This window comes from Hyla sarda, chromosome 1 (assembly GCF_029499605.1).
Source record: "Hyla sarda isolate aHylSar1 chromosome 1, aHylSar1.hap1, whole genome shotgun sequence".
Classification (NCBI taxonomy): domain Eukaryota; kingdom Metazoa; phylum Chordata; class Amphibia; order Anura; family Hylidae; genus Hyla; species Hyla sarda.
This window is the reverse complement of record NC_079189.1, coordinates 194,045,716-194,189,894: the sequence shown is the minus strand read 5'-3', so window position 1 is coordinate 194,189,894 and position 144,179 is coordinate 194,045,716. Positions and strand designations below refer to the sequence as shown.

At 42.9% G+C, this 144,179-nt stretch overlaps 1 protein-coding gene across 2 annotated transcripts in view; it reads left to right on the top strand.

The window, feature by feature from the left end:
* Positions 1–136,304: 136,304 nt before the first annotated feature.
* NFKB1 (nuclear factor kappa B subunit 1) overlaps positions 136,305–144,179 on the top strand; it is a 128,554-nt gene continuing 120,679 nt past the window's right edge. For both annotated transcript variants that reach the window (XM_056566460.1, XM_056566452.1), the window contains exon 1: positions 136,305–136,710. The gene's annotated coding sequence lies outside the window, so the exon portion shown is untranslated. The remainder of the gene's footprint in view (positions 136,711–144,179) is intronic.

The following is a 144,179-nucleotide window of genomic DNA, read 5'->3' as shown; positions in this document are numbered from 1 at the left end:
GTGAGACTATATGATAAATTATGCACACTTTTGCCAAAAAAAAAGATATCATAATTGGATTGAAAAATGCATACAAAACATCTTCAGTAATAAATCTCCCCCCAATGTGTCTGGAAGATGTGTCAGTAATACAAAATCAGTTTGAACATGACAATAATTTTCCTATATTTTTATATAAAATTCAAGCACGTGAAGGCCATATCAGGCTATAGGCCCTGTATTATGAATCCATATAGAACAGGCGCATTAGGTCTAATTCCATATTTTTTATGTTATTTTTGACTACCAGAAATGTTGCCAAGTTATAATAGCAGTCCATCCAACATTGCAATTTTTTAACACATTGCCTTCATGAATTGTATAAGGAAGTTATGGACTTTTTTCAGTAAATACTGTGCAAACATATATTTGGATACATCCAGGGGCGGACTGACAGGCCGGTCCAATCGGCCGTCGTCCTAAGGCCCGGCCGGGAAAGGGGCCCGCTGTCCACCGCCTGTCACTTTAAATATAAAAAAATATATATATATTTTAATTTCCAGTGACACCCAGGCCCGGCACCGCTACCGCGGTGTCTGTGATTTAGCCGGCCCCCTGGAGAACCAGTGGCGTCGCTGGGGGGGACCATGGCCCCCCCTAGATTAGGCTGTGCTCCCCCAATGCCGCGGGATTTATAATTTCCCACCCCAGCCTGTGCGCCTGTGACTCACAGCGCCGGAGGGGGAAAGGGAAGCGTACGTGCGTACTGCGCACCCAGCGTCTCCCTCCCCCCTGCGTCCCCCTCCGGCACAGTAAGCCGAAAATGGTGCTAAGGATGCCGTGGAACTGCAAGCTGCACCCTGTGGCGGCTTGCTTAAGGTACTGTACCCTTTCCACCCCTCTGTTACCCCCCCCCCCCCCCCGCGTCACCCATTCCCCCGTCATTCATGTCCACCCTCCTTTCAATCATGTCTGCCTTGTCCACCCTGTCACACATGTTCACCACCTCCCCAGTCTACCCTGTCACCCATGTCCATCCCCCATTCACCCCTCTGTCCCTTTTGTCACCCCTCTTTTACCCCCTTGTCATCCTTTTCCACCCCCCTGTCATACCTGTTCAAACCCCCCCCACTGTCTCCCATTTCCACCCCCTTGTCATCCATGCCCACCTTGACCACCCCTGTCCATCCCTCTGTCACCCCTGTTCACCCCCTTATTCATCTCTCTGTCCCTTTGTGACCCCTGTCCACCCCTCTTTTACCCCCTTGTCATGCCTGTCCACAACTCTGAACCCCTGTCACCCCTGTTCACCCCCCAGTCACCCCTGTTCATCCCCTGTCTCCCATGTCCAACCTCCAATCTACCCCGTCACCCATGTCCACAGCCTTATTCACCCCTTTAACCCCCTTGTCATCCTTGTCCATCCCCCCTGTCATCCTTGTCCATCCCCCCTGTCATCCTTGCCCACCCCCCCTGTCATCCTTGTCCATCCCCCCCTGTCATCCTTGTCCATCCCCTCCTGGCATCCTTGTCCATCCCCCCCTGTCATCCATGTCCATCCCCCCCTGTCATCCTTGTCCATCCCCCCCTGTCATCCTTGTCCATCCCCCCCTGTCATCCATGTCCACCCCCTATTCACCCCTCTGTCACCCCTGTTCACCACCCCCCCTGTCTCCCATGTCCATCCCCCCTGTCATCCATGTCCACCTTGGCCACCCCTCTGTCACCCCTGTCCATATCTCTGTCACCCATGATCACCCCCCATCCACCCCTCCGACCACCCCCTAGTCTACCCCTCTGTCACCCATGTCCACCCCCTATTCACCCCTCTGTCCCTTTCTCACCCCAGTCCACCCCTCTCTCACTCCTGTCCACCCCTCTTTTATCCCCTTTTCACCCTCCTGTCATGCATGTCCACCCCCTATCCACCTCTCTGTCACCCCTGTCCATCCCCCTGTCACCCATGATGTTCACTCTCCATTGTCCACCCCTGACCACATCCTTGTCACCCATGTAAATCCCCTATTCACCCCTCTGTCCCTTTGTCACCACCATCCACCCCTCTGTTACCACCTTGTCACCCCTGTCCACCCCTCTGTCACCCCTGTTCACCCCTCTGTAACCCCCTACGCTCCCTGTCACCCATGTTCACTCTTCTACACCCCTCTACCACCCATGTACACTCCTCTACACCTCTATCACACATGAACACCCCTCTGCCACCCCCTACACCCCCTGTCAGCCATGTACACTCCTTTACACCCCTCTGCCACCCATGTACACTCCTCTACACCCCTCGGTTACCCATGTACACTCCTCTAAACCCCTCTGCCACCCATGTATACTCCTCTACACCCCTCTGCCACCCATGTACACTCCTCTACACCCCTCTGTCACCTATGTACATTCCTCTACACCCCTCTGTCACCCATGTACACTCCTCTACACCCCTCTGCCACCCATGTACACTCCTCTACACCCCTCTGTCACCCATGTACACTCCTCTACACCACTCTGCCACCCATGTACACTCCTTTACACCCCTCTTTCATCCATGTACACTCCTCTACATCCCTCTGCCACCCATGTACACTCCTCTACACCCCTCTGTACCCATGTACACTCCTCTACACCCCTCTGTCACCCATGTACACTCCTCTACACCCCTCTGTCACCCATGTACACTCCTCTACACCTCTTTGTCACCCATGTACACTCCTCTACACCCCTCTGTCACCCCTGTACACTCCTCTACACCCCTCTGTCACCCCTGTACACTCCTCTACACCCCTCTGTCACCCCTGTACACTCCTCTACACCCCTCTGTCACCCATGTACACTCCTCTACACCCCTGTCACCCATGTACACTCCTCTACACCCCTTTGTCACCCCTGTACACTTCTCTACACCCCTCTGTCACCCATGTACACCCCTCTACACCCCTCTGTCACCCATGGAAAAAATGTGGAGCCTAATAGGTTTGTTTTGCAGGTTTAATGGTGAAGAATTGTGGCTGGAAGAAATTGTCATGATGGCACAGACCAGATGGAGAAGAGAAGGGAACACCACTTTGTACCCCTCTGTCACCCCTGTACACTCCTCTACACCCCTCTGTCACCATTGTACACTCCTCTACACCCCTCTGTCACCCATGTACACTCATCTGTACCCCTCTGTCACCCCTGTACACTCCTCTACACCCCTCTGTCACCCATGTACACACCTCTACACGCCTCTGTCACCCATGTACATGCCTCTACACCCCTCTGCCACCCATGTACACTCCTTTACACCCCTCTTTCATCCATGTACACTCCTCTACATCCCTCTGCCACCCATGTACACTCCTCTACACCCCTCTGTCACCCATGTACACTCCTCTACACCCCTCTGTCACCCATGTACACTCCTCTACACCTCTTTGTCACCCATGTACACTCCTCTACACCCCTCTGTCACCCCTGTACACTCCTCTACACCCCTCTGTCACCCCTGTACACTCCTCTACACCCCTCTGTCACCCCTGTACACTCCTCTACACCCCTCTGTCACCCATGTACACTCCTCTACACCCCTGTCACCCATGTACACTCCTCTACACCCCTTTGTCACCCCTGTACACTTCTCTACACCCCTCTGTCACCCATGTACACCCCTCTACACCCCTCTGTCACCCATGGAAAAATGTGGAGCCTAATAGGTTGGTTTTGCAGGTTTAATGGTGAAGAATTGTGGCTGGAAGAAATTGTCATGATGCCACAGACCAGATGGAGAACAGAAGGGAACACCACTTTGTACCCCTCTGTCACCCCTGTACACTCCTCTACACCCCTCTGTCACCAATGTACACTCCTCTACACCCCTCTGTCACACATGTACACTCATCTGTACCCCTCTGTCACCCCTGTACACTCCTCTACACCCCTCTGTCACCCATGTACACACCTCTACACCCCTCTGTCACCCATGTACACTCCTCTACACCCCTCTGTACCCCTCTGTCACCCATGTACACTCCTCTACACCCCTCTGTCACCCATGGAAAAAGTGTGGAGCCTAATAGGTTTGTTTTGCAGGTTTAATGGTGAAGAATTGTGGCTGGAAGAAATTGTCATGATGGCGCAGACCAGTTGGAGAAGAGAAGGGAACAAGGCTGATTAGAGAAGACGTCATTTGTGAGTTGCTGTCTAAAGCAGCACTTTAATCTACAGCTAAATAGATATAGTGCATTTTGTGTATTGCGGCCCTTTTCCCACCCCCTGCTTGGGTGAGGCTGAGGCCTCTAAGATTTATTAAAGAAATAGCACAGCAGCACAGAGTATTTCTGGAGGGAACTGTCGTGAGGTAGACTGTCTGCCAGAAATACTCTGTGCTGCGGGGAAGCCTACTCCATCTTCTACCTTCCTTTCACCGCCCCCCTACATCATGGTACAGTCAGAGATATAAGTTATATTTCACATATAACTTATATCTCAGACTGTGCCATCATGTAGGGAGCGGTGAAAGGCAGGTACTCAGGTGGAAAACTTTTTTTTTTTCTTTTTTTAAATCAACTGGTGCTAGAAAGTTAAACAGATTTGTAAATTACTTCTATTAAAAAATCTTAATCCTTCCAGTACTTATCAGCTGCTGTATACTACAGAGGAAATTCTTTTCTTTTTGGATTTCTCTTCTGTCATGACCACAGTGCTCTCTGCTGACACCTCTGTCTGTCAGGATCTGTCCAAAGCAGGAGAAATTCCCCATAGCAAAACATATGCTGCTCTGGACATTTCCTAAAATGGACAGAGGTGTCAGCAGAGAGCACTGTGCTCCTGACAGGAAAAAAAAAATTCAAAAAGAAAAGAATTTCCTCTGAAGTATGCAGCCGCTAATAAGTACTGGAAGGGTAAAGATTTTTTAATAGAAGTAATTTACAAATCTGTTTAACTTTCTGGCACCAGTTGATTAAAAAAAATGTTTTCCACCGTAGTACCTCTTTAAGGTGAGTGAAGGCTGGAGCCAAGTTGGACTGGGTATCGCAGACAGAGATCCCAAGTTGGCACAAAAAGGAGGAGTATAGTTCAGTGTTTTTAATTGCTTGGTGTAGTTAAAGTTATTGGCATTGCAATCCCTCAAAGTACACCATAGCCTCAAGCGCACTGCACCCCCTATTCTATGGCAAATATTCATGTACATACTGGGCGGGAATAGGGGCGGGCAGGGGTGGGGTCATGGGGTGGAGTCTTGCTGGGGGATCTTGCTTTTTTTAGTCCGGGGGCCCTGAGTGGTGTCAGTCTGCCCCTGGATACATCTACCATTACCTTGACATTTGTGCTTGAGTCTCTTTTGTTTTGCTAGCTTCTACAGAACAAGTTTTCCAGTATAGTCAAAAAAAAGTACCTAGTCAGAAACCTGACATTTGTACAGTCATAGGAAAAAGTTTTGAGGCTGACTCAAATTTTGTTTTTCACAAACTTTGCTACTACTTGACTGTTTTTAGAGCTTTCCGTCAGATGTTTCTATGGTATACTGAAGCACAATTATAAGCACAGGCCTGACACAGGACTCATGGTAGCACTAGGGCACTTTTTTAGAGAAAATAACTTTTAGGGTAGCGTCACATGTAGAGTATCTACAGTGTATTTGAAGCTGCGGATGAGCTCCTGATCGTCCCCAGAGTGTGCTTTCTTCTGTGCCCAGGGCGATCCAAAAATACCCTGTTTCCCATATATAGAACACTTATAATCTTTATTAATTCTCACACCAAAAGCAAATAGATTAAAAATGCAGTGTTGTTTTCTCCATGAAACAGTCTACATATATTAACAGTGCCAGTCTGGCCTCCTGACACTGTAATCATAAAGTCACTGCATGCACCTGCAGTGTGCTATGCGGAAAGGAGACTGTGTTAAAAACCAATTCTCAGCCCCCCCTCGACATGTATTGCTGCAAGACGCAGCTTTGTCCTCTTGACAAAGTCAGTGCCCATTGTCCTCTTGACAAAGCTGCGTCTTGCAGCAAAACATGTCAAGGGGGGCTGAGAATTGGTTTTTAACACAGTGTTGTCTCCTTTCCGCATAGCACACTACAGTGTCAGGAGGCCAGACTGGCACCGTTAATATATGTAGACTGTTTCATGGAGAGAACAACACTGCATTTTTAATCTATTTGCTTTTGGTGTAAGAATTAAGAAAGAATGCAAGTGTTTTATATATGGGAAACAGGGTATTTTTGGATCACCTTGGTGATCTATAGGTGCATGAATTAATCGTACCCGCCATATATTGGTCTTTTGTATACTGATCTCTTCTTTGCCCGTGCGTCCTACTTTGGTCTGCTCGTAGCCGCAATCTCCCGATACGAGCAGGCACACTGTGATCTGGGAATCGCCATGCACATGCGCATTGTACTCACGGACATCACGGTCTCTCCCCCTGCTCCCTGAGCTAGGCCGAGAATGGTCGCAATGCCTGTGAGTACACGGCACATGGTTGTGGCGACTCACAGATCACTGTGTGTCTGCTCGTAGTGGTGCATTGCTGCTATGAGCACACAAAGCAGGATGCATGGGCATAGAAGGAGGCACACTCTAGGGATGGTCAGTAGGGAATCAGCAGCATCAAATATGCTGCGGATGTGCTACGGTGTGACCCAACCCTTACCCTGTACAGGGTCTGGACTGCAAAGGACTGATGTACAGTTACTTTCCCTGATGAAGCCCCCTTCAGTCTGAGATATCAGGGTGAATGATTGTCAAGAGTAGTAAAGGTGAGCGCTAACATGAGTCCTGTGTCATGCCAACAGTAAAGCATCCTGAGACCATTCATGTGGGCTCACTAACTATTTCACCTAAGAACATTGCTCCAGGCATAGAAACAAATAACTAGTTTCTTCCAAAAACAGCACTGCCCCGTCCTCATGTTGTAAGTGGTATTACAACTTGGCTCAATTCACTTCAGTAGAACTGACCTGCAATATCACACACAACCTGAGGACATAGGTGGTGCTGTTTATGAAATAAATTAGCCCTTTGTTTCTATTCCTGGACATTCCTGCTAACTTAACATCATACAAAAGCAACTTCTTAAAATGATTCCGGAGCAATTTGGTAAAGAACAATGCTTTTTCTAGCATGATGAAGCACCATGTCATAAGGTAAAAGTAATAATTAAGTAGCTTGCCGGAAAAAAAGGGCCAAATCCAATCCTGAAGTTAGGCAATACATTTTTAAAGCCCAGATAGCCTCCTTTAAGTTAGTAAGAGAAAGAAGAACAAATAAGTCAAATAAAAGTAGTCAATAAGGAAATGCATAACATTGAAACTTGTTCTGCGAACTTGGGAAGTGTAAGGAAATAGATAAATACTTAATTGTGTCAATTGTTTGTGTAGCATCATGGGTGAACTTTGAGGATTAGGCTGAGTACTGTACTTGGTGTTATGGAAATTCACCCATAAGGATTTGATGTGACAGTTTTTAAGTATTGTGGACACACCCACTTCATGTATCCCAAGTGTTTCTTTTACAGTTTCTATCAGTGATCAAGTTTAAAGTCTTAGTGATGTCACTCAAAGTCCCTCCTTGTAAAATGTTCTGAAAATTGCATCTGTTATCCATATCATCGTGGCTCTCTTCTCTCTATGGTTGCTCTTACACGAAGTGCTAGCGGGCACAGAGAGCACTGTGTTAATAATCCATGAAGCCAGCACCTGAGTTTGCGTCTTTAAGCAGTGGCCAGTCAAGGTGCCAGCCACAATCATAAGGCAATCACAAGTAGCTACCTGGCGTTAGTGGCTTGTCAAAATCACTTGCTATTCCCTGCTAATTACAGCCATCACCTGGACATGTCGCTGCTTAAAGGTAGCAGTTGCAATAAAGAGATGCTCGCAGCAGAGTGCCCTAAAAGCGTGTGGGTTTCTCCAAGTTTGACTATTTTACCGCTGAGGAAATAGGGTTTCAGTGTGACTGTTCTCTAAGCTCTGACAATGCTTTTCACTAGCAGAATTCACATTTTTGCTTTTGATGTAAATGGGGAACAAAACATAAATCTAAATCAACACATTATTGGTCAGATGCCATGTATTGGATGACTCTGGGCCATTCCCCTTGTATGTGGGCAGTCTTGTTTATACACACACTTAATTAAAACAATAAACACACACACATTGCTATGAATAGTGTTATCCTCTTTAATTGATTCAAACAGATCATTTATATGTATTTAAAAAAAACAGTGATCATGTGATCATTCCATCCATACAGAAGTGCTTAATAATGTGAGCTAAGATTTTCATTCTTAGACAACTCTACTCAGTCATGTCATGAGCTACAGGTTACCTATTATTCTGTTACAGTTCCCCCAGTGGCCAGATGCTGCCAGAAGTAAAAAAAAAATATATATATATATATATATATATATATATATATATATAAACAGTACAGACTAAAAGTTTGGACACACCTTCTCATTTACAGTTTTCTTTATTTTCATGACTATGAAAATTGTAGATTCACATTGAAGGCATTACAACTATGAATTAACACATAATTATATACATAACAAAAAAGTGTGAAACAACTGAAAATATGTCATATTCTAGGTTCTTCAAAGTAGCCACCTTTTGCTTTGATTACTGCTTTGCACATTCTTGTCATTCTCTTGTTGAGATTCAAGAGGTAGTCACCTGAAATGGTTTTCACTTCACAGGTATGCTGGTGTGGAGGAGGAGGTGTGATGGTGTGGGGGTGCTTTGCTGGTGACACTGTTGGGGATTTATTCAAAATTGAAGGCATACTGAACCAGCATGGCTACCACAGCATCTTGCAGCGGCATGCTATTCCATCTGGTTTGCGTTTAGTTGGACCATCATTTATTTTTCAACAGGACAATGACCCCAAACACACCTCCAGGCTGTGTACGGGCTATTTGACCAAGAAGCAGAGTGATGGGGTGCTGCACCAGATGACCTGGCCTCCACAGTCACCAGACCTGAACCCAATGAAGGCAAAAGGGCCAACAAGCGCTAAGCATCTCTGGGAACTCCTTCAAGACTATTGGAAGACCATTTCAGGTCACTACCTCTTGAAGCTCATCAAGAGAATGCCAAGAGTGTGCAAAGCAGTAATCAAAGCAAAAGGTGGCTAGAACCCTGGTTGGACTTCTGTAAAGAATTCTGTAAAAGAAACAAACAAATGCCAATGCCACTAAACGTAGATATATAATATTGGACATGATGGAGCGTGACATGAAAAAACAGCTTACCAATCTTAGAAAATTGTTATACACGTGGCAACCCAATGTACTCTGTTCCCATAAGACAAAGACTTAGAGGTCTATGATATAGACCAGTGTTTCCCAAACACGGATATAGGTATTATAACTGTGGTGATGCCTGATTCACTGACCATAATTATATCACCTGTGAAAGACTAAGGAAATCCAGAAAACATGACCTGTTGGGGGTGCTTGAGGACCGCGTTTGGGAAACACTGATATAGACCATGATTATAGATGGAGAGGCCTAGAGGATAAAATATAAGAAGATATTAATTAATGACCCCAAAACCAGAAACTGAGACGATGTGTCATCACATATGGTTCCAAATGCCACTTACCAAGACGGAAGGGCTAGCAAAGATATAACCTGGGCCAATAATGTATCCCACTGGTAGCAAGGGTAGTGTTATGGGCTGTAATAAAATAAGACCCTTTTGTAAATAAATACTAAAATAAGGAACCACAATGAAGAAAGTAAACTGGGGCTTTACTGACCTGGTGCCGAAAGAGTAATGAGGATAGATATGGCACACAGCAAGCAAGCAAGATACAGCTTGTGAGCTGAAACAAATAGGAATACCCATTAAAATACAGCCTACCGAGCCCTTGGTGAAGCCAGCATAAATGATATCCACATGTCAATGTGTCATTGGTTGCGAACTAAAATAGAAAAAAAATTCAAATCACAGGATTTACGTACCTGCTCCAACCTAAGTATTGCCCCCGAGGACCTACAAGGTGTCTCAGCTCTGAGCTCCCTCCTCTCAAACAATGAGAGGAATCCGGGAGAGGGCCCTTTTACTCAGTCCAAACCCAAAAGCACAAAATACCCACCGGTGGGTGAACGTGATTGTATTAACTCATTTGTCGAAATAGTTTGCCATGAAATTGAACATCTATTGTCTGACTCCCATACCCCTCAGTATAATCTATCATATTCAGAATTTCAGTCACTCGATTCTTTAAAACGTGATAACAGTATTGTTATCAAGCCCTCAGATAAAGGCGGCAACCTTGTATTACTGAACCATGATGACTATGCAAAAATGTGCCTTCAGATACTTGATGATGCTACTACATACCATTTTTTGGGTTCCAATCCAATTGCCAGGTACCATAAAGAATTGAAGATCATTCTTATACAAGCTAAAATATCAAACCTTATTGATTCCCACCCTCATATGACAACCTTCTATGGACTACCTAAGGTCCACAAGGGTTTGTCCCCTTTAACCACTTAAGGACCAAGGGCGTACCTGTACGTCAGTGGGAGTTCCGGTCCCCGCTGCTCACCGGGCAGGGACTGGACCAGAATGCCTGCTGAAATCATTCAGCCGGCATCCCGTGCAAACCCCTGTGGGTGTCCTGAGACATCCACCCCCCCCCCCCCCCCCCCCATGTCGGCGATCGCCGCAAATCGACGGTCAATTCAGACCATATCTGTGGCGAAAATAAGGGGGATCGGGGGTGTCCAAGACCCCCGATCCCCCTGAAGGAATAGAAGGGAGTGGGCAGAGGTGCCACCCCTCCTATCCCTGCTATTGGGACCGACCAATAGCAGATAGGGGGCCGGAGGGTTAAAGTTTGGTTCCCCGCTCTGCCCACCAATTGTAGTCCGGGCAGAGCTGGGGAACCGGCGGCGATCGGTGGCGGGCGACGGCGACGTGCGGCTCCCTGGTGCGGCAATCCTACGGGAGCTGCTGAGTTATTGCCTAGCAACATCTGGAGGGCTGCAGTAGCCCTACAGATGTTGCAAAACTACAACTCCCAGCATGCCCAGACAGCTGTTTGGACATGCTGGGATTTGTAGTTTTGCAAGATTTAGAGGAGTACAGTTTGGAGATCACTGTGCAGTGGTCTCTAAACTGTGGCCCTCTAGATCTTGCAAAACTACAACTCCCAGCATGCCCACACAGCAGTTTGCTGTCTGGGCATGCTGGGATTTGTAGTTTTGAAACATCTGGAGGGCCACAGTTTGGAGATCACTGTGCGGTGGTTTCTAAACCGTGGCCCTCTAAATCTTTCAAAACTACAACTCCCAGCATGCACAAACAGCAAACATCTGTCTCACCATGCTGGGAGTTGTAGTTGTGTACCTCCAGCTTTTGCATAACTACATCTCCCAGCATGCTCTTCGGCGATCAGTACATGCTGGGAGTTGTAGTTTTGCAACAGCTGGAGGCACACAGGTTAGAAAATACTGAGTTAGGTAACAGAACCTAACTGCAGGTTTTCCAACCATTGCGCCTCCAGCTGTTGCAAAAGTACAACTCCCAGCATGCACGGTCAGTCAGTGCATGCTGGGAGTTGTAGTTTTGCAACAGCTGGAGGTTTGCCCCCCCCCCCCATGTGAATGTACAGGGTACATTCACATGGGCGGGTTTGCAGTGAGATTCCTGCTTCAAGTTTGAGCTGTGGCAAATTTTCCACCGCAGCGCAAACTCCTAGCAGGAAACTCACCATAAACCCGCCCGTGTGAATGTACCCTAAAAACACTACACTAACACATAATAAAGGGTAAAACACTTCATATACACCCCCTTACACTGTAACCCCCCAATAAAAATAAAAAACTGTTAAGGCATATTGGGAGTTTAGCAACAGCTGTAGGCACCCTGTTTGGGAATCACTGGCGTAGAATACCCCTATGTCAACCCCTATGCAATCCCTAACTTAGTCCTCTTATGCGCATGGCGCTCTCTCACTTCGGAGCCCTGACGTATTTCAAGGAAACAGTTTAGTGCCACATATAGGGAATCTCCGTACTTGGGAGCAATTGCATTACAAATTTTGGGGGGCTTTTTCTCCTTTTACCCCTCATGAAAAGGAAAAGTTGGGGTCTACACCAGCCTGTTATTGTGAAAAAACAAATATATTTTACACTAACATGCTGGTGTTGCTCCATACTTTTTGTTTTCACAAGAGGTTAAAGGAGAAAAAGACCCCCAAAATTTGTAATGCAATTTCTCCTGAGTACGCAAGTACCCCATATGTGGACGTAAAATGCTCTGCGGACGCACAACAAAGCTCAGGAGCGCATTATGTACATTTGAGGCCTAAATTGGTGATTAGCACAGGGGTGGATGATTTTACAGCGGTTCTGACATAAACGCAAAAAAATAAATACCCATGTGTGACCCCATTTTGCAAACTACACCCTGACAGAATATAACAAGGGGTATAGTGAGCCTTAACACCCCACAGGTGTTTGACACATTTTTGTTAAAAGTTGGATGGGAAAAATAAAAAAATAAAATTTTTACTAAAATGCTGGTGTTACCCTAATTTTTTTATTTTCACAATGGAAAATAGGAGAAAAAAAAAACAAAATTTGTAACCCCATTTCTTCTGAGTAAGAACATACCTCATATGTCGATGTAAAGTGCTCTGCGGGTGAACTACAATGCTCAGAAAAGGAGCGCCATTGGGCTTTTGGAGAGAAAATTTGTCCGGAATTGAAGGCCACGTGTGTTTACAAAGCCCCCATAGTGCCAGAACAATGCAACCCCCCACATGTGACCCCATTTTGGAAATTACACCCCTCATGGAATGTAATAAGGGGTGCAGTGAGCATTTACACCCCACAGGTGTCTGACAGATTTTTTGAACAGTGGTCCGTAAAAATGAAAAATGTCTTAAATTTTGCTTACCTGAAAATTTCAATTCCTGGAGTCCATAGGCAGCACAGTATAGGTTTAACTTTGTTTCCCCGAACTTGTCAGAAGAGATAATCAGAAAATAATTAAGATTCACATAATTAATAAGCCCCACCTACATCACATAATTATCCCCGGACATATGACACAAACAGAGTAGTTTTATAGAAAGATTTATTAGGGTGGGAACTCTGTGCTGCCTACGTACTCCAGGATTGAAATTTTCAGGTAAGCAAAATTTAAGACATTCCTGGATATCCTACGGCAGCACATTATGGGACTTAAGTAGCAGAAGAAAAACGAAGGGAGGGCATTATTTCTTAAACGCTTCTTCCAACACTGTTTTGCCCAAGGCTGAACTACTGGAAAGGTCTAGATGATAGTGTTGGATAAATGTAGTCGGTGTTGCCCGTGTAGCTGCTCTGCATATTTCTTGCAATGATACGTAGGATACTTCCACCCATGATGTTGCAGCTGCACTTGTAGAATGTGCCTTCAGATTCTTTGGAGGATCTAACCCCTCCTTCTGGAAGCAGAAGGTGATGGTATTTTTTATCCAGTTGGTAACGGTCGATTTTGCTGACTTCGAACCTTTAGATTTCGCCCCAAATTGTACAAATAAGTGCTCTGAGCATCTAAACGGTTCAGTCCTAGAGATGTATTGTAAGACTGCTCTTCTTACATCTACTTTGGACACTTCCTCATTCTCCGAGAGAGCAGGGAGTATGATCTCTTGGTGTAAATTGTTGACGGAATGAATTTTGGGAATAAACCCTGGTAATGTATGGGGAACCAGAGCATTCTCCAAATCTCGGAGATAAGGTCCTTGGCATGACAGAGATTATATCTCGCTTACTCTTTGGGCTGACGCAATGGCAACCAAGAAACCAAGATTTAAATTTTTAGTCAATAGACTCTATGGGTTCAAAGGTGTCGGTGGTTAGATATCTGAGCACCTTGGATAGATCCCACAAAGGAATAGGCCTACTAACATTAGGGCATAGGTTATTGACCCCTTTGAAAAACCTTTTGATCAACGGCTCTTTAGAAAATATCCCAGACAAAAAATAGTTTATAGCTGCAAACTGGACCTTTAATGTTGACTGTTTAACCCCTTAAGGACCAAGGACGTACCGGTACGTCCTTGGTCCTGCTCTTCCGATATAACGCGGGGTTACACAGTAACCCCGCGTCATATCATGGCGGGCCCGGCGTCATAGTGAAGCCGGGACCCGCCTCTAATAGCGCGCAGCGCCGATCGCGGCGCCGCGCGCTATTAACCCTTTAGCCGCGCGCTCAAAGCTGAGCCGCGCGGCTAAAAGTGAAAGTGAAAGTTCCCGGCTAGCTCAGTCGAGCTGTTCGGGATAGCCGCGGCTAATCGCGGCATCCCGAACAGCTGACAGGACAGCGGGAGGGCCCCTTCCTGCCTCCTCGCTGTCCGATCGCCGAATGACTGCTCAGTGCCTGAGATCCAGGCATGAGCAGTCATCCGGCAGAATCGTTGATCACTGGTTTCTTATGAGAAACCAGGGATCAACATAGAAGATCAGTGTGTGCAGTGTTATAGGTCCCTATGGGACCTATAACACTGCAAAAAAAAAGTGAAAAAAAAAAGTGAATAAAGATCATTTAACTCCTCCCCTATTAAAAGTTTGAATCACCCCCCTTTTCCAATAAAAAAAAAAACACAGTGTAAAAAAAATAAAAATAAACATATGTGGTATCACCGCGTGCGGAAATGTCCGAATTATAAAAATATATCATTAATTAAACCGCTCGGTCAATGGCGTGCGCGCAAAAAAATTCCAAAGTCCAAAATAGTGCATTTTTGGTCACTTTTTATATCATTTAAAAATGAATAAAAAGTGATCAATAAGTCCTATCAATGCAAAAATGGTACCGTTAAAAACTTCAGATCACGGCGCAAAAAATGAGCCCTCATACCGCCCCATACACGGAAAAATAAAAAAGTTATAGGGGTCAGAAGATGACAATTTTAAACGTATTAATTTTCCTGCATGTAGTTATGATTTTTTCCAGAAGTCCGACAAAATCAAACCTATATAAGTAGGGTATCATTTTAATCGTATGGACCTACAGAATACATATCAGGTGTCATTTTTACCGAAAAATGTACTACGTAGAAACGGAAGCCCCCAAAATTACAAAACAGCGTTTTTTTTTCAATTTTGTCGCACAATAATTTTTTTTCCCGCTTCACCATAGATTTTTGGGCAAAATGTTTGACATCATTACAAAGTAGAATTGGTGGCGCAAAAAATAAGCCATCATATGGATTTTTAGGTGTAAATTTGAAAGAGTTATGATTTTTTAAAGGCAAGGAGCAAAAAACGAAAATGCAAAAACGGAAAAACCTCCGGTCCTTAAGGGGTTAAGACTTTTCTCTAGACCTTGTTGTAGAAAATTTAAAATCACTGGTACCGTGACTTCCTGACCTGTACAGAAGAACTTGAATAATCGCCAGACTCTAGGATAGCATTTTCTTGTACCTGGTTTACTGGAGTTACCCACGGTCGAGATAACTTCTTCCGTAAGGCCTCTTGTTTTCAATCCACTTAGTTCACCTTCCATGTTGTCAGGTTCAAAAAGCTCAGATCTTGATGGTACATTCATCTCTTACTCAACAGGTCCCTTCTCTTGGGTTACGGGTAGATGCCAAAACTGATTCTGTGAGAGATCCCTGATCATTGAGAACCATGCCCTCCTTGGCCAGAAGGGTAATATCAGAATTGCTCAAAGTTTTTCCCTCTTGACCTTCCATAAGGTTCTTTGGATCAGAGCTGGTGGGGGAAAGGCATACACAAAAAATTTCTTCCAAGATATTGATAGGTCGTCTATGAGGGCAGGACAGTCTAATGGTGACAGGGAACAGAACTTCTGCATTTTGGCATTGTGTCTTGTTGCAAACACATCCAGATCCGGTAATCCGAACTTGCTTATGATTTGGTGAGACACCTCTTGGTTTAGTTCCCATTCTCCTGGATGCAGTGCTGTTCGGCTGAGGAGATCCGCCTTCATATTGAGTGTTCCCTTCAGATGGACCGCTGTCAGGTCCTTGATATTTTCATCTGCCCAAAGAAAAATCTTCGCACACTGTCCCCCCCTGCTTGTTTAAGTAAAAAACTATAGGAAGGTTGTCTGACCTTACTAGAACCTCCTTGCCCGATAAGGAATGGGAAAAGTGAAGAAGAGCTAGGTATACTGCCCTTAGTTCCTTCATGTTCGAGGACAAGGTTCTTTCTGACAGGGACCATTGATCTTGGACCCAATGATGACCAATGTATGCTCCCCATCCATGAGTTGAGGCATCCGTTGTTGTTATTATTATTGTCTGCTGGGCTGGAAGTAGTGATCTTCCCTTTGAAAATCTGTCTGGAACAAGCCACCATAGAAGATCTTGACAGAGATCTGTCAGGATTAAGATGGATTTTTCCAGTGTTGTCTGTGACCTGTCCCAAGAAGACAGAACCTTTGCTTGAAGACTGCGAATGTGAGCTTTTGCCCACTGAACCACATCTATAGTAGACGTCAGACTGCCCAGAATCCTTATGGCTTGCCGAATGGTCACACTTGATCTGTTTCCTCAATTTTATTTCTCTTTGTTGAGAAATGGTGATTTTCATAGATACTGAGTCTACTATGAACCCTAGGAAAATGTTCCTTTGTGATGGATACAGGTGAGACTTCTTCTTGTTGATGATGAATCCGTGTTTCTGCAGAAAGTTTATCGTCTTGGTTACATGGTATGATAGTTCCTCTTTTGATCCTGCTCTTATCCACCAGTCGTCCAGGTATGGGACTATATTGATTCAAAGTAGAAGAAACTAAGTAAGGTGTCATAAAACATAACTTTTAACCTGTTAAGGATGTAGGACACTGGGTCAGTCCCGGCTGCTATTCATAACAGGGACCCTGGGCTAACAGCGCGCGGCACCGATCGTTGTGCCGCACGCTATTAACCCTTCAGATGCGGCGATCAAAGTTGACCGCCGCGTCTGAAAGTGAAAGTAAACTCTTCCCGGCAGCTCAGTCAGGCTGATCGGGACATCGCAATGTGCCGATCAGCTAGAACGTGAGTGGAGACCCCTTACCTTGCTCCATCGCGTCCGATCTGGGTTTGATTGCTCCAAGCCTGAGCTACAGGCTTGAGCAATCGTGCCGCTATCTCGCTGATCCATGCAAAGCTATGGCTTTGCAGGGATCAGCATAAGAGATCAGTGTGTGCAGTGCTATAGCTCCCTATGGGAGCTATAGCACTGCAAAAAAAAAGTGAAAAAAAAAGTTAACAAAGTCCATTTAACCCCTTCCCTAATAAAAGTTTGAATCACCTCCCTTTTCCCATAAAAAAAAAAACTGTGTAAATAAAAATAAACATATGTGGTATCGCCGCATGCGGAAATGTCCGAACTATAAAAATATATTGTTAATTAAATTGCATTTTTGGTCACTTTTTATATCATGAAAAAATGAATTAAAAGTGATCAAAAAGTCCGATCAATACAAAAAATGTACCGATAAAAACTTCAGAACACGGCGCAAAAAATGAGTCCTCGTACCGGCTCGTATGCGGAAAAATAAAAAAGTTATAGGGGTTAGAAGATGAGAATTTTTAACATATACATTTTCCTGCATGTAGTTATGATTTTTTTCCGAAGTACGACAATATCCAACCTATATAAGTAGGGTATCATTTTAACCTACAGAATAAAGAAAAGGTGTTATTTTCACCGAAAAATGCACTGCGTAGAAACGGAAGCCCCCAAAATTACATTTTTTCTTCAATTTTATCACACAATGAATTTTTTTCCCATTTCGCCGTGGATTTTTGGGTAAAATGACTAATATCAATGCAAAGTAGAATTGGTGGCGCAAAAAATAAGCCATAATATGGAATTGTATGTGCAAAATTGAGAGTTATGATTTTTAGAAGGTGATGAGGAAAAAATAAAAACGCAAAAACGGAAAAACCCTGCATCCAAGGGTTTAATCTAGATGGTTAAAACTACACCAAAATAATAATATATGGGTGTGTGTCATAAAGTGGTACTTTCACCAACAAGAAGAGAAAAGGGGGATATAAATGCAACTCCTTAGTCAATCACACTAAAAGATCCTTAATTCTGTACACCATATATAATCTTAACCCCTTACTATAAACCCAACGTGTTTCTGTTCAATAAGAACTTCATCAGAGGTATAGAAAAAGCAAAGGCTAATGAATATATATGTAATTTCTCCACAGAAAGGTGTGAGAAAAGATATTTATTTGCACACAAGCAGTAGTCGGCCCAGATCTAAGTACAATTAGAATTCATGAATGTGTAATTCCCCAGCAGGATTGATAGCCTGCCAATTGGACGATACCAGATACTAGGGAATACATTAGTGGGCTCTTCTCCTCCTAAAAGTCTTTGAGGAGACAATGTAAGTCAGCCACCCTAGAAAGAAAAAACAACAATAGGGGCAGCATTCAGTAAAGGAATATGAAATTGGTGCTTACCTTTTCAGTAGCGCAGTATTAAGAATGTAGTACTCACGTGGGAAAGTAAAAGGGCATACATCTGCTGCCAACATTAGAGGACCGTATGATTAGTATTGACAGAGGACAGAGAGACTGCTATATTAATAAAAACAACAAAGCAGGACTTACTGAAATTGGATATGGTGCCAAGCGCCCATCTGATGCCGGGGAGCACACGCCATGTGTGCACGCCGGTGTCTGGCATCTTTTAACCACAGAGGGACCCAGGGCGTACAGGTACGCCTTCGGTCCCTGGTACTTAAGAACCCAGGGAGCACCTGAACGCCAGTGGGAATTTCGGTCCCCGCCGCGCCCCTGGCAGGTCCGGACGGGGGTAACTGCTGATAACGATCAGCAGGCACCCTGCAAAAATGCCCAGGGGGGTCACCCCCCATGTCGGCAGTCAGCGCAAATCGCTGGTGAATTCACACCTGCGATTTGCGCCGATTCCGGGTCATACTGGTCTATGGTGACCCGGTGACCCAGAATATAAGGGAGATCACGGTTGTTCAAGACACCCATGGTCCCCCTAAAGGGATAGGAGTGAGGTGGCAGGGGTGACACCCCTCCTATCCCTGCTATTGGTTGTCAAGACGCGACGACCAATAGCAGATCGGGGGTGGGGGGGTTAACTTTCGGTTTCCCCTTTCTGCCCACCCACAATAGGCGGGGCAGAATGGCGAAACCAACGAGGACCGGCAGTAGAAGTTCCACTTACCCATCTGGAGGCTGCGGGCGGCGGTGATCGGCGGGCGGTGATGTCGTGCGGCTGGCTCACTGGATCCTATGGAAGCCGGTGAGTTGCCAAGCAGCATCCGGAGGGCTACAGTCTGAGACCACTATACAGTGGTCTCTAAACTGTAGCCCTCCAGATGTTGCAAAACTACAACTCCTAGCATACCCAGACAGCTGTTTGCTGTGTGGGCATGCTGGGATTTGTAGATTTGCTACAGCTGGAGGGCTGCAGTTTGGAGATCACTGTGCAGTGATCTGTAAACTGTGGCCCTCTAGCTCTTGCAAAACTACAACTCCCAGCATGCCCACACAGCAATTTGCTGTCTGGGTATGCTAGGATTTGTAGTTTTGTAACATCTGGAGGGCCAAAGTTTGGAGATCACTGTGCAGTGGTCTCTAAACTGTAGCCCTCCAAATGTTGCAAAACTGCAAATCCCAGCATGCCCAAACAGCAAACAGCTGTCTCAGCATGCTGGAGTTGTAGTTGCGTACCTCCAGCTGTTGCATAACTACATCTTGTTCAGCGATCAGTACATGCTGGGAGTTGAGGTTTTGCAACAGCTGGAGGCACACTGGTTGGAAAATACTGAGTTAGGTAACAGAACCTAACTGAAGGTTTTCCAACCAGTGTGCCTCCAGCTGTTGCAGACGTACAACTCCCAGCATGCTAGGTCTGTCAGTACATGCTGGGAGTTGTAGTTTTGAAACAGCTGGAGGTTTACCCCCCCCCCCCCTCCCCCCCTGTGAATGTACAGGGTACATTCACACGGGCGGGTTTACAGTTAGTTTTCTGCTTCAAGTTTGGGCTGCGGCAAATTTTTCACCACAGCGCAAACTCCTAGCTGGAAACTCACCGTAAACGGCCACCAGTGTGAATGTACCTTAAAAATACCACACTACACTACACCAACAAAAAATAAAGGGTAAAACACTACATATACACCCCCTTACACTGTCGTCATCCCCCCCCCCCAATAAAAATGAAAAATGTATTGTACAGCAGTGTTTCCAAAACGGAGCCTCCAGCTGTTGCAAAACAACAACTCCCAGCATTTCCGGACAGCCACCGACTGTCCAGGCATGCTGGAAGTTTAGCAACTGCTGGAGGCACCCTGTTTGGGAATCACTGGCATAGAATACCCCTATGTCCACCCCTATGCAATCCCTATGTAGTCCTCAAATGCGCATGGCACTCTCTCACTTCGGAGCCCTGTCGTATTTCAAGGAAACAGTTTAGGGTCACATATGGGGTATTTCCGTACTCGGGAGAGATTGCACTACAAATTTTGGGGGGCTTTTTCTCCTTTTACCCCATATGAAAAGGAAAAGTTGGGGGCTACACCAGCCTGTTAGTGTAATTTTTATTTTATTTTTTTACACTAACATGCTGGTGCTGCCCCATGCTTTTTATTTTCACAAGCGGTAAAAACAAAAAAAGATCCCCAAAATTTGTAACGCAATTTCTCCTCAGTACGGAAATACCCCATATGTGGACGTAAAATGTTCTGCGGATGCACAACAAGGCTCAAGAGTGAGAGTGCACTATGTACATTTGAGGCCTAAATTGGTGATTTGCACAGGGGTGGCTGATTTTACAACGGTTCTGACATAAACGCAAAAAAAGAAATACCCACATATAACCCCATTTTGGAAACTCCACCCCTCACGGAATGTAACAAGGGGTATAGTGAGCCTTAACACCCCACAGGTGTTTGACAAATTTTCATGAAAGTTAGATGGAAAATGGAAAAAAAAATGTTTTCACAAAAATGCTGGTGTTACCCTAAATAGAAAAAAAAGCCCCCAAAATTTGTAACCCCATTTCTTCTGAGTAAGAACATACCCCATATGTGGATGTAAAGTGCTCTGTGGGCGAACTACAATGCTCGGAAGAGAAGAGCGACATTGGGATTTTGAAGAGAAAATTTGTCCGGAAATGAAGGCCACGCGTGTTTACAAAGCTCCCATAGTGCCAGAACAATGGACCCCCCCCACATGTGACCCCATTTTGAACCCCTCACGGAATGTAATAAGGGGTGCAGTGAACATTTACGCCCCACAGGTGTCTGACAGATTTTTGGAACAGTGATCCGTGAAAATGAAAAATTGTATTTTTCATTTGCACAGCCCACTGTTCCAAAGATCTGTCAAACACCAGTGGGGTGTAAATACTCACTGCCCCCCTTTTTAAATTCTGTGAGGGGTATAGTTTCCAAAATTGGGTCACATGTGGGGGGGTCCACTGTTCTGCCACCACGGAGGGCTTTGTAAACGCACATGGCCCCCGACTTCCATTCCAAACAAATTCTCTTAAAAAGCTCAAGGGCGCTCCTTCTCTTCTGAGCATTGTAGTGCGCCAGCAGAGCCCTTGACGTCCACACATGGGGTATTTCCATACTCAGAATAAATGGGGTTACAGATTTTGGGGGTCATTTTCGACTATTACCCCTTGTAAAAATGTAAAATTTGGGGATAAAACTGCATTTTAGTGAAAAACACGTCAAACACCTGTGGGGTGTTAATTCTCACTGTACCCCTTGTTACCCCTTGTACCCCTTGTACCCCTTGTGTAGTTTCCAAAATAGTATGCCATGTGTTTTTGTTTTTTTTTGCTGTTCTGGCACCATAGGAACTTTCTAAATGTGACATGCCCCCCCCCCCCCCCCCCCAAAAAAAAAACCTTTCAGCAAAATTTACTCTCCAAAATCCCATTGTCGCTCCTTCCCTTCTGAGCCCTCTACTGCCCCCCAGAACACTTGACATACACATATGAGGTATTTCCTTACTTGAGAGAAAAAATTTAGATTTTTAATTTTCTCCTTCACTTTGTGCTATTCCTGTGAAACACCTAAATGGTTAACAAACTTTCTGAATGTCATTTTGAATACTTTGAGGGGTGCAGTTTTTATATTAGGGTCATTTATGGGGTATTTTTTTTTTAATAAGAAAGCCCTTCAAATCCACTTCAAAACTGAACTGCTCCCTGAAAAATTCCAATTTGGAAAATTTTGAGAAAAATTGGAAAATTGCTGCTGAACTTTGAAGCCCTCTGATGTCTTCAAAAAGTAAAAACATGTCATCTTTATGATGAAAATATAAAGCAGACATATTGTATATGTTAATCAAAATATAATGTATTTGGAATGTCTGTTTTCCTTACAAGCAGAGAGCTTCAAAGTTAGAAAAATGCTAAATTCTCTATTTTTTCATCAAAATTTGGAATTTTTCACCAAGAAATCCTTGGTATCGGCAAAAAATTTGCCACCGACATAAATGTCACGAAAAAACTGTCTCGGAATCAGAATGAAAAGTAAGAGCATCCCAGAGTTATTAATGGTTAAAGTGACAGTGGTCAGATGTGCAAAAAATAGCCTGGTCCTTAAAGTGAAAATGGGCTGTGTCCTTAAGGGGTTAAATAGCACAGCGCTTCCTGGTTCCGTCACGTGAGCGGCTCCCACGTAACGCCGAAAGAGGGAGAGGCTCAGTACCGGAGCCGAAATGTTCCGGAATATGCCGAGTGGTGACGGGGAGCGATGTCTATAGGTATGTATTGTAATACAACTGGTTTTATAGCCAGAGAGTTACCAGGGACAACAACTTTACATAAGCAATGTAACATAACTAAAATCATGATAGATATGGTAAAGCTAAATGTTAGATGGAATTATTACATTTTATAGATGTGATAATTATATTGGGAGATACAATAATATTGAAAGCCTTTAAAGTATAATGACATCATTAATTAATAAAAATTGTGCATACAAAACAAATACAAGTGCAACCTTACTAAGTGCCCATATGTCATAACATAAACACTACTTCACAGTAGTATACGAATGTGCACTTACATTGACTTTCCAGTTTGTCCTGCTGCCTTGGCACAGTTTATCGGCAGCAGGACACTGGCCTCCTACCTCCTTCATGCCCAACGCCGCTCTGGCATGGCCACGAGTCTCGGTGGACTCCGCCCCTTCTGGGACACCGGAGCCACATGTTGCTCGCGCTCACGTATCTGCTAGCTGCAGCTGATTGCGCACGAAACACTGCGCAGCTTCCAGACCGGGTAGGTTCATCTCTTTAGTACTTCACAGTACTTACAGCATTCGGTTAGGAGCCGGTTTCTATTAGCTATCCCGCCAAGGAACGCAAGAGTAGCCCAATCTGCAAATAAGCACTTCGCAGTACTATGCATTACTTTGGTTATCATAGGGACTTCACAGTATCCCTAAAAAATACTTATACCAAAAACATAAAAATATATAAGTTCTGTACCCACAGAGCAGGACAGAGTGACTATCCCTTCTGAAAGCAGAAGAAAAAAAACTCTTTGTGTAATATGTCCGGGGATATTTATGTGATGTAGGCGGGGCTTATTAATTATGTTTATCTTAATTATATGCTGATTATCTCTTCTGACAAGTTCGGGGAAACAAAGTTTAACCCATACTGTGCTGCCGTAGGATGTCCAGGAATGTAATTTTTCATTTGCACAGCCCACTGTTCAAAAGATCTGTCAAACGCCAGTGGGCTGTAAATGCTCACAAGCACCCCTTATTAAATTCTGTGAGGGGCGTAGTTTCCAAAATGGGGTCACATGTGGGGGGGTCCACTATTCTGGCACTATGGGGGGCTTTATAAACGCACATGGCCCTCGACTTCCATGTTCCATGACAGCATGTTAGTGAAAAAAATTTTTTTTCTCATTTACACATCTGACTTTAACAAAAAGTCGTCAAACACCTGTGGGGTGTTAAGGCTCATTGTACCCCTTGTTATATTCCTTGAGGGGTGTAGTTTCCTAAATAGTGTGCCAGGTGGAGTGTTTTTTGCTGTTATGTCACCTTCCTATGGCTTCCTAAATGTGACATGCCCACCAAAAACCATTTAAGCAAAATTCTCTCTCGAAAAACTAAATGTGGCTCCTTCTCTCCTGAGCATTGTAGTGCACCAGCAGAGCACATGATGTACACATATGGGATATTTCCATACTCAGAAGAAATGGGGTTACAAATTTTGGGGGGCATTTTCTCCTATTACCTCTTGTAAAAATGGTAAATTTGGGGGGAAAAACAGCAATTTGTGGAAAAAAAATTTCATTTACACATCTGACTTTACTAAAAAGTTGTGACATGCCCCCCAAAATCCATTTTAGCAAAATTCACTCTCCAAAACCCCATTGTCGCTCCTTCCATTCTGAGCCCTCTAGTGCACCCACAGAACACTTTATGTTCACATATGAGGCATCTCAAGAGAAATTGGGTTACAAATTTTGGGGGACTTTATCTCCTTTCACCCCTTGTAAAAATTCAAAAACTGGTTCTACAAGAACATGCCAGTGTAAAAAATGAAGATTTTGAATTTTCTCCTTCAGTTTGCTGCTATTCCTGTGAAACACCTAAAGGGTTAACACACTTTCTGAATGTCATTTTGAATAATTTGAGGGGTGCAATTTTTATTATGGGGTAATTTATGGGGTATTTCTAATATGAAGGCCCTTCAAATCCACTTCAAAACTGAACTGGTCCGTGAAAAACTTTATGATGCCAACATATTGTATATGTGAATCAATACATAATTTATTTGGTATGTCTATTTTCCTTACAAGCAGAGAGCTTTGAAGTTAGAAAAATGCTAAATTTTCAAATTTTTCATGAAATTTAGCATTTTTTCACCAAGAAATAATGCAAGTATCGACGAGAATTTACCACTATGTTAAAGTAGAATATGTCACGAAAACACAATCTCGGAATCAAATTTATAAGTAAAAGCATCCCAGAGTTATTAATGCTTAAAGTGACAGTGGACAGATGTGCAAAAATTGCTTGGGTCCTTAAGGTGAAAATGGGATGGGTCCTTAAGGGGTTAAAGTGCTGACCTATTATGTCCGGGGTGGATAACCTCACCCAAAATGTCAGCATCTATCTGGATTTAATCCTCCGTCCATTTGTACTTGGTTTACCATTTTATATCTGGGACACAACAGATTTGCTGTAAAAAATTTGAAGATATCACATTGGATGATGACCATTGGCTGTGCGCCATTGACGTTGAGGCCCTATACAGTTCAATCCCACATCCAGCGGGTTTGGCAGCCATTGATTTTTATCTAAAAAGTAGCAGTGTCCATTTGGTTCCCCATAACAAATTCATTATGTCATTACTTACATACATCTTAACACACAATTTTTTTGTCTATAATAACAGGATCTACCACCGGCTCAGGGGAATAGCAATGGGGTTCCCAGTGGCTCCCACCTATGCCAACTTGCTCCTGGGCTGGTGGGAGGAGACTATTGACTTCAGCGACCACCACCCCCAATACTATGACCACATAGTGTTTTGGGGCAGGTATATAGACAATATCATCATTATATGGTCTGGCACATCCCAACTCTTTGAAGAATTTGTAATAACTCTTAACAACAACGATATAGGAGTCAAATTTACCCAAGAGATTAACAAGAATACTCTGAACTTCTTGGACGTTGTACTAGAAAGAACCAATCATGGAGGTATCAACACCAGAGTATTCAGAAAACCAACTGCAGGTAATAATTTGCTAAGGTGGGAGAGTCACCACCCGTTACCTCTAAAAAGAGGCATTCCCAAGGGACAATAATACTGCATCCAAAGAAATTGCTCCTCCGATCAAGCATTTCATGCCGAACCCCGAGAAATGAGAACTAGATTCAAAGCGAGGGGCTATCCCGACAAAATTCTAAGACAAGCTTACAAAAGTGCACAGCAAAGGTATAGAGTTCAATTCCTACACCCCAGGGATCATGATCCAATCAATACAACTCCATTACGGATCATCGCTACTTTCGATGCGGCCACTAATGACATACGGCTTATCATTAACCAATACTGACCCATTCTTAAATCTGATCCACTAGTGGGCCAATCTATGGAAGATAGGGCGGTCATTACTTATAGGAGAGCAAAAAATCTAAATGACCATCTAGTTCACAGTCATTTGAATCTACCTGGCTGGATCACAATTTAGGTGTGGCGGTTGCAAGACATGTGATTTCATTGAGGTGTCAAAAATCTTCCAAAGATATATAGACAATAATTAATTTAGGAATTTTAACTATGCGAATTGTAAGACCGCAGGAGTAATCTACTTGGCCACATGCCCTCGTCCTAAAGGGTATGTAGGAAAAACTCTTAAAGAACTAAGACGCTGTGTCTTAGGTCACGTAGGAGATATCATGAATAGAAGGGACAAAACCCTATCTAACCACATGGATTTCAACCACTCGGATTTCCCCCTGAACATCTCCTTCCAGGCTATAGAAACATTAAAAATGAATATTAGAGAGGCAATATTGATCAACAGCTCCTCCAAATGGAGGCAAGATGGATATAGCAACTAAAAACTGTCACTCCCTTTGGTCTTAGGCCTCTCCATCTATAATCAGGGTCTATATCATAGACCTCTAAGTCTCAGTCTTATGGGAACAGAGGAATACATTGGGTTGCCACGTGTATAACAACTTACTAAGATTGGTAAGCTGTTTTTTCCTGTCACGCTCCATCATGTGCAACATTATATTGCTATGTTTAGTGACATTGGCATTTGTCTGTTTCTTTAACAGAATTCCTTACAGAAGTCCAACCAGGGCTAATTTTACATAAGCTACATAGTTTTTTTGCTTTTCACGTTTACACAATCAGCATTACATGTGAACCTACATGTGTAACCTATGTTATGTCATTTATCTGGCGACCTACCTCTGTGACTTAGTGACTTATGCTGACATGACATTGACTTTTACTGGGGCCTATATCTAACTCTATGCATTAGATTGGCTGACACCTACTAACCCAGTGTACTAACACTTTATAGTAACCAAGTGTACTAACGCTGCATTAACATCATTATTAACATCATTAAGTGTTTGTCTATATTTATTTGTATTAGTATTTGTATCCCATTGTGGTTCCTCCTACTCCCTGATGAGCCCTTGCAACCAATGGGCGAAATGCATTGGCAAGAGAGGTTCACCACTTCACTGTGTATATGTATATTTAATGTGTTGTATAGAATTCCCTATCCCTGTTCCACACTTAGTTTTAGGAGTCCCCCCTTATTTTAGGCAGGGCATACAGCATAGGTACTCACCTGTATCCTTCTCCCTAACCCAGCACTTTTTTGAGGTACACTATTTATTTTGTATCATTTTATCTTTTCCAAGTAAAAGTTCAGTTTTACTATATCAAGAGTCTAATTGGTGATTTTCCACATAGATTTGCATTAATATTTAATAACCAAGGGACACTTTATCAAGCTGGTCTTGGGAACCATACATCATTCACCCAAGTGTTGTGTTACTTGTATAGAATGCATGTAGCATGTGCCAACACCGTGCTCCATTGCCAGGAGATTTGGGGCCCTGTTCTAGAGATCAGAGACCCAGAGGTCAGACCCCCAACAATCAGACACTTATCCCCTATTCTGTGGAAAATGAATACATTTTTAAACACTGGAGTACCCCTTCTAAATAATTTTTGTCATATTTTATCATGATTAACTGTAATAAAAAGTTATTTAATGGATTGAAAAGGTAAGCAATCCCACAACAAGCACATGAAACAAAAAAACAAAGCTCTCCTATACAGTATAATAGGGTTTCCTGTACAAAAGGGAGATGACTTTGATTTCTTGGATATCCCTCTTTTATCCATTGATTGGGTCCCTGGAAAACAGATGGATACACATAAATGTAATTGTTTGCACAATATGGTTTTCTATTCATAAATTGATTAAAAAAAAAAAAAAACTACATTTACTTTCTTACTTAATTTTCTACCTCCACACAACTAACAAATAATTTACATGCACAATGCATAGATATTACTATTTTTTAGGTTACTGTTGCGCCTAATTATTTATATTTCCTATTAGCATACTGTTAGTATGTGTAGCTAAGTTCTTAAAAATAACCAATACAATGTCATTAAATGTTCTGAATCCCTATGCCTTAACTAGCATGGGCAAATAATGTAATCTTTGTGAAATAACCCCAGAAGGATTAACCTGGGAGTGTAAGTAAATATAAAGAAGCCATGCATGTTCATTTAGTGATTCATGCCAAGGACTTGATGTATTTATAGGGAATGTCATTTCTTCAACACTGATTATCTGTTCGGTTACAGGGATTAATTGACACTGTTTAGTAATAGTAATTTTACTTACTAAAGAGGATCTGTCAGCTCTTCAGATATGTCTGTTTTACTCCTTAACCCCTTAAGGAACCAGCCCATTTTCACCTTAAAGGGGTACTCCGGTGAAAACCTTTTTTCTTTTAAATCAACTGGCTCCGGAAAGTTAAACAGATCTATAAAAAAAAAACTTAATCCTTCCTGTACTTATAAGCTGCTGAATACTACAGATGAAATTCTTTTCTTTTTGGAATGCTCTCTGATGACATCACGAGCACAGTGCTCTCTGTTGACGTTATTATAATAATAAGTCTTTATTTATTTATTGTTCTCCTTAGTGGGATTTGTACCCAAGGCCCCAGCACTGCAAGGCAGTGCTAAGCACTAAGCCACCATCCTACCCTTAGTATACATCTGCTATGCACGGTTGCTAAAATGGACAGAGATGTCAGTAGAGAGCACAGTGCTCGTGATGTCATCAGTGTTAAAAAAAGAAAGAAATTTCCTCTGTAGCATTCAGCAGCTAATAAGTACTGGAAGGATTCAAATTTTTTAATAGAAGTAATTTACAAATATGTTTAACTTTCTGGCAAAAGTTGATTTAAAAGAAGAAAGGTTTTCACCAGAGTACCCCTTTAAGGACCCGGCCATTTTTTGCACATCTGACCACTGTCACTTTAAGCAATAATAACTCTGGGATGCTTTTACTTTTCATTCCGATTCCGAGACTGTTTTTTTGTGACATATTCCTCTTTATGTTAGTGGTAGATTTTCGTCGATACTTGAATCACTTCTTGGTGCAAAATTCCAAAATTTTATGAACAAATTGAAAATTTTGCATTTTTCTACATTTGAAGCTCTCTGCTTGAAAGGAAAACAGACATTCCAAATAAATTATGTTTTGATTCACATATACAATATGTCTACTTTATGTTTTCATCATAAAGTTGACATGTTTTTACTTTTGGACGACATCAGAGGGCTTCAAAGCTCAGCAGCAATTTTCCACAACATTTTCAAAATAGGAATTTTTCAGAGACCAGTTCAGTTTTGAAGTGGATTTGAAGGGCCTTCATATTAGAAATACCCCATAAATGACCCTATTATAAATACTGCACCCCTCAAAGTATTCTAAATGACATTCAGAAAGTTTGTTAACCCTTTAGCTGTTTCACAGGAATAGCAGCAAAGTGAAGGAGAAAATTCAAAATCTAAATTTTTTACACTTGCATGTTCTTGTAGACCCAGTTTTTGAATTTTTACAAGGGGTAGTAGGAGAAAAAGCCCCCCAAAATTTCTAACCCAATTTCTCTCAAGTAAGGAAATACCTCATATGTGTATGTCAAGTGTTCTGGGCGGGCAGTAGAGGGCTCAGAAGGGGAGGAGCAACAATGGGATTTTGGATAGTGAATTCTGCTGAAATGGTTTTTGGGGGGCAAGTCACATTTAGGAAGCCCCTATGGTGCAAGAACAGCAGAATACCCCACATGGCATACCACTTTGGAAACTACACCCCTCATGGAACGTAACAAGGGGTCCATTGAGCCTTTACACCCCACAGGTGTATGACGACTTTTCATTAAAGTCAGATGTGTAAATGAAAAACAAATTTCACTAAAGTGCAGTTTTGTCCCCAAGTTTACAATTTTTACAAAGGGTAATGGGAGAAAATGCCCCCCAAAATGTGTAACCCCATCTCTTCTGAGTATATAAATACCACATGTTAGGACGTAAAATGCTCTGCGGGCAAACTACAATGCTCAGAAGAGAAGGAGTCACATTTAGCTTTTGAAAAGCAAATTTTGCTGAATGGTTTTTGGGGGGGCATGTCACATTTAGGAAGCCCCTATGGTGCCAGAACAGCAAAAAAAACAAAAAAAAACACATGGCATACTATTTTGGAAACTTCACCCTTCAAGGAACGTAACAAGGGGTATAGTGAGCCTTAAAACCCCTCAGGTGTTTGACGACGTTTTGTGAAAGTTGGATGTGTAAATGAAAAAAAAATATTTTTAGCACTAAAATGCTGTTTTTTCCCCAAATTTTACATTTTTACAAGGGTTAATAGGAGAAAATGATCCCTAAAATTTGTAACTCCATTTCTTCTGGGTATGGAAATACCCCATGTGTGGACGCCAAGGCCTCTGATGGCGCACTACAATGCTCAGAAGAGAAGGAGCGCCATTGAGCTTTTTAAAAGAGAATTTCTTTGGAACGGAAGTCGGGGGCCATGTGCGATTACAAAGCAACCCGTGGTGCAAGAACAGTGGACCCCCCCCCCACATGTGACCCCATTTTAGAAACTACACCCTTCACAAAATTGAATAAGGGGTGCAGTGAGTATTTACACCCCACTGGTGTTTAACAGATCTTTGGAACAGTGGGCTGTGCAAATGAAAAATTAAATATTTGATTATCACGGATCACTGTTCCAAAAATCTGTCAAACACCTGTGGGGAGTAAATGCTCACTGTACCCCTTATTACATTACGTGAGGGGTGTAGTTTCCAAAAAGCTCGGAACGGAATGTCTGCTGAAATCTTTCAGCAGGCATGCCGTGCAAATGCCGAGGGGGGCCCCGGGACCCCCGCATGTCGGCGATCGCAGGAAATCGCATGTCAATTCAGACATGCGATTTTCTCCTAATCCAGGCCGATCGGGTCTCTGGTTACCCGATCACCCAGAAAATAGGGATGCTCGGACCTGTGAGTGACAGGCCCCAACATCCTGCAGGGTAGGAGTCGGGTCGCAATGCTGCGATCTCCTCCCATCCCCTGCCATTGGTCAGAACTGATTCTGACCAATGGCAGAGCAGGACGGTGGGTTGCCATGGAAACCCCCCGTTCTGCCCACCCCTGGATGTCAGGCAGAACGGGGGGAGAACATGGAGGCCGATACCTGGAGGAGAAGACTAGTGGGGCCCGGCAATCATCGCAGATATTCACCGGAGATCCCGGCTCAGGTAGGGAATCGACGGTGGGGGGGGGGAGAAATGAAACTGAAAGTAAAGTGATTTTTACTGTGGCAACCACTAGGAAGGCCGAACTGCAACTCCCAGCATGCCCAGACAGCCAAAGGCTGTCTAGGCATGCTGGGAGTTGTAGTTTTGCAAAATCTGGAGGGTCACCGTTTGGGGACCACTGTTATAGTGGTGCCCAAACTGTAGCCCTCCAGATGTTGCCAAACTACAACTCTCAGCATGCCTAGACTTCCCAGGCATGCTGGGAGTTGTAGTTCTGTAACATCTTTCCCTTCAGATTTAGCAATTTTCATGATATTTTTGAAAATTGCTGCCCTCTAATTTTTTCAAAAAGTAAAAATATGTCCATTTTATGATGCCAACATAAAGAGGAAATATTTTATTTGTGAATAAAAATAAAATGTATTTGGAATATCCATTTTCCTTACAAGCAAAGAGCTTCAAAGTTAGAAAAATGCTAAATTTTCAAAATTTTCATGAAATTTTGGAATTTTTCACAAAAAAAGGATGCAAGTAACGCCGAAAATTTACCACCAAAATAAAGTAGAATATGTCACGAAAAAACAATCTCAGAATCAGAATATACGGTAAAAGCATCTTAGAATTATTAATGCTTAAAGTGACGGTGGTCAGATGTGCAAAAAACGCTCTGGTCCTAAGGTGTAAAATGGCCTGGTCCTTAAGGGGTTAATGAAAATTTGTCAAACACCTGTGGGGTGTTCAGGCTCACTATACCCCTTGTTACGTTCCATGAGGGGTGTAGTTTCCAAAAGGGGGTCACATGTGGGTATTTATTTTTTTGCGTTTATGTCAGAACCGCTGTAAAATCAGCCACCCCTGTGCAAATCACCAATTTAGGCCTCAAATGTACATGGTGCGCTCTCACTCCTGAGCCTTGTTGTGCGCTCGCAGAGCATTTTACGTCCACATATGGGGTATTTCCGTACAAATTTTGAGGGGTATTTTTTTGCTTTTACCGCTTATGAAAATAAAAAGTATGGGGCAACACCAGCATGTTGGTGTAAAAAATTTCAATTTTAAGACTAACAGGCTGGTGTAGCCCCCAACTTTTCCTTTTCATAAGGGGTAAAAGGAGAAAAAGCCCCCCAAAACTTGTGCAATTTCTCCCGAGTACGGAAATACCCCATATGTGGCCCTAAACTGTTTCCTTGAAATATGACAGGGCTCCGAAGTGAGAGAGCGCCATGCACATTTGAGGACTACATAGGGATTGCATAGGGGTGGACATAGGGGTATTCTATGCCAGTGATTCCCAAACAGGGTGCCTCCAGCTGTTGCTAAACTCCCAGCATGCCTGGACAGTCAGTGGATGTCCGGAAATGCTGGGAGTTGTTGTTTTGCAACAGCTGGAGGCTCCGTTTTGGAAACACTGCCTTTACGATAAGTTTTTCATTTTTATTGGGGGGGGGGACAGTGTAAGGGGGTGTATATGTAGTGTTCTACCCTTTATTATGTGTTAGTGTAGTGCAGTGTAGTGTTTTCAGGGTACATTCACACTGGCAGGCGTTTACGGTGAGTTTCCCGCTATTAGTTTGCGCTGTGGCAAAAAATTTGCCGCAGCCCAAACTTGAAGCAGAAAACTAACTGTAAACTCGACCGTGTGAATATACCCTGTACATTCACATGGGGGGGGGCAAACCTCCAGCTGTTTCAAAACTACAACTCCCAGCATGTACTGTCAGACCTAGCATGCTGGGAGTTGTACTTTTGCAAAAGCTGGAGGCTCACTGATTGGAAAACCTTCAGTTACCTAATTCAGTATTTTCCAACCAGTGTGCCTCCAGCTGTTGCAAAACTTCAACTCCCAGCATGTACTCATCGCCGAAGGGCATGCTGGGAGATGTAGTTATGCAACAGCTGGAGGTAAGCAACTACAACTCCCAGCATGCTGAGACAGCTCTTTGGGCATGCAAGGATTTGCAGTTTTGCTACATCTGGAGGGCTACAGTTTAGAGACCACTGCATAGTGATCTCCAAACTGTGGCCCTCCAGATGTTGCAAAACTACAAATCCCAGCATGCTAAGACAGCAAACTGCTGTATGGGCATTCTAGGAGTTGTAGTTTTGCAAGATCTAGAGGGCCACAATTTTGAGATCACTTCAAATGTTAGGATTCGGCTAGCTGGATGTGGATCCTCTGTGTCAGCGAGGGATTGGCGTGGACCGTGTCGGTGGACCGGTTCCAGGGTTGCTACTGGTTTTCACCAGAGCCCGCCGCAAAGCGGGATGGTCTTGCTGCGGCGGTAGCAACCAGGTTGTATTCACCGGCAACGGCTCAAACTCGCTGACTGCTGAGAAGGCGTGGGACAGAAGGATTAGGCAGAGGCAAGGTCAGACGTAGCAGAAGGTCGGGGCAGGCGGCAAGGTTCGTAGTCAAAGAGGATAGCAGGAGATCTGGAACACAGGCTTTGGACAACACTAAACGCTTTCACTGGCACAAGGCAACAAGATCCGGCAAGGAAGTGCAGGGGAAGTGAGGTAATATGGACAGGGAGCAGGTGGAAGCTAATTAGGCTGATTGGGCCAGGCACCAATCATTGGTGCACTGGCCCTTTAAATCTTAGAGAGCTGGCGAATGCGCGCACCCTAAGGGGCGGAGCCGCGCGCGCCAGGACATGACAGCCGGGGGCCGGGACAGGTGAGTGACTTGGGATGCGATTCGCGAGCGGGCGCGTCCCGCTATGCGAATCGCATCCTCGCCGGCAGTGTCAGTGCAGCGCTCCTGGTCAGCGGGTCTGACCGGGGCGCTGCAGAGAGAGGAACGCCGCGAGCGCTCCGGGGAGGAGCAGGGACCCGGAGCGCTCGGCGTAACAGCAAAGTGATCTCCAAATTGCAGCCCTAGAGCTATTGTAAAACTACAAATCCCAGAATGCCCACACAGCAAACAGCTGTCTGGGCATGCTGGGAGTTGTAGTTTTGCAACATCTGGAGGGCTACAGTTTAGAGACCACTGTAGCTGTAGCCCTCCAGATGCTGCTAGGCAACTCACCGACTTCCGTAGAATCCAGGGAGCCAGCCGCACGACATGGCTGCTCGCCGATCCCCGTCGCCCGTAGCCTCCGGATGGGTAAGGGGATCTTCTGCCACCGGTCCCCGTCGGTTTTGCCTTTCTGCCCCGCCTATTGTGGGTGGGCAGAACGGAGAAACTGAACCCCCCCCCCCCCCCCCCCCGCCCCTGATCTGCTATTGGTCGTCGCGTCTTGACAACCAATAGCAGGGAAAGGAGGGGTGGCACCCCTGCCACCTCACTCCTATCCCTTCAGGGGGACCGTGGGTGTCTTGGACAACCGCGATCCATGTTATATTCCAGGTCACCGGGTTACCATAGACCCGTATGACCCGGAATCGGTGCAAATCGCAGGTGTGAACTAACTTGCGATTTGCGCCGATCGCCGACATGGGCATTTGTGCAGGGTGTCTGCTGATTGATATCAGCAGTCACCCCGGTCCGGTCCCGTCACGGCATGCGGCGGGGACCGAAATTCCCACGGGCGTACCTGTGTGACGTCACGCTCCGCCCCCTCAATGACAGCTGTCACGCCCCCTCAATAGGCTTGCATTGAGGTGCGGAGCGTGACGTCACACGGGGGCGGAGCCGTGATGTCACTATGCTCCGTCCCCGTGATCGCTAGTGATCGGACCCGTAGCGAGCACGCTCCGGGTGCTGATTCTAACGGGGTGTGGCGTGGAAGATCACGGAGGTCCCCAGTGGCGGGACCCCCGCGATCAGACATCTTATCCCCTATCCTTTGGATAGGGGATAAGATGTCTTAGCGCCGGAGAACTCCTTTAAGAACCAGGCCAATAAAATTTTAGCATGTTCATTTTTTCCTCCTCGCCTTCTAAAAATCATAACTCATAATGACATTACCATAAAATGTACGGCGCATCCCAAAAAATATTATTTATGTGGAAAAAGAAAAGAAATCCGCAATTTATCAAATTTTGGAAGGTTTTGTTTTCACGCTGTACACTTTTACGGTAAAAATTACATGTGTTCTGTGGGTCAATACCATTAAAATGATGCCCATGTTATATGCTTTTCTATAATTGTACCGCATTTAAAAAAATCTCAAACTATTTTAACAAAATTAGTATGTTTGAAATTGCCCTATTTTGAACACCTACAACTTTCTAATTTTTCCATAATGGGGTGGTATGAGGGCTTATTTTTTGCACTGTGATCTGTAGTTTTTATCGGTACCACTTTTGCTTAGGTTTTACTTTATATTCATTTTTTATAAAAAAAAAAAATTTTATAAAATGTGACAAAAAAGTTGCAATTTTGGTCTTTTTTTATATTAACGCTGTTCACCGTATGGGATAATTAACAATATATTTTGATAGTTCAGACTTTTACGCATGTGGCAATATCAAATATGCTTACTTTTTTTATGCTTTTTTGGGGGTAAAATGAGAAAAACTGATGACTTACATAGTTATTTTATTTTTTTTTTATGCCCCCGTTTCCAAGTCCTTAAGGACCGAGGGCGTATGGATACGCCCTGAGCATTTCCGGCCCCCGCCGCTAGCCGGAGGGGCGCCGGAGCCGGATGCCTGCTGAAATCGTTCAGCAGGCATCCCGGCATATCGCCCAGGGGGGTCATTATGTCCCCCCATGTCGGCGATCGCAGTGCATTGCTCGTCAATTCAGACAAGCGATGCGCTGCGATTCCGTTCCCCGCCGCTCGCCGGGCGGGGATCGGAGCCGGATGTCTGCTGATTTCTATCAGCAGACATCCCGGCAGTGTGCCGGAGGAGGTCCGGAGGACCTCCTATACCGGCGATCGCTGCAGGACGCCGGTAACTACTTACCAGCGTTCTGCAGCGGTTCCGGGTCATCAGGGTCACGTGTGACCCTGTGACCCGGATATAGATGGTGACTGGTGATGTAGTATACACCACCAATCACCATCCATGCTGTACTGGGGGCTGGCATTGTGGCCACCCCCCTCAGTACAGTTGTGATTGGGTGGCCAAAGTGGCCACACCAATCACAATGTAATGGGAGGGGATGGTGGGGGCTAGGAGCACGTTGCTCCGTTCTGCCCCCCATTCCACTCAGATCTGGTGTGCAGGACGGAGCCCCGTGCTGCCCACCATCCCCTCAGTTGAAAAAAGGGCCCCTTGCCCCCTTTTCTGTGGCCCCTTGGCATAGAAATCACACAGGGTTAGCTTTAGATTAGGTAGGGACAGGTTAGGGTTAAAGAAAAAAGCAAATTATTTTTTTTTTTTTTTTCGGCGTACCTCAGTGGGTGTCCGTGGGTCCATAGCACCTTTAGCTGCGTGACCCCGGCCCTGCTGGGTTGCTGCGGTCTGCCGCCAGCCTTTTTTTTTTGGCGCAGATCTTTTTTTTTTTTTCCTAAGCGTGTGTGCGGACCCTCTTAGTTATAAAAGAGCGGTCCGCCACCGTTTGTTAAAGCCCATCCACCGCTGATCAGTCCCGTAGTACTGATCGGCCTTTTTTTTTTGTGGTGCCGGCGCTTTTTTTCGCGTTTTCTAGCGTGTTTTTGCACCCATAGGCGGTCCGTGCCACCAGTAGCAGGCGTGTACTGTGTGGCCGGACCGTACCTGTGTGTGCGGCGTGCCTCACCGCTGTCAGTGATTTATCACTGATCCGCGTTTTTTTTTGTGGTAAAGGCACTTTTTTCGGTTAACGCGTATTTTTTTTTTGCACCCATAGGCGGTCCGTGCCACCAGTAGCAGGAGTGTACTGTGTGGACGGACCATACCTGTGTGTGCAGCCTGTCCCACCGCTGTCAGTGATTTATCACTGATCAGCGTTTTTTTGGGGTTCAGGTGGGTGCATTTTTTTTCGGGGTAAAGCGTTTTTTTATTTTATCTTTCGGTTTTTTGTGTGCCACCAGCCACTGTTCTGGGCTGAGTGGCCGGACCCCCCACTGACTTCTGCGCCCCCTGCCGCCACAAGCGCTAATCAGTGCACACACCACTGATTAGATAAACGCTTTTTTTTGGCGCAGGGCTTTTTTGCACTAGAAGTCCCCTTTTTTTTTTTTTTTTTTTAAAGTCCCCTTTTTATTTTATATTTTTTTTTTGTTAGGGCGGGTTAGTTTAGTTAGGTTAGGTTAGGCTAGGGCGGGTTAGGGCGGGTTAGGGAGGTAGTATCGCACCACACCACACGCAGCACACACACCAATAAAGTTTTCCCCCCCCACACACACACATACCCGTATCCCCATTAGAGTAGGGAAATGGCCCGCAGAGTGTTTTCGGCGGAGGAGGCATATGACATAATTGCCTCCGACACCGAGAGCGGCTCAGAGGACGATGAAGACCCCACCTTCCTTATTTCATCGTCCTCCTCATCATCTAGTTCTGATGATGAGCCACCAAGGCGGCGGAGACGCCGCCGTGCAGTGCCGCAAACCTCCTCTGCCCTTGACCCTGTGCCCCATGCTAGTATGAGTCCCCCTGGCGCTCATACTAGTGAAGCCCCCCTGCCAAGATCACTGGTACATCGTACCGGAGAACTTGACTGGGCTGAGCCAGCGGACCACGAGCCCATGATTCCTGAATTTGTTGGCGACTCAGGAATCAAAATTAACATCGCCGGGTTCACTGAAAAGGACTTTTTCAGTCATTTTTTCAGTGACGACTTTGTTAATTTGATGGTTACACAGACGAATCTGTACGCCCAACAGTTCGTCGCCGCTAACCCGGGCTCACTTTTAGCTAGACCCGGCGGCTGGACTCCAGTCGATGCAGCCGAAATGAGGACCTTTTGGGGCCTCGTGCTGCATATGGGTATAGTTAAAAAACCCAGTGTCAGGCAATATTGGACTGGGGACGTCTTTTACCAGACACCCCTCTACAGTATGGCCATGGCACGCTCCCGGTTCGAGGCCATTCGGAGATGTTTGCATTATGCTGATAATGCGGCATGTCCCCCCCCCGAACTGATCCCGCGTATGACCGCCTGTATAAAATCAGGCCGGTTATCAATCACTTCGGGGCCAGATTTTGGGAGGCCTATGTCCCGGGGCGGGAGGTCTCTATTGATGAGTCGCTCATCAGCTTCAAGGGGAGACTCAGCTTCCGGCAATACATCCCGACCAAGCGAGCGCGGTATGGCGTCAAGATGTATAAACTTTGCGAGAGTACCTCCGGGTACACTTGCAAGTTTATAGTGTATGAGGGACAAGATTCCCGTTTTGAACCCCCAGAATGTCCCCCCCCCACTCTGGGTGTTAGCGGGAAAATCGTTTGGGGCCTTTTGCCCCCATTGCTAGATAAAGGTTACCACCTTTACGTGGATAACTTTTATACTAGTATCCCTCTCTTCACATCCCTCGCCGCCAGATCCACGGTCGCTTGTGGGACAGTCCGGAAGAATCAAAGAGGCCTTCCGCCCCATCCCCTACATGCTCCTATCCCCCGGGGTGAGTCCCGTGCCTTTTCCCATGAGAACCTGTTGTTGGTCCGATATAAGGACAAGAGGGATGTCCTTATGCTCACCACAATTCATGGGAATGGCAGCACCCCTGTCCCTGTGCGAGGTACCGCGGGACCGGTCCTCAAGCCCGATTGTATTCTGGACTACAATCGGTATATGGGGGGAGTTGATCTTTCTGATCAAGTCCTCAAGCCATATAATGCCATGCGGAAAACACGTGTATGGTATAAAAAGGTTGCGGTCTACATGGTACAGGTTGCCATGTACAACTCTTTTATACTGTACCAGTAAGCTGGCAACACAGGGACATACCTGGAGTTTCAAGAGGTAGTTCTAAGGGCCCTCATCTTTGGTGACCGCCAAAGAGCGGGTCAGAGCACCTCTGGAACTTCAGTGCCCCGGATCGTCCCCGGCCAACACTTTCCAGGTGAGGTCACCCACACTGGAAAGAAGGGACGATCTCAGAAAAAATGCAGAGTGTGTCACAGGAGGGGGATTCGGAAGGACACCACCACTCAATGTGACACTTGTCCCGATCATCCGGGCCTCTGCGTTAAAAACTGCTTCAGACAAAATTGTTCTACAAATTTTGGGGGCCTTTTGCCCTATTACCCAATGTGAAAATGAAACATTTGGGGTAACACTATCAATATAGTGCAAAAAAAATCAAATTTTTCACTTTTACGGCCCACTGTTCAAAAAACCTGTGAGGTGTAAGTACTCACTGTATAACTGTTACGTTCCCGGAGGGCTCTAGATTCCAAAATGTGATGCTATGTGTTTTTTTTTTTTTTTTTGCTGTCCTGGCACCATAGGGGCTTCCTAAATGCGGCATGCCCCCAGAGCAAAATTTCCTTCCAAACAGCCAAAATGGGACTCCTTCTCTTCTGAGACCTGTAGTGCGCCAGCAGAGCACTTTTCATCCCCATATGGGGTGTTTTCTGAATCGGGAGAAATTGGGCTTCAAATTTGGGGGTGTATTTTCTGCTTTAACCCTTTGTAAAAATGTAAATTTTTTGGGAAATCAAGCATTTTAGGTAAAAATTATTTTTTTTTTTTTACTTATGCAAAATTCGTGAAACCCCTGTGGGGTATTAAGGTTCACTTTACCCCTTGTTACGTTCCCCAAGGGGTCTAGTTTCCAAAATGGTATGCCATGTGTTTTTTTTGCTGTCCTGGCACCATAGGGGCTTCCTAAATGCGGCATGCCCCCAGAGCAAAATTTCCTTCAATAAAGCCAAATGTGACTCCTTCTCTTCTGAGACCTGTAGTGCGCCAGCAGAGCACTTTTCACCCCCATATGGGGTGTTTTCTGAATCGGGAGAAATTGGGCTTCAAATTTTGGGGTGTATTTTCTGCTTTAACCCTTTGTAAAAATGTAATTTATTTGGGAAATCAAGCATTTTAGGTAAAAATTTTTTTTTTTTTTTTGCTTATGCAAAAGTCGTGAAACCCCTGTGGGGTATTAAGGTTCACTTTACCCCTTGTTATGTTCCCCAAGGGGTCTAGTTTCCAAAATGGTATTCCATGTGTTTTTTTTTGCTGTCCTGGCACCATAGGGGCTTCCTAAATGCGGCATGCCCCCAGAGCAAAATTTCCTTCAAAAAAGCCAAATGTGACTCCTTCTCTTCTGAGACCTGTAGTGCGCCAGCAGAGCACTTTTCACCCCCATATGGGGTGTTTTCTGAATCGGGAGAAATTGGGCTTCAAATTTTGGGGGGTATTTTCTGCTATTACCCTTTTTAAAAATGTAATTTTTTTGGGAAAACAAGCATTTTAGGTAAAATTTTTTTTTTTTTTTTTTACATTTGCAAAAGTCATGAAACACCTGTGGGGTATTAAGGCTCACTTAATTCCTTATTACGTTCCTCAAGGGGTCTAGTTTCCAAAATGGTATGCCATGTGTTTTTTTTTGCTGTTTTGGCACCCTAGGGGCTTCCTAAAGGTGACATGCCCCCCAAAAACCATTTCAGAAAAATGTTCTCTCCAAAATCCCCTTGTCGCTCCTTCCCTTCTGAGCCCTCTACTGCGCCCGCCGAACACTTTACATAGACATATGAGGTATGTGCTTACTCGAGAGAAATTGGGTTACAAATATATGTAAAAATTTTCTCCTTTTACCCCTTGCAAAAATTCAAAAATTGGGTCTACATGAACATGTGAGTGTAAAAAAATGAAGATTTTGAATTTTCTCCTTCACTTTGCTGCTATTCCTGTGAAACACCTAAAGGGTTAAAACCCTGACTGAATGTCATTTTGAATACTTTGGGGGGTGTAGTTTTTATAATGGGGTCATTTATGGGGTATTTCTAATATGAAGACCCTTCAAATCCACTTCAAAACTGAACTGGTCCCTGAAAAATATCGAATTTCAAAATTTTGTGAAAAATTGGAAATTTGCTGCAGAACTTTGAAGCCCTCTGGTGTCTTCCAAAAGTAAAAACTCATCAATTTTATGATGCAAACATAAAGTAGACATATTGTATATGTGACCCAAAAAGAAATTTAATTTGAATATCCATTTTCCTTATAAGCAGAGAGCTTACAAATTTGAAAAATGCTAAATTTTCAATTTTTTCATCAAATTTTGGGATTTTTCACCAAGAAAGGATGCAAGTTACGACAAAATTTTATCACTATGTTAAAGTAGAATATGTCACAAAAAAACACTCTCGGAATCAGAATGATATCTAAAAGCATTCCATAGTTATTAATGTTTAAAGTGACACTGGTCAGATGTGCAAAAAACGCTCTGGTCCTTAAGGTGAAAAAGGGCTCGGTCCTTAACCCCTTAAGGACTCAGGGTTTTTCCGTTTTTGCACTTTAGTTTTTTCCTCCTTACCTTTAAAAAATCATAACCCTTTCAATTTTCCACCTAAAAATCCATATTATGGCTTATTTTTTGCGTCGCCAATTCTACTTTGCAGTGACATTAGTCATTTTACCCAAAAATGCACGGCGAAACGGAAAAAAAAATCATTGTGCGACAAAATCGAAAAAAAAACGCCATTTTGTAACTTTTGGGGGCTTCCGTTTCTACGCAGTGCATATTTCGGTAAAAATTATACCTTATCATTATTCTGTAGGTCCATACGGTTAAAATGATACCCTACTTATATAGGTTTGATTTTGTCGCACTTCTGGAAAAAATCATAACTACATGCAGGAAAATTTATACGTTTAAAAATGTCATCTTCTGACCCCTATAACTTTTTTATTTTTCCACGTACGGGGCGGTATGAGGACTCATTTTTTGCGCCGTGATCTGAAGTTTTTATTGGTATGATTTTTGTTTTGATCTGACTTTTTGATCACTTTTTATTCATTTTTTTATGTTATAAAAAGTTACCAAAATACGCTTTTTTGGACTTTGGAATTTTTTTGCGCGTACGCCATTGACCGTACGGCTTAATTAATGATATATTTTTATAGTTCGGACATTTACGCACGCGGCGATACCACATATGTTTATTTTTATTTTTTTTTACACTGTTTTATTTTTCTTATGGGAAAAGGGGGGTGATTCAAACTTTTATTAGGGAAGGGGTTAAATGACCTTTATTAACACTTTTTTTTTACTTTTTTTTTGCAGTGTTATAGGTCCCATAGGGACCTATAACACTGCACACACTGATCTTTCATCCTGATCACAAGCGTGTATTAACGCGCCTGTGATCAGCATTATCGACGCTTGACTGCTCCTGCCTGGATCTCAGGCACGAAGCAGTCATTCGTCGATCGGACACCGAGGAGGCAGGTAAGAGCCCTCCCGGTGTCCGATCAGCTGTTCGGGACGACGCGATTTGACCGCGGCGGTCCCGAACAGCCCGACTGAGCAGCCGGGATACTTTCAGTTTCACTTTAGAAGCGGCGGTCAGCTTTGACCGCCGCTTCTAAAGGGTTAATACCGCACATCGCCGTGATCGGCGATGTGTGGTATTAGCCGCGGGTCCCGGCCGTTGATTAGCGCCGGGACCCACGCGATATGATGCGGGATCGCGGCGCGATCCCGCTTCATATCGCGGGAGCCGGCGCAGGACGTAAATATACGTCCTGCGTCGTTAAGGGGTTAAGGGGTTAACAGTGCTCATAGGGGACTATTTATACCAATCATTTGATTGCTAATACTGTTCAGTCCTATGCACAGGGCATAGCACTGATCAGTGTTATCAGCTATCTTCTGCTCTGGTCTGCTCGATCTCAGACCAGAGCAGAAGACCGGAGGCAGGTGAGGGCACCTCTGGCTACCATGCTGGATGATCGAATCCCCGCGGCTGCGCTGTGGACCATCAGATCATCCATATAAAGTTTTTACGCAGTGCACTGTATGGTAAATATGACATGTAATCTTTATTCTGTAGGTTAATACGATTAAAATGATGACCATGGTTACATGCTTCACTATTCTTATACTATTTTTAAAAGCAGTCAAAACTTTTAGATGTCCTTCCTATAAAAGAAGACACTTGTTCCACAATAAAGAGTTCTTCTTGACCATTCAAACGTAGCCTCGTCTCGTTCTTGAAAGGGGATTATTTGGAAATATTACTCTGCTCTTTTTACAGCTAAACCTGACTCTCCCTCTGGATATCGTGAATAGGATTATACCAGCTTTACTTTGACACAGCGAACACGAACACATATATATATATATATATATATATATATATATATATATATTAAAGGCATTGAGCCAAATTAAAATTTGAGTTTACTACTCATCCTTTGATATAAACATAATAATAGGGAAAATAATGCATGAAACTAAATTTACAAATGGTGATGTTCTTCATCTCTAACAAAAAGTACCTAAAACATAAAAAGGCACAACAATGGACATCTTCTTGGGTCTTTAAGCCATCTTCAAATGGACAATCTGTTGATGAACAAAAGGCTGTCAATTTGTCCAGGGAACAGCATCTTCGGGAGACAGGAAATAGGAAATGAAGGCTTCTCTAACCACTAGCGCTTGTTGAGATGTTCATCCTGAACCCCATGACCCAGCAGACTCACCCCGTGACACACGTTCCTCCACTTCTATATCGGGGCTAGCATAGTCCAGAATATAGTTGTGGAGAACCCATGTAGCTTTAATGACTGAGTCTCTACTGTGTCAACATCCAACTGAATGGCAGTGGTCAAGATCCTCCACTTCCCAGCCATGATCCCAAAGGCCCACTCCACGAAGTGTTGTGCCCAGCTCAGCCTCTGGTTGAACACTCGCTTCCGGTCATTAAGTCCCCTTTGGGGGTATGGGCACATCAGGTTCTGCATAAATGGAAAAGCCTAATCCGAGACAAAAACATAGGGAAGTTGATGCATTGTACCCGGAAGTGGGTTTGGTGGAGGCAGAGTTACTTGATTTTGCAGTAGATGAGGGCCAAATTCTGAAGACATCAGCACCCGTGAGTCCCCGGTACTACCATAGGCGCCAACTTCAATAGCAATAAACTTGTACTGAACATCAGCCACCGCCATCAGGACCACAGAAAAATACTTTTTGTAATTATAGAAGCGTGATCCTGATCCCGGTGGCTGCTGTACACGAATATGCTTACCGTCGACAGCGCCTATGCAGTTCGGGAAGTTGACAACAGACTAAAATCCTGATGCTGCCTGAAGCCATTTCTCCTGTGTTGGACTGGGCAACGAAATTGGCTGCATGTACTGCCAAATCAAGTTGCATGTTTCCTTCACAATCCCGCTGATGGTTGATTTGCCAACAGGGAATTGCAAATGTAATGAAGCATAATTCTCCCCAGTCGCAAGAAATCTAATAGAGAAAAAAAAAAAACATTGTTAGAAAATTAAACTACACATATGACTTAAAAAATATAAGACATTTACCTCAAGGTGATCAACAGATGCTCCATTGGTGAGTTGGCTTTGCGCAATTTTGTGTTGGAATGCTGAAGAGGTGGTCCCACAATGGACAAAAGATTATCAAATGCCTCCATTGGCATACGGACAAAGTTGTAAAATTTCTCAGGATACCTACATTTTATTTAAAAAAAAAAATAACATTGCAAAAACAATGGAACAAACACATAAAAAAATAACATGAAACATATCCACACATACCGTCTGAGCTCAGCATAAAGATGACCAATATGACCACAGTCATCACGCATAAGATTTATGGGGTGAACCAAATAGCAGCAAAGACTCCTGGCTTCTAACTAAAAACAGCATACAAAATTAAAGATAGTTCACATTGGGCCAACATATCTAAAGTTGATGTAAACATCCTCAAATTTACAGATAAATACGAAAAAACACTGTTACCTGATGCTGCCTGCGACGACGCAATACATTAACCAAAATGCTCATCAAAGCACGCATCTCAGGAGGTTGCAAGTGCGTTGTTCGTGGTTCCTCGGCAGGAAGGATTGCAGGAGAAGGAAGATCCGACATTATATTAATTTGTGGGATTAAAGCTGCGTGGAAGCAAAACACCAAGCAACAAGAAAAAGCACTATTCCTTGACAAACAAGGAAAATGGAGATTCCAAACTGGATAAGGGGCGTATTTAACGGAAGAATGTGGGCAAGTCCAAGAACCAGTGGGCGGACTAAATTTAAATTTCTGACTAAACTCCGGTCGGAATTTCCGCCTGCAATCTGCTTTCAATCTACCTACATTCCGTGATCTGAAAAAATCCGCCTGAAAATGAGAGTACCATTGAAGTCAATGGGATTCTGTTGTGGAAATCCGTCTGAAGAAAGAGCACCTCCTTTCTCCATGCAGAATTTTTTAAGCGGAAATTACGCACGGAAATTCCAATTAAAAAAATCCGAAGTGTGAACAGGTGCACAGAAATCCCATTGACTCGCATGTACTTTTTAGCAAGTGGAATTTCGGCCAAAAATTTAAAAGCATAATTTCAGTCAGAAATTCTGTAGTGTGAACCTAGCCTTAGGGTCTATTAACACAGCAGAATTTCTGCTTGCGGAATTCTGCTTCAAATTAAAGCCCATAGACTTTTATGGGATTCTGCACTCTCATTTACACTTTTTAATTCTCGCTTGCAAAAGTGTGAATGGGAGTGCGGAATCACATAGAAGTCTATAGGCTTTACTTTGAGGCTGAATGCCACAAGTGGAAATTCTGCCGTGTGAATAGGCACTAAGGGTATATACACGCAGACAATAGGGGGATGCTTCCACAGGCTTTTCCTGTGTTCACACTGAGGAATTGACAAGGAATTAACTTGTGTAATTTCACACCAGTATACAGCTCCAATTTTTCCTTGAATAAAAGTTCCATTGATGGTCTTTCTGCCATTCTGTTCACACTGACAAAATTCCGCGGACAAAATTCCATCGCAGAATCATAGTCCGCCAGACAACTGAACATGTTCATTTTTCTGTCAGAATCCACAAGTAAAAGCCAATAGGAGTCAATTAAACTTTATTTTTCCTGATAAAATTAGTTTGGAGCGGAATTGACAAAAAGTTGAGGTGGAATTTTCAAATCCGGATCAAACCCCCAAAGAGGCTGAACTTCCTCCACAGCATTTCCTGATGCGTCTCTTGATTTCCTCTTCAAAGTCTGCGTCAGATTCCCCACCAAGTGCAAGATGGCAGATTTGCTGAATTTTCTGACCAAAATTATTCCTCGTCATTTCCGTTAGTGTGAACTTACCATTAGGGTGACTCACCTATGGGATGGACACATGGTCTCACTAATTAGATTCAAACAGCGAGCTCCCCCCCAATAGTAGCCCCTGCTAACAACCTAATGTCCTCATGGCGTCCAGCGCAGACTTCCCTGCCACCATGTTGACAAACCATAGGGCAAGAAAAGTACAATGTATATATGAAAGTCTGCAACTCTTCCTGCAAATAAAGATGGCTTGGTCAACAACAAACATAACATTTCTAAATATATCATCAAACTAATTTCTAAGTAACATACTTATGCATATGGGCACATTCTGTACTGACCCAGAATGTGCCCATATGCATAAGCCCTAAGTCTGCTGCCCCTGAGAGAATTTGTAGTTACAACCAATATACAATCTGCTATTGCCTTGTGTCAAGTTTTACGAAAGCTTGAGGTGAAAATGCATCAAGGGACAGCTTAGTGCAAAAAATTTAAGTGTACTTGTTGTTAAAGGGGTTATCCAGGAAAAAACTTGATATATATATATATATATATATATATATATATATATATATATATATATATATCAACTGGCTCCAGAAAGTTGAACAGATTTGTAAATTACTTCTATTAAAAAATCTTAATCCTTTCAGTACTTTTGAGCTTCTGAAGTTAAGGTTGTTCTTTTCTGTCTAAGTCCTCTCTGATGACACGTGTCTCGGGAAACACCCAGTTTAGAAGCAAATCCCCATAGCAAACCTCTTCTAAACTGGGCGTTTCCCGAGACGCGTGTCATCAGAGAGCACTTAGACAGAAAAGAACAACCTTAACTTCAGAAGCTCATAAGTACTGAAAGAAAGAGATGCTCAGCAGTGCTCTGGGGGCATCTAGTGGACAAAATGAGGTAGTACAGCATTTCATACTTATGCAAAAAACAGACAGTATGCATTAAGGTACCCAAGATCACAATAAAACAGGTAAGTTATTATAAAATTATATCAATATACATTTATATTTACATTTAAGGGGCATGATGATTTTAATAGCCAAATATGAGGGAATCATAGCCATAATAATACTATATGGGAATAATAATTAATGTAAATAATACTAATGGTGATGATTGTGGGATATATAATAAAAAATTCATGGAATAATCATAAAAATATATGTAAGAATTATATGGAGTGAAAATATGTGAAAAATATATGGTGTGGGAAATAATATGAATGTTGATGAATGGTGACTAATGAATGTATTAACACAGAAAAATATATATATATGTTAATAATAATGTGTGATTGAATGCTGAGTATTCAATGACTAATTACAAAATAAATGCATAAATTAATAAAAAAAATTGCTACAGTGATGTGTGAAAGTGATGTATGTTAAGTACAAATACATAACATTGTATATATACAAATAAACATGATTAACAATTAATATTACATGATTATTAATTCAAAAAATTCATAAAAATTCATGAAAGTACTTAAATAAAAATAATAATAAAATGATAATGAAATTGTGTGAATAGATATAGAACGTGATGTGAAAAAAAGTGCAAAACAGTGAAGTGACCACACGTGACAGTGAAACACACAGTGACAAGGATAAGGGGGCCTTTATAAACGAAATTATATATGCATATGTCTATGATTGGCTACCAATCCCTACTATGGAACTCTATCAAGATGTCACATGACATGTCCATTGAACTACACACAGTCAAATCATTACTGTGTTGTTGCAGTACAATTGTTCATAGGGCTACCTACAGACCATTAGTTATAAATGCAAGAGAGATTGGTGGAATTTTCATCGTCCATAAATGCTCCAGCGCTGTACACATGGATTTGTAATACAGAACAAAGACCTATAAAGAAAATAGAAATAGAAAAATTAGAAGGTAACTTAAAACCAATTAAAAACATGAGTCATGCTGAACCATGTGTATAAAAACCCAAAGCTAAAAGGAAACCCACCGAGAGGGGAACCACACAGAGAAACAGGACAATTATATGAATGGAGCAAAACTGAGAACCTCGTTCAAACCATAGGGTTGAATGGTATTCAAGCGCCAGATCCACCTGCTTTCGCATTGAGCCAATCTCTTCCCCACATCACCAAAGCCCCCCCGCATACCTAAGGCAATCCGGTCGATGCCCCGGGTCTTGAGGAGAGATGGGTTACAATCATGAACTTGCTTGAAGTGCTTGGCGATCGGTTTCAAGTCTTCTATTGATTCAGTTGAAAAAGCAAGTCTGATGTCGCGTACATGTTCCCTTGTACATATCTTCAATGCCCGGGTCGTTAGCCCAACATATATTTTGGGACACGGGCATGTGGCGTAGTATACGCGTTTGGGTTGTAGTAATTCTTGTCTGGATTGGGATCTGGCCCGGTTGTATGCTTGCTTGATATTACGGTTACTGTATCCTCTATCTCTAAAACGTGTTCTGAGGTCATCAGCTTGTTGTTTAAACGAGGTATCTGAAGAGCAGATCCTTCTGGCACGGAGGTATTGTCCATAGGGTACCGCTTTAATCATATGAGGTGGATGTGCAGATGAAGCATGGAGATAAGCATTCACTGATGTCTCTTTGTGGAAAACATTCGTCAGTAGATGGCCTGTTGTGTCTCGCTCTATGTTGACTTCAAGGAATTGCACTTTGTTAGGGTGATAATTGAAAGTAACACGGATGTTTTTGAGTTGTTATTCAAAAATGAAATGAAATCAATTAATTCTGCAGAGGTACCCTGCCAGATCATGAGGACGTCGTCGATGTACCGGGCCCAAAACAGGACCCGATCCATCACGATGCCCCCATGATCCGCCAGGAATAGATCCCTCTCCCAAGCCCCAAGTAACAGATTGGCATAGGACGGCATGCAGGCCACCTCCATGGCCGTTCCCTGGAGCTGAAGGAATAGAGACTCATTGAAAGTAAAAAAAAATTTGCGTCAATATGAATTCCAAGAGTTGCATGATAAAACTCATCATGTCTGAATTGTAGTTGCTGGTGTCGAGGAAGAACTTAGTAGCTGCAAGGCCATCTGTGTGGCGAATGCTTGTATACAGCGATTCGATGTCACGTGTGACAAGTAGGGTATCTGATTCCAGATGGATTACTTCAATTCGCTGCAATAGGTCAGTTGTATCTCGAATAAAAGAAGGGAGGCATTCAACTAATGGTTGTAATTTAAAATCAATGAATTTCGCCACATTTTCTGTCAGGTTCATATTACCAGAAATGATTGGCCTACCTGGTGGTCGAGACTGGTTCTTATGTACTTTCGGTAAGAGATACAGTGTTGGTATTACAGGATGTGTAATTGTCAGTGCTTCGGCCATCTCTTTTGTAATAATACCAGATGTCCTTGCATATTAAAGTATTCTGTGGGGGCTAGCCTGAAAGTTTGAGAGCGGATTAAAGGTAAGTATTTTGTAGCATGTTTGATCACGTAATTGGCGGTAGGCTTCAGCCTCATACATTTTCTTGGGCCATATAACAATATTCCCACCTTTGAACCGGGTCTGCTGGTATCCGTTTGTGGGCGGGGCCATCTGTACACACGGACCAGAGTAACATCATTGGAATCTCGTGTGAATTTCTTACTTTTTTGTTCGGCAATTTCTTTCTCCCAAATTTCAAATGGTTTGTCCATATGTTTGTTAAACGCTTCCAGATCAGCTGGAGATGACTCCTTTTGTAGTTGTGCCTGTAATGATGCAATTTCTGCTTCCATCTTGTCTATCGATGCCTGATTTAAGTTTATTAATAATTCCATGAATTTTTTAGATTCCTCCCACTGTGATACAATCGTCGCATCCTCAATTGGGAATGATGGAAATACCTGGACTCTCAATCCAGGTGGAATTAGACTGCGCTTTATGTAGTTCTCTAAGAAAGCTTATTTCCAAAAGGTTTTCAACCGTTTATGGAGTAGATTTATGGAGTAGATTGCTTATAGAGTGCATATAGAGTACATACATAGAGGTATATAGGCAATTAATGGAAGTATCTACCATATATTTATATAAAGTGCTGGTGCACTTTCACATATTTTCACTCTATATAATTATTACATATATTTTATGATTATTCCATGAATTTTTTATAATATATCCCACAATCATCACTAGAGATGAGCGAAATTACAGTAAATTCGATTCGTCACGAACTTCTCGGCTCGGCAGTTGATAGCTTTTCCTGCATAAATTAGTTCAGCTTTCAGGTGCTCAGATGGGCTGGAAAAGGTGGATACAGTCCTAGGAGACTCTTTCCTAGGAATGTATCCACCTTTTCCAGCCCACCGGAGCACCTGAAGGCTGAACTAATTTACGCAGGATAAGTCATCAACTGCCGAGCCGAGAAGTTCGTAACAAATCGAATTTACTGTAAGTTCGCTCATCTCTAATCATCACCATTAGTATTATTTACATTAATTATTATTTATTATTCCCATATAGTATTATTATGGCTATGATTCCCTCATATTTGGCTATTAAAATCATCATGCCCCTTGATAATACACTATAAATGTATATTGATATAATTTTATAATAACTTACCTGTTTTATTGTGATCTTGGGTACCTAATGCAGACTGTCTGTTTTTTGCATAAGTATGAAATGCTGTACTACCTCATTTTGTCCACTAGATGCCCCCAGAGCACTGCTGAGCATCTCTTCTGTTGTGCGCTCCTCCCTCGCCTCCTTGTGTGGCCGTTCCCATGGCTACTGTTTACGATCATGTGACTTTGTCACGTGACCGTCACATAACGCGGGCCCTGGGTTCCGGTGGCCGAGAGTGACGAGGAGACGAGCGCTGCATACACAGTTGAGATGCATTCAAATTATTCCACACGAACGTGTGATTGGTCCTGGTTCTATACTTAATCCCTTAGCTCTCTGGATGCTGTGACCCCCGGACGAAGGTCAGCAGACCGAAACACGTGTAGGGGCGGCGGCATCCTGGGACTTGTTGTACTTTGTGCCTACTCTCACTGGTATGTTACCAAACTTGTGGAAGTGCCTGCTAACAGTTATGCTCTTTGAATAGATGCACCAGCACTTTATATAAATATATGGTAGATACTTCCATTAATTGTCTATATACCTCTATGTATGTACTCTATACGCACTTTTTTTGCTCTGACCACCCATGAGTCCGGGGTATGCTGTCCTTTTGTCGATTTCCTCCTGTTATGTATTTTAATGGTTTTTAAATACCACCTGACGTACTAATAAAGATATTTTGCATTATACTTTGTTTTTTTGAATTGCTCCTTTGTTTTCCTTTGTGGTTTTTGCAGTAGTTATGGAGCTTATATCCATTATGGCTATATTATAGTTAATCACAATGAGCAAGCCCAATTTCTGTACCTTAGGATAGATCTTTGCTATAGGATTTAGTATTATTTACTACCGTATTTTTCGCCGTATAAGACGCACTTTTTCTTCCCCAAAACTGGGGGGAAAAAGTCGGTGCGTCTTATACGGCGAATACACACCCATCGCTGCGGTCCCTGCGGCCATCAATGGCCGGGACCCGTGGCTAATACAGGACATCACCGATCGTGGTGATGCCCTGTATTAACCCTTCAGACGCAGCGATCAAAGCTGACTGCCACGTCTGAAGGGAAAGTGACACTAACCCGGCTGTTCAGTCGGGCTGTTCGGGACCGCCGCGATTTCACCGCGGCGGTCCCGAACAGCCCGACTGAATAGCCGGGTTAGTGTCACTTTCCCTTCAGACGTGGCAGTCAGCTCTGCCTCCTCGGTGTCTTCTCCGTTCAGGGATCCCCTTTATGGCCGGCGCTCTCCTTCCTCGTCATCACGTCGTCGCGTACGTGCGTCGGCCTGCGTAACAACGTGATGGCGGCGACGGAGAGCAAGGATACCCGGCCGGCAGCAGAGACATTCCAGAGCGACAGGGACACGGCGACAGCGATGGAGCGACATCCAGGGCAGCGGTGACGGGTCCGGAGCGGCGGGGACACGTGAGTATTACCTCCTATGCAGTGGTCTTCAATCTGCGGACCTCCAGATGTTGCAAACCTACAACTCCCAGCATGCCCGGACAGCCAACGGCTGTCCGGGCATGCTGGGAGTTGTAGTTTTGCAACATCTGGAGGTCCGCAGGTTGAAGACCACTATTGGGTTCAAAATCTTTATTTTTTAAGATTTTGCCCCTAAAAATTGGGTGCGTCTTATACGCCGGTGCGTCCTATAGGACGAAAAATACGGTATATATCCCCACTGTAGGGCATTATAGATATACTTTTTCTGTATAACATACAGGCAGCATACTGTAGTAGATATTTGGCTACCATCTAGGTACTTGGGCTATTGTATATTTGTATATATCATTAGAGATTTTTTTGTACATGTTCTTTTGGTTCTAATATTTGTTGCTGTATTTACTTACAGATTGTGTTTTGAACATGTCAGCCATGTACACACATGGCCGTGACCGCACTTGGCTATCCCAATTAGATATACTTTTTAAGGAGGAATCGGCTTCCGGGGGGGGGGGGGGGGAGCCAACCAGAGAAACATTAATCTTTTACAGAACACATTGAGCAATCTACTCCATAAACGGTTGAAAACCTTTTGGATTAAAGCTTTCTTAGAGAACTACAGCGGTCTACAGCGGTCTAATTCCACGTGGATTGAGAGTCCAGGTATTTCCATCATTCCCAATTGAGGTTGCAACGATTGTATCACAGTGGGAGGAAACAGGCAATTAAGCATCTAAAAAAATTCATGGAATTATTAGTAAACTTAAATCAGGCATCGATAGACAAGATGGAAGCAGAAATTGCATAATTACAGGCACAACTACAAAAGGAGTCATCTACAGCTGATCTGGAAGCGTTTAACAAACGTATGGACAAACCATTGACATTTGGGAGAAAGAAATTGCCGAACAAAAAAGTAAGAAATTCACACGAGATTCCAATGATGTTACTCTGGGCCGTGTGTACAGATGGCCCCGCCCACAAACGGATACCAGCAGACCCGGTTCAGGATTACGTTCTAGATCCACGTCCATCTCTTCTGTATCCTTAGCGAGCGAAAGTGGCACAGGCTATGGTCGTTTTAATTACCGGAATAAACAATATAAAAGAAAACAGGACAATCCACAGACGTCTGGGAAACATAAGCCGGAAACACAGGGTGCTACGGGGATAACGGACACCAATCTTAAGGTAATTAATTTATCTAATTATACGTTTTCGGACAATGACTTATCGGTACTAGCGAAAGGCCTGACATTTTCTCCCTGTGGCAACTTTGACTCTTTTATAGTCATAAAGGATCTCCATTTTTTTGCACGCTCTCTGATTTTAAAACAATGGTTTCATCGCACAGAATTTGAAGTATTATCCTCTCGAGAGGAAAGAGCAGAACTACGCACTTTAGACGAATTACTGATGGAACAAGAAATATCCCCGAATCAGCAGGTACCTCTGTGCATCAAAAGATGTTCTCAAAAATTTCCGTCACTATCTGTCTGTCCTCCAGTAGATGTATTTGTTAAATTGGTAACAAGGGAATTCCAAAATTTCCCAAAAAATATTCCGAATGATAATTTGACCAAACAGCAACGCCTTTCTCTTAAACATTTGCGTAGCCTTCCTGATGTCATCTACAAAACCGCCGACAAAGGCGGGAATATTGTTATATGGCCCAAGAAAATGTATGAGGCTGAAGCCTATCGCCAATTACGTGATCAAACATGCTACAAAAAACTTCCTTTAATCCGCTCTCAAACTTTCAGGTTAGCCTCCACAGAATACTTGAATCCGCAAGGACATCCGGTATTATTACAAAAGAGATGGTTGAAGCACTGACAATTACACATCCTGTAATACCAACACTGTATCTCTTACCCAGGGGTGGACACAGACAGCATAGGGCCCCTGTGCAAAGAATGTGCCTGCCCGCCCCCCCCCATACATCAATTGTTCAGGTAGGAGATAAATATGAGATAGATAGATATGAGATAGATAGATAGATATGAGATGGATAGATATAAGATAGATAGATAGATAGATAGAGAGATAGATAGATATGAGATAGATAGATAGATATGAGATAGATAGATATGCGATATATAGATATGAGATAGATAGATAGATAGATAAGAGATAGATATGAGATAGATAGATAGATAGATATGAGATAGATATGAGATAGATAGATAGATAGATAGATAGATATGAGATAGATATGAGATAGATATGAGATAGATAGATATAAGATAGATAGATATGAGATAGATATGAGATAGATAGATAGATAGATATTAGATAGATAGATAGATAGATAGATAGATAACCAAAGAATAAGTTGGCCAGCACTATTGATCCAAACTATTGTAAAAACCTGGCTTACAGGTGCAAGCTGCTGGGCTAAATATACAGCAACAGGAGAATACAGCAGCACACTGCTAGCACAAATATATAGATAAAACATGAGTATATAGATGAAACATGAAAAGCTATACAGCTGTAGTGCAACAAATGAAATTATGAAATTATTCTCCTGTTGCTGTATATTTAGCCCAGCAGCCTGTACCTGTAAGCCAGGTCCATATAATAGGTTGGAATCAATAGTGCTGGCCAACTTATTCATTGGTTGTATTAAACATACGGGGGAGTGGCTACCTACATGTTGGCTCTTGCACCCCACCCACCTCTATCAGGTGTATGTAAGGTGCCTTGGATGTTTCAGATCCTGCAATGCCTGCTGTACTGTTCACACAGAGGCATATTCATAGTGTAGGGTCCGTCCCAAAATGAGGTCACGTTACCGTGGTGGGATGGTCCAAGCTATTTGACCGCCAAATTTGCAAGCTAAGTACCTCACTGTTTCATAATTTCATAATTTCATATTTTCATTTGTTGCACTACAGCTATATAGCTTTTCATGTTTCATCTATATACTCATGTTTTATCTATATCTTTGTGCTAGTAGTGTGCTGCTGTATTCTCCTATTGCTGCTAGATAGATAGATAGATATGAGATAGAAAGATATGAAATAGATACATATTAGATAGAAAGGTAGATATGAGATGGATATGAGATAGATAGATATGAGATAGATAGATAGCTAGATAGGAGACGGATATGAGATAGATATGAGATGGATAGATAGATAGATAGATAGATAGATAGATAGATAGATAGATAGATGTGAGATAGATAGATAGATAGATAGATAGATAGATAGAAAGATATTAGATGGATAGATAGATAGATAGATGATAGATAGGTAGATAGATATAAGATAGATACAGTAGATAGATAGATAGATAGATAGATAGATAGATAGATAGATAGATAGGACATGGATATCTTTTTACTAACCAGGGTGCCTCCAGATGTTGCAAAACTAAAAAATTACAACTCCTGGGCCTTTGGCTGTTGAGGTATGCTGGGAGTTGTAGTTTTGAACAGTTGGAGGCACCCTGTGGGATGATAGATCGATAGGTAGATAGATAGTGTTTTCCAACCACTGCTCTGACTGAGTCTCACTGAAGCTGGGTCTGTATTCTAAAGTGTTGTATTATTAAGTGTTACATTTGAGAAGTTTTATAAGCAGAAGTTTAGAAAGCAGGAGTTGTAAGCAGGACCCACTGTAACTGTAAGTATTACACTCCCTTGATAAAAGTAGTTTTTCTTAATAGTTAATAACAGCTGTTTGTCACCAAGGATATGGACAGCAGGATTGGAGGTTTTCTTCAGTGCACATTGTGCCACATGTATACATCTCTGGAGCAGCAGCTTCAGGGTGAATACCGCTGTGACAAATGTGAGCATGTTGCCCACCTGGAAGCTCGTATTAGAGATCTAGAGGAGCAAAATGCAACATTGAGGGCGATTGACAATCTTACAGAGCAAGCAGTTAGTGGGGTAGAAATGGAGGTTGGAGAAACTAGCCAGGAGGCCCAAGTAGGGAGCTGGGTTAATGTAGTTAGAGGGACTGGAAAGGGGGCAAGGAAAAGGAAGGTCACTTCTGCTTCTGATCTCCCAAGTAAAATTGCCAAGTTGGGCGATGATGCGAGGGCCTCAGTATCAGAGATGGCAACCCTAGTGGATACTGGTCTCCCTAACAGCCGGGGGAACAGCTCAACTAGTAGTGTGGGGGATGGTAACGCAGGTAGGCCAAGACAGTTAGTTGTGGTAGGGGACTCTAGAATCAGGAAGACGGATAGAATAATTTGTCGCCAAGACCACCTCAACCGAATGGTTTGCTGTCTCCCTGGTGCCAGGGTTTGGCATGTGGTGGAAAGGGTGGACAAATTACTAGGGGGGGCTGGGGATGACCCAGCTGTCGTGGTCCATGTGGGAACCAACGACAGAATACATGGTAGGTGGAGGTCCTTGAAGAATAATTACAAGGAACTAGGTGCCAAGCTGAAGGGAAGGACCTCTAAGGTTGTGTTCTCTGGAATACTTCCTGTGCCATGCGCATCGCAGGAAAGACAGCGGGAGCTTAGGGAGTTAAATGCTTGGCTTAAGTCGTGGTGTGAGGGGGAAGGGTTTGGGTTTTTAGAGCACTGGGCTGACTTTTCATTGGGGTACAAACTCTATTCTACGGATAATTTGCACCTGAATGGAAGGGGGTCTGCTGTGCTGGGGGAGAGAATCCTGGAAGGGGTGGAGTATTTAAACTAGGTGAGTGGGGGGAGGATAATAAAGCAAAGAAAGCAGACAGTGGGATGGATAGGTTAGAGAGGGGTCAGGACATAATGGCGGGTGGAGAGGAGTCCTGTGGGGGGAGGTTAAGAACAGTGGATAAGGAGATTCATGCGTTACAAACCAGCTGTAAAAATAAATGTAGCCCGAAAAATTGTAATCCCAATAATTCAAAAAATTCCATTAGCCCCAATAACTCAATAACTACAATAAGCCCCATTAACTCAAAAAATACCGTTAGCCCCAATAACTTAAATAACAACGTTAGACGCAATAACGCAAAAAATCCCATTAGCCCCAATAACTTAAATAATAACGTTAGACCCAATAACTCAAAAAATCCCATTAGCCCCAATAACTTAAATAGTACAATTAGCCCTTATAACTCAAAAAATGACATTAACCCCAATAACTCTGAAAATCCCATTAGTGAGACTATATGTGTAAAATTTAATGGAAATGTAAAGTGTATGTTCACAAATGCCAGAAGCCTAGCAAATAAAATGGGGGAGCTTGAGGCCTTGATACTGGAGGAACATATTGATATAGTTGGGGTCACTGAGACATGGCTGGACTCCTCGCATGACTGGGCTGTTAATCTGCAGGGGTTTACATTGTTTCGCAAGGATAGAATGAACAGAAAAGGTGGTGGAGTCTGTCTGTATGTAAGAAGTGGTATGAAAGTCAATGTGAACGATGCCATAGTGTGTGATGATTCTGAGGAGGTGGAATCACTGTGGGTAGAATTACAAAAGGAGGGAAATACTGAAAAAATAATATTTGGTGTAATCTACAGACCCCCTAATATCACTGAAGAGATAGAAGGTCGGCTGTATAAACAAATAGAGAGGGCCGCCCGGGCAGGTACAGTGGTAATAATGGGAGATTTTAACTATCCAGATATAGATTGGGGCCGGGGGTTGGCTAAAACTACAAAGGGGAGAAAATTCCTAAATTTATTGCAGGATAATTTTATGGGCCAGTTTGTGGAGGACCCAACAAGAAGTGATGCCTTGTTGGATCTGATCATTTCCAACAACGCAGAGCTGGTTGGTAATGTAACTGTGAGGGAAAACCTTGGTAATAGCGACCACAATATAGTTACTTTTGACTTAAAATGTAGAAAACAAAGACAGACGGGGAAAGCAAAAACATATAACTTTAAAAAGGCAAATTTCCCTGGGCTGAGAGCTGCACTACAGGACATAGACTGGGGGGGAGGTGTTCTCAAATACTGATACAGAAGGTAAATGGGACATCTTTAAATCAACTCTAAATAACTATACAGCTAAATATATACCAAAGGGGAACAAATATAAACGATTAAAACTAAATCCTACATGGCTGACAAATGAGGTTAAAAGAGCAATAAACAACAAAAAAATAGCCTTCAAAAAATACAAATCTGATGGGTCAGCTATAACATTTAAACAGTACAAGGAGCTTAATAAAATCTGTAAAAATGTAATAAAAACAGCCAAAATTCAAAATGAGAGACAGGTGGCCGAAGAAAGCAAAACTAATCCTAAATATTTTTTTAGATATATAAATACAAAAAAACCAAGGACAGAGCATGTAGGACCCCTTAATAATGATAATGGGGAGGTTGTCACGGGCGATCAAGAGAAGGCGGAGCTACTGAATGGGTTCTTTAGTTCTGTATATACTATGGAAGAAGGAGCTGACATTGGTCAGGTCAGTGCTGGTAACACATCATATAATGAATTGAACTGGCTTAATGTAGAGATGGTACAAGGTAAGTTAAGTAAAGTAAATGTAAGCAAATCTCCAGGGCCGGATGGACTACACCCAAGAGTTCTTAGAGAGGTAAGTTCAGTAATATCTGTACCCTTGTTCATGAGATTTAGAGATTCTCTGGTGTCTGGTATTGTGCCAAGGGACTGGCGCAAGGCTAATGTGGTACCAATCTTCAAGAAGGGCTCTAGGTCTTCGCCAGGCAATTATAGACCGGTAAATCTAACGTGCATTGTGGGTAAATTGTTTGAAGGACTTATAAGGGATTACATACAGGAATACATAGGGGATAATAGTATTATAAGTGATAGCCAGCATGGGTTTACTAAGGATAGAAGTTGTCAAACCAATCTAATTTGCTTTTATGAAGATGTGAGTAGAAGCCTTGACAGAGGAATGGCTGTGGATATAGTGTTTCTGGATTTTGCCAAAGCGTTTGATACTGTCCCTCACAGACATCTGACAGGTAAGTTAAGGTCCTTGGGCTTGGAAACTTTAGTTTGTAACTGGATTGAACACTGGCTCATGGATCGTACCCAGAGAGTGGTGGTAAATGATTCGTACTCTGATTGGTCCCCGGTAATTAGCGGTGTACCCCAAGGTTCAGTACTGGGACCGCTGCTGTTTAATTTATTTATCAATGATATAGAGGATGGTATTAACAGCTCTGTTTCTATCTTTGCAGATGATACCAAGCTTTGTAGCACGGTACAGTCTATAGAGGATGTGTATAGGTTACAAGATGACTTGGATAGACTAAGTGTCTGGGCATCCACTTGGCAAATGAGGTTCAATGTGGATAAATGTAAAGTTATGCATCTGGGTACTAATAACCTGCATGCATCGTATGTCTTAGGGGGGATTAAACTGGCAGAGTCACTGGTAGAGAAGGATCTGGGTGTACTTGTAGATCACAGACTACAAAATAGCATGCAATGTCAGGCTGCTGCTTCCAAAGCCGGCAGGATATTGTCACCTGGAATATGCTGTTCAGTTTTGGTCGCCTGTTCATAAAAGGGACACTGCGGAGTTGGAAAGGGTGCAGAGACGCGCGACTAAACTAATATGGGGCATGGAACATCTTAGCTATGAGGAGCGATTAAAGGAGTTACAATTGTTTAGTCTTGAGAAGAGACGTTTAAGGGGGGATATGATAAACGTATATAAGTATATAAATGGCCCATACAAAAAATATGGAGAAAAACTGTTCCAGGTTAAACCCCCCCAAAGGACGAGGGGGCACTCCCTCCGTCTGGAGAAGAAAAGGTTTAGTCTAAAGGGTAAAGCCTTCTTTACCGTGAGGACTGTGAATTTATGGAACGGTCTACCTCAGGAACTGGTCACAGCAGGAACAATTAACAGCTTTAAAGCAGGGTTAGATACATTCCTGGAACAAAATAACATTAATGCTTATGCAGAATAATAAAACTACATCCCTTTCCCTTATCCCCTTACATCCTTCCCTTCAATCCCCTGGTTGGACTTGATGGACGTATGTCTTTTTTCAACCATACTAACTATGTAACTATGTAACTATGTAACCAGGGTGTCTCCAGCTGTTGCAAAACTACAACTCCCAGCATGCCTGGACTGTAGTTTTGCAACAGCTGGAGGCACCATGGTAGGAAAACACGGATCTATGCCCAGTCAATCTATCTATCTCAGTGTTTACCAACCAGTGTGCCTCCAGCTGTTGCAAAAACTACAACTCCCAGCATGCTGTCCGGAAGTTGTAGTTTTGCAACAGCTGGAGCCTCTCTGGTTGGGAAACACTGCCTTAATGGATTAATGATAAATAAACAAGCAGTGTGTCCACATGTTGTGGCCCCAGTGTGGTCACTTTCCCTCCTCCAGGGTCCACAGATCACATTACAAGAACAATTTTTTGAAAAATCGCTGCAAAAATGGCAAAGTTTACCGCGATTTTGAAAAATCGTGGTAAAACCGTGAAGTTTTTGCCGCAATTTTTCCCCAAAATAGTTCTTGTAATGTGACCTGTAGGTGACCTGTGGACACCGGAGCAGGGAAAGTGACCCCACTGAGCTACTACCCCCCCCCCAGCCCCAGGTTATACTGCTAGTGAGAAGAGAGGCAGGACATGGGACATAACTTACCCTCACAGCCGCTGTGCTCCTGGGAGGCCTGTCAGCTCTCGGCCTCCGTCCTCTTCCTGTGCTGGGGGCGGAGCCATGAATCAGGTGCCTTCATCCCTGCGCTACTGCCTGTCTCCCTAATGATACCGGAGCAGGAGCAGCGCAGGGATTGTAAAAAAAAAATACCACTTGTCTGAGTGGGGATCGGGACAACTGTCCTGGATCCTCACCAGTTGCACCTCTCTCTCAAGGGGGCCCTTGGCAAGTGCCTGAGGGCCCATGTGTAGTTGCGGGCCCCTGTGCAGCTGAACATGCTGCACATGTGATTTGTCAGCCCCTGCTCTTACCGAAAGTGCATAAGAACCAGTCTCGACCACCAGGTAGGCCAATCATTTCTGGTAATATGAACCTGACAGAAAATGTGGCGAAATTCATTGATTTTAAATTACAACCATTAGTTGAATGTCTCCCTTCTTTTATTCGAGATACAACTGACCTATTGCAGGGAATTGAAGGAATCCATCTGGAATCAGATACCCTACTTGTCACAAGTGACATTGAATCGCTGTATACAAGCATTCGCCACACAGATGGCCTTGCAGCTACTAAGTTCTTCCTCGACACCAGCAACTACAATTCAGACATGGTGAGTTTTATCATGCAACTCTTGGAATTCACATTGACGCACAATTTTTTTACTTTCAATGGGTCCCTATTCCTTCAGCTACAGGGAACGGCCATGGGGACGGCCTGCGCGCCGTCCTATGCCAATCTGTTCCTTGGGGCGTCGCGAAGGATCGGGTCCTGTTTTGGGCCCGGTACATCGACGACGTCCTCATGATCTGGCAGGGTACCTCTAACCGTAATATCAAGCAAGCATACAACAGGGCCAGATCCCAATCCAGACAAGAATTACTACAACCCAAACGGGCATTGCTGAAGAATGAACAGGTACGCTTTATTACTAAATATAATGCACAGTGGCACCGTATGTACAGATGCATGGAAAAATTCTTGCCAATTCTAACAGTAGATCCCACCCTGAAACATTATTTAACACCCAAACCCGCTATGATAGCACGCAGGGCAAGGAATCTGCGGGAATTACTGGTTAAAAGTGAATACAATCCCATACCATCAAATCCATTTGGGATAACTAACCAACGTACTGGATGTACACCATGCGGACATTGTGTGGCCTGCCCGAATATTGAACGTACCTCTTCTTTTACGGACTCTTCTGGCACTAGGACATTCAATATCAGACATCAGATAACCTGCTCAACACAAGCCGTTGTATACTACACCACATGCCCGTGTCCCAAAATATATGTTGGGCTAACGACCCGGGCATTGAAGATACGTACAAGGGAACATGTACGCGACATCAGACTTGCTTCTTCAACTGAATCAATAGAAGGCTTGAACCCGATCGCCAAGCACTTCAAGCAAGTTCATGATTGTAACCCATCTCTCCTCAAGATCCGGGGAATCGACCGGATTGCCTCAGGTATGCGGGGGGGGGGGGGGGGTGATGTGGGGAAGAGATTGGCTCAATGCGAAAGAAGGTGGATCTGGCGCTTAAATACCGTTCAACCCTATGGCTTGAACAAGGTTCTCAGTTTTGCTCCATTCATATAATTGTCATGTTTCTCTGTGTGGTTCCCCTCTCGGTGGGTTTCCTTTTAGCATTGGGTTTTTATACACATGGTTCAGCATGACTCATGTTTTTAATTGGTTTTAACCTTCTAATTTTTCTATTTCTATTTTCTTTATAGGTCTTTGTTCTGTATTACAAATCCATGTGTACAGCGCTGGAGCATTTATGGACGATGAAAATTCCACCAATCTCTCTTGCATTTATAACTAATGGTCTGTAGGAAGCCCTATGAACAATTGTACTGCAACAGCACAGTAATGATTTGACTGTGTGTAGTTCAATGGACATGTCATGTGACATCTTGATAGAGTTCCATAGTAGGGATTGGTAGCCAATCATAGACATATGCATATATAATTTCGTTTATAAAGGCCCCCTTATCCTTGTCACTGTGTGTTTCACTGTCAGGTCTGGTCACTTCACTGTTTTGCACTTTTTTTCACATCACGTGAGCGCGGACATGGGGGAGAAACAAGTGAAGGGTTTTTCAGCCATTTCCGCGCAAATTGCACGCGAATTCCGCGCAAATTGCACGTGAATTGCGTGAGAATTACGCGTGAAAACGATGTCGGGCGGAATTTTTTTTTACCATTGACTTCAATTGATTTCTGCTAGCGGATTCCGCTTGAAGAATGAACATGTTCTTTCTTCAAGCAGAATTTCCGCAGTGTGAACAGGACAGCGGAAATAACATTAAAGTCAATGGGCAGAGGAGATGTGCATTAATTTGTAGCGGAGAATTCAGGAGGAATTACTCGAGTAAATTCCTCTTGAATTACTTCGTGTGAACGCACCCTAATTGTTAATCATGTTTATTTGTATATATACAATGTTACGTATTTGTACTTAACAGACATCACTTTCACACATCACTGTAGCAATTTTTTATTCATTTATGCATTTATTTTGTAATTAGTCATTGAACACTCATCATTCAATCACACATTATTATTAACATATATATATTTTTCTGTGTTAATACATTCATTAGTCACCATTCATCAACATTCATATTATTTCCCACATCATATATTTTTCACATATTTTCACTCCATATAATTCTTACATATATTTTTATGATTATTCCATGAATTTTTTATTATATATCCCACAATCATCACCATTAGTATTATTTACATTAATTATTATTTATTATTCCCATATAGTATTATTATGGCTATAATTCCCTCATATTTGGCTATTAAAATCATCATGCCCCTTGATAATACAATATAAATGTATATTGATATAATTTTATAATAACTTACCTGTTTTATTGTGATCTTGGGTACCTTAATGCAGACTGTCTGTTTTTTGCATAAGTATGAAATGCTGTACTACCTCATTTTGTCCACTAGATGCCCCCAGAGCACTGCTGAGCATCTCTTCTGTTGTGCGCTCCTCCCTCGCCTCCTTGTGTGGCCGTTCCCATGGCTACGCGTCTTACTGTGTACGATCATGTGACCCCGGACGAAGGTAAGCAGACCAATACACGTGTAGGGGCGGCGGCATCCTGGGACTTGTTGTGCTTTGTGCCTACTCTCACTGGTATGTTACCAAACTTGTGGAAGTGCCTGCTAACAGTTATGCTCTTTGAATAGATGCACCAGCACTTTATATAAATATATGGTAGATACTTCCATTAATTGTCTATATACCTCTATGTATGTACTCTATACGCACTTTTTTTGCTCTGACCACCCATAAGTCCCGGGTATGCTGTCTTTTTGTCGATTTCCTCCTGTTATGTATTTTAATGGTTTTTAAATACCACCTGACGTACTAATAAAGATATTTTGCATTATACTTAGTTTTTTTGAATTGCTCCTTTGTTTTCCTTTGTGGTTTTTGCAGTAGTTATGGAGCTTATATCCATTATTGCTATGTTATAGTTAATCACAATGAGCAAGCCCAATTTCTGTACCTTAGGATAGATCTTTGCTATAGGCTGAGCACGATGTACCTGCCGGGCATCTCAATGGAACCACAGTTCCCGATTGAAGTCATACAACAGGGGCTCGAGGAATGTTCTCTTTCGGCGGGGACAGAAGATGCCGATGATTTTTTTGATATCTGCAATCAAAAGGACGAGGTGCAATTATCAAGTACAAAAAGCCTGGAATTGAAAATACAAAGATTGGCAGAAAGTGAAACACGTCTTTTTTGGACCATTAAATACTTAAAATCATATGTCATCAATAACAGAGTACCGAGGGGCCTGAGGATATACAAAGAACCATCCCAATTCCATGATGATGGAGATTTCAAAGCGCAATGGGATGCATTACATTTGCATCATTCATTAAAGATCCTGAAACTAGTTCTCCAAAAGAATGAAAAAGAACATGAGAGAGTAACAGCTAATCTCTCGAAACATAAGACAGAATTAAAAAATAGACTCAAACAGGCGGAAGCCGAAGCCTTTTTCCATGAATTGGAAAACCGTTTAGTGGCCCAACAAGCAGAAATTAAGAGCACAAAAAGGGATAAATTCATTCGGGATCGCTTGGATTTCGAAAACAATAGAATCTTTACCTGGAGAGTGCAATTTAAACCTAATAAAAAAACTCAAAACAAAAGGACATACAAGAAAAAAAACAGCAAAGATTACTGGACCACAGAGTCTGAATCGAGCTCATCTAGGATAAAGAAATAGGAAACAATCCACGGCACAGGTGCAAAAAAAGACAGAAAAAACAGATAAAAACAAAAATAAAAACACTGCCACTGTCCCCGAAACCAGGAGCACCACTAGGAAACAAGAACAAAAAGAAAAAGACGGCGCAGCACCCCCTTTAGGCGTAGGACCCGAAGAGGAGGAAGACGTAGAAACTCAAATAAAACAAGGTGCCAAGAGGAAGAAGGTTACGTGGAGACAGGACAAACAACACAAGACAACATAGTGGTTAATTTATCTGGAACCCCACTGAGTGAGGACTGTATTGCTGTTTTAGCGAAAGGCCTGAGTTTCTGTATCACGAAAGATTTTGACTGGACTGACTTCGAAATAGACCTGTATAAAGGGATTCGAAGAATGAATCTTACTAAGTTTTTGCCAACAAGACTGTTGTGGAAGAGACAGAAAAGAAGGAGAAATCCCCGCTATGCTAGGCAGATTAGGATTTAGTAGTCATTTTGCAGCAACTGCACAGGACACTATCGACCTCAAACTCCATCTTAGCCTCACAGACCCACAAATAGATGAAGATGATCCTCAATCTGGCTTTCAGGATTTCAAAGGTGGAAATAAATCCACCTTTACACCCCCATTACAACCAGGGGGCTCCATAGATTTGTTTGCCCAAGCAGTTCACAGAGATGTGAAAGCATTGATGTACCCTACAGCTACACCGAATCTGACTAAAAAAGAAAAGAAGGCATTAGCATGGTTAAAAAGCAGACCTGACATCATCGTAAAGAAAGCCGATAAAGGCAACAATACTGTTATCCTTTCCAGAGAACAATATGAAAAAGAGGCGTATCGCCAATTAAATGACACAAGCACCTATCAGAAAATTAAGGAGGACCCCACCCCAAAAGTCCTAAAAAATTTACAGACTTTCCTTAGGGAGCAAGTAGAAGCAGGCATACTATGCAAAAAAAAACAGCCGAGAAATTGTTCCCTGTATGTGTTTCCAAACCGCAATGGTACTATTTGCCAAAAATACATAAAGACTTGCAGAACCCTTCGGGCGCCCCATCACATCAGGGATCGGCTGGGCCACGGAGTTTTTATCTCAATACGTGGACTGGGTCCTCCGTCCTATTCTGAAAGACACTCCTTCATATTTAAAGGATACAAATGCATTCCTGGAAGAACTACAATATGTTACCCTAGACCACGATGACAAAATAGCTTCTATTGACGTAGAATCGCTGTATACCAGGATTCCTCAAGATTTGGGCACAGAGACTATAAAAGAGTTCCTATTGGCTTCCGGCAAGACAGAACAAGTTACAGATTTCATAACGGAGGCACTCAGTTTCATCTTGAAAAATAATTATTTTCAATTTGATGGGGTCTGGTATAAGCAGTGCACCGGAACGGCCATGGGCACGCCCGTCTCGTGCACGTTCGCGAACATCTTCCTTGCTTTCTTAGAAGCCAGAATGATATACTCAGAAAGTAACCCTTACTTAAGACACTTAAAAATGTACAAAAGATACGTGGATGATGTCTTTATAATCTGGCATGGGTCTGAGACAGAGTTCCAACAATTTGTGAGCTTCCTAAATGATTGTAATAAAATGAATATGTTTTTCACGTCAACATACAGTGAAACAGAACTCTCCTTTTTAGATGTGGTGGTGTCCCTACAAGATGGATCGGTTTCCACAAAAGGCTATAGGAAGCCCTCAATGCCACTGTTTTACCTACATTATGACTCCTTCCATCCGCCACATACAAAAGAAGCGGTCCCCTACAGTGGCCAATGAGATCAGACATTCGATCCACAGGCATTGCCACTTAATTGAAGAGGACTCCAGCCTGAAAGAGATTGCTGAGAATAAACCAGTGGTAGCATTCCGTAAAACAACCACCATTAAAAATGTCTTAGTACATAGCACCTATAAGACAAATCAAGAACAAAAAAGAACTTGGCTCAGTGAGTCCAGTCCTATTGGGAACCATAGATGTGGAAGTTGTTCCTTTTGTAAATTTCTTCTCCCAGGAAAGAATTACCAAATAGGAGGTAATCAGGTCCATGTCACGGACTTTATCGCCTGCAGGACAAATCATGTTGTCTACTGTATCAAATGCCCTTGCCAAATGTACTATATAGGGTCTACCACCAGATCCATGTTTGTTCGCTTCAGAGAATATTTCAGACTTACCAGGTTGGGCACTGGAGTGCCAAGGATGTCTGAACACGTAAGGGACTTTCATGCAGGCGATCCATCGGTCCTGTCTTTCTTCGGATTAGAGACTGTGAAGTCAGCACGCTCAGGCCAAAACAGGAAAACAGTTCTATTAAAAAAGGAAGCCAAGTGGATTTCTAAACTGGATACAATCAGCCCAGCAGGTTTCAAGGAAAGAAATGAACTCAATATTTTCTCCTGACCCGGATCTCCCCTTTTTTTGTTTGCATTATTAGGTCCTAGGATTATTATACTGTCTGCCTCTCTTGTTTCCCCTTCCTGTCTTTTTTGTCATACAGGACAGGGCCTACACAGAAGCTACCACTTCAGAGCAATAAGTGTATACATTTGTTTTTAAATGTGTTTGCAGGTTTTCATATGTGAGTGTATATTTGTGGAGAACATGTATCTATTTTTTTCACATGAATCCGCACCTGCCCCGTTCTGTCTATGCTTTGACTGTCCTACACAGATGAGCGCTGCACGCCACACTTGCAACAGCTGGAGGGTCACATACTCATGCCCACTGTGGCATCAGTCATTCCCGATCACCGTTGCGGTTTCATAGCGGCACCACTATGCCATGGCCCGATTACGGGCTATAGCCGTGCGCCCATCAGTCTTTTGCATTGCGAACAGCTGGAGCTACATGCATTGTGCCCACAGTGACACCCGTACTCTCCATTCGCAGATGTGTCGGACAGTCAGCAACGCATCACTTATGCTTCATTGGTTTGCACAAGTGTCAATCATCATGGCGTAATTTTTTTTAATTGCTCCTTTGTTTTTCTTTGTAGTTTTTACTTTATGTTAGTGGTAAAATTTTGTCGATACTTGCATCATTTCTTGGTGAAAAATTCCCAAATTTGATTTTTTTTTAACTTTGAAGCTCTCTGCTAATAACGAATGAATATTCCAAATAAATTATATATTGATTCACATAAACAATATGTCTACTTTATGTTTGCATCATAAAGTTGACATGTTTTTACTTTTGGAAGACATCAGAGGGCTTCAAAGTTCAGCAGCAATTTTTAAATTTTTCACAAAATTTTCAAAATCGAAATTTTTCAGGGACCAGTTCAGTTTTGAAGTGGATTTGAAGGGCTTTCATATTAGAAATACCCCATATATGACCCCATTATAAAAACTGCACCCCTCAAAGTATTCAAAATGACATTCAGTATGTGTGTTAACCCTTTAGGTGTTTCACAGGAATAGCAGCAATTGAAGGAGAAAATTCTAAATCTTCATTTTTTACACTGGCTTGTTCTTGTAGACCCAGTTACTGAATTTTTACAAGGTGTAAAAGGAGAGAAATCTTCGTAAAATGTGTAACCCAATTTCTCTCGAGTAAGAAAAACCTCATATGTGTATGTCAAGTGTTCGGCAGGCGCCGTAGAGGGCTCAGAAGGGAAGGTGCGACAGTGGGATTTTGGAGAGTGAGTTTTTCTGAAATGGTTTTTGGGGGGCATGTCACATTCAGGAAGCCCCTATGGTGCAAGAAAAAAAAACACGTGGCATACTATTTTGGAAACTACACCCCTCAAGGTATGTAACAAGGGGTCCAGTGAGCCTTAACACCCCACAGGTGTTTGACGACTTTTCTTTAAATTTGGATGTGTAAATTATAATTTTTTTTTCACTAAAATGCTAGTTTTCCCTCAAATATAAAATTTTTACAAGGGATAATAGGACAAAATGCCCCCCAAAATTTGTAACCCCATTTCTTATGAGTATGAAAATACCCCATGTGTGGACGTCAAGTGCTCTGCTGACGCACTACAATGCTCAGAAGAGAAGGAGTCACATTTGGCTTTTGAAAAGCAGATTTTGCTGAAATGGTTGGGGGCATGTCACATTTAAGAAGCCCCTATGGTGCCAGAACAGCAAAAAACATAACCCACATTGCATACTATTTTGGAAACTACACCCCTCAAGGCACGTAACAAGGGGTCCAGTGAGCCTTAAAACCTCACAGGTGTTTGATGACTTTTTGTTAAAGTTGGATGTGTAAATGATTATTTTTTTTCACTAAAATGCTAGTTTTCCCTCAAATAAAACATTTTTAATATGGAAATATGGAGTATGGAAATACCCCATGTTTGGACGTCAAGTGCTCTACTGGCGAACTACAATGCTCAGAAGAGAAGGAGCGCCGTTGAGCTTTTTGAGAATTTGTTTGGAATGGAAGTCGGGGCCATGTACGTTTACAAAGCCCCCCGTGGTGCAAGAACAGTGGAACCCCCCCCCCACATGTGACCCCATTTTGGAAATTACACCCCTCACAGAATTTAATAAGGGGTGCAGTGAGTATTTACACCCCACTGGCGTTTGACAGATCTTTGGAACAGTGGGCAGTGCAAATGAAAAATTACATTTTTCATTTTCACGGATCACTGTTCCAAAAATCTGTCAGACACCTGTGGGGCGTAAATGCTCACTGTACCCCTTATTACATTACGTGAGGGGTGTAGTTTCCAAAATGGGGTCACATGTAGGGGGGGTCCATTGTTCTGGCACTATGGGGGCTTTGTAAACACACATGGCCTTCAAATCCCGGACAAATTTTCTCTTCAAAATCCCAATGGCGCTCCTTTTCTTTTGAGCATTGTAGTGAGCCCGCAGAGCACTTTACATCCACATATGGGGTATGTTCTTACTCAGAAGAAATGGGGTCACAAATTTTTTTTCTTCCTATTTTAGGGTAACACCAGCATTTTTGTGAAAATGTAATTTTATTTTTTTTTCATTTTCCCATCCAACTTTAATGAAAATTCGTCAAACACCTGTGGAGTGTTAATGCTCACTGTACCCCTTGTTACATTCCGTGAGGGGTGTAGTTTCCAAAATGGGGTCACATGTGGATATTTATTTTTTGCGTTTATGTCAGAACAGCTGTAAAATCAGCCACCCCTGTGCAAATCACCAATTTAGGCCTCAAATGTACATAGTGCACTCTCACTCCTGAGCCTTGTTGTGCGCCCGCAGACAGCAAACTGCTGTGTGGGCATGCTGTCTGGGCATGCTGGGATTTGTAGTTTTGCAACATCTGGAGGGCCACAGTTTGGAGGTCACAGTGCAGTGGACTCTAAACTGTAGCCCTCCAGATGTTGCAAAACTGTAAATCCCAGCATGCCCAAACAGCTGTCTCGGCATGCTGGGAGTTGTAGTTGCGTACCTCTAGCTGTTGCATAACTACATCTCCCAGCATGCCCTTCGGCGATCAGTACATGCTGGGAGTTGTAGTTTTGCAACAGCTGGAGGCACACTGGTTGGAAAATACTGAGTTCGGCAAAGTACAACTCCCAGCATGCACGGTCTGTCAGTACATGCTGGGAGTTGTAGTTTTGAAACAGCTGGAGGTTTGCCAACGATGTGAATGTACAGGGTACAATAACACTGGCGGGTTTACAGTTAGTTTCCTGCTACAAGTATGAGCTGCGGCAAATTTTTCGCCGCATCGCAAACTCCTAGCAGGAAACTCACTGTAAACCTCCGCCTGTGTGAATGTATCCTAAAAAACACTACACTAACACACAATAAAGGGTAAAACACTACATATACACCCTTACACTGTCCCCTCCAATAAAAATGGAAAATGTATTGTATGGCAGTGTTTTAAAAAGGAAGCCTCCAGCTTTTGCAAAACAACAACAGCCACTGACTGTCCAGGCATGCTGGGAGTTTAGCAACAGCTGGAGGAACCCTGTTTGGGAATCACAGGCGTAGAATACTCCTATGCAATCCCAAATTCAGTCCTCAAATGCGCATGGCGCTCTCTCACTTCAGAGCCCTGTCGCATTTCAAGGAAACAGTTTAGGGCCACATATGGGGTATTTCCGTACTCGGGAGAAATTGCACTACAAATTTTGGGGGTGGCTGATTTTACAGCGGTTCTGACATAAACGCCAAAAAAATTAAAATAACCACATGTGACCCCATTTTGGAAACTACACCCTGTTAGGACTCGGCTAGCTGGATGTGGATCCTCTGTGTCAGCGAGGGATTGGCGTGGACCGCGTCGGTGGACCGGTTCTAGGTTGCTACTGGTTTTCACCAGAGCCCGCCGCAAAGCGGGATGGTCATGCTGCGGCGGTAGCAACCAGGTCGTATCCACCGGCAACGGCTCAACCTCGCTGACTGCTGAGAAGGCGTGGGACAGAAGGACTAGGCAGAGGCAAGGTCAGACGTAGCAGAAGGTCGGGGCAGGCGGCAAGGTTCGTAGTCAATAACAATAGCAGAAGGTCTGGAAACACAGGCTTTGGACAACACTAAACGCTTTCTCTGGCACAAGACAACAAGATCCGGCAAGGAAGGGAAGGGGAAGTGAGGTTATATGGACAGGGAGCAGGTGGAAGCTAATTAGACTGATTGGGCCAGGCACCAATCACTGGTGCACTGGCCCTTTAAATCTTAGAGAGCTGGCGCGCGCGCGCCCTAGAGAGCGGAGCCGCTCGTGCCAGAACATGACTGCTGGGGACTGGGACGGGTAAGTGGCTTGGGATGCGATTCGCGAGCGGGCGCGTCCCGCTATGCGAATCGCATCCCCATCGTGAATGTCAGTGCAGCGCTCCCGGTCAGCGGGTCTGACCGGGGCGCTGGAGAGTGGAGAACGCCGTGAGCGCTCCGGGGAGGAGCAGGGACGCGGAGCGCTCAGCGTAACACACCCCTGACGGAACGTAACAAGGGGTACAGTGAGCCTAAACACCCCACATGTGTTTGACGAATTTTCATTAAAGTTGGATGGGAAAATGAAAAAAAAAAATCAACATTTTCACTAAAATGCTGTGTTACCCTAAATTTTTCATTTTCACAAGGGAAAATAGGAAAAAAGCCCCTCAGGTGTTTGACGAATTTTTGTTAAAGTTGGATGGGAAAATGAAAAAAAAAAATTTTTAACTAAAATGCTGATGTTATCCTAAATTTTTCATTTTCACAAAGGAAAATAGGGAAAAAAAAGCCCCCTATAATTTGTAACCCCATTTCTTCTGAGTAAGAAAAAACTCCATATGTGGATGTAAAGTGCTCTGCGGGCAAACTACAATGCTCAGAAGAGAGGGAGTGCCATTGGGCTTTTGGAGAGAAAATTTGTCCGGAATTGAAGGCCACGTGTGTTTACAAAGCCCCCATAGTGCCAGAACTGTTCCAAGGATCTGTCAAATGCCAGTGGGGTGTAAATACTCACTGCACCCCTTATTAAATTCTGTGAGGGGTGTAGTTTCCAAAATGGAGTCACATTCAAATTCTCCAAAAGCTCAATGGCGCTCCTCCTCTTATGAGCATTGTAGTGCGCCAGCAGAGCTCTTGACGTCCACACATGGGGTATTTCCATACTCAGAAGAAATGGGGTTACAAACTTTGGGGGTCATTTTCTCCTATTATCCCTTGTAAAAAATGTCAAATTTGGGGCATAAACAGCATTTTAGTGAAACTTCTTTCGTTTTTTTCATTTACACATCCAATTTTAACAAAAAGTTGTCAAACCCCTGTGAGGTGTTAAGGCTCCCTGTACCCCTTGTTACATTCCTTAAGGGGTGTAGTTTCCAAAATAGTATGCCATGTGGTTTTTCTTTGCTGTTCTGGCACCATAGGGGCTTTCTAAATGCGACATGCCCCCCAAAAATCATTTCAGCAAAATTTGCTTTCCAAAAACCAAATGTGACTCCTTCTTTTCTGAGCATTGTAGTTCACTCGCAGAGCATTTTACGTCCTAACATGAGGTATTTCCATACTCAGAAAAGATGGGGTTACAAATTTTGGGGGGCATTTCCTCCCATTACCCTTTGTAAAAATGGCAAATTTTGGGAAAAAACTATACTTTAGTGAAAAAAAATGTTTCTTCATTTACACATCCGACTTTAACGAAAAGTCGTCAAACACCTGTGGAGTGTTAAGGCTCACTGGACCCCTTGCTACGTGCCTTGAGGGGTGTAGTTTCCAAAATGGTATGCCATGTGGAGGAGAGTTTTCTGCTGTTCTGGCACCATAGGGGCTTCCTAAATGTGACATGCCCCCCAAAACCCATTTCAGCAAAATTCACTCTCCAAAATCCCATTGTCGCTCCTTCCCTTCTGAGCCCTCTACTGCGCGTGCCGAACACTTGACATACACATATGAGGTATTTCCTTACTCGAGAGAATTTGGGTTACAAATTTTGAGAGAATTTTTCTCCTTTAACCCATTGTAAAAATTCAATAACTGGGTCTACAAGAACATGCGAGTGTAAATAATGAAGATTTTGAATTTTCTCCTTCACTTTGCTGCTATTCCTGTGAAACACCTAAAGGATTAATACACATACTGAATGTCATTTTGAATACTTTGAGGGGTGCAGTTTTTATAATGAGGTCATTTATGGGGTATTTCTAATAAGAAAGCCCTTCAAATCCACTTCAAACCTGAACTGGTCCGAGAAAAATTCTGATTTTGAAAATGTTGTGAAAAATTGGAATATTGCTGCTGAACTTTGTAGCCCTCTGATGTCTTCCAAAGTAAAAACATGGCAACTTTATGATGCAAACATAAAGTTTATATATATATATATATATAAATATATAAAAATATGTATATATATATATAAAATATGATTAACATTTGGCCCCTCCCCCCTTTACCCCTACCCTTTGTGGCCCAGCCTTCACTTAGTCATATCCCTGCTTATTCTAACTGCACATGCCTACTTTTAGTCCCTGCATGGGCCTGGTCTTAGCAGCCTGCTGGCCGCTACATATATGTCATGCAGTGCAAATATCCAAATCTGCAATACATACCCAACAGAGTCTTCACAGATTTTTTTTTACAATTTCTCCATTCAGTTTACTGAAGTCAAACCTGAATTGTTGTGTATTTTGGTCCAGATTACTTGGGGATCCATCACACAACATGACAAGGAAAAAAAAAAATATAAAAAAAAAATGTAATTGTACTTACCCCGTTTAGAAGCTGTAGTGGATTATGTGATGATATGCCATCCCCGGAGGCCAATGCAGGCAGACAACCAGGGAAGTACTATCAAATGTAGAAAAATATGGCACTCTCCTAATATGTTGGTGCACAAGTAGGGTCCCAAACCATCAATCATAAATGGAAAAACTTGGCACTCAAACAGGAGTAGAATAATGATAGTATTTTATTGGACAATCCTCAGAATCTGACGTTTCGGTCCAATCCCTGGACCTTCCTCAGAGTTAGATTGCTGCGGAGGTGTGCAGTAATAGAGAAACGGCTTCCAGCCGGGAAAGTGGATATATGAAGCGCAGTATACACCTGCTAGCAGTCGTATACTGCACTTCATATATCCAAAGAAGGTCCAGGGATTGGACCGAAATGTCAGATTCTGAGGATTGTCCAATAAAATAATATCATTATTCTACTCCTGTTTGAGTGCCAGGTTCTTCCATTTATGAACCAGGGAAGTACTGCCACTGAAACAGGTGGCCTTTTTCCTTCAAATTATGGTAACTGCTTTCTTGAGGGGGAACAGGAACATACTCTGCAGCAAAATCCATATGACTTCATACAGATTCCCTGGTGTGGTTTTCTAAGTGGATTCTTGTGGAATTGCTGCAGAAAGTATATATATTTACAGTAAATCTGTAGATTGCATTGCATTCAATAAAAAAATCACCAGATGTTATTAAAAAATGTGTATGTACTATATATAAAAACAAAAACAAAACATGTTAACAAAATGAATGTAATGTGTCACTGTTATTGTCTATGGTTGTCTTTTAAATACAATTACCAAGTTTATCATGATTCCTGGAAAACCTGACATGTACAATATGATAAGGAAGAAGAATTTAACCCCTTAAGGACCTGGGTTTTTTCCGTTTTTGCACTTTCGTTTTTTGCTCCTTGCCTTTAAAAAATCATAACTCTTTAAATTTTTCACCTAAAAATCCATATGATTGCTTATTTTTTGCGCCACCAATTCTACTTTGTAATGACGTCAGTCATTTTGCCCAAAAATCTACGGTGAAACGGAAAAAAAATAATTGTGAGACAAATTAGAAAAAAAAAACGCTGTTTTGTAACTTTTGGGGGCTTCCGTTTCTACGTAGTACGTTTTTCGGTAAAAATGACACCTTATTTTTAAAATGATACCCTACTCATATAGGTTTGATTTTGTCGGACTTCTGGAAAAATCATAACTTCATGCAGGAAAATTTATATGTTTAAAATGGTCATCTTCTGACTTCTATAACTTTTTTATTTTTCCGCGTATGGGGCGGTATGAGGGCTCATTTTTCGGGCCGTGATCTGAAGTTTTTACCGATACCATTTTTGCATTGATAGGACTTATGCACTATTTTGGACTTTGGAATTTTTTTGTGCGTACGCCATTGACCGTGCGGTTTAATCAACGATATATTTTTATAATTCGGACATTTCCGCACGCGGCGATACCATATATGTTTATTTCTATTTACACTGTGTTTTTTTTTATGGGAAAAGGGGGGTGATTCAAACTTTTAATAGGGGAGGGGTTAAATGATCTTTATTCACTTTTTTTTTTGTTCACTTTTTTTTGCAGTGTTATAGCTCCCATAGGGACCTATAACACTGCACACACTGATCTTTTACATTGATCACTGGTTTCTCATAGGAAACCAGTGATCGATGATTCTGCCGCATGACTGCTCATGCCTGGATCTCAGGCACTGAGTAGTCATTCGGACAGCAAGGAGGCAGATAGGGACCTTCCGGCTGTCCTGTAAGCTGTTCGGGATGCCGCGATTTCACCGCGGCTATCCCGAACAGCCCACTGAGCTAACTGGCACTTTTTACTTTCACTTTTAGCCGCGTGGCTCAGCTTTGAGCGCGCGGCTAAAGGGTTAAATGCGCGCGGCACCGCAATCAGTGCCGCGCGCTATTAGCGGCGGGTCCCGGCTTCACTATGACGCCGGGCCCGCCGTGATATGATGTGGGGTCACCGTGGGACCCCGTGTTATATCACGGGAGCGGGACCAAGGACGTACTCATACATCCTTGGTCCTTAAGGGGTTAAAGAAAACGTGCCACCCCTCCTAGACCTGCTATTGGTCAGTCAGAAGAGACCGACAAATAGCAGATCGGGGGCAGGGGTTTAAAGTTCGGTTCCCCCGTTCTGCCCACCCACAGTAGTCCGGGCAGAACAGGGGAACCGACGGTGACCGGAGGTCCACTTACCATCGGCGGCAGCGATCGGCGGCGGCAGTGGGCAGCGATGATGTGCGGCTGGCTCCCTGGTGTGGCATGCTGCAGACTACGGAAGCCGGTGAGTTGCCTAGCAACATCTGGAGGGCTACAGTTTGGAGACCACTTTATAGTGGTCTCTAAACTGTAGCCCTCCAGATGTTGCAAAACTACAACTCCCAGCATGCCCAGACAGCTGTTTCGGCATGCTGGGATTTGTAGTTTTGCAACATCTGGAGGGCCACAGTTTGGAGATCACTGTGCAGTGGTCTCTAAACTGTGGCCCTTCACATCTTGCAAAACTACCACTCCCAGCATGCCCACACAGCAAACAGCTGTCTTGTCGTGCTGGGAGTTGTAGTTGCGTACCTCCAGCTGTTGTATAACTACATCTCCCAGCATGCCCTTTGGCAATCAGTACATGCTGGGAGTTGTAGTTTTGCAACAGCTGGAGGCACACTGGTTGGAAAATACGGAGTTAGGTAACAGAACCAAAGTGAAGGTTTGCATGCTGAGATTTGTAGTTTTGTAGTTTTGCAACATCTGGTGGGCCACAGTTTGGAGATCACTGTGCGGTGGTTTCTAAACCGTGGGCCTCTAAATCTTGCAAAACTACAACTCTGAGCATGCACTAACAGCAAACGGCTGTCTCGCTATGTTGGGAGTTGTAGTTGCGTACCTCCAGCTGTTGTATAACTACATCTCCCAGCATGCCCTTCGGCGATCAGTACATGCTGGGAGTTGTAGTTTTGCAACAGCTGGAGGCACACCGGTTGGAAAATTTTCCACCGCAGCTCTGACTCCTAGCTGGAAACTCACCGTAACCCCCCGTCCGTGCGAATGTACCCTAAAAACACTACAATAACACATAATAAAGGGTAAAACACTACATATACACACAGTCCCCCCCCCAATAAAAATGAAAAATGTATCGTACAGCAGTGTTTCCAAAACGGAGCATCCAGCTGTTGCAAAACAACAACTCCCAGCATTTCCGTACAGCAACTGACTGTCCAAGCATGCTGGGAGTTAACATCTGGAGGCACCCTGTTTGGGAATCACTGGCGTGGAATACCCCTATGTCCACCCCTAAGCAACCCCTAATTTAGTCCTCAAATGCGCATGGTGCTCTCTCTCACTTCGGAGCCCTTTGAGGAAACAGTTTAGGGCCACATATGGGATATTTAACTACTCGGGCACAATTGAGTTACAAATTTTGGGGGGCTTTTTCTTCTTTTACCCCTTATGAAAAGGAAAAGTAGGGGTCTACACCAGCCTGTTAATGTAAAAAAAATAACATTTTTACACTAACATGCTGGTGTTGCCCCATACTTTTTATTTTCACAAGGCATAAAAGGAAAAAAAAGACCCCCACAATTTGTAACGCAATTTCTCCTGAGTACGGAAATACCCCATATGTGGGCGTAAAATGCTCTGGGGATGCACAACAAGGCTCAGGAGTGAGAGCAAGCCATGTAAATTTGAGGCCCAAATTGGTGATTTGCACAGGTGTGGCTGATATTACAGCGCTTCTGAGTTAAACGCAAAAAAATAAATACCCAAGTGTGACCCCATTTTGGAAACTACACCCCTCACGGAACATAACAAGGGCCTTAACACCCCACAGGTGTTTGACGAATTTTTGTTAAAGTTGGATGGGAAAATGAAAAAAAAAAATTTTTTAACTAAAATGCTGATGTTATCCTAAATTTTTCATTTTCACAAAGGAAAATAGGGAAAAAAAGCCCCCTATAATTTGTAACCCCATTTCTTCTGAGTAAGAACATACCCCATATGTGGATGTAAAGTGCTCTGCTGGCGAACTACAATGCTCAGAAGAGAAGGAGCGCCATTGGGCTTTTAGAGAAAATGTGTCCGGAATTTTCACTCTAAAAGCCCAATGGCGCTCCTTCTCTTCTGAGCATTGTAGTTCGCCCGCAGAGCACTTTACATCCACATATGGGGTAGCCTTTCACAAGAAGATTGTTTTGTCCCCAAACCTAGCTCGACCACTCCAACTCAGGACCGCTCCACTAATTTCATAACCACTTATAGCAGGGAGCACAGTGACATTAGGAAGGTTCTGAACAAACTTTGGGACATTTTATTGAAGGACCCCCACCTTACTACCATCCTACCTCCCAGACCTGCACTCACGTTCCGTAAGGGACGCACTCACCGGAAATTGGTCGCTCCTAGCAAATTGAAATCTAAATCTACCACAATGGCGACATCTTAATTTTTCAACTATAAAAGGCAATTTTAAGTGTGGGGTTGCCAGGTTTAAATTCTGTCCTCATATAATGCATAAATGTAAGGAATTCTCTTCTAAAGTCCCTATGGCCACATGTCCCATCAAGTCACGACTGGACTGCGGGTCTCAATATGTAGTCTATTGACTTCAGTGGCCATGTGGTCTGCAATATGTAGGGAAGACCATACGCTGCTTCCGAGAGTGCCTCAATAAGCACCGAAATAATACGGTTCATGGATTCGCTTTGCATAGTGTATCCCGCTATATGCATGATCATCACACAGGTGACTTCAATCTCATGCGAGCCATTATATTACAACATATTGCCAAAGATGTATCCCAGAGGTTCAATACTCTAAGAAAAAGGGAAAACTATTGGATACATACTCTACACACGCTAATTATTTATGACCATTTTTATATTATGCTGAAAATACCACCACTTTTTTATGCCTTTATAACTAGATTTTTATGTCGCCATGTGGTTCCACCTCCTTTTCCATTTTTATGCGCCTACTTGTGTTTTATGCCATTTATCAGGTCTGATTATGCCATTTATCAGGTCTTATTTTAAACCCGACTTTTTTGTAATATGTATTAACTATTATTATTTCTTTATTACTCTATAGCTGAATATGATGTCACAATACCCTATATTATATTTATGATTATACTGCATCTATTGATCCGTGACATACATATATGCATGCTTTTTTGCAATTCTCTATATTTCACTGCATATATATTATACGGTATCTATTTATCTGTGACATGCATATATGTATGCCTTTTGTAAATCTCTATATCATAAACTTATTTCTATTATATTGGGACATCATATACCAATCATATGCACACCGCATTATGCACTGTGCATATACTCCTGTGCACCATGTGCGTGCTGCATTGTGCATTATGCATATACTCCTGTGCACTATATGTGTGCTGCATTGTGCATTATGCATATACTCCTGTGCACCATGTGCACGTTGCATTGTGCATTATGCATATACTCCTGTGCACCATGTGCATGTTGCATTGTGCATTATGCATATACTCCTGTGCACCATGTGCATGTTGCATTGTGCATTATGCATATACTCCTGTGCACCATGTGCGTGCTGCATTGTGCATTATGCATATACTACTGTGCGCCATGTGCGTGCTACATTGTGCATTATGCATATACTCCTGTGCACCATGTGCGTGCTGAATTGTGCATTATGCATATACTCCTGTGCACCATGTGCGTGCTGCATTGTGCATTATGCATATACTTCTGTGCCCATGTGCGTGCTGCATTGTGCATTATGCATATACTTCTGTGCGCCATGTGTGTACCGTACTATACATCCTGCATAAACCCTTGATTAAAAAGAAAAAAACTCTGAATGTCCCAGTTCAATTTACAAGTGAATACTGTCCTATATTCTCATGCCGTCATACATTCTCACGCTCTGCCATCCTATCTATGCGTGTTACTGCTCAAGCAGTATGCCATTGGCAAGCGTTCATGGTTTATTATGACACCGCTTAGTTATTCTATAAGTAACCATTGCGCCCTGTATAATGCTTGATGCAGACACCTCTGCGAGCCTCCTTATTCATATCACTTATGTCCATATGTAAGTGCCGCATCGCCGGTGCAGTCACAGGTGAGCGCACCCTGAGTGTGCCGTACTCTATGCGCACTCAGGGTGCGCTTCTCCATACATTTGAATGTCGCAATTCTCCACAATATGCCACAGCGAGTAATATCCTGTCATCCCCATTTAACTTTAAGTTACCACAGCAGGAGCAGTGACAGTTGTACACGCCCCCGCTCTCTGATTGGACACGTGGATGTACAGCGCTGTGCAACCTCCGGCTCCAGTGCTGTCAACATTGGCCCCTTCTCCTCACTGTGCAGACCGCAGGATGTTAACATCTGGAAGCCGGATGTTGTACTTTCGTTAATTATATCATTTACCTTGTTTTATTATATACTGGCTTTTTACCTTGTAATGTTGTACTTATTTATGTAATATATTTTAATCCCTACAGTTTGATGTATGATGTCACCATTGTAGCTCCGCCCCCTTTGTATTGGCACCAATTTTTGAACATATATATATCTTGGTTGTTTCTATGAACCCTTACACTGATCTGAGGAAGGGGGTGGCTCCCTCGAAACACGTCATTCCTATCTTTTATTGTTTTATGCTTCAATAAAACCACTCCAGTGCTTTGAATTACTCCTGATTTGGACTCCATTTCTTACCTGGGCAACAGCAGCGCCACTCTAAGGCTAAGTTTTCACTTGGTTTTTTTTCTTGTAGTTTTTGGAATACTGCCACTGCAGTTTTTGAGCCAAAGTCAGAAGTGGATCCTTAAGGCAGGAGAAGTGTAAGTCCTTCCTTTATATTTCCCATTCCTTTTGAATACACTTCTGGCTTTGGCTCAGAAACTGCAGTGGCAGTATTCCAAAAACTGCCAGAAAAGAAACCAAGTGGAAACTTAGCCTAAGGGTCGCTTTTCCTCTACCAATAAAACTACTGATCATGAAAAAAATCGCCCTCAGGCTGGGTCTCCACTGAGTTTTTTGCAGTGGTTTTTTTTGTCCAAAAAAACGCCAGAAAAAACTCCAGAAAAACTGCCCTGCATTCTTGGCTTTTTTTCTGGCGTTTTTTCTTGCGTTTGAGGCTTTTTGTGAAAATAGCTTTTTTTTGCACTTTGGCGTTTTTTTGGTACCCTTTGTTGGGTACCAAAAAAAAAAAAGGATGCTGTAGGGATGTAAAAAAAAAGGATGTTTTTAATAATGTGTTTAATAAAGTGTATTTGTGCTTTTTTTACTTTTTAACCTTTATTTTTTACATTTTTTAGGTAGTACTACTACTCCCATCATGGAACACACTGTTCCATGATAGGAGCAGTAGTACTTTGACTCACTGTCAGATCGCCCGGCTGTCACATTTGTCAGCCACGGCGATCCTTATGTATACTGTATAGGCTGGCCGCTCTTCTCTGGTCCCCTGTACTGCCGTATATTTACTAATATTCATATTTCCCGCTGAGATGTGATTGGCCAGAGGGTTCTAGCCAATCACAAATGTCTGGGAAATATGAATATTAGGACATATACGGCAGGGACCTTTGAAGAGCGGCCGGCCGGCTGCATCTATACTTTAAACAGGATGATCGCAGCTGATGTCTAGAGTGACATCAGCTGTGATCATTTCTACTACTACTCCCAACATGGAGCACACTGTGCTCCATGATGGGAGCTGTAGTACTTTTACAGATCGCAACAGGTGTCAGAGGTGACGCTTGTTGCGATCTATTAATGCAGGTACTACAGCTCCCATCATGGAGCAGTGTGTGCTCCATGTTGGGGGTAGTAGTAGAAATGATCACAGCTGATGCCACTCTAGACATCAGCTGCGATCATCCTGTTTAAAGTATAGATCCGGCCGGCCGCTTTTCTAAGGTCCCTGCCGTATATGTCCTAATATTCATATTTCCCAGACATTTGTGATTGGCTAGAACTAGAGATGAGCGAACTTACAGTAAATTCGATTCGTCACGAACTTCTCGGCTCGGCAGTTGATGACTTTTCCTGCATAAATTAGTTCAGCTTTCAGGTGCTCCCGTGGGCTGGAAAAGGTGGATACAGTCCTAGGAGATTCTTTCCTAGGACTGTATCCACCTTTTCCAGCCCACCGGAGCACCGGAAAGCTGAACTAATTTATGCAGGAAAAGTCATCAACTGCCGAGCCGAGAAGTTCGTGACAAATCAAATTTACTGTAAGTTCGCTCATCTCTAGCTAGAACCCTCTGGCCAATCACATCTCAGCGGGAAATATTAATATTTGTAAATATACGGCAGTACAGGGGACCAGAGGAGAGCGGCCAGCCTATACAGTATACAGGAAGATCGCTGTGGCTGACAAATGTGACAGCCGGGGCAATCTGACAGTGAGTCAAAGTACTACTACTCCCTACCTACTACCTAAAAATGAATAAAAAAGTTAAAGACACTCACATACACTATATTTTTATAATTGTCGGATACATTTTAGTGCCCTGCCCGCCCACATAAATTGCTTACTGTTTCAAAATTAAATAAAATTTCATTATAAAAAATATACATTTCGTTAGATACAATTTTTTCTAACACTAATGTATATTTTTTTATAATTTTTTTTTATGTTACCCTATGAAATTTAAATAGAAAAGGTATCTCCCTCACTTTTTTGGATCGCTAAAGTCCAAAAAAGATTATAAACCGCCTGCAAAAACGCCAAAGTTAAAACCCACATAGCGTTTTTCTTTGTTTTTTCACTTCCATAGACTTCTATGGGGGAAAAACGCAACGTTTTTGCAAAAAAAAACGCCAGACCTTCAGCAAGCAGACGTTTTTGAAATCCAGCGTTTTTGACCAAAATCACAAAAAAAAAGCCAAAAGGATTAAAAAAACGCCAAACTCAAAAACGCCAAGTGGATAAGGGTTTCTGCAGTTTCCTATAGACTTACAGCTAACATCTGGGCGCAGCGTTTTTTCGCAAAAAAAAACGCCATGTGGCAAAATGGGCGTTTTTAACAGCGTTTTTGCAGAAAATTACTCAGTGGAGACCCGGCCTCATACAGCCCCTTAGACAGAAAAATAAAGTTATAGAGGTCAGAATAGAGCAATTTTTTTGCGTCACACACTGAGACATATTCACACACTGATTGAGACATATCTATGCCAGCATGAGACATAATGCACCAGAAAAATCCACAAACCAACCAAAAAAAATAAATACAAAAGGGGTGTGGCAAAAAATTTGCATAGGAAACCTGCATATTTATTAAGGTTTCCTAATCCAAAATTACAGAAATGCTTGAAAATGGCTGCAAAGGCCGCTAAAATGTTGCACCTGTGTGTTACTATGGAATGTACCTTGGACCGTTGTTTTGCTTTGTGCATCACTATTTATATAACTTCTGATGTGCTGCTCTTCTGCTTGTTTGTAGGTAAATTGATAGGACATAGATCAGTGTTTCCTAAACAGGGGTTCTGCAGCTGTTGCAAAACTACAACTCCCAGCATGCTGTGAGTTGTAGTTTTGCTACTGCTGGGGGCACCCTGGTTGGTAAACACTGACATAGATAGATAGATATGGGAAAGATGATTGATAGATAGATATGAGAAAGATGATAGATAGATAGATAGATAGACAGCAACAGAAAAATGTAGCAGCACACTGCCAGCACAAGGATATAGGTGAAACATGAACATGCAGATAAAACATGGAGAGCTATACAGCTATGGTGTAATAGATGCAAATGTGAAACTATGAGATAGTGAGGCACTTAGCTCGCAAATCTGTCTCCGCCAGCGGTCAAATAGCTTGGACCGTCCCACCGCGATAAGGTGGCCTCATTGGGACAGGCCCTACACTTTGAATATGCCTCTGTGTGAACAGTTCAGTAAGCATGGCAGGGTCTGGAACATCCAAGACACCTTATATACACACCTGATAGAGGTGGGTGGGGTGCAAGGCCAACATGGAGGTAGCCACTCCCCCGTATGTGCAATACAGACAAAGAATAAGTCAGCCAGCACTTTAGTTGATACCAAACTATTATATGGACCTGGCCTGCAGGTGCACGCTACTAGGCTAAATATACAGCAACAAAAGAATGCAGCAGCACACTGCCAGCACAAGGATATAGGTGAAACATGAACATGCAGATAAAACATGGAGAGCTATACAGCTATAGTGTAATAGATGCAAATGTGAAACTATGAGATAGTGAGGCACTTAGCTCGCAAATCTGTCTCCGCCGGCGGTCAAATAGCTTGGACCGTCCCACCGTGATAAGGTGGCCTCATTGGGACAGGACCTACACTTTGAATATGCCTCTGTGTGAACAGTTCAGTAAGCATGGCAGGATCTGGAACATCCAAGACACCTTATAGGAGGGGACCTAATCTCCTCCCAGCGATCATAGAGGAGAGACAGCCCACCGCTGAGGAAGCAAGGCCGTGAGTTCTGTCAGTCACTTATCTTATGTTCCACTTGGAAAGAGTCTCCTGTGATCTTGGCCAGGCTGTGAGGTGAAATCTTCATCATTACCATCAGAACCCAGGTCGTATCTCCTCTCTGGCTGCTCATGTGTTATCTGGAAGTTTTGTTTATACCAGCAAGTTTAACACTTACACTGCCTGCCAGAGCAGCCAGTCATGGGGGGAAGGGAAACTTACAGGGGGAGATTTATCAAAACCTGTCCAGAGGAAAAGTTGTCCAGTTGCCCAGAGGAACCAATCAGCTTGCTTCTTTCATTTTTAACAAGGCCTCTGCAGAATGAAATAAGCAATCTGGTTGCTATGGGCAACTGGGCAACTTTTCCTCTGTACAGGTTTTGATAAATCTACCCCATAGTGCCATCAAGACACAGAGTATGTCCCTTCTAAATCCTTTTGTTCACTTCCCCAAGCTCCCCGTGTCCTCTGCAGACCACTCTGTCCATCCCTGATCCCTCCCTCCATCCATCCATCCATCTCTGATCTCTCTGTCCATCCCTGATCCCTCCATCCATCCCTGATCTTTCTGTCCATCCCCGATCCCTTTGTCCATCCCTGATCCTTCTGTCCATCCCTGGTCCCTCTGCCCATCCCAGGTCCCTCTGCCCATCCCTGGTCCCTCTGCCCATCCCTGGTCCCTCTGCCCATCCCTAGTCTCTCTGCCCATCCCTGATCCCTCTGTCCATCCCTGGTACCTCTGTCCATCCCTGGTCCCTCTGTCCATCCGTGATCCCTCCGTCCATCCATGATCCCTCCGTCCATTCCTGGTCCCTCCGTCCATCCCTGATCCGTCCATCCATTCCTGATCTCCCATCCATCCCTGATTTCTCCATCCATCCCTGATCCCCTATTCTGCTGGTGAAGTCACTGGGGGGATTTATCATTGGTTTTACCCTGGTTTTGTGGTACAAAACCAGCAGACAACACACCGCAGAAAAAATGTACTCTAGTAATTTACTTTAGTGTTATACAGGTATATCCCCTGTTGTAGTATGGGCATCAGTTTCTGAACTCCATATAAATAGTCTACAACAAAGAAAACCAATCCTCACTTATGAATAAATAATATGTCTGAGCGACAACAAGTTTATTAAACATATATGAAAACCAATTACATACAATATAAAACGTGAATAGCGAGAGAAAAACAGCATCAATAAGGTGTTATCACCGGTCCTGCCCACAATCTATCAATTAAGATATATGTAAATAGGTCACAATCTATAGCAGCAAACATGAATAATAATAAAGTGTCACAGCACACTATTGCACTCAGGGCTGCCATCAGAAATTTTGGGGCCCCTTGACACAGCTCAAGGCCTGGGCTCCCCCTTCCACTAATTGTCCCGCCCCCCCAAATCTGCCCCCAGAGCCTGTCCCTAATCTTATTTTATTTTCTAATTATATATTTCTAATTAGATTAAAGCAGAGTGCAGTGCCGTAAGACATTATGCTGCACAGTATTTTATGCACTGCACCCTGCTATATTCTAATACAGCCTAATCTAGTTACTGTGAAACTTCCCTAAAAATTCTACAATATTGCCACATACTGATCATACAGAAGTAGATACTAGCAAGGACTCTGCAGCCATTCTAAAGCATTACAGTTACATTTACTGACTCACAAGCTACGTCTTCTTTGATTAGAGGCCATCATGAAGACTCGTCTTCAAAGATCCTGCCAGAAAAACATTTTAGGCGCCTTTCTTCAGCACAATGCCCACTTCTTTACAGACTCCTCATTTGTATGGCTGCACATATTAATAGTGCCTCTCTGTGCCCCTGTATTTATATGTACACCCCTCTGTGCCCCCTATATATTTATTGACCCCCCCCCCCCTCTTGGTGCCCCCATATATATATTTATTGACTACATCTTGGTTCCCCCATATATATTTATTGACCCCCCTCTTGGTTCCCCCATATATATTTATTGACCCCCCCCCCCCCTCTTCGTGCCCCCATAATATATTTAAAGGGGTACTCCGGTGCTTAAACATCTTATCCCCTATCCAAAGGATAGCTATCACGCCCCCTCCCGTCGGCTTGCATTGAGGGGCGGAGCGTGACGTCACAAGGGGGCAGAGGTGTGACATCACACGCCGCCGGCCCTGCGGTCGCCGGTAATCAGTCCCGGAGCGAACACACTCCGGGCACTGATTACAAATGGGGTGCCGCGTGCATGATACCGGGCGTCCCCAGCGGCGGGACTCCCGCGATCAGGCATCGTATCCCCTATCCTTTGGATAGGGGATAAGATGTTTAAGCACCGGAGTACCCCTTTAATGACCCCCTCTTGGTGCCCCCATATATATTTAAAGACCCCCCCTCCCCTCTGTGCCCCCAAATCCTGCTGTAGGCCCTCCACAGACATACTGCCTCCAGCCATATATAGGGTGCAGCTGCAGGCAGTATGTCTGTGTACCGGCCAGTTTCTGTGGTCCAATCACTCCTTCTCTAGTCTGGGGTCGGGATCGACTGCTATGGCCTATGGGTCACAGCCAGGGGCGGACTGACAACACTCGGGGAGCCCGGACCAAAAAAAAGGCAAGGGCCCCTGCTAGGCTCTGCAGCTTCTGCCACGCCCCTATTCCACCCAAATCCCACACACAATAAACTAAAATTTATATATGTAAGAAACATTTAAACGTAGGTAAATTTCCATGACCAATAATACTGGTATACAAGGAGTAAATATATACCACCACTCAATAACTGGATAATACCGCCATACTGTACTGAATAAAACCACTATACACAGACCAGTATACTATAAAGGATCTGCATACAATATAAGTGATTATATACAGGACCATATGGTGGAAGATATCAGCAGTACACAGGATGTGTATTAGGGATGTAAGAAAAAATCGATTTGCGCGATTATCGCGATTTTTCATTTGGCGATACTGAACCGATTTAAAATATTTTTGAATCGATCCTTTTAGGGATGTGGAATTTGTATCTCCTGTCGCCCAGAACAGCATGTCCTGGGCGTCAGGAGATACAAATTCCACATTTGTGGAGCCGGGCAGGTGAATTTTTCCGGCTCGTGCAAGCAGGGCTGGATCTGATGCGGCGTCGCTCTGGGTGTATGGAGCGGGCTCCTGACTCATGCCCGCACCGTACTCTGCAGCCCCCGGCTGATTTCAGTAGCCGGGGGCCACTGATGCAACACCGCCACTAATATCCAGGATGCGGGGCTCAGCAGTCTGTATGGAGCAGGCTCCGGACTCCTGCCCGCTCCATACCCTGCTGCCCCCAGCTGATTTCAGTAGCCGGGGCCGCCGCTAATAGCCAGCATGCGGCGATCGCCGTGGCTGGCTATTAACCCTTTAGATCGCCGCTGTCAAAGCTGACAGTGGCGTCTAAAGGGATCTGTGAATGCTCCCTGGTGGGCTAGTGGGGTGTATCACCCCCCCTGCAGCGCGATTGCGGGCGGGCGATCCACTGTGGAGGTTTACCTCTGCTTCCTGCTGTCCCCTGACTCTGTCATTGATAGAGCCTGGCTTGACTAGGCTCTATCAATGGATCGCAGATCAATGGAGTTCAATAGAACTCTATTCATCTGTCTGAGGAATCTAATGATTCCTCCTAAAAGTCTAATAAAGTGTATAAAAAATTAAAAAAATTTAACCCCTTAACCCCTTAAGGACGCAGGACATACTCAAACGGCCCCTTTTCCGAGTCCTTAAGGACTCAGGACGTTTGAGTGCGTCCTGTCAAATCCCGGCCCCCCGCCGCTAGCTGGAGGGGAGCCGGTGCCCGATGCCTGCTGAAATCGTTCAGCAGGCATCGGGGCATATCGCCCAGGGGGGTCATTATGCCCCCCCCCATGTCGGTGATGGCCGCAGATCGCTGGACAATTCAGCCCAGCGATCTGCGGCGATTCCGGGTCAATCGGGTCTCCAGTGACCTGGAATTACAGGCTGTTCGGGGCCGTCTCCGATGGCCCCGAACAGCCAGAGCCTGCAGGGGTGAGGTGGCACTGGTGCCACCTCACGATCGCCCTGATTCGTCGGCCGACCAATCAGGGCGCCTGCTGCGGGTGTCACTCCCGCAACCCGCTCCGCCCCTCTTCCGGAGGACGTGAGCGGGTGCGGGACGTGCACCCCAGGTGCTGGGGACCCCGATCCCCGGCGTCAATGTTGGGATCGGGGCCCCAGGAGCGGCGGCCGCGGCGGCGACGACGAGGGACTGACCTGTGCGGCGAGGATCGTTGGAGGTGAGTGACAGCCTCCTGCTGTTGCTTAGCAACAGCTCCCAGCATGCAAAAAGGGCATGCTGGGAGCTGTAGTTATGCAACAGCAGGGGGCAGACCACCACAACTCCCAGCATGCCCTTATGGGCATGCTGGGACTTGTAGTTTTGCAACAGCTGGAGGCACATTTTTTCTATGGAAAATGTACCTTCAGCTGTTGTGTAACTACAATTCCCAGCTTGCACAAACAGCTAAAGTGCATGCTGGGAGTTGTAGTAGTGCATCTGCTGGTTGCATAACTACAACTCCCAGCATGCCCGTTGGCTGTCGGTGACTGCTGGGAGTTGTAGTTTTGCAACAGCTGAAGGCACACTGAGTTATGTAGCAAACCAGTGTGTCTCCAGCTGTTGCATAACTACAGTCCCCAGCATCCCCAGCCAAAGTAGTATGCCTCCAGCTGTTGCATAACTACAAGACCCAGCATGCCCTTCCGCTGTCCGTACATGCTGGGGGTTGTAGCTTTTGCAACAGCTGAAGGCACGCTGGTTGCAAAACACTGAGTTTGTTACCAAAACATTTTTGGGAAAAGAGGCATTTTAGGTTAAAAAAAATTTTTTTTTTTACATATGCAAAAGTCGTGAAACACCTGTGGGGTATTAAGGTTCACTTAACCCCTTGTTACGTTCCCCGAGGGGTCTAGTTTCCAAAATGGTATGCCATGTGTTTTTTTTTTTTGCTGTCCTGGCACCATAGGGGCTTCCTAAATGCGGCATGCCCCAGAGCAAAATTCGCTTTCAAAAAGCCAAATGTGACTCCTCCTCTTCTGAGACCTGTAGTGCGCCAGCAGAGCACTTTTCACCCCCATATGGGGCGTTTTCTGAATCGGGAGAAATTGAGCTTCAAATTTTGGGGGGTATTTTCTGCTTTAACCCTTTGTAAAAATGTAAATTTTTTGGGAAACCAAGCATTTTAGGTAATTATTTTTTTTTTTTACATATGCAAAAGTTGTGAAACCCCTGTGGGGTATTAAGGTTCACTTTACCCCTTGTTACGTTCCGCAAGGGGTCTAGTTTCCAAAATGCCATGTGGTTTTTTTTGCTGTCCTGGCACCATAGGGGCTTCCTAAATGCGGCATGCCCCCAGAGCAAAATTTCCTTCAAAAAAGCCAAATGTGACTCCTTCTCTTCTGAGACCTGTAGTGCGCCAGCAGAGCACTTTTTTTCCTTAAGGTGAAAAAGGGCTCAGTCCTTAAGGGGTTAAGGACCAAGGACGTACTGTACGTCCTTGGTCCTGCTCCCGTGATATAACGCGGGGTTACACGGTAACCCCGCATCATATCACAGTGGGCCCGACGTCATAGTGAAGCTGGGACCCGCCGCTAATAGCGCGCAGCGCCGGTCGCGGCGCCGCGCGCTATTAACCCTTTAGCCGCGCGCTCAGAGCTGAGCCGTGCGGCTAAAAGCGAAAGTGAAACCATGCCGGTTAACTCAGTGGGCTGTTCGGGATAGCTGCGGCGAAATCGCGGCATCCCAAACAGTTTACAGGACAGCGGGAGGGCCCCTACCTGCCTCCTCGCTGTCCGATCGCCGAATGACTGCTCAATGCCTGAGATCCAGGCATGAGCACTCATGCGGCAGAATCATCGATCACTGGTTTCCTATGAGAAACCAGTGATGAATGATGAAGATCAGTGTGTGCAGTGTTATAGGTCCCTATGGGAGCTATAACACTGCAAAAAAAAAGTGGAAAAAAAAAAGTGAATGAATATCATTTAACCCCTCCCCTATTAAAAGTTTGAATCACCCCCCTTTTCCCATAAAAAAAAACTCAGTGTAAATAAAAATAAAAATAAACATATATGGTATCACCGCGTGCGGAAATGTCCAAATTATAAAAATATATCATTAATTAAACCGCACGGTCAATGGCGTGCGCGCAAAAAAATTCCAAAGTCCAAAATAGTGCATTTTTTGTCACTTTTTATATCAATAAGTCCTATCAATGCAAAAATGGTACCGTTAAAAACTTCAGATCACGGCGCAAAAATGAGCCCTCATACCGCCCCATACACGGAAAAATAAAAAAGTTATAGGGGTCAGAAGATGACAATTTTAAACGTATTAATTTTCCTGCATGTAGTTATGATTTTTTCCAGAAGTACGACAAAATCAAACCCATATAAGTAGGGTATCATTTTAATCGTATGGACCTACAGAATAAAGATAAGGTGTCATTTTTACCGAAAAATGTACTACGTAGAAACGGAAGCCCCCAAAAGTTACAAAACGGCGGGTTTTTTTTTCAATTTTGTCGCACAATGATTTTTTTTTTCCGTTTCACCGTAGATTTTTGGGCAAAATGACTGACGTCATTGCAAAGTAGAATTGGCGGCGCAAAAAATAAGCAATCATATGGATTTTTAGGTGCAAAATTTAAAGAGTTACGATTTTTTAAAGGCAAGGAGCAAAAAACGAAAATGCAAAAACGGAAAAACCCCCGGTCCTAAAGGGGTTAATAAAAGTGTAAAAGACATTGTTTTTGAGACAGAATCGGGATATATCGCGATGTATCGTCACCTAGACGGTATCGCGATATATCGGGATATATCGAATCACCACACTGGTATCGCAATTCGAATCGTATCGCCAAATTCTTGGCGATTCACACCCCTAATGTGTATACCATATAAGTGGTTACTGTTACATTTTGGGACTCTCAGTTACGTCTTTTCTGTTCAGCACCGTCCTCTTTCCTTTTCTTCTCCGTCCGGATAAGACCGCCAAGTGGATCTCTTAACATCTGCAGGACAAACATGTCAGACTCTGCATTTTTCCAGTGTCCTCCCCTCCTCTACACAATCTTTCCATCTATAGGCCCACAAACTGTAATAATGCCGTACTTTGTGCCCTGCACAGTAAAAGGGCAGGTAGGTAGGTAGCCAGGTAAATAGGTAACTAGTTAGGTAGATAGGTAGATCAGGAAGCCAGATATATAGGTAGGTGACAAGCCAGGGGGCTAGCTATGTAGTTAGGCAGCCATGTATGAAGGCCAGGTACATAGTTAGATAGCTGGATTTGTAGGTAGTTAGCCTGGTATGAAGGTAAGTAGTTATGCATCCAGGTATAAAGTTAGTAGCCCCCCCCCCTGTAAGTATAGGTAGAGTTAACCCCCCCCCCATTCCCCATAGGTGTAGGCAGAGTTACCCCCACCCTTTCACCTTAGGTATAGGCAGAGTTGACCCCCCTTTCCCTATAGGTATAGGCAAAGTTATCCCCCCCTCTTCCCCATTGGTATAGGCAGAGTTACCCCCCTTCCCCATAGGTATAGGCAGAGTTACCCCCCTCTTCCCCATTGGTATACACAGAGTTACCCCACCCTCTTCCCCATTGGTATAGGCAGGGTTACACCCCCCTTCCCCATAGGTATAGGCAGAGTTACCCCCCCCCCTTTCCCAATAGATGTAGCCAGAGTTACCCCCCCTCCCCTATAGGCAGTTACCCCCCCCCCTTTCCCTATAGGCAGAATTACCCCCCTTTTCCTATAGGTATAGGCAGAGTTACCTCCCTTCCCCATAGGTATAGGCAGAGTTACCCCTCTTTCTCTATGGGCAAAGTTACCCCCCTTTCCCTATAGGCAGAGATACCCCCCCTTCCCCATAGGTATAGGCAGAGTTACCCCCCCTTTCCCTATAGGCAGAGTTACCCCCCTCTCCCTATAGGCAGAGTTACCCCCCTTTCCCTATAGGCAGAGTTACCCCCCCCCTTTCCCCATAGGTGTAGGCAGAGTTACCCCCCCCCCCTTTCCCCATAGGCAGAGTTACCCCCTTTCCCTATAGGCAGAGTTACCCCCCCCCCTTCCCCATAGGTATATGCATAGTTAAAAAAAAAAATGGCAGCGTTACCCCCCTTTCTGTATTGGAAGAGTTACCCCTTTTCCCCATAGGTGTAGGCAGAGTTGCCCCCCCCCCCCCCTTTCCCTATAGGCAGAGTTACCCCCCCCCTTTCCCCATAGGTATATGCATAGTTAAAAAAAAAAATGGCAGCGTTACCCCCCTTTCTGTATTGGAAGAGTTACCCCTTTTCCCCATAGGTGTAGGCAGAGTTGCCCCCCCCCTTTCCCTATAGGCAGAGTTACCCCCCCCCCTTTCCCCATAGGTGTAGGCAGAGTTACCCCCCCCCCCCCCTTTCCCCATAGGCAGAGTTACCCCCTTTCCCTATAGGCAGAGTTACCCCCCCCCTTCCCCATAGGTATATGCATAGTTAAAAAAAAAAAAATGATGCTCATCTGTGGTCCCAAAAACCGTGGTAGGCTACGGTTTTGAGTACGGGAAAAAAAAACTGACAAAACCGTGCAGGATTCAAAACGGACACAACCGGATGCATCGTTTGGCATACGGTTTTCAATGGAGAATCAATGCATACGGTTCAATTTGAAAACGTATACGGGAACTGTATTGCAAAAACGTGGGGTGAACCCAGCCTAAGCTGTAATGCCAATTGGGAAATTTGTAATGCTCTGGAAAACATCACACATGGTAATAAGGCATCCATACATGACCCAATCCCTGCCTGGGAGAGTTGGACTTTTTCTGGTATTTACGTTTGTGATTTTTTTGTTGTTTTCCAGACACCTATGTATTAACTGGACCACTTGTTTGATCCTTTGATCCTGATATCTCTGATTCTGATATTAGTATATCTACTGTTATTCTAAAAGGTGATGAATTCAGTGCACAAACCAGTGCATCTGCTAACCAAGCCCCTTAGCAGCTCACAACAAGAAAAATGACAAAACTAGTGCAGACAACATAAAAACAGGACAAGATTGCGCAAAATAAACACACACTGTGGAAGATTTATCAAACTCTGTGTGTGAAAAACTGGAGTGATTTGCCCACAGCAGCCAATCACAGATCAACTAACGAGCTCTGGTAAAGTGAAACCTGAGCTGTGATTGGTTGCTGTGGGGAAATCACTCCTCTTTTTTCCTCACACAGTTTGATAAAGCTGGGATACTGTACGCTATTTTGCAGATGCCCCCAGTTGATAAGTTTCCCCTCTATCTTTGCCAAGCCCCTTTTTAATTAAAACAAAAAATACAAAAGACTTAAAAACAACAACATGTTGGAGTCGTAATTTTTGTGTAAATGATTTTGGCCATACAGACGACAAAATTTTGACACTAAGAGAATAGTAAATGTCCCTCAATGTGTCTTTTGCATTTTATGTCTACATACAGGGGAGAATATTTTAGCACATATATTTGCGTTCCATCTAATATATCATATAAAAATAGCTGATTTATTACTACAAGTTGGTTCCTGTCATGGTGTTCCCAGAAGTGTTTACCCCTCCCCAACACAGCCAACACCTCTGCAAAGATTGCAATGAATTCCAAAGCAATGCTCTTTATGTCCTGGTGATCTGAGATACAACGCATTACAATCCCCCACACTTCATTTCTACTTTGTGATGACATACTGCTAGTAATCTGTCAGCTGTCATATATACATAAGGCTTCAATTAGTTGTATTATAAGTGTAGGACTTGACCATTTCATACACTTCAAACTTATGACATCAGAAGTGTCACAGGTGAAACCCTGAAATAGACAGATGGGATTTTTTTAAACCAGCTGTGTGGGAAGAAGGATACAAATGGCACCAATCTAACTCTTCAAATATGAACGTATGTATCCAAGTCTCTCCTACATACAGTTCCAAGGAATTGATCGCCAGCATAGTGCATTTCTTCTAGTTATACGAAGAATTCAAAATACACATTACGTACTCTTGTAGTTACTTGAGTTTCTTTTGTTTTTGTATTTAATATACAACAATACGAGACTTGACTGTCTTATACAACAGAATGAAGGAGATAAAGGATCTTTCGTACACAGCGAAAAGTGCAACTGATTTTAATGCATTCTTTTAGTAGTTGTAAAGAGGATTATTCTTATATTTCTAATGGAAATTTGACAGTAAATAACTAAAATGAGTTCTCCACTTTTGACAGTCTTTTTCACTTTCTCTTAGGAGTGTCCCACAATAAGTTGATTTTGGTTGAGTTTTCCTGCATGGATATCATAGGGCAAATGAGGCATTTCGCTGTTATTGGAAACAATAGGCTGTTCTTCTAAGGCCTCTAGAGCAAGAAACATTCTTTGTATCAACTCTCGAATATAGCTAACAGTACCCAAAAACTAACCAAAATCACCTTCTGACATATGACTTTCATGAGTTTGGTGCTGGTAAAGGAACTTAAAGGGGTTTACCGTACACCATAGATAGACCATAGATCAGTGGCCAGGTTCAGAGGTAACACTAATCCTGCTTAGACAGAGGTTGGAAGTCCCCTCTGTTATCCAGTGCCCCCTGCCCTTGGGACACAATCTATTAGAATATAGTACATTAGTATTGTTTTACATGTTTTAAAAGAGATAGTAAACATCACACGTACCTATTGTAGCAATCACAGTTACACTAAAGACAGAAAAATCTAATTTATTATTCAGTTTGGATCAGATCTTGGTAGAAATTGCACAGGTAAAAATGCATCATAAGGTAAATAAAATGTAAATGTTGATGTTCTATGAGTTATTTGGCAGTTATTTATTTTCTTAAACATGTAGTTTTGGGTGCTATAACACACTGTACAAACAAAGTAAAGTCAAATAGTGATAGTCCACATATTGTGACTTCAATAACACAAAAGTGATTTTAGCCGTGTTATGTTTCTATTTTCTTTAGTGTTACGCTCACACTATACAGTATGGGGGAAATGTATCCATATGTGTCTGTGTGCAGCCACTTTTCAGCCTTTTTTCTTTGCTGTGTTTTTGGCCTAGGTGTGCCAAATTTATCAAAACGGTGCAGAACTTTGATAAATTTTGCACAAATGAAAAATCCCCTCAGAACTTGCTGTAGAATGTAATTTTGACAAGGCACAGGTAGTATAAATTTGCATTTTTTTTTTACATTTGCACATTATTTTGGCACCTTTTTAAAAAGACACATTTAATAAATCTCGTCCACTGCATAGTCAAGAATGAAGCACTGCGTCTCACAGTCACTTTTGCCAAAGTTTTGAAATTGTGCTGAATTTTTGTGCAAAAACTAACTGCGCAAAAATTATGCACCAAATTTCAGCCAATATAATGTCAGGAAGGCAATGATAAATCTCCCCTATATCCATTCAGACTTGTGACTACAAAACCAGTGTATTACAATGCATAATGTTATCACTAAACAACCCTAAATTGTAGAAAAAGAAACAGTTCCTGTTGCCAGCTGATGGTTACACATGCTGTAGAAAGTTGCTTTTTTACACTGACCAAAAAGAAAAATGCATCCAGGTAGAAAGGTTGGCTTGCTGTAAACTTGGGATACAGTTATGTCTCAGGCAGATATGTTAATGATTACAGGCCATAAAAAGACTCTCAGAGGATCACACCTGGCCAGACTTTACATGCTGCACTATGGCCACTCAGGATCTGCAGGTGCAGGTCCAATCGGCTCAGGTCTTAGCAACCGCAACCTCTTGAGTTTGTCTATATCAGTCTGCTTTTAAAAAAGGATTGTTCCTTGCTCCCTGGCCCTGCTTTGCATATTCTTTGTTTATTACCCTATTCTCTTTTCTCCTGATATTTGGCTTGTTTTTTGATTACCCCTTAGCTAACTGGACTATACTCAGATGCTCTTACCGGTAAAGACTTGGCCTGTTAGACTCAGATTTTATGTTTGTGCATTCCTTGTCTGTCTTTTGTTTTTGTGTTCTATGTTAAACCATGTATTCCGTACAGTTTTTGTTTATTTGCTTTTTGTTGACTTTCATACGCACTGCACCTTACTCAGCGTAGGGTCCAGCACTGTGGTTGAGGATATCCTATTAAGGAGGTGGGCACCCCAAAAGGCAGGGACAAATGTTTGGGTAAGCTCAGGGCTTCACCTTTCCCTGTCCAAGGTGACACAGAAACTACTTGGCTGCTAGACATGTATCTATGATGCATTTGAATAGATTTTGCCCAACTGACTTTGAGAATAGGGAAGATCATTGGTAATTTTATAAATCTACCCAAAGTGTTGGCCATTCTGACCAAGCTCTTAGGAGGTGTTGGGAAGACAGTATAGAGGCTCATTTGATCTGCCCTTAAATAAGGAAATTTGGTGCCATGGTGCCATTATGTGTTCTGCCATTGACAGTCAGCCACCGTCGCTTTAGTTAGCAGTGATGTCATAAATGAGAAACCTGGCCTGCTACGGACTAGAGCTGTATCGTCTTTAGCGAAGAATACAGATTCCAATGTGGTATCTGATAATAGTCAGGTTCAAGTATGGAAGTCTAGTAATGAGCGCTTCAATCCTGCCTGTGGAACAACACATTGTGCCAAGTACTGTTTTGATTATCTGGGGAGCCATCAACAACAATCGGTCACCCCTAGTAGTGATATAGAAACATAGAATGTGTCGGCAGATAAGAACCATTTGGCCCATCTAGTCTGCCCAATAATCTGAATACTATGAATAGTCCCTGGCCCTATCTTATATGAAGGATAGCCTTATGCTTATCCCATGCATGTTTAAACTCCTTCACTGTATTTGCAGCGACCACTTTTGCAGGAAGGCTATTCCATGCATCCACTACTCTTTCAGTAAAGTAATACTTCCTAATATTACTTTTAAACCTTTGCCCCTCTAATTTAAAACTATGTCCTCTTGTGGTAGTTTTTCTTCTTTTAACCCCTTAAGGACCAGGCCATTTTACACCTTAAGGACCAGAGCGTTTTTTGCAATTCTGACCACTGTCACTTTAAACATTAATAACTCTGGAATGCTTTTAGTTATCATTCTGATTCTGAGACTGTTTTTTCGTGACATATTCTACTTTAACTTAGTGGTAAAATTTTATGGTAACTTGCATCTTTTCTTGGTGAAAAATCCCCAAATTTGATGAAAAAAATGAAAATTTTGCATTTTTCTAACTTTGAAGCTCTCTGCTTGTAAGGAAAATGGATATTCAAAATAAAACATTTTTGGGTTCACATATACAATATGTCTACTTTATGTTTGCATCATAAAATTTATGAGTTTTTACTTTTGGAAGACACCAGAGGGCTTCAAAGTTCAGCAGCAATTTGGAAATTTTTCACAAAATTTTCAAACTCGCTATTTTTCATGGACCAGTTCAGGTTTGAAGTGGATTTGAAGGGTCTTCATATTGGAAATACCCCATAAATGACCCCATTATAAAAACTACACCCCCCAAAGTATTCAAAATGACATTCAATAAGTGTATTAACCCTTTAGGTGTTTCACAGGAATAGCAGAAAAGTGAAGGAGAAAATTCACAATCTTCATTTTTTACACTCGAATGTTCTTGTAGACCCAATTTTTGAATTTTTGCAAGGGGTAAAAAGGAGAAAATTTTTACTTGTATTTGAAACCCAATTTCTCTCAAGTAAGCACATACCTCATATGTCTATGTTAATTGTTCGGCGGGCGCAGTAGAGGGCTCAGGAGGGAAGGAGCGTCAAATGGTTTTTGGGGGGCATGTCACATTTAGGAAGCCCCTATGGTGCCAGGACAGCAAAAAAAAAAACACATGGCATACCATTTTGGAAACTAGACCCCTCAGGGAACGTAACAAGGGGTAAAGTGAACCTTAATACCCCACAGGTGATTCACGACTTTTGCATATGTAAAAAAAAAAAAAATGTTTTACCTAAAATGCTTGGTTTCCCAAAAATGTTTGTCACGATTCGGCTTACGGGTTGTGGATCCGCTGTGTCAGCGAGGGATTGGCGTGGACCGTGCTAGTGGACCGGTTCTAAGAGGCTACTGGTTTTCACCAGAGCCCGCCGCAAAGCGGGATGGTCTTGCTGCGGCAGTAGCAACCAGGTCGTATCCACTAGCAACGGCTCAACCTCGCTGACTGCTGAGAAGGCGTGGGACAGAAGGACTAGGCAGAGGCAAGGTCAGACGTAGCAGAAGGTCGGGGGCAGGCGGCAAGGTTCGTAGTCAGGATGGATAGCAGAAGTTCAGGTAACACAGGCTTTGGACACACTAAACGCTTTCACTGGCACAAGGCAACAAGATCCGGCAAGGGAGTGCAAGGGAGGAGATCAGATATAGCCAGGGAGCAGATGGAAGCCAATTAAGCTAATTGGGCCAGGCACCAATCATTGGTGCACTGGCCCTTTAAGTCTCAGAGAGCTGGCGCGCCCTAGAGAGCGGAGCCGCGCGCGCCAGCACAAGACAGCAGGGGACCGGGACGGGTAAGTGACCTGGGATGCGATTCGCGAGCGGGCGCGTCCCGCTGTGCGAATCGCATCCCCGACGGCCATGACAGTGCAGCGCTCCCGGTCAGCGGGAGTGACCGGGGCGCTGCAGGGAGAAAGACGCCGTGAGCGCTCCGGGGAGGAGCGGGGACCCGGAGCGCTAGGCGTAACAGTATCCCCCCCCCCCCTTAGGTCTCCCCTTTTTTTTGTCCGGTAACTGCCTCCCCTGGGATGAGGACACCGGGAAAGAATGGAGGGTTTCCTCAACGGCAGGCAGTGCAGCAGGAGTAGGAATGGGGAGGGAGGGTAGAGGGTGAAGCTTGGCACGGGGCAGGGTGACACAAGGACGGGAGCCATGAGGAGGCACAGAGGCTTGCCTGACGGGACTGGGAGGGGGGGAGAGGCACTTCCTAAGGCAGGCAGAGTCCCAGTTCTTGATCTCCCCGGTGGTCCAATCAAGGGTGGGAGAATGAAGGCGGAGCCATGGCAGACCGAGGAGGACCTCAGAGGTACAGTTGGGTAGGACGAAGAGCTCAATCACTTCGCGATGGGGTCCGATACACATCAGGAGGGGTTCTGTGCGGTAACGCACAGTGCAATCCAGTCTGGCTCCATTGACCGCGGAAATGTAGAGCGGCTTGACGAGACGGGTCACCGGGATGCGGAATTTATTCACAAAAGACTCCAAAATAAAATTCCCGGAGGCACCAGAGTCCAAGCAGGCCAGGGCTGAGAGGGAGGAGTTGGCTGAAGGAGAAATCCGCACGGGCGCCGTGAGACGTGGAGAAGCAGACTTAGAACCAAGAGACGCCACACCCACGTGAGCTGGGTGCGTGCGTGCGTTTCCCAGACGTGGAGGACGGATAGGGCAATCCACCAAGAAGTGCTCGGTACTGGCACAGTACAGACAGAGATTTTCTTCCCTACGGCGATTCCTCTCTTCCTGGGTCAGGCGAGACCGATCCACTTGCATGGCCTCCTCGGCGGGAGGCCCAGGCGTAGACTGCAAAGGATGCTGTGGGAGAGGTGCCCAGAGATCTAAGTCTTTTTCCTGGCGGAGCTCTTGGTGTCGCTCAGAAAAACGCATGTCAATGCGGGTAGCCAAATGGATGAGTTCTTGGAGGTTGGCAGGAATCTCTCGTGCGGCCAGCACATCCTTGATGCGACTGGATAGGCCTTTTTTAAAGGTCGCGCAGAGAGCCTCGTTATTCCATGATAACTCGGAAGCAAGAGTACGAAATTGGATGGCGTACTCGCCCACTGAAGAATTACCCTGGACCAGGTTCAACAGGGCAGTCTCGGCAGAAGAAGCTCGGGCTGGCTCCTCGAAGACACTCCGGACTTCAGCGAAGAAGGCCTGGACTGTGGCTGTGGCAGGATCATTGCGGTCCCAGAGCGGTGTGGCCCAAGACAAGGCCTTTCCTGAAAGAAGGCTTACTACGAACGCCACCTTAGACCGTTCTGTAGGAAACAAGTCCGACAACATCTCCATATGCAGGGAACACTGAGACAAAAATCCACGGCAGAGTTTAGAGTCCCCATCAAATTTGTCCGGCAGGGACAAGCGGAGGCTAGGAGCGGCCACTCGCTGCGGAGGAGGTGCAGGAGCTGGTGGAGGAGATGGTTGCTGCTGTAGCAGAGGCAGAAGTTGTTGTAACGTGGCGGTCAACTGCGACAGCTGCTGTCCTTGTTGGGCAATCTGCTGCGATTGCTGAGCGACCACCGTGGGAAGGTCAGCGAGACTTGGCAGCGGCACCTCAGCGGGATCCATGGCCGGATCTACTGTCACGATTAGGCTTACGGGTTGTGGATCCGCTGTGTCAGCGAGGGATTGGCGTGGACCGTGCTAGTGGACCGGTTCTAAGAGGCTACTGGTTTTCACCAGAGCCCGCCGCAAAGCGGGATGGTCTTGCTGCGGCAGTAGCAACCAGGTCGTATCCACTAGCAACGGCTCAACCTCGCTGACTGCTGAGAAGGCGTGGGACAGAAGGACTAGGCAGAGGCAAGGTCAGACGTAGCAGAAGGTCGGGGGCAGGCGGCAAGGTTCGTAGTCAGGATGGATAGCAGAAGTTCAGGTAACACAGGCTTTGGACACACTAAACGCTTTCACTGGCACAAGGCAACAAGATCCGGCAAGGGAGTGCAAGGGAGGAGATCAGATATAGCCAGGGAGCAGATGGAAGCCAATTAAGCTAATTGGGCCAGGCACCAATCATTGGTGCACTGGCCCTTTAAGTCTCAGAGAGCTGGCGCGCGCGCGCCCTAGAGAGCGGAGCCGCGCGCGCCAGCACAAGACAGCAGGGGACCGGGACGGGTAAGTGACCTGGGATGCGATTCGCGAGCGGGCGCGTCCCGCTGTGCGAATCGCATCCCCGACGGCCATGACAGTGCAGCGCTCCCGGTCAGCGGGAGTGACCGGGGCGCTGCAGGGAGAAAGACGCCGTGAGCGCTCCGGGGAGGAGCGGGGACCCGGAGCGCTAGGCGTAACAATGTTACATTTTTAAAAAGGATAATAGCAGAAAATACCCCCAAAATTTGAAGCCCAATTTCTCCCGATTCAGAAAACACCCCATATGGAGGTGAAAAGTGCTCTGCTGGCGCACTACAGGTCTCAGAAGAGAAGGAGTCACATTTGGCTTTTTGAAAGCAAATTTTGCTCTGGGGGCATGCCGCATTTAGGAAGCCCCTATGGTGCCAGAACCGCAAAAAAAAACCACATGGCATACCATTTTGGAAACCAGACCCCTCGGGGAACGTAAAAAGGGGTAAAGTGAACCTTAATACCCTACAGGTGTTACACGACTTTTGCATATGTTTTTTAAAAAAAAATTTTTTTTACCTAAAATGCTTGGTTTCCCAAAATTTTTACATTTTTAAAAAGGATAATAGCAGAAAGTACCCCCCAAAATTTGAAGCCCAAATTCTCCCGATTCAGAAAACACCCCATATGGGGGTGAGAAGTGCTCTGCTGGCGCACTACAGGTCTCAGAAGAGAAGGAGTCACATTTGGCTTTTTGAAAGCAAATTTTGCTCTGGGGGCATGCCGCATTTAGGAAGCCCCTATGGTGCCAGAACAGAAAAAAAAAACACATGGCATACCATTTTGGAAACTAGACCCCTCGGGGAACGTAACAAGGGGTAATGTGAACCTTAATACCCTACAGGTGTTTCACGACTTTTGCATATGTAAAAAAAAACATTTTGTTTTACCTAAAATGCTTGGTTTCCCAAAATTTTTACATTTTTTAAAAGGGTAATAGCAGAAAATACCCCCCAAAATTTGAAGCTCAATTTCTCCCGATTCAGAAAACACCCCATATGGGGGTGAGAAGTGCTCTGCTGGCGCACTACAGGTCTCAGAAGAGGAGGAGTCACATTTGGCTTTTTGAAAGCAAATTTTGCTCTGGGGGCATGCCGCATTTAGGAAGCCCCTATGGTGCCAGGACAGCAAAAAAAAAAACACACGGCATACTATTTTGGAAACTAGACCCCTCGGGAACGTAACAAGTGGTAATGTGAACCTTAATACCCCACAGGTGATTCACAACTTTTGCATATGTAAAAAAAAAAAAAATTTTTTTACCTAAAATGTTGGTTTCCCAAAAATTTTAGATTTTTAAAAAGGGTAATAGCAGAAAATACCCCCCATAATTTGTAACACAATTTCTCCTGAGTACGGTGATACCCCATATGTGACCCTAAACTGTTGCCTTGAATTTCGACAGGGCTCCAAAGTGAGAGCGCCATGCGCATTTGAGGCCTGAATTAGGGACTTGCATAGGGGTGGACATAGGGGTATTCTACGCCAGTGATTCCCAAATAGGGTGCCTCCAGCTGTTGTAAAAGTCCCAGCATGCCTGGACAGTCAGTGGCTGTCTGGTAATACTGGGAGTAGTTGTTTTGCAACAGCTGGAGGCTCCGTTTTGGAAACAGTGGCGTACCAGACGTTTTTCATTTTTATTGGGGAGGGGAGGGGGGCTGTGTAGGGGAATGTGCATATGTAGTGTTTTTTACTTTTTATTTTGTGTTAGTGTAGTGTAGTGTTTTTAGGGTACAGTCGCATGGGCGGGGGGGGTTCATAGTAGTTTCTCGCTGGCAGTTTGAGCAGTGGCAGAAAATTTGCCGCAGCTCAAACTTGCAGCCGGATACTTACTGTAATCCTCCGCCCATGTGAGTGTACCCTGTTCGTTCACATTGGGGGGGGGGGGGAACATCCAGCTGTTGCAAAACTACAACTCCCAGCATGTAGGGTCTATAAGTGCATGCTGGGAGTTGTAGTTTTGCAACAGCTGGAGGCTCCGTTTTGGAAACGGTGGCGTACCAGACGTTTTTCATTTTTATTGGGGAGGGGGGCTGTGTAGGGGTATGTGTATATGTAGTGTTTTTTTACTTTTTATTTTATTTTGTGTTAGTGTAGTGTTTTTAGGGTACAGTCACACGGGCGGGGGGTTCACAGTAGTTTCTCGCTGGCAGCTTGAGCTGCAGCAGAAAATTTGCTGCAGCTCAAGCTTGCAGCCGGATACTTGCTGTAATCCTCCGCCCATGTGAGTGTACCCTGTACGTTCACATTGGGGGGGGGGGGGAACATCCAGCTGTTGCAAAACTACAACTCCCAGCATGTACGGTCTATCAGTGCATGCTGGGAGTTGTAGTTTTGCAACAGCTGGAGGCACACTGGTTGTGAAACACCGAGTTTGGCAACAAACTCAGTGTTTTGCAACCAGTGTGCCTTCAGCTGTTGCAAAAGCTACAACCCCCAGCATGTACGGACAGCGGAAGGGCATGCTGGGTGTTGTAGTTATGCAACAGCGGGAGGCATACTACTTTGGCTGGGGATTGTAGTTATGCAACAGCTGGAGACACACTGGTTTGCTACTCAGTGTGCCTTCAGCTGTTGCAAAACTACAACTCTCAGCAGTCACCGACAGCCAACGGGCATGCTGGGAGTTGTAGTTATGCAACCAGCAGATGCACCACTACAACTCCCAGCATGCACTTTAGCTGTTTGTGCAAGCTGGGAGTTGTAGTTACACAACAGATGAAGGTACACTTTTCCATAGAAAGAATGTGCCTCCAGCTGTTGCAAAACCATAAGTCCCAGCATGCCCAAAAGAGCATGCTGGGAGTTGTGGTGGTCTGCCTCCTCCTGTTGCATAACTACAGCTCCCAGCATGCCCTTTTTGCATACTGGGAGCTAATGCTAAGCAACAGCAGGAGGCTGTCACTCACCTCCTGCTGCTGCTTGATCGCCGCACAGGTCAGTCCCGCCGCCGCCGCCGTCGTCGCTCCTGGGGCCCCGATCCCAACATTAACGCCGGGGATCAGGGTCCCCAGCACCAGGGGTGCACGTCCCGCACCCGATCATGTCCTCCGGAAGAGGGGCGGAGCGGGTGCGGGAGTGACACCCGCAGCAGGCGCCCTGATTGGTCAGCCGGGAATCCGGCCGACGAATCAGGGCGATCGTGAGGTGGCACCAGTACCACCTCACCCCTGCAGGCTCTGGCTGTTCGGGGCCGTCTCTGACGGCCCCGATCAGCCAGTAATTCCGGGTCACTGGAGACCCGATTGACCCGGAATCGCCGTAGATCGCTGGACTGAATTGTACAGCGATCTGCGGCCATCGCCGACATGGGGGGGCATAATGACCCCCCTGGGCGATATGCCGCGATGCCTGCTGAACGATTTCAGCAGGCATCGGGCACCGGCTCCCCTCCGGCTAGCGGCGGGGGGCTGGGAATGGACAGGACGTACTCCTACGTCCTCGGTCCTTAAGGACTCGGAAACGGGGGCATAGGAGTACGTCCATTGTCCTTAAGGGGTTAAATATGCTCTCCTCCTTTACCATGTTGATTCCCTTTATGTATTTAAAAGTCTCTATCATATCCCCTCTGCCTCTTCTTTCTTCCAAGCTATACATGTTGGACACTAAAAACTCAATGATATGTGGGAAATCCTGCAGCCACATTTGTTGCATCTCATGACAAGGCTTTCAAATGGTATTTTTCAGCAGGATAAGACTCACACACACATAGCAAAGGTTTCCCAGGAACTTCACCATCAGATTGCAACACAGCCTACACCGGCACTGGAGCTACAGCTTTGATGCTAAAGACTGAAAACCTATATTTTTAATAAATATACCCACAATGGCCCTCATTTACTATTCTAAACCCGACTTCTTTTGTCGGGCTTTTTGGCGCATCTTTGTCTGCGACATGTCGCAGACATCGTGCGCCAGTCTGCGACACCATGCAACATTTTCTCCCGACGGACCCGATGTGGATTCTCCCAAACCCGAAAAAGGGGCGTAACCCGACATTTCTGAGCTTTCCCACGTATTTATAAAGGTTTCCAACCCGAATTTGTTGAATTGTTGTTGATTTTTTCCCGACAACTCAGAGGAGTTGGAAACCAAAACCTACAAAACCCACGTGCGACAAACAGGATGCGACATAATAATAAATACCAGGGGAAAAAAGCAGTCGGGTAAGAAAGCAACATAGACTTACAACCCGATTTTCTAAGTAAATGAGGGCCAATATGTAGAAAATTTACAACATGAAAAAAGGGCCTTAGTTCAAATCTTGTTTCCGTTCTCCTCTTGGCGGTGAGTATGCTTTCATTATTGAGCATTGTTATTGTACACTTTTCTGAAGGGTAAACACTCACATCTTTTTTTCTTTATTTTCTGATTTGAAACATAATATTTGAAAAACTGATAAAATGAAACAGTGAATTCTCTGGTAAATCTCTGTTAGTATTAAGACTACTTTCAGTTTTACTTGCACTTTCATTTATTTCTCATTTCTGCCCATGCATATGAGCATACAGTTCTTATTTGTTATTACATTACGATTTGTTGATTTTCTGAGGAATTGATGTGGAGAAATTTTAATGAAAAATCATCATCAAAGTCTTTTTCAATTCTTCGTCAAAAATCTTTGTCAAATCCTTGTCATTTCCTCGTCAAAGCTGAATTGGAGCAGAATCTTTAAAGTGCAAAGTAAGAATTCTTAAGAGAATCCTCATGAAGAGATGACATGTCAGTTCTTGAAGAGGAAATCCGCATTAGATTTATGATTGAAATCAATGGGGTTTGCATTCAAGGAAGATTTTGGGGCAAAATCTTTGTGGAAATGAATGTGGACGTACCCTAACTGCTCACATGTTCGACATACTTAGAGACAACATTTCTGTATGATATGTTTCAGTAACGTTGTGAAGCCCAGTCTGGTTGTGAAGCCCCCTTTAAAAATGAGAATTTTAACATACTTTTAAGTGACAAAAATGTAACCAGTATCCCTAGGGTGGAAGGAAGCAGAAAGTTGTGGTTGAAAGTGTGCCTTTTTTACAGCAGGCCTTATTTATCAAAACTCTCAAAAGAACAAAACTCTCTTTTGTACCCATAGTAACCAATCCAAGCTCAGCTTTTGAGTAGAGTCACATGTGCCATATTTTGCTGTGTATTTGCTGCTGAGTATTTTTCTACTTATTGAAGTCAATAGGTAGCAAAATAAGCTGCGTATTTTGCTACTCATTGACTTCAATGGGTAGGAAAATACGCAGCAGCAAATATTCAGCAAAATACTGCACATGTGACCCTACCCTTTGTTACCCGAGAGGTTTATGAAATGAAATCTGAGCTATGATTGGTTGCTATTGCTCTTTTTGACAGCTTTGTTACAGTAAGTTGTATTTATGTATTTTGAATCTGCAGTTGCGAATGTTGCTGCAGATCTGAAGTGAGGATTTATTGCAGATTTTTACTTCCCCATTGAAGTCAGTTTACAGTAATTCCACAAAGGTTATGCTCCATGAATTGAGAATTTTTCACAAAAAAGATTTCTTAGAATTCACAAGGCTAGTACTGTATGGGCTCGTTCACACTACTGAATTTCCACTCCGAGAGTTAGCTCCACCAGGAATCCACACTTATTTTACATGGAATTAAACCATGGAAATATGTGGCAGAAAAAGTCCTATTGAACTAATGGGATTGCAACATGGAATTCTTTTGACAGAATCTGGATTGTTGCATTTCCACAAAAGAAATTCTGTCGCAAGAAGTTCTGCAGTGAGAAGTGTGCAGCGGAATCTAATTGAAATTAATGGGAGGCTACTGCAAGGGGAATCTGCCTAGAATTTCCTCTTGGAAATTCTTGAATTTCATAGTGTGAATTGGCCTAAATATGCTGTGGCTTTTCCACATGCAAATCTGCTGCATTAAATCTGCAGCATACCCATCCCATATGAAAACACTACGGCTATGCTCACGTGGTGGAATCTCCATACGGCAATGCATTTCTGTGCGGACGCCGCGGAAAGAATTGACATGATTATTCTTTCTGCAGATGCCGGAATCTAAATTTCCGTGCAAGAAACATGCCATGTAAACAGAGCAATGGGACTCTGCTGCTACAGAAATTTTGTGAGCAATTCATCTGCGGAATTCTGCATGGAAATTCCATTGTGTGAACATAGCCTAAAGCAGATATCCAGCTATAGTTTTAACCCCTTAGTGCTGTAGCTAGTTTAGGCAGAGACTTTTTTATTTTTTCATTTCTGCTATCCAAGCGAGGAACATCATCCTTGACATCCAAAAAAATATGCGTAGGTATCACACATGTGCAAAAAGTAATATTAGCATACAAACCATGACTAAGGAAAAGACAACCCCCCCCCCCCCCCCCCCAGTGCTCATAGTCATTGTGGACCCAACAAACTCTGTTTCACCATGGATAGGATAAACATAATAAGTGTTGTGCGTCGTCGTGAATAAACAAAGACAAAACTTTGCAATTATCAAATCCTTACCCTTTCCAAGGTACAAGCCAAGTCCCTCAGCAGACACAAACTAGTATCTTGAAAAGAAACTACCATTTGGCATAATTCCACATCATCATAAAAAGTACAGAGAAAGTTATTCCACTTTTTAAAGAAGCTTTAGTAAATTTCTCCTTCATATGGATAACTGATCTAACAGTAGCTAATGCTTCATTCGCCATCTACAGTAGGCATAACTGGTATGAAGCATTTTGCCAATTAGCAAGGTATTGCAACCAGCATAAAAGTCTGAATTGATAAGCTCACTACAACATCATCAGGAGAAATATGGAATAAGTAGTGAATCAAGTGTTAGTTGTACAGATAGTTTTCAGTCTATCAAGACAAAAAAATTCACCCAGAATGCCCGGGACAAAGGGCAGATATATAGGGAATGTAGCAAATCCATACGGATATGACCACAATTTGGGCAGGCTTCTATGTGATCATGTTTCTCAGGTGTCTTGGGAAGGGTTAGCCTGTCAAGGGCATGGTTTAAGGTTTATGAAGGATAGGTTTTTGTGGGATAAATTGTACTTTTTATTGGCACCATTTAATATACCATTTAAAGGTATGGTCCTAACATCAAAATGTATCTCATACGCTATAGAAAGAGGAACATAAAGGGAAATTCCCAACATCAAAACTTATCTCATATGCTATAAATGAGGAATTAGTTGTAATATGGTCCAAAAACCTTACAGTACTGTATATTTTACTGAGTACATGTCAGCATGTTAAAAATAGACTTATGTAGGGGTAAAACGTACAACAGATATTGTACAATTTGAATAGTATGCATAAAGAAATGCATACAGCTTTATAACAACTGGTGTAGAATGTCGGGTTGACCGTCACTTGCATGAGCAAACAGCACAATGGCATTATTATTTGGCAGGATCAGGCAATGTGTAGGCAGACTTGTATCAGCAGTCACACTCACCCTGCTCTGAATTCCAATTCCTATATGCACTGCCAGCTATACTTAAAGGGGTTTTCTGGCTCTAGGGTAATCATGCTAGAAAAAGCTGAATCACTGTATAAATAGACATTTGTGGGCATAAGAAATATAAAAAAATGCAGTGGGGGCACAATATAAAAGAGGACATACTCCCCTGCCCTGATCCCTGGCAGCTGCCACTCTGACATCTCCCAGTCACTGCTGCTCTCCATTACCAACGACAATTTGATTGTGCAGGAAAAGCCAGCTCAGCCAGTTGCTGGCCAAGTGGGTCACAATTGGGTGAGTGGGCTTTCCTGCAGGTAAGAATGCCTTCTTGTTTAAATGTTTTAAGCGTTTCCTGCATTTTAAAACATTTCTTATGCCAAGAAAAACCCTTTTAAACAGAGACAGTGACGGCAGCATCCATCACCCATAGACTAAAATTCTATCAATTTAAGATGTGCATTAATAGGATGCCATTATGATGAATGGTTGAAAGATGCCATTGTATAGCATACTTCACCTATAGGCTATTATGGCATGCCCATGACCTTTTGCTTTTGCCACTTTTCTGCATCATCTACATTTCTTTACTGTATTCTGGTGGATAGAATAGCCAAGTTTAAGCTAAAATTTCCTATGTGTTAAATCACAAGCAGGAGCAGCACCATTAGAAGTGCACTGGATGGGGATTGGGGGCAGATGAGTGTGTGTTTTTAATATTTTTTTTTTATCACACCTTGAGCACTTTAAATATAAGAATAATTCTTTACCTGGCTAAAAGTGGGTGGGCTGAGACATTGGGGATGAAATTGCGTCTGCATAAGGAAGTCAATATGCGAATGATGTTGTCAATGTTGCCACAACATTGTTTGTACTTTGGGCACCACATAAAGGGTGACAGGCCATGTGCCTCATCCATGCCTCAAGCTCAACAAATGCTCTAAAAATGGTATATAGGGGTGTCAACAGAATTCATGGGGGCCAGTAGAAAACTCCAAAATAAGCAGCAGCATAACTATTGGAGCAGCAACCAACTGATGAATACTTGTGCCACAAAAAAGTGGCTGCTCATTCTCTGGGCACAGCTGGTTTAGCATAGCAATTTATATATCCACACGAAAAGTCTAGGAAATGCTAGACAAAGAATATAACATAATGCTGACACCACATAACACATGCAGTTTATATTGTTCAGATGCTACATTTGACATAATGTAACATAATGTGATTTTCAGGATGACAACATTTCCTCTTTGTAGCACAGAACAGGGTTTGGGCACTCACCCCACCTCTTCCCAGCTAATAGGAAATTGTAGGTATGAAAATAAGTCCAGCATACCTGTATATAGACAGACGTGTGTCAGTGGCCACATCTAGTCTGGTTATTCTAATAAATACTTGCATTCCTCATGAAATAACAATTCTGGAACATCTTGTGATAGTGCCCATTTAGGACTGGCTCATAGTGTAAGCACCACAGATATACACACACAAACCTCAGGAATTCCAGAGAGTTATAAGTCCTGAGGTTAAAGGGGTACTCCACTGGAAGATAAAAATGTTATCAACTGGTGCCAGAAAGTTAAACAGATATGTTATTTACTTCTATTTAAAAATAATAACCCTTTCGTTACTTATCAGCTGCTGTATGTTCCAGAGGAAGTTCTTTTCTTTTTGAATTTCCTTTCAGTCAGACCACAGTGCTCTCTGATGACACCTCTGTACATTTTAGGAACTGTCCAGAGTAGTAGCAAATCCCCATAGAAATCCTATCCTGCTCTGGACAGTTCCTAAAATGGACAGCAAAAGGTGTCAGTAGAGAGCACTGTGGTCAGACTGAAAGGAAATTCAAAATGAAAAAAACTTCCACTGGAACATACAGCAGCTGTTAAGTACTGGAATGATTAAGATTTTTAAAGAGAAGTTATTTACAAATCTGATTAACTTTCTGGCACCAGTTGATTTAACCCCCTTCCCGACCCATGACATACATGTACGTCATGACCGGGAATGTTTTCCCGACCTATGACGTACATGAACGTCATGCAGATACTGGCCGCTACTCACGGCATCCCGCCACGCCCGGTATGATGGTGGCCATCTTGCCTTGGGACCTAGGGGGTTTCGTCCCGCCCCCCCCTCACAGCGATCGCTCCTATGAGCTAGTCAAATCGGACTAGCTGATGGCAGCATTTCGCACAGAAAAATCCTAAGCAGCGCAGTGTGTGTGTCCCGATCACGGGGATCGGGACACACACACTGCTCGGGTAGGAAACCCCAGTATCCCTTACCTGTCCCCCTTCCCCTGGAGTCCCTTACCCATCCTGAGTTGCCGACGCTGTGCCCGCCGACATGCTTTAGTTTCATTTAAATTTTTTTTTTAGTAAAGGAGCTGTTTAGTTGTACAAAAGCTCCCCCTAGTGTCCTAAGCCTGTTACTGCATGTTTTGTGTACTAGACACTAGGGGGGGATCTGTTGTACAGAAGTAAAATAAAAAAATAAAAATATATATATATATTGTGTATATATATATATATATATATATATATATATATATATATAAAATGGATAAAGGCAGCACACCACGATGGTATAATCCAAAAACTCGTGAATTTATTCCATGATGTAAAAAACAACGTTTCGGCGATCTCTCACCGCCATTTTCAAGTCATTTTGAAAATGGCGGTGAGAGATCGCCGAAACGTTGTTTTTTACATCATGGAATAAATTCACGAGTTTTTGGATTATACCATCGTGGTGTGCTGCCTTTATCCATTTTATATCCAGTAAGAACCGGAGCACCGAGGTTCAATAGGCTTGCACCCATTTCACTATCCTGGATGTGCTGCTTTTTATGAATTTTCTATATATATATATATATATGTGTGTATATATGTATAATATACACATATATATATTCAAAACTAGCTGGGTACCCGGCGTTGCCCGGTTTTTCCTTCCTAATCCTTGTTGTGGAGGAAAATCAACAGAGGAAGCTTTTGACTTCATATCCCGTCCTCATATATTGTTGTCATATCCCAACCCCAAATCCTGACCTCCTATCCCGACCTCCTATCCCAACCTCCTATCCCATCCTCCTATCCCGTACTCCTATCCCATCCTCCTATCTCAACCTCTTATCCCGTCCTCCTATCCCGTCCTCCTATCCCATCCTCATATCCCGTCCTCCTATCTCGACCTCCTATCCCGACCTCCTATCTTGACCTCCTATCCCGACCTCCTATACCGTCCTCCTATATCGTCCTCCTATCTCGACCTCGTATCCCGTCTTCCTATCTCGACCTCCTATCTCGACCTCCTATTCCGACCTCCTATCTCGACCTCATATCCTGTCCTCATATTCCGTCCTCATATTCCGTCCTCATATCCCGTCCTCCTATCTCGACCTCCTATCTCGACCTCCTATCTCGACCTCCTATCCCTACCTCCTATCCCGACCTCCTATCCCGACCTCCAATCCCGACCTCCAATCCCGACCTCCTATCCCAACCCATAATATGTGTACCAGGTATTGAAATATCTCCAGCCGTATGGAAGTTATGTGGGAACATGCATTTCCCATTGATTTGCATGGGACTTTAAACAAAAACCCTGACCCTCACAAATGGGGGTAGTTAAGGGTTAAATTAACTATCCTATATTTTAAGTGGACATATAAGTAACATGTGACCAAGTATTATCGAAATATCTCCAGCCGTTTGGAAGTTATGCAGTAACATGTATTTCCCATAGACTTGTATGGGACTTTAAACAAAAACCCCAACCCTGGCAAATGGGGGTGGGTAAGGGTTAAATTACCTATCCTATGTTTGTTGTTGACATATAAGTAACATGTGTGCCAAGTTTCATGTTAATATCTTTAGCCGTTTGGACATGATGCTGGAACATACACACATGCACATACACACACATTGAGTTTTATATATATATACTAGCTGAGTACCCGGCGCTGCCCGGTTTTTCCTTCCTCATCCTTGCTGGGGAGGAAAATCAACAAAGGAGGAAGCTTTTGACTTCATATCCCATCCCCATATATTGTTGTCATATCCCAACCCCATATCCCATCCCCATATCCCGTCCTTATAGCTCAACCACATATCCCGTCCTCATAGCCCGAACTCATATCCCGTTCTCATATACGGACCTCATATTCCGACCTCGAATCTCGACCTCCTATGCCGTCCTCCTATCCTGTCCTCCTATCCCGTCCTCCTTTCTTGACCTCCTATCTTGACCTCCTATCCCGACCTCATATCCTGTAGTTAAGGGTTAAATTAACTATCCTATATTTTAAGTGGACATATAAGTAACATGTGACCAAGTATTATCGAAATATCTCTAGCCGTTTGGAAGTTATGCAGTAACATATATTTCCCATAGACTTGTAGGGGACTTTAAACAAAAACCCCAACCCTGGCAAATGGGGGTGAGTAAGGGTTAAATCACCTATCCTATGTTTGTTGTTGACATATAAGTAACATGTGTGCCAAGTTTCATGTTAGTATCTTTAGCCGTTTGGACATGATGCTGGAACATACACACATATATACATACACACATACATACACAAATTGAGTTTTATATATACAGTGACCCCCCAACATACGATGGCCCCGACATATAATCAAATCGACATACGATGGCATCTCAGAGGCCATCGCATGTCGATGTCAGCATCGACATACAATGCTTTTTTATGTCGGGGCCATCGCATTAAGAGCTATCCGGCAGCGCAAAATGCTTAAGCTGCTGCCGGATAGTGCGGTAAGTATTACTTACCCCTCCACGACGCTCCGGGGTGCCCTCCGGGTCCAGCGGAGGTACGGGGTCACCATCGGGAGCGGCAGGGTTAACTTTCGTTTTCCCCGTTCTGCCCACCCACAATAGTCGCTACGCAGGCCCAGTAGGGCCTTTCGGAAGACAGCGGAGGACCAGAGAAGACAGCGGAGGACCAGAGAAGACCAGGAGAGCCCAGCAGAGGACCGGAGATGACCAGGAGAGCCCAGCGGAGGCACGGGGTCACCATCGGGAGCGGCGGGGTTAACTTTCGCTTTCCCCGTTCTGCCCACCCACAATAGGCGGGGCAGAATGGGGAAACGAAGCGGATCGAACGCCAAAGATCACTTACCCGTCCGGAGGCTGCGGGCAACGGTGATCGGTGGGCGGCGACCTCGTGCGTCAGAAGAGGATGGCTCCCGGGATACTATGGAAGCTGGTAAGTTGATCTGGAGGGCTACAGTCTGAGACCACTATAAAGTGGTCTCTACACTGTAGCCCTCCAGATGTTGCAAAACTACAACTCCTAGCATACCCACATAACTGTTTGCTGTCTTGGCATGCTGGGATTTGTAGTTTTGCAACATCTGGAGGTCAGCATTTTGTAGATCACTGTGCACTGGTCTAGAAACTGTAGCCCTCCAGATGCTGCAAAACTGCCAATCCCAGCATGCCCAAACAGCTGTCTCGGCATGCTGGGAGTTGTAGTTGCGTACCTCCAGCTGTTCCATAACTACATCTCCCAGCATGCCCTTCGGTGCTCAGTACATGCTGGGAGTTGTAGTTTTGCAACAGCTGGAGGCACACTGGTTGGAAAATACTGAGTTAGGTAACAGAACCAAACTGAAGGTCTGCCAACCAGTGTGCCTCCAGCTGTTTCAAAAGTACAACTCTCAGCATGCACGGTCTGTCAGTGCATGCTGGGAGTTGTAGTTTTTAAACAGGGTACACTCACACAGGCAGGTTTACAGTAAGTTTCCTGCTTCAAGTTTGGGCTGCGGCAAATTTATCGCCACAGCGAAAACTCCTAGCAGGGAATGTACCCTAAAAACACTACACTAACACATAATAAAGGGTAAAACACTACATATACACCCCCTTACACTGTCCCCCCCAATAAAAATGAAAAACGTATTGTATGGCAGTGTTTCCAAAACGGAGCCTCCAGCTGTTGCAAAACAACAACTCCCAGCATTTCTGGACAGCCACTGACTGTCCAGACATGCTGGGAATTTAGCAACAGTTGGAGGCACCCTGTTTTGCAATCACTGGCGTAGAATACCCCTATGTCCTCCCCTATGCAATCCCTAATTTAGTCCTCAAATGCACATGGCGCTCTCTCACTTCGGAGCCCTGTCGTATTTCAAGGAAACAGTTTATTGCCACATATGGGATATTCCCGTACTCGCGAGAAATTGCACTACAAATTTTGGGGGTCTTTTTCTCCTTTTACGCCTTAGGAAAAGGTAAAGTTGGGGGCTACACCAGCCTGTTAGTGTAAAAAAAATAACAAAATGTACACTAACATGCTGGTGTTGCCCCATACTTTTTATTTTCCCAAGCAGTAAAAGGAAAAAAAATTTGTAACGCAATTTCTTCTGAATACGGAAATACCCCATATGTGGGTGTAAAATGCTCTGTGGATGCACAACAAGGCTCAGGAGTGAGAGCGCACCATGTACATTTGAAGCCTAAATTGGTGATTTGCACAGGGGTGGCTGATCTTACAGCGGTTCTGACATAAATGCAAAAAAATAAATACCCACATGTGACCCCATTTTGGAAACTACACCCCTCAGAACGTGACAAGGGGTATAGTGAGCATTTACACAACACAGGTGTCTGACGAATTTTCATTAAAGTTGGATGGGAAAATGAAAAAAGAGAATATTTTTCACTAAAATGCTGGTGTTACCCAAAATTTTTTATTTTCACAAGGGAAAATAGGAAAAAAGTCCCCCCAAAATTTGTAACCCCATTTCTTCGGAGTATATAAATACCCCAAATGTGGATGTAAAGTGCTCTGAGGGCAAACTACAATGCTCAGAAGAGGAGCGCCATTGGGATTTTGAAGAGAAAATTGGTCCGGAATTGAAGGCCACGTGTGTTTACAAAGCCCCCATAGTGCCAGAACAATGGACCCCCCCACATGTGACCCCATTTTGGAAACTACACCCCTCACGTAATGTAATAAGTGGTACAGTGAGCATTTATGCCCCACAGGTGTCTGACAGATTTTTGGAACAATGGTCCGTGAAAATGAAAAATTAAATTTTTCATTTGCACAGCCCACTGTTCCAAAGATCAAACGCCAGTGGGGTGTAAATACTCACTGCACCCCTTATTAAATTATGTGAGGGGTGTAGTTTCCAAAATGGGGTCACATGTGGGGAGGGTCCACTGTTCTGGCACCACGGGGGGCTTTGTAAATGCACATTGCCCCTGACTACCATTACAAACAAATTCTCTTTCCAAAAGCTCAATGGCGCTCCTTCTCTTCTGAGCATTGTAGTGCGCCAGCAGAGCACTTGACATCCACACATGGGGTATTTCCATACTCAGAAGAAATGGGGTTACAAATTGTGGGGGTCATTTTCTCCTATTACCCCTTGTAAAAATGTAAAATGTAGGGAAAAAACTGCATTTTAGTAAAAAAAAATGTTTTTTCATTTACACATCCAACTTTAACAAAAAGTCGTCAAACACCTGTGGGTAGTTAAGGCTCACTGGACCCCTTGTTACGTTCCTTAAGGGGTGTAGTTTCCAAAATGGTATGCCATGTGGGTATTTTTTGCTGTTCTGGCACCACAGGGGCTTCCTAAATGCGACATGCCCCCCAAAAATCATTCCCTTCCCTTCTGAGCCCTCTACTGCGTTCGCAAAACTGGGTCTACGAGAACATGCGAGTGTAAAAAATGAAGATTTTGAATTTTCTCCTTCACTTTGCTGCTATTCCTGTGAAACACCTAAAGGGTTAACACACTTACTGAATGTCATTTTGGATACTTTGAGGGGTGCAGTAATGAGGGGTGCAGTGCACTAATATGAAAACCCTTCAAATCCACTTCAAAACTTAACTGGTCCCTGAAAAATTCCGATTTTGAAAATTTTGTGAAAAATTTGAAAATTGCTGCTGAACTTTGAAACCATCTGTTGTCTTCCAAAAGTAAAAACATGTCAACTTTATGATGCAAACATAAAGTAGACATATTAGCCCAGATTTATCAAACTGTGCGAGAGAAAAAATAGAGAGAATTTCCCCCAGCAACCAATCACAGCTCAGCTAACAAGCTCTGGTAAAGTGAAAGCTGAGCTGTGATTGGTTACTGTGGGGAAATCTCTCCACTTTTTCTCTCACACAGTTTGATAAATCTGGGCCCTTGTGTATGTGGATCAATGTATAATTTATTTGGAATATCCATTTTCTTTATAAGCAGAGAGCTTCAAAGTTTAAAAAAGAATGCAAAATTTTCAATTTTTTCATCAAATTTTTGAATTTTTCACCAAGAAATGATACAAGTATCGACAAAATTTTACCAGTAACATAAAGTAGAATATGTCACGAAAACACTATCTCGGAGTCAGAATGAAAGGTAAAAGCATCCCAGAGTTATTAATGCTTGAAGTGACAGTGGTCAGATGTTCAAAAAATGGCCGGGTCCTTAACCCCTTCCCGCAGAATGTCATATATAAACGCCGGGTTGTGCAGTGCGTTCACGCATCCCGGCGTTTATAAATGACATTCAGTTAACCCGGCGATGCGCAGCATCGCACGGGTTAACTGCCAGAAGTCCCGCTGTTTCCAGCAGGGGACAACTTCTGCTTCACCCCCAGGACCATCCATTGATGGTCCTGGTCAGCGATCACTGTGATTGGTCCCTGTGGACCAATCACAGTGATCTGGGGTGAAAGTTGAGATCCCCCGCTCTGCCCGCCCCTGGAAGTCTGGCAGAACGGGGGACGATGGCTGCGGGGACCTGCGGCATAGGGGGGGGGGAACATCAGGGGACCGGCGGACTTACCTGGCGGGACCGAGGAGCACTGCGGGACCGGCCACGTGGGCGAGCAGCGACAGGACCGGCAGGTAAGTATATGGTCCTCAGAAGCAGCAGTGAAGATCTTCACTGCTGCTTCTAGGAGTCTGAAAACTACAACTCCCAGCATGCCTAGACAGCCTTTGGCTGTCTGGGCATGCTGGGAGTTGTAGTTTTGCAACATCTGGAGGGCCCCAGTTTGGAGACCATTGTATAATGGTCTCCAATCTGTGCTCTTCCAGCTGTTGCAAAACTACAACTCCCAGCATGCACTGACTGTCCAGGCATGCTGGGAGTTTTAGTTCAGCAACATCTGGCCCTTCAGATGTTGCTGAACTACAACTCCCAGCATGCCCTTTAGCTGTCTGGGCATGCTGGGAGTTGTAGTTTTGCAACAACTGGAGACACACTGGTTGGGAAACATTGTCTGTTTCTAACTCAGTGTTTCCTAACCTGTGTGCCTCCAGCTGTTGCAAAACTATAACTCCCAGCATGCACTAACAGACCATGCATGCTGGGAGTTGTGGTTTTGCAACAGCTGGTGCACCCCCCCCCCCCCCCTGTGAATGTACAGGGTACATTCACATGGGCAAGGCTTTTACAGTGGGTTTCTCGCATCTTGAGATGCAGCAAATTTTGCGTCGGGAAACTCGCTGTAATCCCCCGCCCATGTGACTGAACCCTAAAAACACTACACTACACTAACATAAAATAAAATAAAAAGTTAAAAACACTACATATACACATACCCCTACACAGCCCCCCTCCCCCAATAAGAACATCCGGTACGCCACTGTTTCCAAAGCAGAGCCTCCAGCTGTTGAAAAACAACAACTCCCAGTATTGCTGGACAGCCGTTGACTGTCCACGCATGCTGGGAGTTTTGCAACAGCTGGAGGCACCCTGTTTGGGAATCACTGGCGTAGAATACCCCTATGTCCACCCCTATGCAAATCCCTAATTTAGGCCTCAAATGCGCACGGCGCTCTCACTTTGGAGCCCTGTCGTATTTCAAGGCAACAGTTTAGGGCCACATATGGGGTATCGCCGTACTCGGGAGAAATTGCGTTGCAAGGTTTGGGGGGCTTTTTCTTCTTTAACCCTTCATGAAAAGGAAATGTTGGGGTCTACACCAGAATGTTAGTGTAAAAAAATGTATTTTTTTACACTAACATGCTGATGTTGCCCTATACTTTACATTTTCACAAGAGGTAAAAGGGAAAAAAGCCCCCCAAAATTTGTTACGCAATTTCTCCCGACTACAGAGATACCCCATATGTGAGCGCAAAGTGCTCTGGGGGGGCACAACAAGGCCCAGAAGGGAGAGCGCACCATGTACATTTGAGGTGATTTGCACAGGGGTGGCTGATTGTTACAGCGGTTTTGACAAACGCAAAAAAAGCAAAACCCCACATGTGACCCCGTTTCGGAAACGACACCCCTCACGGAATGTAATGAGGGGTGCAGTGAGAATTTATCCCCCACAGGTGTCTGACGGATCTTTGGAACAGTGGTCCGTGAAAATGAAAACTTGTACAGCCCATAGTTCCAAAGATCTGTCAGACACCAGTGGGGGGCAAATGCTCACTGTACCCCTTGTTACGTTCCTCAAGGGGTCTCATTTCCAAAATGGTATGCCATGTGGGTTTTTTTTTTTGCTGTTCTGGCACCAGAGGGGCTTCCTAAATGCGATATGCCCCCCGAGCAAAATTTGCTCTCAAAAAGCCAAATATGACTCCTTCTCTTCTGAGCATTGTAGTTTGCCCATAGTGCACTTCAGGTCAACTTATGGGGTACCTCCATACTCAGAAGAGAAGGGGTTACAAATATTGGGGGGTATTTCCTGCTATTAACCCTTGCAAAAATGTGAAATTTGGGGGGAAACACAAATTTTAGTGGAAACATTTTTTTTTTTTTACATATGCAAAAGTCGTGAAACACCTGTGGGGTAATAAGTCTCACTTTATTCCTTATTACATTCCTCAATGGGTCTAGTTTCCAAAATGGTATGCCATGTGTTTTTTTTTTTGCTGTTCTGGCACCATAGGGGCTTCCTAAATGCGACATGCCACCGAGCAAAATTTGCTCTCAAAAAGCCAAATATGACTCCTCTTCTGAGCATTGTAGTTCGCCCATAGTGCACTTCAGGTCAACTTATGGGATACCTCCATACTCAGAAGAGAAAGGGTTACAAATATTGGGGGGTATTTCCTGCGATTAACCCTTGGAAAAATGTGAAATTTGGGGGGAAACACACATTTTAGTGAAAAAAAATAATTTTTTTTTTACATATGCAAAAGTCGTGAAACACCTGTGGGGTATTAAGGCTCACTTTATTCCTTGTTATGTTCCTCAAGGGGTCTAGTTTCCAAAATGGTATGCCATGTGTTGTTTTTTTGCTGTTCTGGCACCATAGGGTCTTCCTAAATGCAACATGCCCCCCAAAAACCATTTCAGAAAAACGTACTCTCCAAAATCCCCTTGTTGCTCTTTCGCTTCTGAGCCCTCTACTGCGCCCGCCGAACACTTTACATAGACATATGAGGTATGTGCTTACTCGAGAGAAATCGGGCTACAAATATAAGTATAAATTTTATCCTTTTACCCCTTGTAAAAATTCAAAAATTGGGTCTACAAGAACATGCGAGTGTAAAAAATGAAGATTGTGAATTTTCTCCTTCACTTTGCTTCTATTCCTGTGAAACACCTAAAGGGTTAAAATGATGACTGAATGTCATTTTGAATACTTTGGGGGGTGCAGTTTTTATAATGGGGTCTTTTGTGGGGTATTTCTAATATGAAGACCCTTCAAATCCACTTCAAACCTGAACTGGTCCCTGAAAAATAGTGAGTTTGAAAATTTTGTAAAAAATTGGAAAATTGCTGCTGAACTTTGAAGCCCTCTGGTGTCTTCCAAAAGTAAAAACTCGTCACTTTTATGATGCAGACATAAAGTAGACATATTGTATATGTGAATAAAAAATTTTTTTATTTGTAATATACATTTTCCTTACAAGCAGAGAGCTTCAAAGTTAGAAAAATGCAAAATTTTCAAATTTTTCATCAAATTTTAGGATTTTTCACAAGGAAAGGATGCAAGTTACCACAAAAATTTACCACCATGTTAAAGTAGAATATGTCACGAAAAAACTATCTCGGAATCAGAATGATAACTAAAAGCATTCCAGAGTTATTAATGTTTAAAGTGACAGTGGTCAGATGTGCAAAAAACCCTCTGGTCCTTAAGGCCAAAATGGGCTTGGTCCTGAAGGGGTTAAGGTATATTTGGGCTGGGTCCTTAAGGGGTTAAAGGTGGTAGAGGGAATAAGCTTGAGAAATGTCCTAATAATTAATGTGATATAAGAACACAAACCAGGTTTGTAGTGGAAATGTATGTAAAAGGAAAAGTTATATAGTTCTCCCATTATACCTTCTGCATCTTTTCCTGATGGCTTTCCAGATCTCTGCTTGCCCAATCGCACTACAGAATTTCTGAGTGGAATTCTATATTCCAGTGCAGCAGTCTCACGTTGTTGTCAAAACAATTCTGCTACACTGTTTAGACTGCAGAATTTCACATTCCCACCACTGCCAAAGGAATAAACATGTTAATTCTTTTGGCAGAATTCCGCTCGTACTGCATTGCCGTCAATAATAATGTTGCGCGTCTGTGCAGTCCTAGTTCGACTGGCACCTGCTGTTAATAGAATTTCTGCCAGGCGAAGATTCCACAGTGTGAATGGGCCCTTACAGCAGTGTGTTCTGTCACTTGTAATTGTTAGCATTTAGGTTTTTTTAGGCTGTGCATATTATGACTTTACTCAAGCATTAAGGGTCTATTCACATGTACAGTATTCTGCCCAGATTTGATGCACAGATTTGATGCACAGAATTTGAAGCTGTGTTCGGTCATTTAGTTTACATTGAAATCTGCAGCAGAAAATCCTGCACATCAAATCTGAACAGAATGCTGTGAGTCCGAATAGACCATAAAGGAGTATTCCAAGATCTTCTTTTTATTTGACTATGCTACAGGGGCTGTAAAGTTAGTGTAGTTCATAATATAGTGTCTGTACCTGTGTCTGACAGTTTTCTCACAATTCTTCTGTGATTTTTGCCCCAATGTTTATTTTTAACAGCATACAAAATGACTGTTGTCTCAGGTTTTCTCACTTTGCAGTGCGGCCCAAGACATTACTTCACTAGTCAGTTGTTCATAGCGAGCCGGTCTGCTCCAATGTGTGGAGGCCCAGTAAGGGAGGTGTTACCCCGTACCCTTGCTGCCCTGTCATGCAGCCTCCCTACAGTGTCCCCTGGGCCCCCTTGCATCTGTCCCCCCATGTAAATATGTTTCTAATGTATTATACCATGTAATGTGTTCAGGAAGTGTTGTCACTTTAAGACTGTTTACCATGTGACTTGTCATGTGATTGTTACCAAGGAGGTACCAATGGCCAGGTGATTCCAGGGGTGACCTATGGGCTTCTTGCTAGTCTCCCCCATATAAACCCTGGGTGGTGCTCGCTCTCTCTCTTTCCTTACAAGTCTTTGCTGAGGTCAAGTCGAGTCATAGGAGGCCTCAAGTCCAGTCTACAGCCACAAGCAGCTACAAGTAAGTCACAGTCTCAGTATTGTCAGTCATCAGTCAAGTCAGTCACAGTCATCATTTGTCAAGTCAACGTGGCCTGCATTAAATTGACCCCATCTACTACAAGTCCCAGCAAGCCCTTAAGGTCTCTGAGTCACTGGTCACCTTTGTGGGCCCTGCCTTAACTGTATAGACTTTACCATCTGTCTACCCTTAGTAAAGCTACCGTTATCCGTAACTTGGTGTCAAAGTCATTATTGCCCCCGTGCCTAGTCCAGGATCTAGCAGTATACCTTCAGGTGGTATCGAGGATAAACCACGCCCTGGCGTCACGAATACAAGGGGTTAATGTCATCTGCCCCTAGGGTGATTCCATCAGCCCTTTGCATCACATCCTCTACCACAAATGAGTGGAGTGACCACTGGGTGGGAGCTAGATCATTCTGCAAGAATTGTAGTTTTGCAACAGCTGGAGGCACCCTGGTCAGAAAACACACTGGTCTATTGCATGGAAAGGATCACAGGTGTGTTTCAATGGGTTGGATGGCTGATGTGTGGGAGGGAAAAAAGTCACCTCACACTTACAAGCAAGGAATCCTGGGACTTGTAGTTTGAGGGAACAAACTCCAACAGGAAATACCCAGTCCACAATAAGATAGCCAGAGCATAATGGTAATCTCACAAAATAGCCATTGTCTGGCGGGTACGTACTAAAATCCTCTTATGGTGGATAACCCCTTTAAAGATTATTTGATTTTACCTGGAGAATTCTCTACTAATGGACTGTTCAGATTTGTCTGACTGCTGGTTCTGCGGCAATTTCATGCATGGTAAAATGAATTCACCAACATACGCCTGCATTTTAACTACGGTGAGCTAACTCCACATCAGGGATGTGAAAATCCTATCACTCGACTCGGTGAGTTTATCAGGCAATTTAGTCATGCTTCGGGCAAGCAGAGCCGACCAACAACCCCCCGCTCTGGGTGTATGGAGCAGGCTCCTGACTCGAGCTTGCTCCATACCTAGCAGCCCTCAGCTGATTGATATAGCTGGGGGCCGCCACAAACAGCCAGCATGCGGCCGCCTATTAACCCTTTAGATCACCGCTATCAAAGCTGACAGTGTTGTCTAAAGGGACTTGTAAATGCTCCCTGGTGGTCTAGTGGGGGTGGATCGTCCCCCAGTAGTGTGATCGCGGGGGGTGTGGGGTTGGTTTGCGATCCACTGTAGAAGTAGCCAGCGGGCTTACCTCTGCTTCCCTAGGGACCATGACTCTGTCCTGGACCAGGCTTTATCAATAGAGTGCAAAGCACACAGATCAATGGTTTAATGATTCCCCCTAAAAGTCCCCAAAGTGGACTAATAAAGTGTGGTCTAGTGGGGTGGATTGTCCCTCCAAAGTGCAATTGCGGGGGGGGGGGGGTGTCCGGAGGGCTTACCTCTCCTTACCTGGCTGCCGTGGATCTGTATTTGATTGAGCCTGCCTGGAGCAGGCTCAATCAAATCAGCACAGATCACACAGATCAATGGAGTTCAATAGATTAATTGATCTGTATTCAATAGATTCAATAGTTAATTGATCTGTATGAGGAATCTAATTATTCCTCCTAAAAGCCCCCTAAGTGACTAATAGTGTGTATAAAAAAAGTTTAAAAGACACACATTAACCCCTTCCATATTAAATGTTCAAATCACCCCCTTTTCCCACATAAAAACTTGTAAACATAATAAAAATAAACATATTTGGTATCGCTGCGTGCATAATAGTCGAAACTATCAAAATATAACATTGTATATCTCGAACAGGTAAATGGCAAAAACGTAAAAAAAAATACCAAACTACAGAATTGCATTTTTTTACAAGTAAAAAGCAATCAAAATGTCTGGTTTATACCAAAATGGTACCTATACATGCAACAGATCATGGTGTAAAAAATTAGCCCTCATAGAGCCTGGTATACGGAAAAATATAAATGTTATAGGGGGCAGAAAATGGCAATTAAAAAAAATCTAAAGTTTTTTAATATTTTTTTTAAATTATTAAAACATGACTGAAACTATACAAATTGTGTAATCAATTTCACCTCACTTTTTTTTTCCTTTTGTTTCATAGCATATTTTAGGGAAAAATGAAAGGTGTCATTACAAAGTGCAATCGGTCCCACTAAAAACAAGCCTCATATGGGTCTGTAGATGGAAAAATAAAAGAGTTTTGGCTATTACAGGGCAGGAGGAAAAAATGAAGGTGCAAAAACGAAAAACTGTCCCGGTTCTTGAGTTTTTATTAATAAAGTCCTTATTTACAGACTATTTTGGTTGAAATTATTTTGGGTACCAGGGTAAGTGGATGGTCATGAGGGACAAGTAGATTGTGCTCCATTTTAGTCCCTGGACCAGTAGTTTTTTGTTTTTTTTATTCCCACACCCCTGATTATGTGTATGTGTTTATATTATCTGCTGAAATTAAATAATGCAGATTGAATGACTGCAAGCAGAGATCTTGGAAGCAGCAAAGAACTGATGCAGATTGTAAAATGTCATAGCTTTTCATTACACACCTTTAACGACGCTGGTGCGATGGTACTTAACGCACCAGGATGTACATTTATGTCCTGTACATGACTGCGAGCAGCAGAGCGTAAAAACAAGCCCTCAAACTGGTCTGTGGATGAAAATATAAAAGATTTATGATTTTCAGAAGGCGAGGAGGAAAAAACTAAAATGTTAAAATAAAATTGTCCTTAAAGGGGTACATTTTTTTATTTAATTAACTGATGCCAGAAAGTTAAACAGATTTGTAAATTACTTCTATTAAAAATTCTTAATCCTTCCAGTACTTATTAGTGGCTGTACACTAGAGAGGAAATTCTTTTCTTTTTGGATTTCTTTTCTGTCACGACCACAGTGCTCTCTGCTGACACCTCTGTCGATGTCAGGAACTGTTCCTAAAATGGACAGAAGTGTCCGCAGAGAGCACTGTGGTCAGACAGAAAAGAAATCCCAAAAGAAAATAATTTCCTCTGTAGTATACATCCCCTAAAATTCTTAAAGGGGTACTCCGGTGAAAAACTTTTTTTTTTTAAATCAACTGGTGCCAGAAAGTTAAACAGATTTGTAAGTTACTTCTATTTAAAAATCCTAATCCTTCAGCTGCTGAATACTACAGTGGAAATTCTTTTCCGTTTGAAACACAGAGCTCTCTGCTGACATCATGAACACACTGCTCTCTGCTGACATCTCTGTCCATTTTAGGAACTGTCCAGAGTAAAAGGAAATCCCCATAGCAAACATATGCTGTTCTGGACAGTTCCTAAAATGGACAGAGATGTCAGCAGAGAGCACTGTGGTCATGATGTCAGCAGACAGGTCTGTGTTTCAAAAAGAAAAGAATTTCCGCTGTAGTATTCAGCAGCTAATAAGTACTGAAAGGATTAAGATTGTTTAATAGAAGTCATTTACAAATCTGTTTAACTTTCTGGCACCAGTTGATTTAAAAAAAAAAAAGTTTTTCACCGGAGTACCCCTTTAAGAATTTTAAATAGAAGTAATTTACAAATCCGTTTAACTTTCTGGCACCAGTTAATTAAAAAAATATATATATATTCCACTGGAGTACCCATTTAATGCCCAAATGGACTGAGTCCTTAAGGGGTTAAAAGGATGGTCTCATTTGTTTGTTTTTTTTGAGTAACAAAAACCTGATCGTTTCACCTCTTACACTTTGGTAGGATACTTTGAAAATGTCCATGACAGTTAAAGCACAATTGTCATGAGTTTTAACCCCCATAAACTAGCCCCAGGATGACAAAACTGTTAGAAATTACAGTTAATGCATACCTTTTGCTGCTTTCTAGCAGCTTTAATCATGCTAAAAAATGCTTTAAAGGAAAGTCAGCAACAGTCAGATAGGTGTGGCTATGCCCGCGGCCGCCACGGCTATACCATGTATGTCAGCGCTGGGAACGCTGTGTGATTGGCACAGAGGTCCCAGCGCTGAGAGCCCTTATCTGCGGGTGGCGAGTTTTGTACTGTAGAAGTATAAACAGTGCCAGTTCTTCTGTGTACTGCGGTGATATGATGCCGACAGCCAGCTCTCACAGCAAGCGCTAGCCCTCACTTTATGCTAGTACTTGTTCCGCGGCGTAATGCAGTGGAATGATCTGGATGTCTCCTGTCTTCCTAGAGTGCACAGCGGTGATGCAATGCAGGCGGCCATATCATTCCACTACTGCATTACGCCACGCATTGGGCCATAGGGTGCAAGTACTAGCATAAAGAGTGAGCTAGCGCTTGCTGTGAGATCTTAGCACAAACCTACGTGTACACCTGGTCACTGTGTTAGAATAGGATCTTGGTATGGCCCTATGTGTACACCTGATCACTGTGTTAGAATAGGATCTTGGCATAACCCTATGTGTACACCTGATCACTGTGTTAGAATAGGATCTTGGCATAACCCTATGTGTACACCTGGTCACTGTGTTAGAATAGGATCTTGGTATGGCCCTATGTGTACACCTGATCACTGTGTTAGAATAGGATCTTGGCATAACCCTATGTGTACACCTGATCACTGTGTTAGGATAGGATCTTGGCATGGTCCTATGTGTACACCTGGTCACTGTGTTAGAATAAGATCTTGGCATAACCCTATGTGTACACCTGGTCACTGTGTTAGAATAGGATCTTGGCATGGTCCTATGTGTACACCTGATCACTGTGTTAGAATAGGATCTTGGCATGGTCCTATGTGTACACCTGATCACTGTGTTAGAATAGGATCTTGGTATGGTCCTATGTGTACACCTGATCACTGTGTTAGAATAGGATCTTGGTATGGCCCTATGTGTACACCTGGTCACTGTGTTAGAATAGGATCTCGGTATGGTCCTATGTGTACACCTGATCACTGTGTTAGAATAGGATCTCGGTATGGCCCTATGTGTACACCTGGTCACTGTGTTAGAATAGGATCTTGGTATGGCCCTATGTGAATACCTGGTCACTGTGTTAGAATATGATCTTGGCATAACCCTATGTGAATACCTGGTCACTGTGTTAGAATAGGATCTTGGCGTAACCCTATATGCATACCTGGTCACTGTGTTAGAATAGGATCTTGGCATAACCCTATGTGTACACCTGGTCACTGTTTTAGAGTAGGATTTTGGCATGGTCCTAAGTGTACACTGGATCACTGTGTTAGAATAAGATTTTGGCATTACCCTATGTGTACACCTGTTCACTGTGTTAGAATAGGATATTGGCATAACCCTATGTGAATACCTGGTCACTGTGTAAGAATAGGATCTTGGCATAACCCTATGTGAATACCTGGTCACTGTGTAAGAATAGGATCTTGGCATAACCCTATGTATACACCTGATCACTGTGTTAGAATAGGATCTTGGCATAACCCTATGTGTACACTTGATCACTGTGTTAGAATAGGATCTTGGCATAACCCTATGTGTACACCTGGTCACTGTGTTAGAATAGTATTTTGGCAAAACCCTATGTGTACACCTGGTCACTGTGTTAGAATAGTACTTTGGCATAACCTTATGTGTACAACTGGTCACTGTGTTAGAATAGGATCTTGGCATAACCCTTTGTGTACACCTGGTCACTGTGTTAGAATAGTATTTTGGCATAACCCTATGAGTATACCTGTCACTGTGTTAGAACAGATTATTGGCATAACCCTATGTGTACACTGGATCACTGTGTTAGAATAAGATTTTCCCATAACCCTATGTGTACACCTGGTCACTGTGTTAGAATAGGATCTTGGCATAACCCTTTGTGTACATCTGGTCACTGTGTTAGAATGGGATCTTGGCATAACCCTATGTGTACACCTGGTCACTGTGTTAGAATAGGATCTTGGCATGGTCCTATGTGTACACCTGATCACTGTGTTAGAATAGGATCTTGGTATGGCCCTATGTGTACACCTGGTCACTGTGTTAGAATAGGATCTTGGCATGGTCCTATGTGTACACCTGGTCACTGTGTTAGAATAGGATCTTGGCATAACCCTATGTGAATACCTGGTCACTGTGTTAGAATAGGATCTTGGCATAACCCTATGCGCATACCTGGTCACTGTGTTAGAATAGGATCTTGGCATAACCCTATGTGCACACCTGGTCACTGTGTTAGAATAGGATCTTGGCATAACCCTTTGTGTACACCTGGTCACTGTGTTAGAATAGTATTTTGGCATAACCCTATGTGTACACCTGGTCACTGTTTTAGAGTAGGATCTTGGCATGGTCCTAAGTGTACACTGGATCACTGTGTTAGAATAAGATTTTGGCATAACCCTATGTGTACACCTGGTCACTTTGTTAGAATAGGATCTTGGCATAACCCTATGTGTACCCCTGGTCACTGTGTTAGAAAAGGATCTTGGCATAACCCTATGTGTACACCCGGTCACTGTGTTAGAATAGTATTTTGGCATAACCTTATGTGTACACCTGGTAACTGTGTTAGAATAGGATCTTGGCATAACCCTTTGTTTACACCTGGTCACTGTGTTAGAATAGTATTTTGGCATAACCCTATGTGTATACCTGTCACTGTGTTAGAACAGATTATTGGCATAACCCTATGTGTACACTGGATCACTGTGTTAAAATAAGATTTTGGCATAACCCTATATGTACACCTAGTCACTGTGTTAGAATAGGATCTTGGCATAACCCTATGTGCATACCTGGTCACTGTGTTAGAATAGGATATTGGCATAACCCTATGTGTACACCTGGTCACTGTGTTAGAATAGGATCTTGGCATAACCCTTGGTGTACACATGGTCACTGAGTTAGAATAGGATCTTGGCATAACCCTATGTGTACACCTGGTCACTGTGTTAGAATAGTATTTTGGCATAACCCTATGTGTACACCTGGTCACTGTTTTAGAATAGGATCTTGGCATGGTCCTAAGTGTACACTGGATCACTGTGTTAGAATAAGATTTTGGCATAACCCTATGTGTACACCTGGTCACTGTGTTAGAATAGTATTTTGGCATAACCCTATGTGTACACCTGGTCACTGTGTTAGAATAGGATCTTGGCATGGCCCTATGTGAATACCTGGTCACTGTGTTAGAATAGTATTTTGGCATAACCCTATGTGTACACCTGGTCACTGTGTTAGAACAGATTATTGGCATAACCCTATGTGTACACCTGGTCACTGTTTTAGAGTAGGATCTTGGCATGGTCCTAAGTGTACACTGGATCACTGTGTTAGAATAAGATTTTGGCATAACCCTATGTTTACACCTGGTCACTGTGTTAGAATAGGATCTTGGCATAACCCTATGTGAATACCTGGTCACTGTGTAAGAATAGGATCTTGGCATAACCCTATGTGTACCCCTGGTCACTGTGTTAGAAAAGGATCTTGGCATAACCCTATGTGTACACCTGGTCACTGTGTTAGAATAGGATCTTGGCATAACCCTATGTGAATACCTGATCACTGTGTTAGAATAGGATCTTGGCATAACCCTATGTGTACACCTGGTCACTGTGTTAGAATAGGATCTTGGATAACCCTTGGTGTACACATGGTCACTGAGTTAGAATAGGATCTTGGCATAACCCTATGTGTACACCTGGTCACTGTGTTAGAATAGTATTTTGGCATAACCCTATGTGTACACCTGGTCACTGTTTTAGAATAGGATCTTGGCATGGTCCTAAGTGTACACTGGATCACTGTGTTAGAATAAGATTTTGGCATAACCCTATGTGTACACCTGGTCACTGTGTTAGAATAGTATTTTGGCATAACCCTATGTGTACACCTGGTCACTGTGTTAGAATAGGATCTTGGCATGGCCCTATGTGAATACCTGGTCACTGTGTTAGAATAGTATTTTGGCATAACCCTATGTGTACACCTGGTCACTGTGTTAGAACAGATTATTGGCATAACCCTATGTGTACACCTGGTCACTGTTTTAGAGTAGGATCTTGGCATGGTCCTAAGTGTACACTGGATCACTGTGTTAGAATAAGATTTTGGCATAACCCTATGTTTACACCTGGTCACTGTGTTAGAATAGGATCTTGGCATAACCCTATGTGAATACCTGGTCACTGTGTAAGAATAGGATCTTGGCATAACCCTATGTGTACCCCTGGTCACTGTGTTAGAAAAGGATCTTGGCATAACCCTATGTGTACACCTGGTCACTGTGTTAGAATAGGATCTTGGCATAACCCTATGTGAATACCTGATCACTGTGTTAGAATATGATCTTGGCATAACCCTATGTATACACCTGATCACTGTGTTAGAATAGGATCTTGGCATAACCCTATGTGTACACCTGATCACTGTGTTAGAATATGATCTTGGCATAACCCTATGTGTACACCTGATCACTGTGTTAGAATAGGATCTTGGCATAACCCTATGTGTACACCTGGTCACTGTGTTAGAATAGGATCTTGGCATAACCCTTGGTGTACACATGGTCACTGAGTTAGAATAGGATCTTGGCATAACCCTATGTGTAAACCCGGTCACTGTTAGAATAGTATTTTGGCATAACCCTATGTGTACACCTGGTCACTGTTTTAGAATAGGATTTTGGCATGGTCCTAAGTGTACACTGGATCACTGTGTTAGAATAAGATTTTGGCATAACCCTATGTGTACACCTGGTCACTGTGTTAGAATAGTATTTTGGCATAACCCTATGTGTACACCTGGTCACTGTGTTAGAATAGGATCTTGGCATGGCCCTATGTGAATACCTGGTCACTGTGTTAGAATAGTATTTTGGCATAACCCTATGTGTACACCTGGTCACTGTGTTAGAACAGATTATTGGCATAACCCTATGTGTACACCTGGTCACTGTTTTAGAGTAGGATCTTGGCATGGTCCTAAGTGTACACTGGATCACTGTGTTAGAATAAGATTTTGGCATAACCCTATGTTTACACCTGGTCACTGTGTTAGAATAGGATCTTGGCATAACCCTATGTGAATACCTGGTCACTGTGTAAGAATAGGATCTTGGCATAACCCTATGTGTACCCCTGGTCACTGTGTTAGAAAAGGATCTTGGCATAACCCTATGTGTACACCTGGTCACTGTGTTAGAATAGGATCTTGGCATAACCCTATGTGAATACCTGATCACTGTGTTAGAATATGATCTTGGCATAACCCTATGTATACACCTGATCACTGTGTTAGAATAGGATCTTGGCATAACCCTATGTGTACACCTGATCACTGTGTTAGAATAGGATCTTGGCATAACCCTATGTGTACACCTGATCACTGTGTTAGAATAGGATCTTGGCATAACCCTATGTATACACCTGATCACTGTGTTAGAATAGGATCTTGGCATAACCCTATGTGTACACCTGATCACTGTGTTAGAATAGGATCTTGACATAACCCTATGTGTACACCTGATCACTGTGTTAGAATAGGATCTTGGCATAACCCTATGTGTACACCTGATCACTGTGTTAGAATAGGATCTTGGCATAACCCTATGTGTACACCTGATCACTGTGTTAGAATAGGATCTTGGCATAACCCTATGCGTACACCTGGTCACTGTGTTAGAATAGGATCTTGGCATAACCCTATGTGTACACCTGGTCACTGTGTTAGAATAGGATCTTGGCATAACCCTATGTGTACACCTGATCACTGTGTTAGAATAGGATCTTGGCATGGTCCTATATGTACACCTGATCACTGTGTTAGAATAGGATCTTGGCATAACCCTATGTGTACACCTGATCACTGTGTTAGAATAGGATCTTGGCATAACCCTATGTGTACACCTGATCACTGTGTTAGAATAGGATCTTGGCATAACCCTATGTGTACACTTGGTCACTGTGTTAGAATAGGATCTTGGCATAACCCTATGTGTACACTTGGTCACTGTGTTAGAATAGGATCTTGGCATAACCCTATGTGTACACCTGATCACTGTGTTAGAATAGGATCTTGACATAACCCTATGTGTACACCTGATCACTGTGTTAGAATAGGATCTTGGCATAACCCTATGTGTACACCTGATCACTGTGTTAGAATAGGATCTTGGCATAACCCTATATGTACACCTGATCACTGTGTTAGAATAGGATCTTGGCATAACCCTATGTGTACACCTGGTCACTGTGTTAGAATAGGATCTTGGCATAACCCTATGTGTACACCTGGTCACTGTGTTAGAATAGGATCTTGGCATAACCCTATGTGTACACCTGATCACTGTGTTAGAATAGGATCTTGGCATGGTCCTATGTGTACACCTGATCACTGTGTTAGGGTTATGCCAAAATCTTATTCTAACACAGTGATCCAGTGTACACTTAGGACCATGCCAAGATCCTATTCTAAAACAGTGACCAGGTGTACACATAGGGTTATGCCAAAATACTATTCTAACACAGTGACCAGGTTTACACATAGGGTTATGCCAAGATCCTATTCTAACTCAGTGACCATGTGTACACCAAGAGTTATGCCAAGATCCTATTCTAACACAGTGACCAGGTGTACACATAGGGTTATGCCAAGATCCTATTCTAACACAGTGATCAGGTGTACACATAGGGTTATGCCAAGATCATATTCTAACACAGTGATCAGGTGTACACATAGGGTTATGCCAAGATCCTATTCTAACACAGTGATCAGGTGTACACATAGGGTTATGCCAAGATCCTATTCTAACACAGTGACCAGGTGTACACATAGGGTTATGCCAAGATCCTATTCTAACACAGTGATCAGGTGTACACATAGGGTTATGCCAAGATCCTATTCTAACACAGTGATCAGGTGTACACATAGGGTTATGCCAAGATCCTATTCTAACACAGTGATCAGGTGTACACATAGGACCATGCCAAGATCCTATTCTAACACAGTGATCAGGTGTACACATAGGGTTATGCCAAGATCCTATTCTAACACAGTGACCAGGTGTACACATAGGGTTATGCCAAGATCCTATTCTAACACAGTGACCAGGTGTACACATAGGGTTATTCCAAGATCCTATTCTAACACAGTGATCAGGTGTACACATAGGGTTATGCCAAGATCCTATTCTAACACAGTGATCAGGTGTACACATAGGGTTATGCCAAGATCCTATTCTAACACAGTGATCAGGTGTACACATAGGGTTATGCCAAGATCCTATTCTAACACAGTGATCAGGTGTACACATAGGACCATGCCAAGATCCTATTCTAACACAGTGATCAGGTGTACACATAGGGTTATGCCAAGATCCTATTCTAACACAGTGACCAGGTGTACACATAGGGTTATGCCAAGATCCTATTCTAACACAGTGATCAGGTGTACACATAGGGTTATGCCAAGATCCTATTCTAACACAGTGACCAGGTGTACACATAGGGTTATGCCAAGATCCTATTCTAACACAGTGATCAGGTGTACACATAGGGTTATGCCAAGATCCTATTCTATGTGTACACCTGATCACTGTGTTAGAATAGGATCTTGGCATAACCCTATGTGTACACCTGGTCACTGTGTTAGAATAGGATCTTGGCATAACCCTATGTGTACACCTGATCACTGTGTTAGAATAGGATCTTGGCATGGTCCTATGTGTACACCTGATCACTGTGTTAGAATAGGATCTTGGCATAACCCTATGTGTACACCTGATCACTGTGTTAGAATAGGATCTTGGCATAACCCTATGTGTACACCTGGTCACTGTGTTAGAATAGGATCTTGGCATAACCCTATGTGTACACCTGATCACTGTGTTAGAATAGGATCTTGGCATAACCCTATGTGTACACCTGGTCACTGTGTTAGAATAGGATCTTGGCATAACCCTATGTGTACACCTGATCACTGTGTTAGAATAGGATCTTGGCATGGTCCTATGTGTACACCTGATCACTGTGTTAGAATCGGATCTTGGCATAACCCTATGTGTACACCTGGTCACTGTGTTAGAATAGGATCTTGGCATAACCCTATGTGTACACCTGATCACTGTGTTAGAATAGGATCTTGGCATAACCCTATGTGTAAACCTGGTCACTGTGTTAGAATAGTATTTTGGCATAACCCTATGTGTACACCTGGTCACTGTTTTAGAATAGGATCTTGGCATGGTCCTAAGTGTACACTGGATCACTGTGTTAGAATAAGATTTTGGCATAACCCTATGTGTACACCTGGTCACTGTGTTAGAATAGTATTTTGGCATAACCCTATGTGTACACCTGGTCACTGTGTTAGAATAGGATCTTGGCATGGCCCTATGTGAATACCTGGTCACTGTGTTAGAATAGTATTTTGGCATAACCCTATGTGTACACCTGGTCACTGTGTTAGAACAGATTATTGGCATAACCCTATGTGTACACCTGGTCACTGTGTTAGAATAGGATCTTGGCATGGTCCTATGTGTACACCTGATCACTGTGTTAGAATAGGATCTTGTCATAACCCTATGTGTACACCTGGTCACTGTGTTAGAATAGGATCTTGTCATAACCCTATGTGTACACCTGATCACTGTGTTAGGGTTATGACAAGATCCTATTCTAACACAGTGATCAGGTGTACACATAGGGTTATGACAAGATCCTATTCTAACACAGTGACCAGGTGTACACATAGGGTTATGACAAGATCCTATTCTAACACAGTGATCAGGTGTACACATAGGACCATGCCAAGATCCTATTCTAACACAGTGACCAGGTGTACACATAGGGTTATGCCAATAATCTGTTCTAACACAGTGACCAGGTGTACACATAGGGTTATGCCAAAATACTATTCTAACACAGTGACCAGGTATTCACATAGGGCCATGCCAAGATCCTATTCTAACACAGTGACCAGGTGTACACATAGGGTTATGCCAAAATACTATTCTAACACAGTGACCAGGTGTACACATAGGGTTATGCCAAAATCTTATTCTAACACAGTGATCCAGTGTACACTTAGGACCATGCCAAGATCCTATTCTAAAACAGTGACCAGGTGTACACATAGGGTTATGCCAAGATCCTATTCTAACTCAGTGACCATGTGTACACCAAGGGTTATGCCAAGATCCTATTCTAACACAGTGACCAGGTGTACACATAGGGTTATGCCAAGATCCTATTCTAACACAGTGATCAGGTGTACACATAGGGTTATGCCAAGATCCTATTCTTACACAGTGACCAGGTGTACACATAGGGTTATGCCAAGATCCTATTCTATGTGTACACCTGATCACTGTGTTAGAATATGATCTTGGCATAACCCTATGTGTACACCTGATCACTGTGTTAGAATAGGATCTTGTCATAACCCTATGTGTACACCTGGTCACTGTGTTAGAATAGGATCTTGTCATAACCCTATGTGTACACCTGGTCACTGTGTTAGAATAGGATCTTGGCATAACCCTATGTGTACACCTGATCACTGTGTTAGAATAGGATCTTGGCATAACCCTTTGTTTACACCTGGTCACTGTGTTTACACCTGTGGGAATCTGAGTCCCATAGACTATGATCCTGTCATGACCTGCAGAAAGCTGCCCATGGTAGAGGACTGGTCTAGAAAAGTCCTTCCTCCCCATGCACTGTTGACTCCTGCAGTCTCTAGAGTAGAGTTTCTAGATCTGTGTAGAGGAACATGCTGATGAAAAGGATCTGTAGCCATTTGTGTGTCAAACCACAGCAGGCTGTGAAATCCCCATGACGTCTTCCTCCATCCCTCCAGTGACAGGACTATCTCCGCACCAGGCCTCCGCTCTCTGCACTGACACTAATGGGAATTTCCAGCCAGGAAGTGAGAAGCAGAATGGCCGTACTTCTTCAGAGCACAAGGCACACACCTCCAGCCCGGGAGGAGGAGGAGGAGGGCCTCATGGTGCGATGAGCTCACACTAACACCCGCCCAGGACACGGAGAAAACAAGGAAACTGAAAGGACTCTGCTCACCAGAAGAAGCCTCAGGGCGATGGGCATCTAGGGCAAAGTGCCCCTGAACACTGCTCTGGATGTGACCTGAGGAGAACCGAGCTCAGCCCTGACAGGTAAGGATGGCACCGCACCCTACAGAGTTTTCTGCCACCTGGGGCACTCCAGCTGGTGTGGAACTACAGAGCCCATGATGTCCTGATAGCGGAGGCTTAACTGTACCCAGCACTCTGTGAGCTCCGCACCAGACACTGCTAAACTCTTCCTGAAACACCGGGCACTTGGGGGGAGAGTGGAGGGGAGGCTGCCGGGTAGAGCTGGACCAGGGCTCCTGTGCTTCATATGATGGGCACGGGTATTATATTTACCACATGGTGAGAGACCGATGAATGTCTCACTATACACTGTATCACTATTATGTCATCACTATATAACATGTCCTACTATACACTGTATCACTATCATTTCATCACTATATATCATGTCCTACTATACACTGTATCACTATAATGTCATCACTATATATCATGTCCTACTATACACTGTATCACTATAATGTCATCACTATATATCATGTCCTACTATACACTGTATCACTATAATGTCATCACTATATATCATGTCCTACTATACACTGTATCACTATAATGTCATCACTATATATCATGTCCTACTATACACTGTATCACTATTATGTCATCACTATATATCATGTCCTACTATACACTGTATCACTATAATGTCATCACTATATATCATGTCCTACTATACACTGTATCACTATCATGTCATCACTATATATCATGTCCTACTATACACTGTATCACTATCATGTCATCACTATATATCATGTCCTACTATACACTGTATCACTATCATTTCATCACTATATATCATGTCCTACTATACACTGTATCACTATCATGTCATCACTATATATCATGTCCTACTATACACTGTATCACTATTATGTCATCACTATATATCATGTCCTACTATACACTGTATCACTATCATTTCATCACTATATATCATGTCCTACTATACACTGTATCACTATCATGTCATCACTATATATCATGTCCTACTATACACTGTATCACTATCATTTCATCACTATATATCATGTCCTACTATACACTGTATCACTATCATTTCATCACTATATATCATGTCCTAATATACACTGTATCACTATCATGTCATCACTATATATCATGTCCTACTATACACTGTATCACGATCATGTCATCACTATATATCATGTCCTACTATACACTGTATCACTATAATGTCATCACTATATATCATGTCCTACTATACACTGTATCACTATCATTTCATCACTATATATCATGTCCTACTATACACTGTATCACTATCATTTCATCACTATATATCATGTCCTACTATACACTGTATCACTATCATTTCATCACTATATATCATGTCCTACTATACACTGTATCACTATTATGTCATCACTATATATCATGTCCTACTATACACTGTATCACTATCATGTCATCACTATATATCATGTCCTACTATACACTGTATCACTATCATGTCATCACTATATATCATGTCCTACTATACACTGTATCACTATCATTTCATCACTATATATCATATCCTACTATACACTGTATCACTATCATGTCATCACTATATATCATGTCCTACTATACACTGTATCACTATCATGTCATCACTATATATCATGTCCTACTATACACTGTATCACTATCATTTCATCACTATATATCATGTCCTACTATACACTGTATCACTATCATTTCATCACTATATATCATGTCCTACTATACACTGTATCACTATTATGTCATCACTATATATCATGTCCTACTATACACTGTATCACTATCATTTCATCACTATATATCATGTCCTACTATACACTGTATCACTATCATGTCATCACTATATATCATGTCCTACTATACACTGTATCACTATCATGTCATCACTATATATCATGTCCTACTATACACTGTATCACTATTATGTCATCACTATATATCATGTCCTACTATACACTGTATCACTATCATGTCATCACTATATATCATGTCCTACTATACACTGTATCACGATCATGTCATCACTATATATCATGTCCTACTATACACTGTATCACTATCATGTCATCACTATATATCATGTCCTACTATACACTGTATCACTATCATTTCATCACTATATATCATGTCCTACTATACACTGTATCACGATCATGTCATCACTATATATCATGTCCTACTATACACTGTATCACTATCATGTCATCACTATATATCATGTCCTACTATACACTGTATCACTATAATGTCATCACTATATATCATGTCCTACTATACACTGTATCACTATCATTTCATCACTATATATCATGTCCTACTATACACTGTATCACTATTATGTCATCACTATATATCATGTCCTACTATACACTGTATCACTATCATGTCATCACTATATATCATGTCCTACTATACACTGTATCACGATCATGTCATCACTATATATCATGTCCTACTATACACTGTATCACTATCATGTCATCACTATATATCATGTCCTACTATACACTGTATCACTATCATTTCATCACTATATATCATGTCCTACTATACACTGTATCACGATCATGTCATCACTATATATCATGTCCTACTATACACTGTATCACTATCATGTCATCACTATATATCATGTCCTACTATACACTGTATCACTATTATGTCATCACTATATATCATGTCCTACTATACACTGTATCACTATCATGTCATCACTATATATCATGTCCTACTATACACTGTATCACTATCATGTCATCACTATATAACATGTTGCACTATACACTGTATCACTATAATGTCATCACTATATATCATGTCCTACTATACACTGTATCACTATCATGTCATCACTATATAACATGTCCTACTATACACTGTATCACTATCATTTCATCACTATAAATCATGTCCTACTATACACTGTATCACTATCATGTCATCACTATATATCATGTCCTACTATACACTGTATCACTATCATGTCATCACTATATAACATGTTGCACTATAGACTGTATCACTGTCATTTCATAGTATATATATCATGTCCTTCTATACACTGTATCACTATTATGTCATCACTATATATCATGTCCTACTATACACTGTATCACTATCATGTCATCACTATATATCATGTCCTACTATACACTGTATCACTATCATTTCATCACTATATATCATGTCCTACTATAGACTGTATCACTATCATGTCATCACTATATAGCATGTCCTACTATACACTGTATCACTATCATGTCATCACTATATATCATGTCCTACTATACACTGTATCACTATCATGTCATCACTATATATCATGTCCTACTATACACTGTATCACTATCATGTCATCACTATATAGCATGTCCTACTATACACTGTATCACTATCATTTCATCACTATATATCATGTCCTACTATACACTGTATCACTATCATGTCATCACTATATAGCATGTCCTACTATACACTGTATCACTATCATTTCATCACTATATATCATGTCCTACTATACACTGTATCACTATCATGTCATCACTATATATCATGTCCTACTATACACTGTATCACTATCATGTCATCACTATATATCATGTCCTACTATACACTGTATCACTATCATTTCATCACTATATATCATGTCCTACTATACACTGTATCACTATCATTTCATCACTATATATTATGTCCTACTATACACTGTATCACTATCATGTCATCACTATATAGCATGTCCTACTATACACTGTATCACTATAATGTCATCACTATATATCATGTCCTACTATACACTGTATCACTATAATGTCATCACTATATATCATGTCCTACTATACACTGTATCACTATCATGTCATCACTATATATCATGTCCTACTATACACTGTATCACTATAATGTCCTACTATACACTGTATCACTATCATGTCATCACTATATATCATGTCCTACTATACACTGTATCACTATCATTTCATCACTATATATCATGTCCTACTATACACTGTATCACTATCATTTCATCACTATATAACATGTTGCACTATAGACTGTATCACTATCATGTCATCACTATATAACATGTTGCACTATAGACTGTATCACTGTCATTTCATAGTATATATATCATGTCCTACTATACACTGTATCACTATCATTTCATCACTATATATCATGTCCTACTATACATTGTATCACTATCATGTCATCACTATATATCATGTCCTACTATACACTGTATCACTATCATTTCATCACTATATATCATGTCCTACTATACACTGTATCACTATCATGTCATCACTATATATCATGTCCTACTATACACTGTATCACTATCATTTCATCACTATATATCATGTCCTACTATACACTGTATCACTATCATTTCATCACTATATATTATGTCCTACTATACACTGTATCACTATCATGTCATCACTATATAGCATGTCCTACTATACACTGTATCACTATCATGTCATCACTATATATCATGTCCTACTATACACTGTATCACTATCATGTCATCACTATATATCATGTCCTACTATACACTGTATCACGATCATGTCATCACTATATATCATGTCCTACTATACACTGTATCACTATCATTTCATCACTATATATCATGTCCTACTATACACTGTATCACTATCATGTCATCACTATATATCATGTCCTACTATACACTGTATCACTATCATTTCATCACTATATATCATGTCCTACTATACACTGTATCACTATCATTTCATCACTATATAACATGTTGCACTATAGACTGTATCACTATCATGTCATCACTATATAACATGTTGCACTATAGACTGTATCACTATCATGTCATCACTATATAACATGTTGCACTATAGACTGTATCACTGTCATTTCATAGTATATATATCATGTCCTACTATACACTGTATCACTATTATGTCATCACTATATATCATGTCCTACTATACACTGTATCACTATCATGTCATCACTATATATCATGTCCTACTATACACTGTATCACTATCATGTCATCACTATATATCATGTCCTACTATACACTGTATCACTATCATGTCATGACTATATATCATGTCCTACTATACACTGTATCACTATCATTTCATCACTATATATCATGTCCTACTATACACTGTATCACTATTATGTCATCACTATATATCATGTCCTACTATACACTGTATCACTATCATGTCATCACTATATATCATGTCCTACTATACACTGTATCACTATCATGTCATCACTATATATCATGTCCTACTATACACTGTATCACTATCATTTCATCACTATATATCATGTCCTACTATACACTGTATCACTATCATTTCATCACTATATATCATGTCCTACTATACACTGTATCACTATAATGTCATCACTATATATCATGTCCTACTATACACTGTATCACTATCATTTCATCACTATATATCATGTCCTACTATACACTGTATCACTATCATTTCATCACTATATATCATGTCCTACTATACACTGTATCACTATCATTTCATCACTATATATCATGTCCTACTATACACTGTATCACTATCATGTCATCACTATATATCATGTCCTACTATACACTGTATCACTATCATGTCATCACTATATATCATGTCCTACTATACACTGTATCACTATCATGTCATCACTATATATCATGTCCTACTATACACTGTATCACTATTATGTCATCACTATATATCATGTCCTACTATACACTGTATCACTATCATGTCATCACTATATATCATGTCCTACTATACACTGTATCACTATCATGTCATCACTATATATCATGTCCTACTATACACTGTATCACTATCATTTCATCACTATATATCATGTCCTACTATACACTGTATCACTATCATTTCATCACTATATATCATGTCCTACTATACACTGTATCACTATAATGTCATCACTATATATCATGTCCTACTATACACTGTATCACTATCATGTCATCACTATATATCATGTCCTACTATACACTGTATCACTATCATTTCATCACTATATATCATGTCCTACTATACACTGTATCACTATCATTTCATCACTATATATCATGTCCTACTATACACTGTATCACTATCATTTCATCACTATATATCATGTCCTACTATACACTGTATCACTATCATGTCATCACTATATATCATGTCCTACTATACACTGTATCACTATCATGTCATCACTATCATGTCCTACTATACACTGTATCACTATCATGTCATCACTATATATCATGTCCTACTATACACTGTATCACTATCATGTCATCACTATATATCATGTCCTACTATACACTGTATCACTATCATTTCATCACTATATATCATGTCCTACTATACACTGTATCACTATCATGTCATCACTATATATCATGTCCTACTATACACTGTATCACTATCATGTCATCACTATATAGCATGTCCTACTATACACTGTATCACTATCATGTCATTACTATATAACATGTCCTACTATACACTGTATCACTGTCATTTCATAGTATATATAGCATGTCCTACTATACACTGTATCACTATCATGTCATCACTATATATCATGTCCTACTATACACTGTATCACTATCATTTCATCACTATATATCATATCCTACTATACACTGTATCACTATCATGTCATCACTATATATCATGTCCTACTATACACTGTATCACTATCATGTCATCACTATATATCATGTCCTACTATACACTGTATCACTATCATTTCATCACTATATATCATGTCCTACTATACACTGTATCACTATCATTTCATCACTATATATCATGTCCTACTATACACTGTATCACTATTATGTCATCACTATATATCATGTCCTACTATACACTGTATCACTGTCATTTCATAGTATATATAGCATGTCACACTATATGTCTCACTATGACTTCATCATTACAAAGTATGTCTCTTAATATTTCTCACTATAGACAGTATCACTATCATTCCATCATTATATAGCATGTCATCTAATATGTCACACTATAGACTATCACTACTGTATATACAATTTTACACTAAAGAATATATCACTATAATGTCATACTGTATAGACTGGATCACTATATAGAGTGTCACTCTTTTTGTCGTACTAAAGACTGTCATTATCTTTTTATCAATATATAGCATGTCACACTGAAGAATGTATCACTACTGTATATACAATATTCCACTATAGAATGTCTCAATATCATTTCATACTGTATAGACTGTATCACTTCATAGCATGTCACTCTGTATGTCACACAATAACAAATCTCACTATTAGAATGTCACACTAGACTGTATGACTACTATATATTTTGCACTATAGGATATCTTACTATGTCATACTGTATAGACTGACACAATATAGTCTGTAACTCTGTATTTCACACCAAATAGCATGTCACACTATAGACTCT